This window comes from Amblyomma americanum, chromosome 8 (genome assembly GCF_052857255.1).
Source record: "Amblyomma americanum isolate KBUSLIRL-KWMA chromosome 8, ASM5285725v1, whole genome shotgun sequence".
Classification (NCBI taxonomy): Eukaryota; Metazoa; Arthropoda; class Arachnida; order Ixodida; family Ixodidae; genus Amblyomma; species Amblyomma americanum.
In genome coordinates this window covers 65,409,932-65,552,507 of record NC_135504.1, presented here as the reverse complement: position 1 = coordinate 65,552,507, position 142,576 = coordinate 65,409,932, and the positions used below count along the sequence as shown (strand labels likewise).

Below are 142,576 nucleotides of genomic sequence, written 5' to 3'. Positions count from 1 at the left end.
GAGTGCAGTGGGGTCGTGCGGAGACCCAGGGGCGTGCCCCGACTTCCTCTCCAACAATAATGTTTTTCTCTCTCTCTCTCTATCGCGTAATAAATAGATCGTATCGTGGAAAAAACTGATTCTAGAAAGTTCCGTGCTTTCGCATTCCTCCATGTAAACAGACTTAAATGCCCTGGTAATTCTTTAATGAAGATCTGCTGATGCCATGTGAGAGCTCCCCACCGTTACCGACGACCGTGATGTGTCCAACAGCCAGCTGGCTGCCCTAACCTGCAGACTAGACCGTGCAAAACAGAGCAGCCGTCGCTGTGCCCCGGGTTAGCTTGCAACTGAAAATAATAGCGCGAAAAGGGTATGCGACCTAAATTTACATCATTTACATACAGAAGTAAAAGCACATGTGTTCTTTGCATTACTGCGGACGCGTGCAAAACGCTCGCGCTTCGTTATGCTTTCGCCTCACGCCATAAATGCATACATGTGCAGTTCGAATAGTTCCATCCACCTGATTACCCCTTCTAAATTTCTACCTTCACAGATCTGGCCTGGCGGTTTCCCCACTGTGCCCTTTTTGTGCCGAACCTGAGACAAGAGACCACTTCCTGCAGTTCTGCCGCCGCTTCTCTCATTTGAGAAAGCGTCTTTTGCAAATTCCATTTCATCAGTTGGCCAGGTTGGCCTGTGTCCTCTGCGGTTCTTTCCATTGGCGCTCCTATGTGCGCTCTGCTTTGCAAAATTTCCTTCAAGAAACGAAGCGACTCCCATTCTAATTTCTTTTTCTCGCTTTCAATCAGTACGACATTAAAACATTACAAGCGTTGCATACTACTATCCCAGCAAACAACGTACCTCCCCAAGAGCGCCCAGAAAGGATGGAATGTCCCTGTCCCAGCACAACATTTATCGAACAGTTCCAGGCCGTAGAGGCAGGACATAGAAACACAAGCAAAAGGGAGTGCGCCCACTAATGTCCTAGAAATGTTTTTTCGAAGATGTTAAGCAGAAACAAAAACAAATCATAGCATCTTGGTCCCAGAAAGGTAACTGGGAGAACGTTTTTGGTAGCAATGCTTTTCAACAAAAGTACAAATTGATTCCTCGTTCCCTTTTCTCTCTCCCTCGCGCCAAAAGCTACGGGGAGAGAAGGTTTTGCGCTTGCACTCGCCGTTTTGAGAGATCAGACAGTTTTGTTCGAACAGCCGAAGGAAGCGCATTTCACCCCGCATCTCTCTCGTGGGCCGTCGGCTCCATGCTGCAGGCAGGCAGGCGACGGCGGTCTGCCTTTTCATCGCATCACCGGGAGCGGCGGTCACCAACGTGCCCGTCTTCTATAGTGTTTCCAACTTCAGCACGGTGCGGCGGTCCCTGCAGGCATCTCCGACTACCAGCTGTCCTGGTTGCGCCGCTGTCTAGCAGAGGCCCAGTAATGGGCCTCCCGTCGCTCGCCCGGCTTCCTCGCTGGACGGAAGCCATCTTGCCCACACGTATTCGCGCAGCCCCTAGCCGCTCGCGCGCAAGCCCCAGCGCGCAGCAGCTCTTCCTCCCATCACTGGGCTGTCGTGAACTTCGTAGCTGCGGATTCATGGCAGCTTTCCCGCGCACCTCGGCGTGCCCACATAATTCCTCTTGGAACTGGTGCAGCGGCTCGCGGCGCATCGCAAGTCTTCTGCACAGCTTCACGGCCCCACACCATAATGGCGGTCTTACAGGCGTCGTTCGCGGCAGCGGATTTCAGGGCAATGGGCGACTCCTAGCGCGCACTCTGCATCCCTCAGCGCCTCCGACGACTGTGGCGTGTTGTTGGTGGCAGCGTGGCCGTCCACTGCGGTCATAGGCGGGAGAGATCTCCGGAAGCCCACCAGACTCTTGCTGCGAGTGCCCATGGATTAACCTGCTCTACCTACATTGCCGTCCTGTCGCAGCGGTATAGTTTGTGTTGTGTTCGCGTCGCTGACTCCCAACCCACCACCACCGGATTACTTGTGCCTTGATCACCTTGATCTCGCCTCCCACGCCGTATATTGTGCCGCACGCATGGTCTGCTGTACCATGGGTGCGGCGAGCCAGGGCTCCTACCTCAAGACCCTTTCCATCCGGCTCCAAGCAGTGTTATCTCCACACTTACTCACAAGAAAATAAAGCGGGGGTGTAACGAGGATGTAACGCGTATGTTTGAGCGTTCGCTGTGCCGTGAGAAGGCGCAGGACAGAAGGCTGCGTTGAACTCATATATATAATTGCAGCATTTTGTTTCATCCCCAGGTTTCTGTTGGCAACGACGTCAAGGTATGTGGTTTATGCTCGTTTTTATTTTCGCCTCGTTGAATTATTTTTTTTCCTGTTTTGATAACACGCCCAAGATTACTCTCAGGCTCGTGCGAGAGGCAAAGCGAGAGGGATGTTTCACCCTGCAGAATATCCGTAACCTGAAACCGTGTGTCTGTATCGTACGCCCATATCGTCTTTTCTTTTCGCACAAAGGTTGCTCTTTACATGCGTTTGCTTTTGCGTGTGCATATATGCTTTTGCACCCTCTAGAATGTTTGCTTTAGGTGCATGAAATTTCAGACTGTATTATGTTTTTATTGCTCCATTTTTTTCGCATTTCTCCGAGCTAGAGAAAATTTTGGCCATCATTATTTGCTGGTGTCGTAGTGCTCCGTACATTGTGTGTTAAATGGTGCATACATATGCCTCTCCTCTTTGTATTCATTTAAATGCAAAGAGCACATCTAATAAACTGAAATTACATCTGTATTGCGCTGCTATTTCCTGTTATATGGGCGGGATCGGGCGACCCTTTGAATTCATATTTCATTTGTGTGTAAAATTCTAGCACATTTCATGTTCTTGTGGCGGGAGCAGTGCAGCACGAAACAAAGAAGAGAGAGGCGGGAATCGACGCCGACTAACAACCAGATTGTTATTGCACGTTCGTCGAATATATACATCTCGCTCGTGCAATAAGGAAAGGACAGAAGCATGACAAACGCATAAGGTGTACACATGGTAAAAGATTAGGACCACGCACGCAGATAATCAATTTCGCTGTCACGAAACGCTATCGAAAGTATGCTGACGCATATACGTCGCTCTTTTGCCCGATGTTGAAGGCTTCTTCAATCTCCCTGGTCCGTTGATTAAAATACGACGGGATGACCATTGTGTTGATAAGTTGCGGAGCGCATTCATGCTCTCTGCAATGTTATTCTAATTCACTGCTCATGATGCCCTTTAGGGATATTTTGTGCTCTCGAAGCCATTCATTCAAACAGTGCCCTGTTTGACTAATGTAGTTGCGTCCGCATGACAGAGGTATTACCTAAACCCCGCTTTTCACACATTTCACGTTTTTTTTCGCTGATTTTTCTTGCATTGATTTTTCTTTGCTCCCTGTTGACTTTGGCGCACAGGTGTGATGACCCCCATAGTGCGCAGGTCTACACGGGACGGAGAGGCAAAGAGACACCGTATGGCTCAGTTTAAACAAACAGGTATATTCAATAATTACACATGATTAAGATTAAACATCAGAGGCTGGGGCTTCCGAGCTTACGTGCCGACGACTTCATGGGGGCGATGGAGTGGCTCCGGAGTTGGGCTCGAGCGGTTGCTGGCAGAAGCTGCACGCCGTCGGGCTTCGGCGCTGAAGGCCCTCTTGGCGAACGATGTCGTCCTGAGCGTTCCCTCTTCCGTACTGCTTCTCAATTTTTATATCCTCTTCTCCACACCCCCTAGGGTGAGGACGCCCACGCCGGAGGGGAAGGAGGGGGGGCTAGGGCTTTCACTTGGGCGCACAAACATACCACCGCACTTATTGTCTCGCTCCCCTCACGTGTTGAGTCCGAGGGAAAGAATGTTGTCTTCGAGGTAGCGCATAGCGTCGGCTGTGGTAAGGCGCGCTCTGGCCCGCTGACAGTTCCCTTGTCCTGGAATGTGCCCGGGAGGGCCGCCCCCTGAAACCGCCACGCCAATTGGGGAGGATAAAGCCTGTTTCCCCGCGGCGGCGGCGGCGGGTCCGGTTGGGTCCGGTTGGGCTTAAGCCCCTTCGTTCTGGTTGTCACTCTCAACGAGCATGGCTGGGTAATTGATGATGCCTGTCATCTGGGTCTCCGTCTACGCCGCGCCGTCGAACGTGGAACCTCGTAGCACACACAAGGAATGTACCTCGTAGCACACACAAGGAATGTACCTCGTAGCACACACAAGGAATGTGCCTCGTAGCACACACAAGGAATGTACCTCGTAGCACACAAGGAATGTCACACTCGCTCACCCTCCAGAAGAATGTTCTCCGAACATTTGAGTCCCTGCAGCTCCCCTTGTCTTTCTGAATCGCCTCGCACAGTGCGTCCGACAAAACACTTTTCGCTGCACTCAACACCACTGCACAGCACCATATGCCTCCGCTGTCATAACTGGCGTCTCCAGGGGCAGCACTGATCTTCTTTTACAGATAAACATGAAACTCAGCACCCAAGCCTCTCCTTTCTAGTCCAAACTGGACGAAATAAATTTACCACAGTTACAAAGGAGCTCCCACTTCTAGCACGATCACGGCACAGACAAAAATATAGATAACGAAAGGAAGTAGGGCAGGTTCTGCATGCGCTCCGCATGCTCTCCTGTGAAGGTGTTACTTAATGACAGAAAGGTTTAACTACCAACTCCGATAACTTAACACATACGCATATAGCAATGTTATGAGCTGCGGCATTACACAATTCTGACCAGTTCACAACTCCGCTCTGTTTACACCATTAGTCCGACTTAGCTTTCCGATTTCGCAGCGGATATCGGCCTTCATGAGTCATACTAAGTAAGTCTGTGACCCTTTGTCTGCTTTGGGACTCGCGAGGGCTCGTGGCAGGAGCCTCTCCTGGCGTTATCTGCGCGGCAACCTCGCGCGCTTCTTCTTCTAGCAATGCATGAAGTAAATCCGGTGGCATTCCGGCCGTCACCTCTGGCGCCTGCCGAACAAATGCAGGAGAGGGCGTTTCTTGCGAACTATCTGCGCGCTCCGCTTCACTTCTGTCCCCATCAAAATCCGCGCTTTCCCTTTCCTCATTTCGTGAATACTGAACCGGTGCCGACTTGAGGCGATTTGTGTGTATCCTTATCAAGCGCCGGTTCACGTCTCGGACTCTGAAGTTTACCGGAGAAAGCTTCTCGACAACCTCGCACGGTCCTCTCCACTTCGTCTGGAACTTACGAGCTAGCCCAATCTGCCTTTGGCAGTTTTCAATGTACACGCTGTCCCCCACATTAAACGGCGCGTCTCTAGCACTGCGATCGTGCACCTCCTTCCTGCGCTTCGCCGCTTTCTTTAAGGCCTCCTTTGCGATGTCCCTCGCCACTTGCAAGCGCGATTCTAGCTCAACCTTATAGTCGTCCAGTGAAGCGTATGGGACACGACGGGGGCCCTCTGGCACTTAACTAGGCTGGTCCGGGTCTCGGCCGTAGAGAAGAAAGAATGGCGATTCGCCCGTGCTCTCGTGTGCTGCGGAATTGTAGGCAAACATTGCATACGGGAGCCACAAGTCCCAGTCCCGCTGGTCGCGCGAAACAATATGCGACAGGAACCCGGCCACGGTTTGGTTCAGTCGCTCCACCGCGCCGTTGCAAGCCGGATGGTACGGTGTTGTCTGCTTCTTAGCGATCTTAAGCAGCTCGCAAACTCTCCTCATTAGCTGCGACACGAAGTTCGTTCCCCGATCTGTCAAGAGTTGCCTCGGGGGTCCATGTCGGAGCACGATCTGTTCGACAAATGCTCTTGCAACCGTGTCTGCCTTCTGATCTGGGAGTGCTACCGCTTCCGCGTATTTTGAAAGGTGGTCGACAAATACTAAAATGTACTTGTTTCCGGAAGTGGTCGTGGGCCATGGGCCCATTATGTCCATACCTGTCCGCTCGAAGGGAGCCGAAACCTCAGGGAACGGCTGAATTGGAGCTGGTCTTCGTCCCTTGGGTGTTTTTCTTTCGAGACAGGAATGACACTTCGCACAGTAGTCTCTAACATCCTGTCGCATGCCACTCCAAAAGTACAAACGCTCCACACGCCTGCGTGTCTTCGCTACGCCAAAATGACCGGCGCATGGCGCATCGTGAAACGCGCGAAGAACCCTTTCTGTCCACGACCGAGGTATGACGACTCTCTCCCAAGCGGTTTTCTCTGGTCTCCCTTTCCTGGTTGGCCTCGTGCGCCGACACAGGGTGCCGTCTTTGCCAATGAAATAACCTAGCTGTTCGGGGTGAGACGGTGCACCCTCTAAGCTTTCGATTATTCGCTTCAGGTCAGGATCTTTGCACTGCTCTGTGCGTAATTCGGCGGGGTCGACTACGGGGACAAACTCATCTATAGCTGCCACGGCAGCTGTGCGGCTGAGTGCATCAGCATTCAGATGTGTCTTTCCTGACTTGTGCTCAACTTCAAAGCAGTATTCCTGCAGGTGTAGATTCCATCTAGCGAGTCGCGAGCTAGGGTCCCTGACACTCATCACCCATTTCAGAGGATGGCAGTCTGTGACTAGCTTGAATTTGCGGCCGTAAAGGTAGCATCTGAAGTGGTTTACTGCCCAGACAACGGCGAGGCACTCCCTTTCCGTAGCTCCGTACTTTTGCTCTGTGGGGCTCAGCTGTCGGCTAGCAAAAGCAATGGGATGTTCTTTGCCCTCGATAACCTGAGATAGCACGGCACCAACTGCGAACTTTGACGCATCTGTGGCCATAACGAAGGGCAAATTAAAATCCGGGTGGCGCAACAGCGGTGCACTCATTAGCTTCCTTTTCAGGGCCCCAAAAGCATCCTCCGCGTTTTCGTCCCAGCGAAAGGCGACATTTTTGGCTGTTAAGGCGGTGAGCGGCTTAACGAGCTTGGCGAACTCCTCTATGTGCCTTCGGTAGTAACCGATCAGGCCGAGAAACTGCCGGACCTGGCGGACGCTAGTCGGGGATGGAAAATCCGAGACACACCTTAGTTTCTCAGGGTCCGGTCGCACGCCGTCAGCTGAAACAACGTGCCCGAGGTATTTCACCTCGTTTTTGAGGAATTGGCACTTAGAGGGCTTCAGCTTGAGACCCGCTGCTCTTAGTCGCACCAAAACCTGCTCAATATCGCGCAAATGGTTATCAAAACTGTCACTGTATATGATAATGTCATCCATATACACGAAGCACAGCCTCCCCAGAAGACCTGCCAGGATAACATCAGCGGTTCTCTGCCAGACAGCAGGGCTGTTGGCCAGACCCATCGGCATTCTTTTCCATTCATAGTGCCCTGAGGGCGTGTTGAATGCCGTTTTCTCGGCATCTGCCGGATCCATTGCTATCTGCCAGAATCCCGCCGCCATGTCCACTACCGTGAAGTACCTGGCAGAGCCCAGCTGAGAAAGCGTCTCCTGTATATTGGGGATGAGGTATGGATCGATGCGAGTTACGGCATTTAGTTTGCGGTAGTCCACTACCAATCGATACGAGCCATCTGGCTTTTCCACCAATAGTGCTGGTGCTCCCCAGGGTGACTTTGAGTGTTCGACAATGCCGCGATCAATCAGGTCCTGCACCTGCCGCTCCATCTCCTCACGTTGGGAGTAAGGAATCCTGTACGCACGCTGGTAAACGGGCGATGAAGTGCCGGTTTCTATCCTGTGCTTTATAACGCCACAGCAGCCCAAATCCAGGTTGGACGCGGCGAATACCTCCGAGTAGTCGTTCAGCAAACCAGCCAGAGCCTCCCTCTCCCTGGATTTTACGTGAGAAAGATCGAACGACACCTTTGGAGCAGCCGAAGGACTAGCATGCTCTACAGTTGCGAGTACCGTATCGGTGGGCTCACGTTGCTCTAGCGCAGAGGTGAAGAAAGCCAATGTTTTGTTCTTGGGAAGGCTCAGTGGCTGCTGGCTACAGTTAACCACCCGTAGGGGCACTCTGTGGGCGTCATTAACTGTCACGAGGCACGCGGCTGCCTTCAGGCCATTGCTGAGAGAGTCGACCGGCTCAAGCACTCCCACGGCGCCGCTCTCTACATCAGAAGGCACAAACGCGTACAAAATGTGCTCCGACCAAGGAAGGACGACCGCCTCCACGACCAGCCGGACGGCAACCCGCGAATATACCTTCTCCAATGATCCCACTGTTTGACGGGTGTCAATATCGGTAATGCGAATCTCAGCCCCTCTCCTGTTCAAAAACGGAACTTTTGAGCCGCCCGCATTAACCTCTTCCTCAGAGAATGAGACTACTACCTTCCCTTTTCTAAAAAAATCCTGCCCTAATATACCTGACACTCCGTTTGGCAGAGACACCGTGTCCGGGCATACGTAGCAGGGGTGCTCCAATGCAATTCCGCCGAGAGAGAAGTGTTACCGGTAGAGTCCACTTATGCCAAGAGGATCCCCCGTTATGCCTACAAATTTGGTTGCCATACCACCAGACGCTTCCAACACCTCGCGGTCCCCCTTCCTTCGAAGCGTGTTAAAACTGCTCTCCTTAATCAATGTCACCTTTGACCCCGTATCTATCAACAATTCCATACAACAACCATTTAACTTGCAACGCACAACAGGGCATGCCTCGTCGGCCACACAAACTACCACCACCTCATCATCTACTGCTCCCTCCCCACGCTCCTCAGGCTGGGGAGGACTAACTAGTTTTTTGTCTCGGTATCTGGAGCCCCGCTGTAGGCTTGCTTAGGGCGTGTCTCGCCTGCTTCTCTTTGTGGCTCCCCACGGCGCACGTTTTGGCAGAACCTGGCGATGTGCCCGCGACCCTGGCAAGCGAAGCGTATACGATTTCTTCAAGATCTCGCATACCGCGCCTGTAGCTTTGTGGCGGTCTCCGGTTTCCAGCGAATGGGCGCTGTTGAGCGCGCGCTTCAACCTGGCATTCTACCTGCTGAGATAGCAGCTGTTCTAAGCGATCTAACCGCTCTGTCAAGAGAGCAACCTCAGGGTTGAGCACCGCTCTCTCTATGACGCGTACTCTCGCTGCGGCTGTCGTTAACGCCTCATTTTGTTCCTCATCCAATGCGGCCTCCACGGCTTGGTCGAAATTGCTCGGCTTGCGCGAGAGCACGAACCGGCGCACGGGGTCTTGCAGACCAGCCACGAACAAAGCGGTCATTTCCTCTTTAAGTAGATCCTCCGCGTATTTCTTCCTTAGCTGGTCTCCTTCCTCCTCCCTGCTTAACGTATCGCGCGCTAAGCGCTGAAGCCGCGACGCAAACGTTCGCACGTCCGCCCCTACCATCTGTCCGGCGTCACGGAACCTCTGTACTCGCACGTGACGTGGTTCAGTGTCAAAATGCTCAAACGCGAGCTTCTTAAATTCCGCAAATGATTTTGTGGATTTTACTTTTTCGTCTCGCCATGCAAAATCATGAGCAGCTCCTGCCATCTTACACCTCGCCATTCCCAGCATTTGAGCATCGGACCATCCCCCCATTTTCCCAATCTCTTCTAGCATGGAAAAGAAATCGCAGATTGGAGCCCCTGTCTTATCTCCCGTAAACGTCGGAATGACGCTTCCTAATGCCAGCATGCTTGCTCCGAGCGACGGCTGTGGAGTGGGAGCTCCCTCAGATAAAGACATTTTTTTTTCAAGCCCTCCGGTGCCTCAAGCCTCTCAAATGGGGGTAAAAGTCCCACAATCAGTCCCGTGATTCGCTTTTGATTACAATTTTGAAGTCATGAATGTCGCAGCATTCAGAGGACATTTGCTTTTGAGACCCCACTTCTGACACCAGTGTGATGACCCCCATAATGCGCAGGTCCACACGGGACGGAGAGGCAAAGAGACACCGTATGGCTCAGTTTAAACAAACAGGTATATTCAATAATTACACATGATTAAGATTAAACATCAGAGGCTGGGGCGTCCGAGCTTACGTGCCGACGACTTCATGGGGGCGATGGAGTGGCTCCGGAGTTGGGCTCGAGCGGTTGCTGGCAGAAGCTGCACGCCGTCGGGCTTCGGCGCTGAAGGCCCTCTTGGCGAACGATGTCGTCCTGAGCGTTCCCTCTTCCGTACTGCTTCTCGATTTTTATATCCTCTTCTCCACACCCCCTAGGGTGAGGACGCCCACGCCGGAGGGGAAGGAGGGGGGCTAGGGCTTTCACTTGGGCGCACAAACATACCACCGCACTTATTGTCTCGCTCCCCTCACGTGTTGAGTCCGAGGGAAAGAATGTTGTCTTCGAGGTAGCGCATAGCGTCGGCTGTGGTAAGGCGCGCTCTGGCCCGCTGACAGTTCCCTTGTCCTGGAATGTGCCCGGGAGGGCCGCCCCCTGAAACCGCCACGCCAATTGGGGAGGATAAAGCCTGTTTCCCCGCGGCGGCGGCGGCGGGTCCGGTTGGGTCCGGTTGGGCTTAAGCCCCTTCGTTCTGGTTGTCACTCTCAACGAGCATGGCTGGGTAATTGATGATGCCTGTCATCTGGGTCTCCGTCTACGCCGCGCCGTCGAACGTGGAACCTCGTAGCACACACAAGGAATGTACCTCGTAGCACACACAAGGAATGTACCTCGTAGCACACACAAGGAATGTGCCTCGTAGCACACACAAGGAATGTACCTCGTAGCACACAAGGAATGTCACACAGGCTTCTTAATTTGTTGGGTGCTGATAAGAGCACTTATACACCAGCTCTTGCGACTACCTTTTTGAGACTGTGGGAAATGCCTTCAATGTAAGGAATGACCGCGTACGGCTTCCTTTCTTCTTATGTGGTTGTGACATATTTTCTGCCTTTAAGTGTTTTCGGCGTCCCTTCTGCGACACTGGATAGCAGTCTCGTCGGGTAAACTGCATTCAGCCGACTGTTCTAGGCGTCAAAACTTCCTCGAACTTCATGATGACACGATCTCGCCAATGCGGCTCTCATTGCTACTTTTGCTAAGGACTAGAAGGGCTAGAAGAACTAGGACTAGAAATAACAAGTGAACTAGAAATAACAAGTGAAAGCAGTTTACCCGACGAGACTGCTATCCAGTGCTGCAGAAGGGACGCTGCAAGCACTTAAAGGCAGAAAATATGTCACAACCACATCAGAAGAAAGGAAGCCGTACGCGGTCATTCCTTACATTAATGGCATTTCCCACAGTCTCAAAAAGGTAGGCGCAAGAGCTGGTGTAAAAGTGCTCTTACCAGCACCCAACAAATTAAGAAGCCTGTGCGCCAAAGTCAACAGAGAGCAAAGAAAAAAATCAGTGCAAGAAAAAACACCTGAAAAAAACATGTGAAATGTGTGAAAAGCGGGGTTTTGGAAATACCTCTGTCATGCGGACGCACCTACATTGGTCAAACAAGCCGCTGTTTGAATAAAAGGCTTCGAGAGCACTAAAGATCCCTAAAGGGCGCCATCAGCAGTGAATTAGCAAAACATTGCAGAGAGCATGAATGCGCTCCGCAGCTTATCAACACAATGGTCGTCCCGTCGTATTTTGATCAACGGACCAGGGAGGTTGAAGAAGCCTGCAACATCCGACCAAAGAGCGACATATGCGTCTGCATACCTTCAATAGCGCTTCGTGACAGAGAAATTGATTATCTGCGTGCGTTGTCTTAATATTTCACCACGTGTACATCCTATGCGTTTTTCATGCTTATTTTTTTTCATCTTATACGATCGAAATGTATATATTCGGCGAGCGTGCATTAAAAATATGGTTGTTATTCGGCGTCGTGCCTCGCCTCTCTCTTTGTCTCGTGCTGCGCTGCTCCCGTCACAAGATAATACACCAACCAGCCCAAATTTTCACTTTGTTAAAGCACATCTCATGCAAACAGGTAAGTCTGAATGGCCTAGCCAGCAAGCATTCACGCGAGTTGACAGATGTATTACACCACCTGTAACGTAAGCATATGCCTGAAATTTGGCACGTATGTGCACTTAGATGCCTTAAGTCTGCATGAAAAAGAAGAAATATTTGGACAGGGCTAGTTGTGGGGAGGTTTTTTGGACGTCTTCGGTAACGATAAGAACCTCCTGGAGACATTCCAAATGTCCTGATGGGATATTTCTGGGAGATTTTGAGGAGGTTTTGTGTTTGTTGGGATGCACATTAAGTCATTGTCCCATCTTCGATCTCCAAGTTAACACGACCCCTGTCGATCCTTGCGTCTTCTAATCTATCAGCCTACATGCTATTACCACTCCTTTACACGTCAAAACTTACCTGCATCCAGCAATTAACCGCCTGTGTCTTGGCCCCCAATCCCCAACCCTTGAGCGATGGGAGACCTTGATATTCAGCCCCGCCCTACCGATTCAGCTCACACTGACGGACAGGGGCCTTCGGGAGCACACCACTACGGCACCTCTTTCTGCCTTTCTTCTTTTCCCCCTTCCTCGCTTCCCCGCCCTGCCGATTCAGCTCGCACTGACGGACAGGGGCCTTCGGGAGCACACCACTACAACACCTCTTTCTTCCTTTCTTCTTTTCCCCCTTCCTCGCTTCCCCGCCCTGCCGATTCAGCTCGCACTGACGGACAGGGGCCTTCGGGAGCACACCACTACAACACCTCTTTCTGCCTTTCTTCTTTTCCCCCTTCCTCGCTTCCCCGCCCTGCCGATTCAGCTCGCACTGACGGACAGGGGCCTTCGGGAGCACACCACTACGGCACCTCTTTCTGCCTTTCTTCTTTTCCCACTTCCTCGCTTCCCCGCCCTGCCGATTCAGCTCGCGCTGACGGACAGGGGCCTTCGGGAGCACACCACTACAACACCTCTTTCTGCCTTTCTTCTTTTCCCCCTTCCTCGCTTCCCCGCCCTGCCGATTCAGCTCGCACTGACGGACAGGGGCCTTCGGGAGCACACCACTACAACACCTCTTTCTGCCTTTCTTCTTTTCCCCCTTCCTCGCTTCCCCGCCCTGCCGATTCAGCTCGCACTGACGGACAGGGGCCTTCGGGAGCACACCACTACGGCACCTCTTTCTGCCTTTCTTCTTTTCCCACTTCCTCGCTTCCCCGCCCTGCCGATTCAGCTCGCGCTGACGGACAGGGGCCTTCGGGAGCACACCACTACAACACCTCTTTCTGCCTTTCTTCTTTTCCCCCTTCCTCGCTTCCCCGCCCTGCCGATTCAGCTCGCACTGACGGACAGGGGCCTTCGGGAGCACACCACTACAACACCTCTTTCTGCCTTTCTTCTTTTCCCCCTTCCTCGCTTCCCCGCCCTGCCGATTCAGCTCGCACTGACGGACAGGGGCCTTCGGGAGCACACCACTACAACACCTCTTTCTGCCTTTCTTCTTTTCCCCCTTCCTCGCTTCCCCGCCCTGCCGATTCAGCTCGCACTGACGGACAGGGGCCTTCGGGAGCACACCACTACAACACCTCTTTCTGCCTTTCTTCTTTTCCCCCTTCCTCGCTTCCCCGCCCTGCCGATTCAGCTCGCACTGACGGACAGGGGCCTTCGGGAGCACACCACTACAACACCTCTTTCTGCCTTTCTTCTTTTCCCCCTTCCTCGCTTCCCCGCCCTGCCGATACAGCTCGCACTGACGGACAGGGGCCTTCGGGAGCACACCACTACAACACCTCTTTCTGCCTTTCTTCTTTTCCCCCTTCCTCGCTTCCCCGCCCTGCCGACTCTGCTCGCGCTGACGGACAGGGGCCTTCGGGAGCACACCACTACGGCACCTCTTTCTGCCTTTCTTCTTTTCCCCCTTCCTCGCTTCCCCGCCCTGCCGATTCAGCTCGCGCTGACGGACAGGGGCCTTCGGGAGCACACCACTACGGCACCTCTTTCTGCCTTTCTTCTTTTCCCCCTTCCTCGCTTCCCCGCCCTGCCGATTCAGCTCGCGCTGACGGACAGGGGCCTTCGGGAGCACACCACTACGGCACCTCTTTCTGCCTTTCTTCTTTTCCCCCTTCCTCGCTTCCCCGCCCTGCCGATTCAGCTCGCGCTGACGGACAGGGGCCTTCGGGAGCACACCACTACGGCACCTCTTTCTGCCTTTCTTCTTTTCCCCCTTCCTCGCTTCCCCGCCCTGCCGATTCAGCTCGCGCTGACGGACAGGGGCCTTCGGGAGCACACCACTACGGCACCTCTTTCTGCCTTTCTTCTTTTCCCCCTTCCTCGCTTCCCCGCCCTGCCGATTCAGCTCGCGCTGACGGACAGGGGCCTTCGGGAGCACACCACTACGGCACCTCTTTGTGCCTTTCTTCTTTTCCCCCTTCCTCGCTTCCCCGCCCTGCCGATTCAGCTCGCGCTGACGGACAGGGGCCTTCGGGAGCACACCACTACGGCACCTCTTTCTGCCTTTCTTCTTTTCCCCCTTCCTCGCTTCCCCGCCCTGCCGATTCAGCTCGCGCTGACGGACAGGGGCCTTCGGGAGCACACCACTACGGCACCTCTTTCTGCCTTTCTTCTTTTCCCCCTTCCTCGCTTCCCCGCCCTGCCGATTCAGCTCGCACTGACGGACAGGGGCCTTCGGGAGCACACCACTACGGCACCTCTTTCAGTCTTTCTTCTTTTCCCCCTTCCTCGCTTCCCCGCCCTGCCGATTCAGCTCGCACTGACGGACAGGGGCCTTCGGGAGCACACCACTACGGCACCTCTTTCTGCCTTTCTTCTTTTCCCCCTTCCTCGCTTCCCCGCCCTGCCGATTCAGCTCGCGCTGACGGACAGGGGCCTTCGGGAGCACACCACTACGGCACCTCTTTCTGCCTTTCTTCTTTTCCCCCTTCCTCGCTTCCCCGCCCTGCCGATTCAGCTCGCGCTGACGGACAGGGGCCTTCGGGAGCACACCACTACGGCACCTCTTTCAGTCTTTCATCTTTTCCCCCTTCCTCGCTTCCCCGCCCTGCCGATTCAGCTCGCGCTGACGGACAGGCGCCTTCGGGAGCACACCACTACGGCACCTCTTTCTGCCTTTCTTCTTTTCCGCCTTCCTCGCTTCACCGCCCTGCCGATTCAGCTCGCGCTGACGGACAGGCGCCTTCGGGAGCACACCACTACGGCACCTCTTTCTGCCTTTCTTCTTTTCCCCCTTCCTCGCTTCCCCGCCCTGCAGATTCAGCTCGCGCTGACGGACAGGCGCCTTCGGGAGCACACCACTACGGCACCTCTTTCTGCCTTTCTTCTTTTCCGCCTTCCTCGCTTCCCCGCCCTGCCGATTCAGCTGGCGCTGACGGACAGGCGCCTTCGGGAGCACACCACTACGGCACCTCTTTCAGTCTTTCATCTTTTCCCCCTTCCTCGCTTCCCCGCCCTGCCGATTCAGCTCGCGCTGACGGACAGGGGCCTTCGGGAGCACACCACTACGGCACCTCTTTCTGCCTTTCTTCTTTTCCCCCTTCCTCGCTTCCCCGCCCTGCCGATTCAGCTCGCGCTGACGGACAGGCGCCTTCGGGAGCACACCACTACGGCACCTCTATCTTCCTTTCTTCTTTTCCCCCTTCCTCGCTTCCCCGCCCTGCCGATTCAGCTCGCGCTGACGGACAGGGGCCTTCGGGAGCACACCACTACGGCACCTCTTTCAGTCTTTCATCTTTTCCCCCTTCCTCGCTTCCCCGCCCTGCCGATTCAGCTCGCGCTGACGGACAGGGGCCTTCGGGAGCACACCACTACGGCACCTCTTTCTGCCTTTCTTCTTTTCCGCCTTCCTCGCTTCCCCGCCCTGCCGATTCAGCTCGCGCTGACGGACAGGCGCCTTCGGGAGCACACCACTACGGCACCTCTTTCAGTCTTTCATCTTTTCCCCCTTCCTCGCTTCCCCGCCCTGCCGATTCAGCTCGCGCTGACGGACAGGGGCCTTCGGGAGCACACCACTACGGCACCTCTTTCTGTCTTTCTTCTTTTCCCCCTTCCTCGCTTCCCCGCCCTGCCGATTCAGCTCGCGCTGACGGACAGGGGCCTTCGGGAGCACACCACAACGGCACCTCTTTCTGCCTTTCTTCTTTTCCCCCTTCCTCGCTTCCCCGCCCTGCCGATTCAGCTCGCGCTGACGGACAGGGGCCTTCGGGAGCACACCACTACGGCACCTCTTTCAGTCTTTCATCTTTTCCCCCTTCCTCGCTTCCCCGCCCTGCCGATTCAGCTCGCGCTGACGGACAGGGGCCTTCGGGAGCACACCACTACGGCACCTCTTTCAGTCTTTCATCTTTTTTCCCTTCCTCGCTTCCCCGCCCTGCCGATTCAGCTCGCGCTGACGGACAGGGGCCTTCGGGAGCACACCACTACGGCACCTCTTTCTGCCTTTCTTCTTTTCCCCCTTCCTCGCTTCACCGCCCTGCCGATTCAGCTCGCGCTGACGGACAGGCGCCTTCGGGAGCACACCACTACGGCACCTCTTTCTGCCTTTCTTCTTTTCCCCCTTCCTCGCTTCCCCGCCCTGCAGATTCAGCTCGCGCTGACGGACAGGCGCCTTCGGGAGCACACCACTACGGCACCTCTTTCTGCCTTTCTTCTTTTCCGCCTTTCTCGCTTCCCCGCCCTGCCGATTCAGCTCGCGCTGACGGACAGGCGCCTTCGGGAGCACACCACTACGGCACCTCTTTCAGTCTTTCATCTTTTCCCCCTTCCTCGCTTCCCCGCCCTGCCGATTCAGCTCGCGCTGACGGACAGGGGCCTTCGGGAGCACACCACTACGGCACCTCTTTCTGCCTTTCTTCTTTTCCCCCTTCCTCGCTTCCCCGCCCTGCCGATTCAGCTCGCGCTGACGGACAGGGGCCTTCGGGAGCACACCACTACGGCACCTCTTTCAGTCTTTCATCTTTTTTCCCTTCCTCGCTTCCCCGCCCTGCCGATTCAGCTCGCGCTGACGGACAGGGGCCTTCGGGAGCACACCACTACGGCACCTCTTTCTGCCTTTCTTCTTTTCCCCCTTCCTCGCTTCACCGCCCTGCCGATTCAGCTCGCGCTGACGGACAGGCGCCTTCGGGAGCACACCACTACGGAACCTCTTTCTGCCTTTCTTCTTTTCCCCCTTCCTCGCTTCCCCGCCCTGCAGATTCAGCTCGCGCTGACGGACAGGCGCCTTCGGGAGCACACCACTACGGCACCTCTTTCTGCCTTTCTTCTTTTCCGCCTTTCTCGCTTCCCCGCCCTGCCGATTCAGCTCGCGCTGACGGACAGGCGCCTTCGGGAGCACACCACTACGGCACCTCTTTCAGTCTTTCATCTTTTCCCCCTTCCTCGCTTCCCCGCCCTGCCGATTCAGCTCGCGCTGACGGACAGGGGCCTTCGGGAGCACACCACTACGGCACCTCTTTCTGCCTTTCTTCTTTTCCCCCTTCCTCGCTTCCCCGCCCTGCCGATTCAGCTCGCGCTGACGGACAGGCGCCTTCGGGAGCACACCACTACGGCACCTCTTTCAGTCTTTCATCTTTTCCCCCTTCCTCGCTTCCCCGCCCTGCCGATTCAGCTCGCGCTGACGGACAGGGGCCTTCGGGAGCACACCACTACGGCACCTCTTTCTGCCTTTCTTCTTTTCCCCCTTCCTCGCTTCCCCGCCCTGCCGATTCAGCTCGCGCTGACGGACAGGGGCCTTCGGGAGCACACCACTACGGCACCTCTTTCTGCCTTTCTTCTTTTCCCCCTTCCTCGCTTCCCCGCCCTGCCGATTCAGCTCGCGCTGACGGACAGGGGCCTTCGGGAGCACACCACTACGGCACCTCTTTCAGTCTTTCATCTTTTCCCCCTTCCTCGCTTCCCCGCCCTGCCGATTCAGCTCGCGCTGACGGACAGGGGCCTTCGGGAGCACACCACTACGGCACCTCTTTCTGCCTTTCTTCTTTTCCCCCTTCCTCGCTTCCCCGCCCTGCCGATTCAGCTCGCGCTGACGGACAGGGGCCTTCGGGAGCACACCACTACGGCACCTCTTTCAGTCTTTCATCTTTTCCCCCTTCCTCGCTTCCCCGCCCTGCCGATTCAGCTCGCGCTGACGGACAGGGGCCTTCGGGAGCACACCACTACGGCACCTCTTTCTGCCTTTCTTCTTTTCCCCCTTCCTCGCTTCCCCGCCCTGCCGATTCAGCTCGCGCTGACGGACGGGCGCCTTCGGGAGCACACCACTACGGCACCTCTTTCTGCCTTTCTTCTTTTCCGCCTTCCTCGCTTCCCCGCCCTGCCGATTCAGCTCGCGCTGACGGACAGGCGCCTTCGGGAGCACACCACTACGGCACCTCTTTCTGCCTTTCTTCTTTTCCGCCTTCCTCGCTTCCCCGCCCTGCCGATTCAGCTCGCGCTGACGGACAGGCGCCTTCGGGAGCACACCACTACGGCACCTCTTTCTGCCTTTCTTCTTTTCCGCCTTCCTCGCTTCCCCGCCCTGCCGATTCAGCTCGCGCTGACGGACAGGCGCCTTCGGGAGCACACCACTACGGCACCTCTTTCTGCCTTTCTTCTTTTCCGCCTTCCTCGCTTCCCCGCCCTGCCGATTCAGCTCGCGCTGACGGACAGGCGCCTTCGGGAGCACACCACTACGGCACCTCTTTCTGCCTTTCTTCTTTTCCGCCTTCCTCGCTTCCCCGCCCTGCCGATTCAGCTCGCGCTGACGGACAGGCGCCTTCGGGAGCACACCACTACGGCACCTCTTTCTGCCTTTCTTCTTTTCCCCCTTCCTCGCTTCCCCGCCCTGCCGATTCAGCTCGCGCTGACGGACAGGCGCCTTCGGGAGCACACCACTACGGCACCTCTTTCTGCCTTTCTTCTTTTCCGCCTTCCTCGCTTCCCCGCCCTGCCGATTCAGCTCGCGCTGACGGACAGGGGCCTTCGGGAGCACACCACTACGGCACCTCTTTCTGCCTTTCTTCTTTTCCCCCTTCCTCGCTTCCCCGCCCTGCCGATTCAGCTCGCGCTGACGGACAGGCGCCTTCGGGAGCACACCACTACGGCACCTCTTTCTGCCTTTCTTCTTTTCCGCCTTCCTCGCTTCCCCGCCCTGCCGATTCAGCTCGCGCTGACGGACAGGGGCCTTCGGGAGCACACCACTACGGCACCTCTTTCTGCCTTTCTTCTTTTCCCCCTTCCTCGCTTCCCCGCCCTGCCGATTCAGCTCGCGCTGACGGACAGGCGCCTTCGGGAGCACACCACTACGGCACCTCTTTCTGCCTTTCTTCTTTTCCCCCTTCCTCGCTTCCCCGCCCTGCCGATTCAGCTCGCGCTGACGGACAGGCGCCTTCGGGAGCACACCACTACGGCACCTCTTTCTGCCTTTCTTCTTTTCCCCCTTCCTCGCTTCCCCGCCCTGCCGATTCAGCTCGCGCTGACGGACAGGCGCCTTCGGGAGCACACCACTACGGCACCTCTTTCTGCCTTTCTTCTTTTCCGCCTTCCTCGCTTCCCCGCCCTGCCGATTCAGCTCGCGCTGACGGACAGGCGCCTTCGGGAGCACACCACTACGGCACCTCTTTCTGCCTTTCTTCTTTTCCGCCTTCCTCGCTTCCCCGCCCTGCCGATTCAGCTCGCGCTGACGGACAGGGGCCTTCGGGAGCACACCACTACGGCACCTCTTTCTGCCTTTCTTCTTTTCCGCCTTCCTCGCTTCCCCGCCCTGCCGATTCAGCTCGCGCTGACGGACAGGCGCCTTCGGGAGCACACCACTACGGCACCTCTTTCTGCCTTTCTTCTTTTCCGCCTTCCTCGCTTCCCCGCCCTGCCGATTCAGCTCGCGCTGACGGACAGGCGCCTTCGGGAGCACACCACTACGGCACCTCTTTCTGCCTTTCTTCTTTTCCGCCTTCCTCGCTTCCCCGCCCTGCCGATTCAGCTCGCGCTGACGGACAGGCGCCTTCGGGAGCACACCACTACGGCACCTCTTTCTGCCTTTCTTCTTTTCCCCCTTCCTCGCTTCCCCGGCCTGCCGATTCAGCTCGCGCTGACGGACAGGCGCCTTCGGGAGCACACCACTACGGCACCTCTTTCTGCCTTTCTTCTTTTCCCCCTTCCTCGCTTCCCCGCCCTGCCGATTCAGCTCGCGCTGACGGACAGGCGCCTTCGGGAGCACACCACTACGGCACCTCTTTCTGCCTTTCTTCTTTTCCCCCTTCCTCGCTTTCCCGCCCTGCCGATTCAGCTCGCGCTGACGGACAGGGGCCTTCGGGAGCACACCACTGCGGCACCTCTTTCTGCCTTTCTTCTTTTCCCCCTTCCTCGCTTCCCCGCCCTGCCGATTCAGCTCGCGCTGACGGACAGGGGCCTTCGGGAGCACACCAATACGGCACCTCTTTCTGCCTTTCTTCTTTTCCCCCTTCCTCGCTTTCCCGCCCTGCCGATTCAGCTCGCGCTGACGGACAGGGGCCTTCGGGAGCACACCACTGCGGCACCTCTTTCTGCCTTTCTTCTTTTCCCCCTTCCTCGCTTCCCCGCCCTGCCGATTCAGCTCGCGCTGACGGACAGGGGCCTTCGGGAGCACACCACTGCGGCACCTCTTTCTGCCTTTCTTCTTTTCCCCCTTCCTCGCTTCCCCGCCCTGCCGATTCAGCTCGCACTGACGGACAGGGGCCTTCGGGAGCACACCACTACGGCACCTCTTTCTGCCTTTCTTCTTTTCCCCCTTCCTCGCTTCCCCGCCCTACCGATTCAGCTCGCGCTGACGGACAGGGGCCTTCGGGAGCACACCAATACGGCACCTCTTTCTGCCTTTCTTCTTTTCCCCCTTCCTCGCTTTCCCGCCCTGCCGATTCAGCTCGCGCTGACGGGCAGTGGCCTTCGGGAGCACACCACTGCGGCACCTCTTTCTGCCTTTCTTCTTTTCCCCCTTCCTCGCTTCCCCGCCCTGCCGATTCAGCTCGCGCTGACGGACAGGGGCCTTCGGGAGCACACCACTGCGGCACCTCTTTCTGCCTTTCTTCTTTTCCCCCTTCCTCGCTTTCCCGCCCTGCCGATTCAGCTCGCGCTGACGGACAGGGGCCTTCGGGAGCACACCACTGCGGCACCTCTTTCTGCCTTTCTTCTTTTCCCCCTTCCTCGCTTTCCCGCCCTGCCGATTCAGCTCGCGCTGACGGACAGGGGCCTTCGGGAGCACACCACTGCGGCACCTCTTTCTGCCTTTCTTCTTTTCCCCCTTCCTCGCTTCCCCGCCCTGCCGATTCAGCTCGCGCTGACGGACAGGGGCCTTCGGGAGCACACCACTGCGGCACCTCTTTCTGCCTTTCTTCTTTTCCCCCTTCCTCGCTTTCCCGCCCTGCCGATTCAGCTCGCGCTGACGGACAGGGGCCTTCGGGAGCACACCACTGCGGCACCTCTTTCTGCCTTTCTTCTTTTCCCCCTTCCTCGCTTTCCCGCCCTGCCGATTCAGCTCGCGCTGACGGACAGGGGCCTTCGGGAGCACACCACTGCGGCACCTCTTTCTGCCTTTCTTCTTTTCCCCCTTCCTCGCTTTCCCGCCCTGCCGATTCAGCTCGCGCTGACGGACAGGGGCCTTCGGGAGCACACCACTACGGCACCTCTTTCTGCCTTTCTTCTTTTCCCCCTTCTTCGCTTCCCCGCCCTGCCGATTCAGCTCGCGCTGACGGACAGGGGCCTTCGGGAGCACACCACTACGGCACCTCTTTCTGCCTTTCTTCTTTTCCCCCTTCCTCGCTTCCCCGCCCTGCCGATTCAGCTCGCGCTGACGGACAGGGGCCTTCGGGAGCACACCAATACGGCACCTCTTTCTGCCTTTCTTCTTTTCCCCCTTCCTCGCTTCCCCGCCCTGCCGATTCAGCTCGCGCTGACGGACAGGGGCCTTCGGGAGCACACCACTGCGGCACCTCTTTCTGCCTTTCTTCTTTTCCCCCTTCCTCGCTTTCCCGCCCTGGCGATTCAGCTCGCGCTGACGGACAGGGGCCTTCGGGAGCACACCACTACGGCACCTCTTTCTGCCTTTCTTCTTTTCCCCCTTCCTCGCTTCCCCGCCCTGCCGATTCAGCTCGCGCTGACGGACAGGGGCCTTCGGGAGCACACCACTACGGCACCTCTTTCTGCCTTTCTTCTTTTCCCCCTTCCTCGCTTCCCCGCCCTGCCGATTCAGCTCGCGCTGAGGGACAGGGGCCTTCGGGAGCACACCACTACGGCACCTCTTTCTGCCTTTCTTCTTTTCCCCCTTCCTCGCTTCCCCGCCCTACCAATTCAGCTCGCACTGACGGACAGGGGCCTTCGGGAGCACACCACTACATCACCTCTTTCTGCCTTTCTTCTTTTCCCCCTTCTTCGCTTCCCCGCCCTACCGATTCAGCTCGCGCTGACGGACAGGGGCCTTCGGGAGCACACCACTACAGCACCTCTTTCTGCCTTTCTTCTTTTCCCCCTTCTTCGCTTCCCCGCCCTACCGATTCAGCTCGCGCTGACGGACAGGGGCCTTCGGGAGCACACCACTACGGCACCTCTTTCTGCCTTCCTTCTTTTCCCCCTTCTTCGCTTCCCCGCCCTACCAATTCAGCTCGCACTGACGGACAGGGGCCTTCGGGAGCACACCACTACAGCACCTCTTTCTGCCTTTCTTCTTTTCCCCCTTCTTCGCTTCCCCGCCCTACCAATTCAGCTCGCGCTGACGGACAGGGGCCTTCGGGAGCACACCACTACGGCACCTCTTTCTGCCTTTCTTCTTTTCCCCCTTCTTCGCTTCCCCGCCCTACCAATTCAGCTCGCACTGACGGACAGGGGCCTTCGGGAGCACACCACTACGGCACCTCTTTCTGCCTTTCTTCTTTTCCCCCTTCTTCGCTTCCCCGCCCTACCGATTCAGCTCGCGCTGACGGACAGGGGCCTTCGGGAGCACACCACTACGGCACCTCTTTCTGCCTTTCTTCTTTTCCCCCTTCCTCGCTTCCCCGCCCTGCCGATTCAGCTCGCGCTGACGGACAGGGGCCTTCGGGAGCACACCACTACAGCACCTCTTTCTGCCTTTCTTCTTTTCCCCCTTCTTCGCTTCCCCGCCCTACCTATTCAGCTCGCATTGACGGACAGGGGCCTTCTGGAGCACAACAATACGGCACCTCTTTCTGCCTTTCTTCTTATCCCCCTTCTTCGCTTCCCCGCCCTACCAATTCAGCTCGCACTGACGGACAGGGGCCTTCGGGAGCACACCACTACAGCACCTCTTTCTGCCTTTCTTCTTTTCCCCCTTCTTCGCTTCCCCGCCCTACCGATTCAGCTCGCGCTGACGGACAGGGGCCTTCGGGAGCACACCACTACGGCACCTCTTTCTGCCTTTCTTCTTTTCCCCCTTCCTCGCTTCCCCGCCCTACCGATTCAGCTCGCGCTGACGGACAGGGGCCTTCGGGAGCACACCACTACAGCACCTCTTTCTGCCTTTCTTCTTTTCCCCCTTCTTCGCTTCCCCGCCCTACCGATTCAGCTCGCGCTGACGGACAGGGGCCTTCGGGAGCACACCACTACGGCACCTCTTTCTGCCTTTCTTCTTTCCCCCCTTCTTCGCTTCCCCGCCCTACCTATTCAGCTCGCACTGACGGACAGGGGCCTTCGGGAGCACACCACTACAGCACCTCTTTCTGCCTTTCTTCTTTTCCCCCTTCTTCGCTTCCCCGCCCTACCTATTCAGCTCGCATTGACGGACAGGGGCCTTCTGGAGCACAACAATACGGCACCTCTTTCTGCCTTTCTTCTTTTCCCCCTTCTTCGCTTCCCCGCCCTACCAATTCAGCTCGCACTGACGGACAGGGGCCTTCGGGAGCACACCACTACAGCACCTCTTTCTGCCTTTCTTCTTTCCCCCTTCTTCGCTTCCCCGCCCTACCGATTCAGCTCGCGCTGACGGACAGGGGCCTTCGGGAGCACACCACTACGGCACCTCTTTCTGCCTTTCTTCTTTTCCCCCTTCTTCGCTTCCCCGCCCTACCAATTCAGCTCGCACTGACGGACAGGGGCCTTCGGGAGCACACCACTACGGCACCTCTTTCTGCCTTTCTTCTTTTCCCCCTTCTTCGCTTCCCCGCCCTACCAATTCAGCTCGCGCTGACGGACAGGGGCCTTCGGGAGCACACCACTACAGCACCTCTTTCTGCCTTTCTTCTTTTCCCCCTTCGCTTCCCCGCCCTACCGATTCAGCTCGCGCTGACGGACAGGGGCCTTCGGGAGCACACCACTACGGCACCTCTTTCTGCCTTTCTTCTTTTCCCCCTTCTTCGCTTCCCCGCTCTACCAATTCAGCTCGCACTGACGGACAGGGGCCTTCGGGAGCACACCACTACGGCACCTCTTTCTGCCTTTCTTCTTTTCCCCCTTCTTCGCTTCCCCGCCCTACCAATTCAGCTCGCACTGACGGACAGGGGCCTTCGGGAGCACACCACTACGGCACCTCTTTCTGCCTTTCTTCTTTTCCCCCTTCTTCGCTTCCCCGCCCTACCAATTCAGCTCGCACTGACGGACAGGGGCCTTCGGGAGCACACCACTACAGCACCTCTTTCTGCCTTTCTTCTTTTCCCCCTTCTTCGCTTCCCCGCCCTACCGATTCAGCTCGCGCTGACGGACAGGGGCCTTCGGGAGCACACCACTACGGCACCTCTTTCTGCCTTTCTTCTTTTCCCCCTTCTTCGCTTCCCCGCCCTACCAATTCAGCTCGCACTGACGGACAGGGGCCTTCGGGAGCACACCACTACGGCACCTCTTTCTGCCTTTCTTCTTTTCCCCCTTCTTCGCTTCCCCGCCCTACCAATTCAGCTCGCACTGACGGACAGGGGCCTTCGGGAGCACACCACTACGGCACCTCTTTCTGCCTTTCTTCTTTTCCCCCTTCCTCGCTTGCCCGCCCTACCGATTCAGCTCGCGCTGACGGACAAAGGCCTTCGGGAGCCCACCACTACGGCACCTCTTTCTGCCTTTCTTCTTTACCCCTTCCTCGCTTCCCCGTCCTCGGACAGGGGCCAGGAGCTTCTGGAAACATATGGGTCTGGTGCCTGTGCCTGCGTGCACCACCGATTTAAATCGGCCTTAATAAATGTTTACTCATCATCAGCAATTAACCGCTTGTGTCTACGTTACTCCACCGCAGCTGGTATGTGCCACCATTGTTCGTACCTGACACCGACGAACATTACTGTATACTCCCCACCGTAGATGGTTCGGCGCGTTTTTCATACTGCCTGAACCGAGGAGCGGATGTGGTGGCAGTATTCCCGATAAAATTCACAAAATTTTGAGCAACCCTTTGTCGCACAGCATTCTGGGGCGGTGTCATAGCATTTCTCTTTGCATGTAGCTTACATATTTTATTCAAGTTGAGGCAGGACAGGTGTTCGGACTAATATGGCATATCCACCTTCAATTCCATGCTGTCTTGGTTTGGACCGATGACACGTGCACCTGCAGTTACAGGTGTCCACCGAATGCACCTTCAGTTGCATGCTTTAAGGCGCGGTTGAGGTGTCCACCGATATGTCGACATCTTGGAGGTACTGCGTCCTTTCCTCAAAAGCACATGCTTTCGCTTTACTCCACGTAAGCAGACGTATAAGCATCCCTCCACGCAAGTAAAGCCAGCGGCTTGACACGTAAGCAGACGTAAGTTCCCTCAGTCAATTTTTTTCTCTCTCTTGCTCCGTGTCCAAGCTAGCCAAGCCAAGCCCTGCCTCAAGAAATTGAACATGGCCGCGAACATAGTGCAGTTGCAGTGTAGTGCAGTGTCGGTTAAATTTTTTTTTTATTGTGTGACTTCCAGATGCTTGATATCTTCCCATCTGCGCTGCTTGGCGCGTAATCCTTTCCCGCTACCAATGCACGAACGCGTTGTGAGCAAGCGCGTCGAGAACGGCGTGCCAAATGCCAGAAAAGGGACGGTCGTGTGCCGGCGCGTTGCAGCTGCTTTCTCTCGCGCTCTGTGGACGGCCCGCGGCTGTAAGCCGGCCTTCCTGTGGGACGTCAACGAACCGACAGACCGCGCCGTCGCCGACTGTCTGCGACTCTGCAGCACGACCGGAGACGTCAGGGCGCTGCGACTGGGACGCGACGTCCTGCTCTGCAACGTTCCCGAGACACTGCGGAGGCTGGGTGACGCACAGCTCAAGTTCGTCGACGTCTCGGCCAGGCTGCGTTCTCCTCGCGTCTTGGCGGCGACGCCGCCCGGGGTAGCCGACATGCTGTCGTTGTTGAAGCGACGGCTGGCCGAAGCTGCCTCATCGCCGGCGTTCCGCGACGCGGTGGCTCAGGGGTTAAGGCGCTCGGCTGCTGACCCGAATAACACGGGTTCGATCCCGGCCGCAACGGTCGAATTTTGATGGAGGCGAAATTCTAGAGGACCATGTGCTGTGCGATGTCAGTGCACGTTTAAGAACAACAGGTGGTCGAAATTTCCGGAGTCCTACACTACGGCGTCCCTCGTAGCCTGAGTCGTTTTGGGACGTTAAACCCCCATGAGTATCGGCAATGAAAAAAAGTTACGAAAGTTAAATGATGGAACTGTTAGATAAAGACGCAAAAAATAAAGTTGATGCTTAAAAGGTGGTTTGCCATGTTTGCGTTTTTGTGCTATAGGCTTGCTGAGAGAATGGGAATCATGTGATACAAGTGTTGACAGCAGCGACGGAGCTGCCGCTTGACTGTCAACATTTTTGCAGCACTTATGCATGGTTTTCACATGCAGCCTGCACCCGCACTTTTTGATTGCGCTTCATATCGAGTCTGCCATCTTGCAGTGTTCAGAAGCACAATGCCTCAACTGGACCGATGTTAGACCGCAATGAATGAATTTTATGACCCAGCAGAGAAGTGGTGCAGCTACCATGCTTTTAATTCTCTCGACGTAGCCACTGCAGGCTTTCCGCTGCACACCTACTACTGACAGTTTGAGTATGTAAGGTTCTGCAGATCTTTCCTTTTCAGTGCTATTTGTACGAGCTGTGCAAGGCAGGCTTGGGAGAATTAGTGATGGTTACTCAGGCTACTTCTGTCACAAGATGAATATTTCCTGTTTCTCGTGAAGGCTGCTACAAGGCAATTGTACTGTATCACATGTCAGCAGACACGTGAATTAAATAGACAAGCATGTGTACAAAACCGAAATAATCTTTACTGCTTCTCTAACATTGTCCCGTGGTTCAAAGACACAATATGAAAGGACCAACTCGTATCCGATACTATACAAATGACCAGTCTTGATAAAGCAGGTAAGGGACATAGCTTGAGCAAGTGATAAAGCTTGGAAAAGGAAGGCGAAAAATAAGCACTAGCAATGACAAAATAAGCAACCTGGTGATGACACTGCTGAGCAGTGCTTAAGGTACGACGCCACTTTGTGGGTTACAATTTTCAATAACAGATACAAACATTAAATTAGAGGCCTATCTTAAAAACTGTGCGATTTTATCCAGTGTGCTTAGACTTCAATGAAAGTTATGCCCTAGGGAAGTGGTGCAACTGCCATTCTTTTAATTTTGAGAAAATTAAAAAAAAACGAAAATAGATGGTAAGAAACGTAGTCTAAATTGAATAACGAATAATAATAATAATAATAATAATAATAATAATAATAATAATAATAATAATAATAATAATAATAATAATAATAATAATATTAATAATAATAATAATAATAATAATAATAATAATAATAATAATAATAATAATAATAATAATAATAATAATAATAATAATAATAATAATAATTTGTTTTTGAGGAAAGGAAATGGCGCAGTATCTGTCTCATATATCGTTGGACACTGGAACTGCTCCGTAAGGGAAGGGATAAAGGATGGACTGAAAGAAGAAAGGAAGGAAGAGGTACCGTAGTGGAGGGCTCCGGAATAATTTCGACCACCTGTGGATCTTTAACGTGCACTGACATCACACAGCACACGGGCGCCTTAGCGTTTTTCCTCCATAAAAACGAAAAAACATCCTGCAAAAAGCAGGCAACTTTTTTGAACTTGGTGGTGGTAGTGGTTTTATTAAAATAATATTAAAAAAGAAGGAAAAAGATTTTTGCTAGCCCCGGCATCTGCCATCGGTACTGAAGCACCTGAGCTGGGGCAGCGGAAATAAAGGATAGCAGGCAGAATGGAGAAATGAAATGAAAGAGGTGAGGGGACAGGAAGAGAGGATAGGGGGAGAAGTATTATGTACAAACTTTTTACACAAGAATAAATGTGTCCAGGTAGTGCCCGTGATTAGTTCATTTTAGAGGGATTGAATCACACACGCGCACAGCACTGTGTTGGAACTGGAGTGGGGCGTCCAGTTATTAATCGTTCAAGGTAGAACTCGCGGAGCGTTCGGTCACTGCGTGTAATTACCTGACGGAGAACAGACGGGACGTCAAGCCCGTCTGTTCCAGGAATGCACAGAGGCCCACCAAAGTTAGCTCACGAGTGCGCGCACTGCCCTTTTAGTTCTTTTTTCGCGAGATGCGTGAGGAGAGAAATTTTCTGCATCTTTGAAGGGACAATGTCTGTTGCCGTTCATTCACAAATAAATGGGGTGGCTGATCCAAATCGTGATATCCGCATACATAGCATGCTGGATTCCCTCGATTCGGCTCATCTCGCGGGCTAGTCCGATCATGGTTATATTGAAGAGGGCCGGTGAGGTTACGGATCCCTGCGGAGTGCCTTTGTTTGGCGTTTCAAAGACATCGCTCCGCAGGTCTTCCAGTCCCACTGTTGCCGTGCGGTTCGACAGGAATGCCCTCACGTAGTCGTGTACTCTTTTGCCGCAGTGGGTTGGCAGTGGTGTTAGCAACATTTTCCTAATGAGCTTGTAATATTCGCAGATGTCATTGTATACGTATGTGTTTAGCGTCCCCTCGTGTTCTGGGTTGTCGAGAGAGAGAGAGAGAGAAACTTTATTGTTGGAGAGGAAGTCGGGGCACGCCCCTGGGTCCCCGCACGACCCCACTGCACTCAAGTGTTTATGTCCCTAAGGTCCATAACACTGGCAGCCCGGCCGGTGGCGATTGTCTGCACGGCCGGGTCCTCCGAGCGCAGCAGGGTATCCCAGTCCTCCCAGGTATTGAGGTCCTCTAGGCCGCGCGGGGGAGGGTCCGCCGGGCAGAGGGAGAGGATGTGGAGGGAAGAGGCGAATGGTTCTGGGCGCAAGGTGCAGGCAGCAGTGGGGAAGGAGGGGTGATAGTGGGTTGACGAGCCTTTCTGCGCTCGTCCGGTAGTAGATATCTCGGGCGAGCGCATGAGCGGCTTCGTTTCCAGACACCGATTCGTGGCCTGGGGTCCATTTGATTGTGATCTTACGTGTGATCTCTCTTGATTCGAGGATTTTCTTCGCCTCGACAGAGACTCTTCCTTTCTCTAGGTTCCATATAGCCGTTTTGCTGTCACTAATTATTGTATTTGCCTTCGTGCCGACGCAGGCTAGTGCGATCGCCACATCCTCAGCGACGCCTGCATCTCTTGTCTTTACCGATGCAGTGATCAAGGGTGTGCCACTGCCGTTTACCACTGCCGCGACTGCAGGTCCTGACTTGCCAGTGGCTGCGTCTGTGTGTGCTACAGTGTTTGGCTCTAGTCCATTCATTTCTCTTTCGATGGTCTTCTTCTTCTTCTCCTTAGTAAGCATGGCACATACCCATGCAGGGGGATTGGTCAAGGTTCAGTGGATAATCCCAATGAGGTATTTGCGCGGGGAAAAGTAGGCGTGAGAAGACTAAATCAATATAAAAATTGAAACAGTCAAATGAATTAAAGAAATATGAATTGCTAGGAATGGAATCAAGCATTTTTGGACATGTGACAAAATTTTGTATACAGCTAACAAGGTAATCGATCAGTTGCACTTATGTAATCATGAAGGTAGCTGCAGACACTGCTTAATGGGAATACCTTTGAGCTCGCACCCAACGAAAGAGTAACTGGAAGAGACAGTGGGAGTCCTAACCTCGAAAGAGGGACCTCCAAATAATGTTTTCTCTTAACTGCGAACAGCCGGAATGAGAGGAGAAAATGATCTATTGTTTCAACTTGCCCACATGATACACAAAGGTTTGTCGCAGCGAACCCACATCTGCATAAGTACAAATTTAAGTGAGGGATTCTGCATCACAGAAGCCTCATTGACACCTCACAAAGCCTTGATTTACACCACCGGATATTCCATGGGAACTTTAAGTGGCTAAAATGCACTGTATTGAGCAATTGATCACTCAAGTTGGCTGAAATATGTTGGAAGCGCTGGAAACGTGAAGTTTCTAACAGAATGAGGTGAGGGACGGGATAGATTACAGGGGCGCTGAGAGCTGACCTTGCCAATTAATCAGCCACCTCACTAAAATAGACGCCCGAATGCCCAGGTACCCAGACAAAGCGGATTTCACGCACTGTGCGCGGAACAAAAAACCTAAGCGAAGGATTCAAGATTTTCCCGAATTTTGGAGAGAGACTTGAACTGAAAGGCAGTCTGCAAGAATAAGAACCCGTGCTACATGCCTATGAAGTTTGAGAAGAGCCAAACCAATGGCCAGAAACTCTGCGAATAATATAGGAGTATAATCTGGGATACGAGCGGAATAGCTCCAAGCCAGATCCTGCGAATATATCTCAACCGCCGCCTTCTCACAGCTGCCGGAGACATCAGTGGAGATAACAGCATGAAGAGGAAAATTCTGCAGGTGTTCAGAAAGGAGACCATTTAGGATATTTGCGGGCATATGTTCCGCATGGGATGGGAAAAAATGGTCATAACAGAAGACGGGGTCAGCCTGCGTATATATCTGCAACTTGTTGCAAGGAGATCAGATTAACCTTAAGCGCGGCTAACAGATTCTGCGTGAACCTAACTTGCGGAAGCTGATAGCGTGGCCAATGATTAGTGAAAACAGGTGTGGTTGGGATAGAAAAATGGGACTACGAGCGCCGAGGGCCGTGTCAAAGGACCTTGGGTAAGTACGCACTGGTAGAAGTTGGAAGCGAGAAAAGAGATTGGGGATACGGGCTTCCAGATAAAGGACAGCGTTTGAAGCTCATTTTGGGAGCCCGATGCATAGCTGTAGGGCACGCCTTTCCATTAAAGCTAATGGCTGCAGCTTGTAGTTTGCGCTACCAGAGAACAAGACGCAACCAAATTCCAGAATCGGTCTCATATAAGCCTTATAGAGCAACAGTAACGTGTCACGACGCATGCCAAGCTTCTAATTGCCAACTCGTGTCAACCGGCCCAGAGCACGTTCCCCTTTAATAACATTATTCTTAATATGGTGCCGCCAGTCCGAGCTTTGATCATAAGTAACACCTAGGTATTTAATTGACTCCACCTGCCAAATTGGAATGGAGCGGTATATACTAGCGAGATGTACAAAGGAGTGTCCGGCGGAAATACCAGCACACCACATTTGCTGGCATTAAGTGATAAATTAATTTGGTTCAACCAGACTTCAATAGCATTCAGGCATGCCTGCAAACGCTCATACAGTGCATGAATATCCTTTGCTGATGCGAAAAAAAGCTATATCATCTGCGTATACAAAAACTGCAATGTTTGGATGAATGGGTATGTCCCGAACCAATATGTTGAAAAGCAGTGGAGACAAAACAGATCCTTGCGGCACACCTCTTGATTGAACACAGGTATTAGAACAGAAAGATCCGTCTGTACAGAAGAAAAATCTATCTTTTAAAATTTCACAAATCCAAGCATAGATGTAGTGCGGTTGATGTAGTTGAGCAAGATTGTTAATTAGGACCGTGTGTTCAACGCTGTCATAGGCTTTAGCAACATCAAGTGTCACCAAGGCCGCAACTTCTCTCTTGCGCATTGAGAGTCGCATTCGGCTCTCGAGATCCACATGCGCGGACCATATGGAACAACCGCGACGAAAGCCAATCTGTGCGGGGCTGAGGCCGTTAACGTGATGAACATGCTCTGTGAGGCGACTACATATGTACTACTCTTTCTATTAGCTTTACTAAATTTGTGGTTAAAGCAATCGGCCTAACATTGTCTAAATGAAATCCATTCTCTGCATTTTTCATAAGTAAAATTATTTTCGCAATTTTCCAACTGTAAGGAATCCAAGAGTTTTCCAAAAACGCATTTACAATACCCAGAAGGTGAGTTGGAAAGTCTTGCGCTAAAATCTTTAACATGCCCACAGTAACCCCATCAGATCCCTGGGCAGCAGACTGCATCGAGGAAACAATTGGGAGGACTTCCGACACGTCCACCTCGGGACAGTCCGAGCTGGGGGTGAGAGTGTGCAAATGTTCCGTTTTCTGCACTTGGAAACGTAAAGCCAGCCCCTGAGCGATACGTTCAAGGTGTTGCTTAGCTTCCTGCGGAGATAATACCATTGACTTTATGCGGTTGGAGGCCGGAGATTTGTTATTATGCGCCATGAATCTATATAGAGCCTTATTATTCTGAGGTTAAGAGAGATATGTGTTTAAATTTTGATTATAATCCTCTTTTGCTTTTTTAACAATTCTTTTGAAAGAAGCAGAGTAGAACTTATAATTTATCCAATTAGCTGGGCTCTGATTATTGGAAAGGCTTTTCAATGCTACTTTTCTAAGGCTATAAGCTTTCTCACACTCCTCCGTCCACCTAGGAGACGGCTGTCTGGCAGGGGCAGCAGCGCACACAGAGAATACAGAGCTCTCAGCAGCATCTTGCAGAAAGGAAAATTGCCAGCTGAGCTCTTTCTGCTCGACCTTGAGCTAACTATGGAGGGAAGTGAGGCAGATATCAATTTTTTATACGCAATGTGATTTACAAATTTCATGGTTGCACATCCATTTCTGATAGGAGAGGACATAATAGTAAAGGTTATTGGAAAGTGGTCACTAGATGTATCTGAGTCTACTGTTGACCATGCAGATACTCCAACCCCACGAGATGCTAATGTTAAATCTATAACTGAACGAGAAACTCCACGCATAAAGGTTACTGCTCCGGAATTGCAGCAGCGCACTGCATTCATAGACATACATGACCAGAGAAGCTGGCCGCAAGAGTCAGAGCGACTACCCCAGACACTGTGGTGCGAATTAAAAATCCCCTGCGATGACTGTGTTGTTTGCTTCGCTCAGTAAGGTATCCAAACAGTCTGTCCTGTGGACACCTACAGGAAAGTAGACGTTAGCAACAGTTACTGTGGCGCACTGTGGAAGGGAGATTTCAACCGCCAACAACTCAGAGTCAGGGAGCATAACTTTCTGCAAGATTGATGCCCGGTGACATATTTTTGTAGAGGTCATAGTTATTAACCCACCACCCCTGTCATTAATGCGCGGTCTACCCTGAAAACACGGAATTTTTTTCATTGAAAATGATTTAAGTGGAGAGAGCCACGTTTCTTGCAAAATCACAATATCTGGATTATGTTTATGAAGAAGTATTTCAAGATCCGTGAGAGAAGAAGTACGGAACGACAATTCCATTGCAGGATTTTTAGACCCGCCATGATTATTGACTGATGAAAGAGGCAGCAACAGCCTCCTTCAGCACATCAGTCTGGGGGATTAGTTTGGGGGGTCCCTTCTTTGCTTTGATTTGCGGAACAGCTGACTTCGAGGGTGAGGAAGAAGCTCGACGCTTTTGGGAAGGACAGAGCATTTCAACATCCATGTTACAGATATCTACGTGAGAGACATTGCCAGGATTGCTGTTGGCAAGCGGGACTTGGGACGCGTCAGGAGGCGACATGGAGTCACTCTTACTGGCAGCACAATTTAGGAGCGATGCAGGCGTCGCCGCCGAAACAGATGATTGAGAAGGCAGAGACAGGCCTGGAACAAGTTGAGATAAAGCCTCGGTGAAGTTGCACGTTGTACAACACGTTGTACATGTTGTACATTCGCTCGACCACCACAGAAAGAGCCTGTTCTACTGAGGACACTATCGAAGTAGTCAAACTTGATTCTATATCTGCAACAGAGCTTCGCGCATGGCTGATATATGTATTATTCTTCCGACCCAGAATTGCATTCGCATCTGCTCTCGAGCATCGCTTCACTTGAATTATATATATCTAACAGGCTTTGTTCGCCAGCTCGCTTCGAGCTGTGGGCATCATCAGCTGAGTGGTTACACTTGCAGAGGCAACACTGGGGCTGATCAGAGGAGCAGCTGTCATCTGAATGCCCTTCTCCACAAACACGGCAGCGGGTCGCCGATTTACACGCTTTACCACTGTGGCCGAACCGCCAGCAGTTGGTGCATTGAAGTGGACGGGGTTGCAGAGGATCCACATGATACACTATTGGCCAGACCTTGAGCTCAAAAGGACAGGAGGAGACAGCAAAAGTAGTTATAACTGATTCTGTCGCTACACGCACACCATTTAGTAGACAGAAAGAACCCTCACACCTGCATCCTGAAACTCCTCCAGTATTTCCTGTGGGGAAGATGCTGGGTCCACTCCACGAAGAATACCTTTAGAGCATGCGAGCTGTTCAGGGATGAATGCTTTCACCGCTAATGACTGAACAATTTTGCACTGAAGCAGGTCTGTGACGCAAGCAATGTCAGAGGACTTGAAAACAATGCCTCTACGGCCGAACGGTCGCACCTCAGAGGTCTGGAGGTGGTGGGTAGTGAGAGACCTTAGCTCCTTCTGAAGAACCTTAGAGGTTTTCATCTTGATCATTCCTTCACCGATCGGTACGAGCGCCACAGGGATGACGTCAATTCCATTTTTCCTAAAGGTACAGCGGCAAGCTTTGGGTGGGCAGGCTGGCAAACCAGGCTGCCGACCCTCCACCCGGGGACGTCAGCGACATACCAGAGCCAAATGCGCCCTCAAGTGCACATTAACCGCGCCTACAGACTTAACCTTAGACCTGGCCAAATCCCCCACGCAGAACGGCCTCACCAGAGATGAGCACGCAGACACCACCAGGAAACCACAGGCACCACAGGAAACAGCCGTTCAGAACCGTCCAGGGTCTGTTGCAGGACCACCTAAGGTCCTTTCCCTCTCATGTTCTTATTGCTACTGATGCCTCGCAGGATCGCGAGAAGGCAGGTGTGGGAATTTTTTCGCCTTCACTGGATTGGTCTTTTTCTCTCCGTCTTCCTGACTTCACTCCCATTTTTCTGGCTGAATTATTAGCAGTAATCTTAGCCTTACGAAAATTAGAAACTACCGTTTCCCAGGTTGTGGTTATCACAGACTCTCTGTCCATTTGCTCTTCCTTATCCTCACCCACTGAGTCTCGGGCATTACGCCTCTTTTAGTTCCTGATTCCGCTCCATCTAAATTCGGTAAGGTTGCTCTGGGTACCAGGTCACATGGGTTTTCACTTAAATGAGGTTGCAGATTCCTTAGCTAGAGCCTCTCTCTGCGGCCCAATTGTTGCTGTCCTACCAACGTGTGCATATACAGCAGCGGTGAGGTTTCGCAGCTACACAATATTTCAGGAATTTGCTGCCTCGACTCTTACATCTCCCGAATATCAGCATCTTCTGCATCCTTGGAGTAGCAAAGACTGGCGCTCACGCAGACTAGAGGTCTCTTTCACGCGCTTGCGTTGCCGGGTTCCACTTCTAAATTTCTACCTTCACAGATCTGGCCTGGCGGCTTCCCCACTGTGCCCTTTTTGTGCCGAACCTGAGACAATAGATCATTTCCCGCTGTTCTGCCGCCGCTTCTCTCATTTGAGGAAGCGCCTTTCGCAAATTCCATTTCATCAACGGGGCTTGCCTGTGTCTTCCGCCGTTGTTCTTTCCATTGGCGCTTCTTTGCTTGGACGAAGCGACAGGAGTGTGCGCTCTGCTGTGCAAAATTTTCTTCAAGAAACGCAGCGCCTCCCATTCTAATTTCTTCTTCCCGCTCTCAGTCAGTACGACATTGGAACATTACAGGCATTGTGTACTATTATGCACATTAAGCCATTGTCCCGTCTTCGATCTCCAAGTTAACAGGACCCCTGTCCTTCCGTCTTCCAATCTATCAGGCTACATCCTATTACCACTCCTTTAATAATTAATAATTGGTTTTTGGGGAAAGGAAATGGCGCAGTATCTGTCTCATATATCGTTGGACACCTGAACCGCGCCGTAAGGGAAGGGATAAGGGAGGGAGTGAAAGAGGAAAGGAAGAAGGAGGTGCCGTAGTGGAGGGCTCCGGAATAATTTCGACCACCTGGGGATCTTTAACGTGCGCTGACATTGCACAGCACACAGGCGCCTTGGCGTTTTTCCTCCATAAAAACGCAGCCGCCGCGGTCGGGTTCGAACCCGGGAACTCCGGATCAGTAGTCGAGCGCCCTAACCACTGGGCCACCGCGGCCACTCCTTTTCCCGTCAAAACTTTCCTGTATCCAGCAATTAACCGCCTGTGTCTTGGCCACTCCCCCGTAGTGGGTATGTGCCAGCAACGTCTGAGGCCTTCCTTCCTTCATATTTCTTGGCATGGGTGCGATGCGCAAGTTGGCTCTGCAACCTTGGCTTAGGCTGGTTTTGGGATTTGGCCCTCTGTCATGCTTGAGCTCGACCAATTCTAGGATTTGTCGCCTTGTTTAGGACTGGCTGAGTCTTTCTACTTGTGCGACTCGCGTGGCTTCCGCCACTTCCTCCCACGTGTTGTTTACTCCCATTCCCATTAATCTGGCTGTAGATGTACTCTTGGGGAGGCTGATCGCGCTTTTTACGCTTTTTCTTATTACGGTATCGGTTTGTTCTCTTTCTCTTGCTGTTAAGTTCAGGTAGGGTGTTGCATATATAGCAAACTCTGCTGATTATGTATGCCTGTACTAGCCTTAGTAAGCTCTTTGCGTCCCCTGTTTTTGAGGGACACTCATTCTAGAAAATTCCGTGCTTTCGCATTCCTCCATGTAAACAGACTTAAGTGCCCCGGTAATTCTTTGATGAAGATCTGCTCATGCCGTGTGAGAGCCCCCCACCGCTACCGACGACCGGTATGTGTCCAACAACCAGCTGGCTGTCCTAACCTGCAGACTAGACCGGGCAAAACAGAGCAGCCGTCGCCGCGCCGCGGGTTACCTTGCATCTGAAAATAAAACGCGAAAAGGATATGCGACCTAAATTTACATCATTTACATACAGAAGTAAAAGCACATGTGTTCTTTGCATTACTGCGGACGCGTGCAAAACGCTCGCGCTTCGTTATGCTTTCGCCTCACGCCATAAATGCATACATGTGCAGTTCGAATAGTTCCATCCACCTGATTACCCCTTCTAACTTTCTACCTTCACAGATCTGGCCTGGCGGTTTCCCCACTGCGCCCTTTTTGTGCCGAACCTGAGACAATAGACCACTTCCTGCAGTTCTGCCGCTGCTTCTCTCATTTGAGGAAACGTCTTTTGCAAATTCCATTTCATCAACTGGGTTTGCCTGTGTCCTCTGCGGTTGTTCTTTCCATTGGCGCTTCGTTGCTTGGACGAAAATTAAGCGACAGGAGTGTGCGCTCTGCTTTGCAAAATTTTCTTCAAGAATCGCAGCGACTCCCATTCTAATTTCTTTTTCCCGCTCTCAATCAGTACGACATTAAAACATTACAGGCGTTGTATACTACTATGCACATTAAGCCATTGTCCCGTCTTCGATCTAACAGGATCGACCCCTGTCGATCCTTGCGCCTGCCCATTATCAGCCTACATGCTATTACCACTCCATTTCCCGTCAAAACTTTCCTGTATCCAGCAATTAACCGCCTGTGACTTGGCTCCCAATCCCCTACCCCCCTTGAGCGATGGGAGACCTTGTTGTCCAGCCCCGCCCAACCTATTCAGCTCGCACTGACGGACAGGGGCTGCAGGAGCTGCTGGAAACATATGGGTCTCGTAACTAGAGAACCACCCCGTCTGGTGCGTGCGTGCACCACCGATTTATTTCGGCATTAATAAATGTTGTTTCATATTAAGCAATTAACCGCCTGTGTCTTGCCCACTCCCGCGCAGTGGGTATGTGCCGGCATTGTTTGAGACCTACCGACGTATGTCAACCTACTGAATACTCCCTTCCGTAGCTTGTTCGGCGTGTGTTTCATAAGGCCTGAACCGAGGAGCGTATGTGGTGGCAATATTCCCGATAAAATTCACAAATTTTTGAGCAACCGTTCGTCGCACAGCATTCTGGGTGGTGTCATAGCATTTCTCTTTGCATATAGCTTACATATTTTAGTCAAGTTGAGGTAGGACAGGGGTTCGGACTAATATAGCGTATCCACCTTCAATTCCATGCTGTCTGAGACTTGCGATTGGGGTTTGGACCGATGACACGTGCACCTGCAGTTGGAGGTGTCCACCGAATGCACCTTCAGTTGCATGATTTAAGGCGCTGTTGAGGTGTCCACCGATATGTCGAGATCTTGGAGTTACTGCGTCCTTTCCTCAAAAGCACATGCTTTCGCTTTACTCCACGTAAGCAGACGTATAAGCATCCCTCCACGCAAGTAAAGCCAGCGGCTTGACACGTAAGCAGACGTAAGTTCCCTCAGTCAATTTTTTTCTCTCTCTTGCTCCGTGTCCAAGCTAGCCAAGCCAAGGCCTGCCTCAAGAAATTGAACATGGCCGCGCACATAGTGCAGTGTCGGTAAAAAATTTCTTTTTTAATTGTGTGACTTCCAGATGCTTGATATCTTCCCATCTGCGCTGCTTGGCGCGTAATCCTTTCCCGCTGCCAATGCACGAACGCGTCGTGAGCAAGCGCGTCGAGAACGGCGTGCCAAATGCCAGAAAAGGGACGGTCGTGTGCCGGCGCGTTGCAGCTGCTTTCTCTCGCGCTCTGTGGACGGCCCGCGGCTGTAAGCCGGCCTTCCTGTGGGACGTCAACGAACCGACAGACCGCGCCGTCGCCGACTGTCTGCGACTCTGCAGCACGACCGGAGACGTCAGGGCGCTGCGACTGGGACGCGACGTTCTGCTCTGCAACGTTCCCGAGACACTGCGCAGGCTGGGTGACGCACAGCTCAAGTTCGTCGACGTCTCGGCCAGGCTGCGTTCTCCTCGCGTCTTGGCAATGCCGCCGTCCGGGGTAGCCGACATGCTGTCGTTGTTGAAGCGACGGCTGGCCGAAGCTGCCTCACCGCCGGCGTTCCGCGACGCGGCGTTCGCGGACGTCGTTCCCGCTGACGGAGATTGGAACTTGTGCACGGCGTTCGGCGTCCTCCTGGGCTACCCGGTTGTGTACTGGTTCGACGGCGGCCCCGACGCCGCCAACTGCTTGGCCATGGAGGAGCTGAACGTCGTGAGGGTGCGCGGCGCGGGGCGGACACCCACGGAGTGGGACGACGTCTACTCTTTCAGCTTTCCGCTCACCCTCGGCGTCGAGCTCAAGCCGCACGTGGACTCCTGGTGGGAGCAGCTCAGGGCCCGGGGTTTCGAACTGACGCGGGTGGACGAAGTGAAGTGCTATCCCGTTGTGGCGCTGTGACAGCGTTTTCGACCAATGGGAAAAGAAAGAACAAGCGCTGGAGGTGCGCAGTGCACAGCTGTTTTGTGGGACCTGTTTTTTTCTCGACTTTTTCTAGGTGCGTTCCTGATGGTTGTAAACCTTTCAAAGTTTTCTGCTAACATTTGTGTTTACTTGGACAGATCACTGCTATGGGGGGTCGGGAATGGGGCCAACTGGCCTGTAAATCACAAGCGAGCTCAGGAGATTATGCACAACAAAGCTGCACAGCTTCCATAACACTTGCGCAGAACATGCAGTTGACATTCTGTGGAGCAAAGAATGTGACATTTCTGTTGGCAGTGCAGTCATGTGCACCTTTCGCCGAGCAGGAGCCCTCTGATCTCAGTTTCTATACGCTGAAGTTGAAGCTTGTGAGTTCTTCATAAGTGTGTGAGTGTCTACAGAACTTAGAATGTGAAAGAGCTAGAACCGTTAAGGGACCAATTGTCATAAGAATATGTTATTGGGACTGTGTACAGAGAGAGCACTTATTTCGAAGTGTGAAGTGAGGGCAGACATGATTTTTCACTTTTGAGTGCTGATGAAAGAGATGCTAGGAGCAGATTTTGTTGGCACAGTCCTCCTCACTTATGCTGAAGGCAGTGTGATGCAAGATGCCTTCATAGGAGAGAGGCTCCCTATATTTGCCAGGATGAAAAACCAGTGTTTTCTGAGAGCTTGATATGGAATTTAAGCAGATTTGAAATGGTAGTAGTAACTGCAGCTGTGTGCACTGACTGATGCAATTAATCTGTGGCCAAGGATAATAGGTACCGGCGCACAAAGGGATGATGGGAGAAATGACAGCCATTAGTTTTGGAAGGACTGCAGAGCTTTAGGTGGGGAAGCATTATATGTATTGAGAGAGCTGCTCACCGTTATTTATGACCATTTCCTGTGTTTGCTGCTAGTGCTGTATGAAGCACCAGCCTGTCAATTCATGTGCAGTTATTAATGACAGTACGAGGCAAACGACTTTAATGTTGCAAGTTAACAGGGCCTGCATACGCATAGGCATTCAAAAAGAGGGCTCTTCTTGAAGAGCTCGACTGTTCACTGCTGTATACCAGAGGACCAATTGGATCCTAAATGGGTAATGGATCCGTTTAGAATTTGGCCCCTGGATAGCATTACAAATCAGCCATGTCTTTTAAGAATATGCATTGTGTATGCATGGTCGCGTTGCAAGGATGCCGGCTTCACTCACTCTTGCCTCATGTCTTTGTTTTGTTTCCTTTTTTTTTGTCGTCCTAGTTGCCCTTCGCTCTGTTTTCTCTAACTGTTATGCCGTACCTAGGGGCTGGACTTTTCACTTTGAACTCCCCAAAAAAATGTTAAAAGTAAGCGAAATTCACTGTTAAAAATTTGGTTTTAACCAAGAAATGTATTTTTAGCTTGCAAGGCATAGCTAGCTGTCTTCTGAATGCGAGTTACACTCAATTAAAATTGAAAACTGACTAAGCAGGAAATCGAGGGGCTTGATGCAACGGTGGTATTATAGGATAACCAGTGCAGTTGTGCGATTTGAGATTTCGCTTCGCTAGCTTACATGCCTCAGCATACCGTGAAGCATAATCTCCTCGCTGTCTTCTAGCTAAGCATTGTTTCTTCTCTATCATCAGCTGCTGGGGCAGTTAGCTGGTTAATTAGGTTACATATGCATGTAGGGCATTGACACGAAACCGCAAATGGGCGTATGTTTTGGCTACCATGACGATTGAGTGGCAGTCCCATCGCTGCCATCAACACGCAGACCACGCGATGCCCCGCCCGCATGCCCAACGAAGCTTGACAAGGCAGCAATAACATGTCTGCTTAATTCTTGGTAAACTTCCACTTTCGTTTATGTCTGCCGGCTATCACATTTATCTTGAGGTACCCTTTTAATGAGCGTAGAAATTTTTTCTACAAGCACTGCTCCAAGTTCCACCATTTTCACGTTAATTACTGGTAAATAAATTGTTCAAGATGATAAAAATAGCGAGATGGACTATAAATGACTTTTTGACCGCACATAATTGGCGTATTAAGTCACTGAAAAAGGTCAGTATTTCATTCGTCGAATATAATATTAGCTGGAAAAAGAAAACTTCGTCCTGAAATAAAAAAGGAATAAGTCCTCCGAATTTTCAGAAAATAAAAAATAAAAACTGTCGCATTGAATACTGAACGACTAACCGCATAAACGAAACAGGGAAAAAAAAATCTTGCAAACCTGGACAAGCATTTTTTGCAGCACTTCATTCCGACAGCTTAATTTTGAGCTTAGATATCGGGCAACGCAAACTGTGTACTGACAGGAAAATTACAAATGACAGCGAAAACTAGAAAACGAAAAGTCCAACCCCTAATCATACCCGTGTTATTTGGGCTGTGTAATTGCTATATGTGGCCACTGTTAGCCAGATTCAGTGTGAGTTAAGGCTGTCCATGAAGAAAGGGTATTATTCGCAGTTGTGCAGGTTGTGGTAGCCATGTATGACAAGTGAACTGTCGTGCCATGCTGCTATGCACAACCGCAATTGATGATAGCCATGATTGCTTTAACCATAGTTCAGGCTTCCTGTGTAGCAAGAGTATTACACTGCCATTGTTGTTCACTTTTCATGTTGGGACATTATATGAATGTGCACAGCACATGCACTGTGCGCAGCACAGGCTGAAAATGTCATTTCCTATTCTGAAAAAGAAAACCTGCGGTGAATTTACATGTTGCACAAATGATTTCCATTGCGGTCCATTTTGAACATGTGAAGTCAAAAAATCCCTTCTTTACTTTCTTCCCCATGATATATTTTGGCATTTCTGAGATATAATACGTGTGGTTTCTTGATTTCTTAATGCTCTTTTCTACATTGTGCTTGTTGTTTGTGCAAGGAGCAACTGCTAATTCTGATTGTGCAGTTTGCTTTCAATCACTGCCTTAGTTCTATAATAGCATGAAACCTGGCTCCACAGTGTCGAGGTGCAGAGGTCGCATCAATGTTTCGCATATCTTGTCATGGCAAGAAAAAAAAAACGTGAACTGGGAACATGTGGACTCATTACGTTTCCAGCTGCGAATCTTGTGAGGCACTGGCAAAGAAAAAATGTTTTATTGCCAAAGCCATTTACAGAAATGAGGACCATTCCAGACGTCACATTACAGTCGCATTCCACTTTCCATTATCTTAATGCCACTGCTCTTGGGAGACTAATCGTCTTTGCTGATGCCCTTGAAACAATGGGGAAAATCGGAGACAGGTCATGCTAATGTCTGAAATTGGCTGCGACGCTTTGGCAGTTTCGTCATATTGCTTCCTCTTGAATGAGACTGGCTGCAATTAATTCTGATTATGCAATGGCAGTTTGCTGGGCAAATGTTGCTGTCGTTTGATTTTCCTTATAATTTCGTTATCACTCTAACGTGGCTGAGTATGGAACAACCTGCTTGTATGACGAAAGGCTGAAAAGACAATAAATGTTGGTAATGAAATGACAGTTACAGTAATTGCTCCTTTAATTGATTAAAAAAAAAACATGACAGTGCTACCTGCAAAAGTAATGATCACTGGCATTCTAAAGAGACTAGAAATTATAGTTTATCACATGAAAGCATAAACGCTGACTCAGTAGACACAAGCACTCTACAGGTTTTCGAGATAAGTAGTTGCGTTGATGCATGGGAAGAATTACCCAGGACACCAGCATCGCTTGCTCATCCACCGCTAAACAGGACTCGAAACTTTGACAAAAACGTGCACAGTAAATGTCTTACAAAGCTAAGCTGAAGGACTGCCAGCAACATGGAAGCAGAAAAGGTTCACCATATTTTCGGTCTAAAGTCGCATCACAATGTTCGAGAAGACTTTAGCCCTTACTCTGCACTAGCTGCTCTTTGCCCGGAAATGTATCGCTCGCAGACATTAATCTCAAGCTTTGGTCCCAGCAGCGAAAGCAAACTTTTTACAGCTTCTAAGCCAGCGCACTAACTACGTCTCTTCTGTCCGCATAGGTATCCAGTTCCACTAGCAAAAGCATCTGCATGCATTGTTTATACTGGAACATCATGCTCTGTTCTGGCGTTTGCTTTTCAGAAATACACTGGTAAGCATGTTGACTGCTTTGAGAGTGACTGAAAAGCGACGCCACTTTTGCACAGTGCTACTCAGTTGTGTCTACAGTTGTCTATAGACTACACATGTTTAAAACTTCAAGAATGGTCCGTTAGCGCCAGCCATGTCAGGCCCTTCCCCCTTCCCTTGTAGCTTTGTCAAGACTGAGATGTTTGGCATACTAAAAAAGCCATGGAAGAAATAACACTTTTACTAGGAAGATCATACAGCCACTTGAGGTTCAAAGACAGATTCTATGCTTCGGGACAAACAGGTTTTTGACCATGTCAGTAATGAAGTTCTCAATAGGCTGTATCTCCCAAAATGTGCCACACTGATTACTGCCACAATTTTAAAGATTGCAGCGCGATCTGTTGTCAACAAAACAAACGGTTCCTTGATGTTGGTGCTAGTCGACCATGTTTTTTCTTTTTTGCTGATGCTAAATTTTGCACACCAATTAGATCCCAAATATTGCCTGGATGGGGTGGTCAGGTTTTGAAGTGGAGGCTAGCAACTGGTATAACCGAAAAAAAATTGTGTAGCATGGCGCATTTGAAAAAGAGTTGGCTAGTTCTTGTTTGCAAAACGGAATTGCATCCGGTTTCTTGTGCCATGCAAGTCTGGATGCTTTACGCTATTTTCTTAGCACAGCTTGGAAATTGAAATGCAGGACCATCCTTGAAATGTACACAGTGGCCTACAGCTAGCAATGACTTCTAAGCAAAGATGCTAAAATATTTCGGCAGGCATGAAACAGAATGCATTACATGTCACACACCGACAACCTTGGAACAAGGATGGGGGGGAAAAAAAATTGATGCATGAAAACGTGACACAGTTCAAGAAAGGCACTTACTTTTTTTTTTTTTTGCAAACACTCAAAACAGCATGCAATGCTTGCAGGATACTGAAAACCAGCAAGGCTCAGTAATGAGATCACATGTGCGCAACTGATTTTCCACTGCGACGAAAGTGAGAGCACGCCAACACACGCAGTTTGTTAAAAAAGGCCGCAGATGAAAAAAACTGTTCTCGCTGAAGGATTTCAGTGCATTTGTAAAAAAAAAGCATTTGCGACAAAAATATGAGCGAGTAGAATGAGGTTGCTCTTTTTGGTGACTAGCTAAACTGGGTGTTAAAACATGAAAAGTTGAAGAAATTACTGACAGTGTAAGTGCATAGCAGTTGCGATGTGAGAGTACGATGGCTTTGCACGTTTTCCATATACTGGCTGACGCCACCAGCAACTGTATTCCGCAGCTTTCTTAAATACACCATAGTTGCTCTATGCCCTTTTATGTGAGGTCCACCAGAAACATATTTGTTGCACTACACAAGAATTCACTGCAATGCAGCAAATATCTTGTTCGCAGAATTAGTGTGAGGTTTAGCATTCCAGACTGTAGTGCAGTTACAGGTAGTTCACAAAATTGCAGATGCAGTCTTGAGACAGATTCCCCTTGCACAAATTCGTGATCTTTTGAAAAGCTGTACTGAAACTGAAATACAACTGCAAAACTAGACTTTTCGGGTAGCTGCCAAAATTGCAGCACTGATCTAATGGTTAACTTTTAAGTGTCACAGCATGTGCACATAAGCACAAGTAATCACATGCTCGAACTAGTTCACTACCGTCATTGGAAAATAAACATTTGTGAGGGTGGCAAGCCTAATGGCTATGTCCACGGTTGTAAGTAGCATGCGTGCATTTCACATAATGTATCCAAGTCAAAAGTTGCAACATGGAAAGTAATTTGAATCAGAGCACTGCAAGGGCTTGCTACTTGAGGAATCACCTTAACAGGACCCGCTGCCCTGCTTTTTTAAAAGCTTATAGGGGCTCTGAAAGGGGCTTCGAATAAAGTTGCGATATGCCTACGATGTTAAAGGATGGCGCTCCACAAATATCCTCCAGCAAGAATTTTTTTAATGCGTTTTATGGAAGCTGAGTTATCTGTAGTCAAAATTTGAATTTACGCGTCATCGCGCCTTTCTCTCTCCTCTCGTCACTTTTTGCACGCTGAAATGGCGCTCCTGTGCCAGCCCCACCCACTCGGCATCTCCGCTGAAATGTCGGCGCACGCAGGAAGAGAAGGAGAGGGGGTGGAGCTTCCGGCCGTGGCCATGAGAGGTGCATGACGTCAGAAGGAGACGTCACAACAGACCAATGAAAGCCCTTCACTGCTGACGTAACGAGCGCGGATTTCGGGTGAACGCTCGGCACCGCAGGTCGCCGCGAGGCACGGAAGCACGAATTTTTAAAAATATGCTGTAAATGAACGGTTCGCTTTTGAAGTACTGTACGCAGCATGAACACTCGGTGGCCTGTACTCTACATAATGCAAGGCTATTATAAGCAAACTCAAACATCCTTTTCAGGGTCCCTTTAAGCCAGATCTGGTTCAGCTGATCCACAGAACTGGGTAAGGTGATGACAGGTGGCTAGTCTGGCATGTATGCGCTAGCTTACATTGCCTTGGCAACCAGATGTTGAATAGAGCACAGTACAACACCTGATCGGCCATAAAAGTCTGCCCACCCAAGGAAGACGGGAGCACACGGCTGCATGACAAGTCATCACAAGTGTTTTGACGACTACATGCGAGGCATTATCTGCATGACTGAGACATCATCTGGACTGAACCATGTAGAGCAGATGAGCCTCCGTGAAAGGCTGCACATGTATGACATCATGATAGAAGCATCAACGGTCTGTCATTGCACTCTTCTACCTGTGGACGCATACCATGTTTTGAAAACTGCATGACAGTCATAGGCAGCTCTTTTTGAACACAACGCTCCCATGTCGCGAGAGATCGTTCCAGCCCAAAGAAGCATGGGGTCCAGTTTCAGTACAAGAAGGAGCTTTGCTGGCAACCAACAGTACATCTTTAAAGGGATCGAATATAATTCAGGCCTGTGCATAGGATAAGCCAGGCCTAAGTTTCCGGGCAGGCCCAGGCCTATGCAGTGCTCTAATTTGAACATCATCGACACACAATATTTCTCAAGGCAATGAGTCGCTTAGCTTGAACACAAAACACTTTTCCTTGCATTGCTGGGCTGTTATATCAAGGTGCTCATGACGTCACAGTGTTGCTTTACAATGTTTCACGAAAAGCACAGGGGAAAACATGACAGCAGAAATCAACAATGCACACGCTGCCGCTCTGAGATGCTATGTACAAAATGAAACCACCAGTGCATTCTATGTACAAACAAAATGAGCAGCACGGCGGGAGATATGCCTGAGGTTTTGCATTGGGATCACAACCTATCGCATGCGAGCAGTAGATGCAAGTCAAAGACTTGACGCGAACGCGGTAGAGAACAGTGATCTTGACTTTATGCAACGTTGACCCCACTGACTTACAGCAGGAACTCGTCTCACACAAACTGGACTGGGGGGAGGGGGAAACAAAATCAGGCAGCCATATGTACACAAGTTGGCAAGCACTTCATTCATGTTAGTTGCAATATCTTAAACCGCAATGCCCTTGCCTACTTTTTGCTAGAATTCTTAGACAAAGCATAGAACTTCCAATGCATTGCCTTGAGCTGTTGTGGGCTTTCAGTGGGCAGTTGGTATGCTCACAGAACAGGCTTAGTGAAGGTGCTGGGACAAGAGAGGCATAGAGAGACCAGGCGTAATCTTAATTATGACAGCGGCATGTACCAGTTAATTTAGCAATATGAATACTTTGGGCTAGACTACAGACTAGGCTCCTGCCTTGAAACAATAGTGCTGACTAAAAAGTAGAGAAAAAAATTTAACGCATGCCTAACTTTCACTCTCATGGCATCACTATTCAATGCTCTTGCAGCAGGTTTGCGATTTGAGCAGGTATATATATATATAGTGATGCTTTATGAACAGATCCAAAATTATTTTGATGCCATGAAATAGCAAGGCAAAAAATTGGTGCTTCACCACAGGCGATGACGATGCATGACAAGCGGTAACTGCTGCACAAGATCAGTGTTACCTACAACCCAGATAAGGCATTCAGTATGCCTAGCTTGCATCTGCAATCTATCTTCTCAAAAATTTAAATTAGGAAGCTTACAGAAACATGCTGCAATCTCTCATTTCAGCAAAAGAAGTGATCAGGAACCTTCATCAATGGAATGTGCTTTCATCTACCCTTTGCCATGTCACAGCACAGAATCATATCACGGACATATTTAATATAACCATGCAGACCTGTTGGACAGCGACCAGTCCATCAATAATGCCCAAGTGATCCAATCACAGGTCCTTAGATTTTTTTCAATCGTAGAAACAATTAATGCACATTAAGCCACGGCAAAATGATGTCCAAGAGCTGCTGTGACGGTGAGACACACCTTAAAGCACACCAACAGAGGTCTCACTTTTTTGCAAAGGTGCCACTGTAATGACGAGCCCAAGCATTTGTCTTGGGACTCCCACAGCATTTTTCTCATCCTCAGATCTAGCTTACAGTGATGCACAACAGGCCTTTCCACTCAAGGCCTGTGTTGGCTCAGTACAGAATAGTTCCGTTCATGCAGTAAGCCGACTTTGGGAAAGCGCTTTGTGCCGGCGTTGTCGCTCCGTTGCCATTGGGCAGGTACCCCGGTGGTGAATTGTAGTTGGCTCCTGACAGGAGGCCGGCGAGGTGGACCACGGGGTTCAGGGTGCTGCTCGCACTGCCTCCGGAAACAGTGGGCAGGATTGGATTGGAACTCGGCTGTGGTTTTGGTTGGATGTTGTCCAGGACCAGTTCGAGTTCCTGGTAGTCGGAGAGCCTCTGCACCTCCTTGTCCTTGCGAAGGATGGTGTTGGGCAGCTTGCGAAGCTTGCGCACCTGTGCGTGGTGCAAAAAGCAGGTGTGGGTTTTGTGAAATGTTTGTTATGACAGCTAGTCCTAAAGCCCCTCGTTTAGTCTATTTCAAGCATCGAATATGTGTCTTTGCATTCCCCATAAAGAAGGCTGAAAAAATTGGGAGAGTAAATGATGGGATGTTGACAAGTATACTAAGCAATGAAACGATCAATTAAATGCTCCAACCTGGGTATGTCAACGCAATTTTGTTCTGATATTTTTAAATATCACTGAGCTGTAGGTAGCCTGCTTAGGAGTCATGCATTCCTGCCATTTTAAGACCTAAAACCGAAAAATTTATGAAGAAGTTTGAACAATACATGACTCCTCAAGTCTGATACTGAAATGTTGCTGTGCATGTAACGCAACTGTTGAGAAATGTACAACCTTTGAATTTGCATTTGGAAACGTGCTCGTTCGAGCCTGTGATGGTCAACCCAAATTTTCCTCAGAAACCAGGAGTCATTCACCATTGAGATCAGTCTATTTAGGCATTGGGATGTGCTTTGAGCAGACTTTTGCACAGGGGTGCAAACGGCACTGCTGTTTGCTGAGCAGTCAAGTAAGGATCTGAAATTCCAGTAAAAATAATGTGAACCACAACTTGATGTAAAGAAGGAAGTCAACATCTCAACTCTTTCAGCAGAGCATTTATGTTGCCCACAGCGGAGCAAACATACAAATAACAGCAAAAGTTTACTGGATGTGTGTGCTTGAAAACAAATTTATTGCAGCACTGCCTTGTCAACAATTCACCTGCTGCTGATACTAGTGGCTGAAGCGTGCACATCCCCTTATACTTGCAGGTGCTTCAGATGGTTGGCTTAAGTTGCGGCACTGATAGAAAAATTTTTAGAGTGAAAGCTAGCTGCTATATGAAGCCCTACCTGGTGGATTCTGTCGCACAGACTGTAAACGTGACTGCAGTTTGAAACAGTAGTTTGAAACAGCAGTTTGAACTGCTGCATAGTCTCTGTTGGCAACTGGTATACCAGTTGTCGCCTCAAAGCTTCCTACACCCGCGAAAGCCAATGGGCACTGACCCGTTTGAAGTCGGCGCCCAGTTCGTCGCAGCATGTCCGCAGGAGGTTGGCAAAGGTAAGCTCCGTCCTTGGCAGCTCCACTTCAATGAAGTCGGGGTCGTCGAGGTATGCAATCCTCACTTTGAGCACCAGGTCTGTCTCTTCTGGCAGCAAGAAAGCAAATCTCAACTCAGTGCTCACAGTATGGTACTCACTGTATTGTACCCTGCTGCTCTTATACAAGACGACTGATGTTTTAGGTGGTACATCATGCACTCAGTCCCGAGGGAGATATACTGGTGCTAATGACAGTGCATTATGCGTGGACAGAAAAGTGATAAAACAGTAGCACTTAAGTTTTAGTACGCTCTACACAGCTCTCATTCTCACTGCAGGTTTTTTAGCAGCATTCAATTTGTAGCTAGTTGGCCCAAGTTTAAAGGTGGTTATTTCATAGCGCAATACATGAGACACACATACACAAAAAAAAAAGGTAGACAGGACGAACGCGTGTCCCGTTTGCCTTCTTTTCAGCGCGTTAGCATTAGAATGCCCCTTTATCATGAAGAGTGTCCGGCGTTGTTGTTGTTGGCGTGTGAAGCTTCGGTTGGTTGGAGGCAGGAGGTAGAGGGGAGGAACAGAGGGTGGGAGGCGACGAGTGGCAAGAAGGACACCACAGTTGCCAATCAAAGTTGAGCGGTGGGAGAGTGGAGCGGGGCATGATGTGTCACACGGCGATTGATGGACTGGATCGGGCCACCTGCTCACACAGTCAGAACGCCTCAGCGGCAGTGGCTGCTGTGTCTGGGGACGCGAACACTAATATGCAAATGCATACTCTGCCACATCAATTGTACTAAGCATCTGTGTACCTTTTTTGTCCCATGTGTCGTGCTATGACGTAATCCACCTTTATTGCAGGTTTTAAATGAATTCACCCCCACAGCACATCATAAGGACACATGGGGATCATTAGCCCCATTCTAAGCATTTTTTTGACGCAGCTTCCATGTGCACCGCAGAAATCAATTACCACTGTCACTACTTCCTTTGAGTGACATCCCCATAGGAATTCGTGTGGTTTCCCATAGGTTCCCGGTGGAGCAGCAATTATTTTCCATTTCTTTTGTTCTGACATGTGCTTTTGGTTTAGCCAACCTGAGAAAAAGCTACCTCAGCTTGTGTAAAAAATAACGCCATTTTTATAGATGCACATACTAGGAATACTCAGAAATGCCCAAAGGCCCGAATGTTCGCAGTTAACTGCAAAGAACTTTTATCTCCAGAAGCCAGAGGGGAAGGATTCAATACTGTGACCTGTTTAAGCCTGTTTAGAGAGTACAACAGCTGTATCTTACCGGTAACCACCTACAGGGCAGAAACGTGGAGGCTAACGAAAAGGGTTCAGCTTAAGTTAAGGACAGCGCAGCGAGACATGGAAAGAAAAATGATAGGTGTAGCGTTAAGAGACCGGAAGCGGGCAGAGTTGGTGAGAGAACCCACGAAACACATAGCTTCTATAAAACGTTTTCAAACAACTCCAAACATCTAGCAACGTCTCGGCAATGGAGGTCTATCCACAAACATTTTAAAAACATAATGACAAAAGTGGTTTATTCACAAACATTTTAAAAACTTCTCTAAATATACGTTTTCCACGCAACGTTTAAAAAATTTCTCTGACGAGAAGTTTACTCGGGAACGTTTTGGTGAGGTCTTTTAACAGCAATTTGTTCCGAACGTATATTTTGCATGTCCATGTACTTGACACAAACTTCGATAGATGTGAACTAATGCCGCAGTGAACCTAAGTCCAATCATATGAGTTTTTATGCATCTTTTATTTCGGTGATTAGTAACGACTGAGCTAGTCATGTACATGACTCAGCGCCAATTAACATAGGATAATTGTGCACGGCCGTTAGGAATATGCCCACGCAACGAACGTTGCAAATAGCATCCTTCTTTGAAGTCAATATACAATAAAAGTAATAACAGCAATATAGAGTGCGCGTCGGACGTACTGTATGTGGTAGAGCGCGAGACAATAGGGAGTTTTAGCGTAGCCGGTTAGCTGTACGGCAAGTATGGTAACGTGTTGCTGTTGCTACTGTTGCCAGGCTTGCCAAGCCACATTTGTCGTACGGTAGCAATTGCCGTAGCTACTGTGCTTACCGTACGGCAGAGCTAAAGCTCTCTAATTTCTACGACTATGCTGGTTTCAAGCTCCACGCACACCGCTGGTAGGAACTGCATGATGAACTGATGAAACTATGGTAGAGACTCATGAAGCGGGTTTTCTTGCTTCATTTGCATGTGTATTTATGCTGCAAAGGGCAGCTGTCTGCCGTTTGCAGTTCGAGCTATACTGCACATATCTGAGCAAACAAAATCTGCAGCTCTAAAATAAGGCCGCCACCGTCTGAAGGACGTTGAAATAACGAGCATTAGCTTTATTAGCCGTGCATAAAACGGAAGTCTTTCCGCATCCAGCAGGGCCAGTGAAGAAAACCCTGAGTGGTTTGAAAAAGTAAACCACTTTTCCACCTAGCGGAGCGATCAATGCCTAGCGCCATCTATCAGAGAAATTATGATGCACGTCTACTCGTTGTCGAGTTGCGCCCTCTCAGGATACATCCCAAATAAAATCTGTTTCGTTTGGGTGGTCAAGGTGGACCTAGAATTCGGCTTGCGGTGCGATATAGTAACCTTCAATTAGTAATTGCATGTATACAATGTTTACCTATTACTTAATTGTGGTTTTATTTCTATACCACAACCTGTAGGGCTTTATTTGCCTACCAAATTCGGTACACAACTGTCCCCAGATGGGTGCCCCTTGTTGTTGGAGTATATATATTAGCGGAACAATTGTATGCATTGTAGACAGACAAGTCTTAATGCGAGATGTGCTGTTTTCTAGTTGCTGCCACAGATGCCGCTGTAATCTCAGAGCGGTAGGAGACCCCACGAAATCTCAAAACGTGTTGAGCAGTTGCCGCCACAGATGGCGCTGTGATCTCAGGGTGGTAGCAGACCCCACGAAATGTCCAAACGTGATGAGTAAAAGTACAGTCCACTATATTAAGAGCTAGCGCTTTTAAAATGGCATGATGACTAAACCTAATGAATTCCCACTGATTGATTTTAGAGCGCTCTAAATATATAGCGTACTGATCTTGAGTCTATAGGCTTCATATTAGCAGCCATTTCCGAAAAGTAAAAAGGTCTAAATCTGTTCTTAATGAGTTCTTATGACGAAGTTTTCTAGATCTTGTTTGGCGGAGCTTTAGCAGGCATATAACACCTCTTTTTGCCTGATTGTTTACAGAACATCTGAAAATATATCTCTTCTAGACATTACCGCATATTTTTGTAGACGTTTGTTACACATTGCACAGCCCTTCTTGTATTTCGTGGGAAAAGCGCGGGTTAATGACATCCTAGTCAAAATCAAGAGGAAGAAATGGGCTTGGGCAGGGCGTGTGGTGTGAAGGCAAGATAACCGCTGGTCCTTGAGGGTAACGGAGTGGATTGCAAGAGAAGGCAAGCGTAGCAGGGGGCGACAGAAGGTTAGGTGGGCGGATGAGATTAAGAAGTTTGCAGGCATAGGGTGGGTGCAGCTGGCAAAGGAGAGGGTTAATTGGAGAGACATGGAAGAGGCCTTTGCCCTGCAGTGGGTGTAGTCAGGCTGATGATGATGAGGATAACCCTGAATTATCTCCAATATTCTACTTCTTGCTAGTTTAGTACCTTACATCAAGAGCGAACAATTACTGTAATTTTCAGACCATACTGTGCACCTGGTCTATATTCTGAAAATTCAATTTTGGCTAAAAAAAGGTTATTAAATTGTCTGCACCTGGTACACAGCCTGACAGGCGCCTAGTTATCATCTAGACATATGCCTAGTCATTGCATAGACAGGTGTCTGGGTGGTGATGGCACAGGGCAGTGGATGTATTCTTTAGGAGGCATCATAACTGTGTATCTATTGCACTGACTTCACAATTTTCTGTTTGTGGGACAAAACACTTACCAACACAAAGTGTAACATTCAAAATAAGGCTACTGCATCATCCACATCTGCAGATAGTCTGCATGGTATAAAATTCTAACAATTAGAAATATATAGTATATGCAAATTGCATTTTGAAAAATATGATACTCTGCTGCAGGCTACAGCATTCAGAAATTGATGATGATGATGATGAAAATGATCATGATCATCATCATTTAGAGGAGAGGTTAACACCTGCACTTTAATCCAGAGTTCCTGACAGCATATTTCACACTTTCCCAGTTATGATGCCATACCCTGGTGGCCGCTGGAGTAGTCCGACTGTCCGTTGTCGTGAGGCAAGCCATGCTTTCCCGGAAGGTCGGCATCAACGTTTCTCGTACTTCTGGACAATTCTGATAGGTCCACCTTGTAGTCCATCGTGGGGTGGCTCAGAAAGTGAGGTGTGATTGGCAGAGATGGCGTGGAGGTCGGTGCATCACCCTGTCCAGCTTCTGCACAGCAAAAGAATTAAATTCACTATGAAGCTTGTGCTCACTACAACTATAACTGATTGAATAACTGTAACTGATGAAATATGCTCACTCCATAAGTTGTGCTGGCTTAATTATAATTGAAATCACTGAAACAATAACTGAAAAACATGCTTACCGTGAAGGTTGTGCTGGCTATAACAAGTTTTCTGGTATAGTACTAATAAAAAAATAATGATAAATAGTAGGTGCAGCTTGACAGTGCTATTTCTACAATGAAAAAGTGATTAAACATCACAGAGCCAACTGGCACCAACTGCGCTGATCCATTCGTGTTCTCATTGCCACCATGACTGTCGTTCCCATTGTGAAAACAAGACGTGAAATCAAAGCATTGTGAAAACAAGGCTCTACCCTTTGGTGGACACCACATGCTCTATCAGCAACTTGAGCTTGCCAACATGAATTTTAGTGCGGATGGGCTCACGATGTAAGCCAATATCAAAGGGTGACAGTTCAGTTGATGGGCTCACAATGTAAGCCAATCTCAAAGGGTGGCAGTTCAATTGATGAGCTCACGATGTAAGCCAGTCTATCTCAAACGATGACAGTTCAATTACCAGTTAGACCAGTAAAGCAACTGTTTACTTGCCCAGCTACCCGATACTGCCTTCGCCTTATTTGCTTCACAACCTGATGACTAGAAATAAAGCTTCAGGTAAGAGTTTCACTCCTAAAATTTAGTTCACTCTGCTGAAAAAATTTCATGCTTGAAATTATCTTAAATACTCTGTGAAGTGGCCAAAACGTGAAGAGGGCAAAGTGAAGAACAATAGTTCTCTGTTGATATGAGAAGCAGAGCTCACTTCTGTGCCTCTTTGTTTCGAGGAAAACATTCTTGGCATCCAGTATATACTTATATATCTATGCGAGGCTTACCCCCAAGCAGAGCTTTGATGTCTTCATTGTCTGTGAGTGCTGCAGGTGTTTCACCCTTGAAGGTCGTTATATTGGGGTCGGCACCCTGACTGAGCAGGTACCGCACGATGGCAATGTGGCCCCTTTTACATGCCCAGTGCAGTGGTGTCCTGCAAAGAATGCACAAAACGAGGGATGCTGAAATTCTTTCTTGCTGGTGGCAGCCTGTAGTCTTCAGTAGTATGTCGGCCCGTGAAATGGCTGACACACTTGGAAAGCAGTTCTTAATGCATGAATGCATTTACTGTCTACATTCATAGACCTACCATCTGTCATGTTCGCAGTTTTCTGTCCAAGCATAAAAATTTTCTAGTCCCATCTAGAAGGGCACAGATTAAGGGGAAGAGAAAGAAGAAATAGCAGACTAAAAAGAATAAGTTAGTCTTGACAAATTATACAGGCTTCTATAGGAGTGCCCATTCTAGTACACATATACGTTGTTATTAATGCAAGAACCATCTAGATTTGTAGAGGTTATGACAAAAGGAAATGTGTGGTAGTGTTTGGGCACTCTGGCCCAGTTGCACTTAGCACAGTGAAAAGAGGCTATAGGAACACAGAAAAGCGGAGAAAAGGCATGGTAATTAAGGCACGGTAACAGTTACGTGAAGACCTCAGCATCGCCTTGTTCAGATACGCTTAGTGCCAGAAGAAGGAGGAGGTTATGAGCAGAGGACAGGTGCACACATTCCTAAGTCAGCCACAACAGTGCACACAAAATCGACTGAAAACTCTTCCTAAGTTTAACCAAATACATTATGCAACCCTTTAATGCAACCTATAGGAGGCATGAGAAAGTGTGCGGAAACTCACGGCCTTTAAACAATCCCAAATATGGTGCAATAAAGAGTGACGGAAAGGGAGAAACAATGAGCTTGAGCCCTGTTGGATGGATTGAAGGTTGTCTATAGTCAGATACAACTCAAGAACAAAGTGGCTTTTCCCTGTCAAGGGACCCCCTTCCAGCCAATGACATTGGCCGATTCACATGAACCTGTTAGCATGACAATGCAGGAAGGGGATTATCCCCTTTCATATACCACTCCCTGGATTGTCACGCTAGCAGGGTCATGAGAATCGGCCAATGTCATTGGCTGGAAGGGGGTCCCTTGACGGGGAAAAGCCGCTTCATTCTTGAGTTGTATCTAAGTATAGAACCAAGAGGTCAATCGAAAGATGGTCAAAAAGAAGGAGATTAAAATTACCAAATTAGCACAGTAGTACTTCAAGCGTACTGTAGGTGCTTCACAGGTCAGAGGCCAGTTCTGCAGGCACTTTTTCTTTTTGCCTCCTCCTTCCCTCCTCACAATGGACGGCTAAGTTGTCCGTTCAAAGCGAGACAATCATTAAGCCATTTCCTTCCCTATCTATTACATTCCGTTCCAGTTTTCTTTTTTTTTTTTTCCCGCATTGCCAAAGGAGTTAGGAGGCAGTGCTGTTTTAAAATGGTGTTACCACTTCTGATGTGCACGAAGTTTTGAAATATGGGGCTACCACAAGTCTGGTGTAATGCACACAGAGGGGGCCACATTTTTTTTCATTGCTTAGTTGGTACTGCATACAAGTCGGTTAGTCATGATAACATCCCAAGTATAGTTAAGCTCCATTGCATGAGTGAATATGGAACACAGCTATTTGTACTCAGAGTGTCAAAGGACAGGGTTACAGGGTTGGTGGAGATTTTTGACTAAGTACGATGAACCGCAATGATGTGGTTTTCAAGAGTGGATTATTGGAATTGTTGGTGCAACATAATTAAGCTTCTGTCTGTGCTCCGTGTGTTGTCCTCTTACACTGTGCCTGAACTGAATTCCAATGAACATAGGAGAACAAAATTGCATGAGGCTATCACACTTGTTCCCCTGTGTAGACAGAGCATGTACTTAACATATGCACACATACTGAAAGGCATGCATATGAAATCAATACGCATCTAGTGTATGCAGATATCTGCAGTGTAGAGAAAAAAAAATGCAAATTCTTCCTTTCCTTGCCCATTACGTTGCTTATTCTCTGCATAAAAATTTTAAGCAAACGATGATATGCAGGCTCTGTGGATAAAGCAGTTACCTAAAGAATACATATTTGGCATCAAGTTCTTGACCTGATGGGATCAAATTATGATTGTTTCTGCATGCTTACGAGACTCAACTATGAACTCGCTTCCAAGTTAGGCAATGTACGTAAAGCATGAATTATACACCTCTGCAATGTTGCGCTGAACAAATACATTGGATTATTTTGAAAAAAAAAATCTGAAATAACGATGATAATAAACTATGCAATCTGCACATGATATGCTGCTTATGAAGCACATGTCTCTGCGAGATTTATTTTATAGCGACCAGAATATACGTACTGAAATTTGAAAAAAATAGAAACTACAAAGCTATTGATGTATTTTACAAAAAGCAGCTGATCACAAGCGTCACAGAGATCCAAAAATGATCACGAGGTGGAACTGAGAGTCGATCGACTTTGATTATTGACTTGAAAAAGTTTTCGAAACTCACATTATTTGCACAAGTATTATAACTCCTGTACACCAGCTACATTTATAAATGTGTGCGCTAGTTGCCTTTTATTTTTTCATTCTCAAAACATGCGAAAGTATTATTTCCTTGCGTCTTATTCCTTCTCTCACATTTGCGCTTTCTAACCAAACACGTAAGCAACGTGGCATAGACACGCTTTCATACGATTGCGCAAAAAAAAAAATCAAGCACAATCCAGTATTATTCAGCAATTTAAGAAAATATAGACACCACAAGTTCCACAAAAAGAACAGCAATAAGCTCTTCAAAACGAGTAAAATGCTCGGGATGCGAAGCTATTTCGACTTTCGCATGTTTGGTTGACGCCCCTGCAAAGCATGCGGTCGGCTTCATGGCATAGCATAAAACCAGTGCGCTCGAAACGCACCTCCAGGAGACCAATGCGGCGGCCACATGTGGCAGGAGCACTTCGGCGACGATCAGATTCCGACCGCACAGATAAAGATCGGACTACTCTGATGAAATCTCAGTGCTGTGCATTCGAAGACACTCACCATCCGTTTATGTCATGCTGAGAGTTGACGCGTACATTGCGTTCGACGAGCGTGATCACAGCCTCCTCGTCGCCGTAGCACGCAGCTTCTCGAAGCTTCTCTTCGAGAATCTTTGCTTTGTTTATCTCCATGCGTTGGATGCAGGCCGTCAAGGAATCCGTCGCGGCGGTCAGATTAGCGAAACGCCAGCCAGAAAGTATCACCGCCGCCCGAGATTGATGGCTCACTGCGATACGAGCGAATTCATGTTTTCGTCTCTCCTACAGGCATCTGGCATCCGCGTGCAATAAGTAGTTCTACACTCTTTGCACATTCAACAAGAAATTTTAGTTACAATGTTTATAATTTCATGCGTAACCACAAATAAATCGTAAATTCGCGCTTTCGCATGACTGAAATCTTCTGATTGAGAACACGCCGAACGCGCTGAACGTCAACAAACATTGTGTTCATACCCCGCTGTCACGTGGAACTACTTTTGTAAACTGTGGCGTCGGTTTCGGTGCTTTGAGCCAGTTTTGAAAGAAACTTTAAAAGCAATGATGTTACGAGTTTCGCGAAGCGTCACGAACTGACGATGGATGAGGCCAGTCCACTGGGTGTTTATTTGGTGAAGTCGGGCAGTAAAGGCGATCGCCTCCTATTCCGCTATCCGTACGCGGTCGACGCCGAAAGTGACTCCCATGCCAACAGTGAGTTAAATGACCTTAATGCCGGCGGCAGCTGATTTTGCTGAGTTGGTTGGACATGCACCTGAGTCTGCCCTCGTGGGCTGAGGATGCATTCGTGTTTGTACACTTTCAGGAAAACGGGCCAATCCGTACGCAACGATTGTACACGAGGACACGCTGAATACAACCAGGTAACGAACACGAGAGCAAACTAGACAATACTGCGCACTGGGCTGTCTGATTGCCTACTATTCCTGAAATTTTGTATTCAAAACTTCGAATTTCAGAGCCAGAACCTGTTCAGAGGTTTCTGACAAAAACTTAGTGCTGTAAGTAGGACGCTTTCCTGTCAATTGCTTTACGAGCACTCCAATTTGGTAATCGAAGTTGCATGCTCTCGAAATGAATGCCGTGGGCACAGAACAGATGTACAGAAGATAACATCAGTAAACTGAGCATCAATAAATGTTATCGCATGCACGTGTTTGTCACCCGCAACTGTATCTAATTTAGATTATCGGAGTATGGTCTGATTGATCGATGCTGTGCGGATCCGGTGCGGCACGGTGACAGTTGTGATGTATTGCATGTGTTCTTTGATGAGATTGATACGACCAACTTAATGGTGTGAAGCGTTTTCTTTTTGCGGACTGATTTGCATTAATGATTCATCTTTTGGCAGAATATCGGACAAGGCCCTGTCAAATCTCTTCGCCACCAAGAGTGAACTCTGCAACAGAAAGTTCGAACTCAAGGTGAACGATGTTCGATTCGTGGGACACCCCGTCCAGTTGTGCTCGAAGCGAGAAACTTCCACGTTTCTCATGTTCAACGTCGTCTTTGCCCTCAAGGTAGCTACCATACCTGGATGACCTTTGTACTTGATTTATTGCTCATGACAGAGATGAGCTCTGCTTGGTTAATTTGTGTGCTGTGGGCCTTGCCTTAGTGGCACTATGCCAAAGGCGTGGTGTGTCATTGTTTTGAAAACTGGATATCGTGCACACAAAGCCACATTGTGCAGATTGTCTGCTGAGCTGTATATTGCTGCAGTATTGTTTCTCTGAAACTCTGCTGGCTTTTGGGTTTGATTCTAGGCCATATTTGGTTCTAGGTCTTGTGTTTAATTTCTGAACCCTTAGAGCTTAACAAATGCCAGGCGAGTCATAATAAGAACCCGACTTCATGGCCCACTTGGTGACTTGTCAACTTTAGGATGACTTTTTTTGGACCCCGTACAATTACAGTTGAGCTCACTTATAACAAACCTGATTGTGCAAACAATTACAGTTGAGCTCACTTATAACAAACCTGATTGTGCAAACACAGATTGTATTCATTGTATCCTATGTTCATACTAAGGAAAACTGACAAAATATGTATACTTTGTCAGTAATTCAAATAGCCGAACTCTTTTAAAGGAAAACTGCTTCATACACATCTATTTCTTAAAAGCAGAACCTACCGCGGCACTTTCCAGGATCTCCAGGGTGGTCATGTACTCATTGCCAAGACCCTTGCTGCAGAAATCTGCTTTAGGGACTGGATATAATTTATTGTGGTTCAAGCGTCCACGAAAGCTGGGGGCAGGTTGGCCACATTAATCACATTTCTAACTGTTGGAGAGTGCTCTCACTTTGCTCAGCGGCTCTGCCAGAGCATAGCTCTGCGATATCGTCTCCGCAGGAACATAGTCATCCGAGTCCACGTCTGGCCAGCTATGCATCAACAATGCACTGCAGCAAATCTACATGTGCCTGATAACGTCCCTTTTCGACAGCGTCATCTGTCTTTCCTTAGCACATACAGTGATGAAAGTAGCGCAGCGCACGTGCGCTCAGAGTGTATCAGCTGCACTGTCTGATGTCTTGCACTGTGCATGGTAGCAGCACCAAGGTGGAGCCTCCACTAATTTTTTTTTTTACATGGTTTGTGGACCTGTTAGTTCCATCTGACCCTAAGGCATGAGTGAAGAATTTTTTATTAGATTTGGCACTGAACTGCATACATCTTCTTTTCCTCTCTTTTCGCGTCCACGAAGGCCAACGCTAGCCACGACATTGTCAACTTCTACCACGACTTCACACACAAGATTGCGATAGCCCTGTCCTCGGAAGAGATGCGTTGCAGCTACCTGAGCGTCGAGCTAAAAGGCATGCTGCGAGCTCACGACGACACTGTGGCCATGCCTGAAGGTGAGCACTAGCTGTGCTTGCCTGTTATGCATCATGTTTACGAACCGGTATCTGCTGGTTTTATTTGCAACGTTAAAAGCCCTGTTTGCTCATGTTGCCCTCTGTTTTGTATTCAGATCCCAAGACGTGTGCTTAGTTGGTTTTTTGAGCCCCCCCTCTTTTTTTGTACAAAACCCTTCTGTGTCATCAGAGCTGCTTTTCATAACTTTCAAAGAGTAAAATTATGCAGTGAGCATTCCACATCAGCACCAACACAAAATAAATATTTTTTGAAGTGTGTTGTGTGTTAGTATAAATGGCTTGCTTGAACGCACTTCGAACTGTTAGATGCTGAAGCACCAACTCTTAGCAGATTTGCAGTAAGGAGGGTTAGATTCAGTGAAACCTGTGGATAGATCATTTAGATTCATTTCCAAGGCATGCACATGATGCAGTACTGAAGAGAATAAGCTATGTGTAGTTGCGTACCTGAAAATACGTCTTGCGATCGCATGTCAACATCCTCTTTGTGTTCCCCCAGACTGTGGAGAGTCACCGTATTACCTGATCCTAACGCGCAGTCAACTGGCCCGGGACTTGCAGCGGGCATATAACGAGTAAGTCTACTTACTTAGCCTTGCTTTTTCTATTTTAAGTTGCATAATGGCACGGAAAGAGAGCATGTCAATTAAGTATTGCCTTTTGATACAAAGGTGGTCATTTTGGCAACATAATCAAGACGGAAGCTTTCACATTAGTTGCGTGCCAATTGTGCCCAGTTATGCCCAGGACGATCCTCTTACGTCATCTAATGCTCTGTATTGATTAGAGGAGGGACGAAGGGGCCAGCTGCACCTTGAGCATCGCAAGTGCCTTGTATTTTTTATTTATGAAGCTCTGTTGCCTGCGGTACATCTGCGACTCATTATTTCATCTTATTTCGTGCTTGCTTTGGGCATCAACCGGTAATATCTCCAGAGACAGTTCCTGTTGTAAGAGGCATGCCTTGTGCCTCCACCACATCCCTGTGCTTTGTAACACTTACACAGGAGTGTGCTTGCGTTTCCTTCCCCACAGAAGTTGATTGCAGGCTATGGCCTTTTCTTCTTGCCTTGCACTGCTATACCTTATCTCAAAACCTCTCACATTTGAGTGGAATCTACGGGCATGGGGCAATAGCTTGCATTGCTGCGCTGTTTTCGTGCCCTCAGAAGCCAAGCCCACAGGTCTGGAAGCTTTGCCTTGCACTTTGACTTGTACTTGTAGAATTGCAGAACATGCACTTTTCTTAACCGTTGTGGTAACTATGCCTTCCTTGCAGGCTGCACAGCAGTGGTTCCGTGCAGCTGCACATCAACCGTTGGATTAACGTCTCTTTCTGCCTCCCGCATAAGGTGCATCGGCTATCTCTGGCACGCAACTGCGTCAAGGTGAGATGCCTCGTTGGGGGGACACAGAGGAAAGCAGAAAGAAAATTGGCATGCCCACTTGCGCCAAATTATGCCTAGGACAAGTGTTCATGATGTCTTGTGCAGAAATGGTGTTTGGGCGAGAAATCGAGCCTAACCTGTGCCTAATGAAGGGCGAGAAAAAAAAAGCCTTGCAATGTTATTGCTGTCTTGCATACTCCAAAATGTAGTTTCCTTCTGGCGTGCAAATCAGGAAGCGGAGTTCCCACAGCAATTGAGCTCTAAATGAACAAGCATACTACGTCTCCACACAATGTGTATGCACAACCATGAGCCATTAGCAGAAATGGCTGTATGTAAAAGGCAGTGCATGCTATGGAGTGTAGCAGCTGAAGCAGCTGCATGTGAAAAACGGTGTGGGCGCATTAATGTCAGTGTGCTGCGTGGACAGATGTGTGTAGCTTGTAAATATTGCACACCTGCAAGGGCACAAAAGATTAGTGGTCAGGCTGTCACAGAAGTCGTAAACAGACTATCCAGCAGACAAGGGAATGGAAAGAAGTGCTCGTTATGACATAAGTGACGGAAGCCAACAGTCACTGTAAACAAGGAGCATAGGGGAAGAAAAAACAACCACATGCCGCCGGTGGGGTCTGAACCTACGACCTTCGTCAATTGCATGCTGATCAGCATACTTATCAGGATGATCAGTTGCATTCTTCAAGTATCAGATGAGTGTGCCATCAAAGGGACAGAATACGCACTAATGATTATTTTTCATGTTTTGCTATATGCTCAGTATTGACCTCCTTATTTATTTATTTATTTATGACATACTGCAGGCCATGGGGCCCAAGCAGGAGTGGATTACAGAAACAGATAACAAACTGAGCAATAATACCAAAACTTATGTCTTGCATGTTACTGCTTGTGCGTATTGTGGTTTAGTATTCAAATATTGAACGCTGTTAGCATGCATATTTATGAGTGCATTATTCTATATTGAGTCTTCCAACTTTACGACATGTCTCTAAGAGAAAAGGAAGCAGCCTAATTTATCGAAAATTTTTCCATACATTGCAAAACTGTGGGAGGCCTGCTGTGAAGGGAAATGAGTGATACTGTTTGAAGGTTCTGTGCAGATTGAGTTTTTCTTATCTCGAGAGTTTTGTATTGTTATTCATGCTTAAAAATTGTGAGCCATTTTTTTTTGCATTTGAAAGACCGGTATGGCACTGATGTCCAGTATAACCTCGACCCTTGATAGAATGCAATGCTGTCCAGGAAGGCCTAGAAAAAAAGAGTCATGAAGAGAACCTTGATACGATACATGGGCTTCTGTCGAAGCTCCTATTATAATGCGTGTCGTATATGCTCTTAAGCATTCATGCTCAGCAAGTTTTTTTTTTCTTTTTCTATTTGAACAGGCTGAAGCCATTCAGAAGTGCTTGACACAACTCAGGTAAAGTTCTTGTGCTTTTCAGGTTTTTTTTAGGTTATGGCTGTTTGAAATTCCTCTGTCCCCCTCTTCTGTAGGAGTTTCCTATTGCATTGATTACTAAGTGACGGAATATCACAAGCTTTTTCTGTCAAGTTCTTTGCTTAGCAGTTATCGTACTTACCGGAATTTTTTCCAGACGTGCAGCTGAGGAATTGACTGAGTAGCCTTCGAAATGGAGTTGATAATGTTGAAAAATAGTGAAAAATTAGCATTTGGGAAAAATTGGAGAGATCCATTTAGCTCTGCCATAAGGGTATGACTCGATAGAGTAGTGGGTTACGCTTTCCATTCTAGGCAGTTTGACACCTTTGAATGCATTTTTTTTTTCAATTGCTTCAATTAATTGCTTGATCATTTACACACTCTGAACTTTTCTAATTAACATCATCAAGCATTTGCTTTTTATTCTGAGCATTTTGACACCTTTGCACTCCCTTTTTTCAATTTTTAATCTTTTTAATTAATCAACTAATTATAATGACCTAATTAACTCATCATTGCCAATCGCATACCAATCAATCCTCAGTCACTAGAACCACGAATTATCATCATACGATTTTTTTTACGCAGCCCCCAATTATTTCCGGCATGTGGTGCCGACTACGACTGCGCCTATGGCTTTTCGACTGAACGAGCTGCATATGCTATCGCGTAATAGCAGGAATGGTTGAAAAATAGCACCGAATGAGCTGTATATGCTGTCGCGTAAAATAGCATTTGCTGTTCGATGTTTGTTTGCACCAGGCCGTACCATGCGTTGCTTCTTCTGGTGGATCCAAGGGAACTGGTCGAGTCACTGCCCAATGATGCGTCATCTGCACTTGTTCGGCTCATCCACACAGCTAGCCCAATGCGCAGCCTGGTACAGCTGGCAGCGGATACGGATCTTGCTCTGAGACAGGCATGTGATTTTTCTAATGCTATCACTCCAGATGCTAACGGAGCTATTTTTGCTGTTTTCATTACTGTGTTCCTTGGATTGTCTTGGCACAGTTTTGTATTTTGCAGTCATCATCTATCACTGTCAGCCTTATCTGGTTTAACGTAGTTGCTGGACCGGGCTACCAAGCTGTTGACCGAACCCTGGCTTTCTGGTGGTCCGAAGCGTAGACGCTTGCTCTGCTCTCGTTAGAAGCTCATAATATGCGGACTATTTTTGGGACAGTTTATTTTTATTTCAGGGCTTGAGGTAGAAGCATGGACGACTTGTGCCATCCTATGAGTAATTTATTTTTGCAATTAGCCATATACATAACCCGCTGATACAAAAGATGTTGGTGCCTGTCTTGGCATTGCCAGGTGACGTTGTCATCACTGGCACCCCTGCTATGTATGGTCTGTGCAAGTCTTTAGTAGGATGTGGCCACTTTTGTGCAAACACAAGCATTGATTGAGGAGAAAAAGTCTTATGTCTTAGAGTTAACTCACATGACAGAATAGGCTGGAGAGTGTCTTTGAGCAGTGGGTTGCAGTGCATGGGCCATATTTGTGCTTTGAAAGTACAGAGATTTATATCATTGAATCACTCAGCCAGTTGATTGACTGGCGGCTCAATTGTGGCAGGTGTTCCAACTGTCGGCCCACCTGGTCTACTGGGCCAAGGCCACCATCATCTACCCTCTGTGCGAGAGCAACTGCTACGTGCTTGCTCCCAATGCACCAACCAGTGTGTGAGTGTGCTTCGTGGAACTCGCATGGGCCGAGACTGCAGCAACAAAGTCTTCACTTGCGCTTTTTTTTTTTGCTTCGTACAGTGCACCAGATGTCATGGAAGGTAGTTAAAAAGGGGTTTAAATGAACGGACAAGAAATAGGAGGAAAATTGAAACAGAAAGACGGGTTAGAAGTAGGCTTATAACCCAGTTGTGTGTATATAAGCACACAACATTCACATAAATCGTTTTGGTTGGGGTGTTGCTTCAGACGTTTTGCATGCGTTCTGAGAGCTTTTGCTCGGTTGAAAAAAGACGGGCATGTTCCTCCGCCTTGTAAAAGCCCTCAAGCTTTTAATTTTTTCAGTGCGCTAGCACTTACAGCGGCCGTTGTGAATTTGTCCGTCTGAAGCCTGTTTGTCTGGAGCCTGTTTTGTGGCAGGTGAGCAGCCTGGCCCCCATGTCAGGTGGCAGCGCGTTTAATCGTAAGAGGCTGGTTGGAAAGTGCAACCTGGGTTGCACTCTAAACCAAGCAACCCATGTCCCACCGGTGGCGGCACCTGCCGCAGAAGTGCAGTGGCGCATCTTAACTTGACTGCTGCACCACTGCGCCAGGCGTGGTAGGAAGACTCCCAGTGATCTATGGATGTAGAGAATTACCAGTTCCTCATATAATGGACATTAGCCCCTTATCGCTATCCGAACAACTGCCATCCGTGAACACTGAATCTGAACACTGGAACTGAAGGGAAAATCGAACTGGTAGCGCACGTAATTTGCATTTGACGTAACTCAGCACATCGACCATCATTTCTTTTTTTAAGAACCAGACTGGATCTGGCTTGGGTAATAAGTAACATGCTTTTTTTTTTATGCATATTGTAATCTTGAGAAATTGTGCCTGCTTCGGAGGTGCGCTAATTGTGGCTCCTTTTTTTATCAGCGAAGTTTTTTTTTTTTTTTTCAATCTGCGCACATAGAGACCCTTAATTTTTCCCCCATATACTTGATGGAAGTTTCCCTAGGTGTGAGACAGGTGAAGCAAAACTGCGTGTTTTATAATGTGTGAATAAAAAAACAAACTCCGCATGAGATGTATTGATTACCCATAAATTACGCAGAGTACTTAGACCTGATTGAAATGCTCGGAAGTACCCCCGCACTAATTTAATGCATTTGAATGTGCCATTCACAATTCCCTCAATTCCCATATATATGTTTAGCATATTTAGCTGAGTTATGGCACTCAGTGCACCTTGTATTTCACTGCCCAGCTCAGAAAATGGCGTGGCCAGTGAATGTGCTGTTGGCTTGACATAGTTCCTGATTGTCCATCTGTTTATTTGTTCATTGTTCATTGTCCTTTGGGATAATTTATTTGTTTATCTGACGGTGCTTTAAATCGCTGTGGCCTAAGCAGAAGTGTTCATATTAGATATAAATACAAGCAAAATATTTGTAGAGCTAAGCTTACAGGCTTGGGGCATTAATCAGCAAAAGCCGTTATAGTTTTTTAGCCCTGCATTCTGCCGTGGAATCTACATCATCAGCTGTAAGAGAAAACCTAGTTGTGCTAAGGTGAGTCATCAAAATCTGATCTGGCCACCCATCGCCTACTACCCTGCCTCTCTTCTCTAGCACTTTCCCTTTCTCCACTTTACCACCTGCCACGGTTGGCAGGTGGTGATCTGAATTAAGTCTCTTTGAATTGAATTGAATAATCTGCTCATCCGCTCGAACATTGAGTGAACATCTGTTCAAAAACTTCATTGATAACGCTTAGCACGTCATTTCTGTACTCAAGATTCGTATAACTGTTTTTTCGGTCACTTGAGACTATTGCCTCATTGCTTCTCTTAATGTGCGGTTGTCCTCACGTGTGCCTGAAATTTCTTTTTTTTTTTGCATTTGTATGATACTTGGCGCATTTCCCCTGTTTTGTTCCATGGCGCATAGTTGTCGTCTTGTACTTCATGTCACTTCTTGTGAATTGCGATATTTAGAATCTGACCTAACCGGTTTTTGGTCAATTTTGCTGTACTTACTGTTATGCTCTCGATTTCTAACCTACTTTACACAAACTTCTGTATTTGACCCCTTACACAGTACTCCTCTTGAGGCCTGTAAGATGTGTGTAAATGAATAAATTAACATAAATTCAAATTATTTACTGAGTAATTAACATTGTATGAATGATGCTGTAGGTTCTGCGGTAGAACGCAAGGCTCTATGGCTGAACCAAAGCTGTAACAGCTTTCACTGTAAAAGCTAGAATTGCAAGTCATGAGAGGGAACAGCAAATCAGTAAAAGTGATTGCAAGTCACAGCTTGCTGCTTATGTGTTTGCAAGCCCAATGGATGTGGCAAACCTCATGAACCTGGGCTTGTTTATTCACCTACTCTTACGCATAGCGCTTGGCTCTTGCAACTCCTGGGAGTGATTCGGTTGTGACGAAGGTTTTAACTCGTTGCAGGAAATCCCCTGTGCACGAGAGGTTTGCCGAGATGTTCCCTGGTGTCTCCCTGCCAGCCATCATGTCCAAATTTTCTATGCCCACTTCACTTTCCCAACTGAATGACCCCATGGACCTCAAGAATGAGCGAGTAAGGATTTGTGTGTGCACCATTTGTTGTGCCACCTGTGTGGTACCTGGTTTAATGTCCTAATAGGGTAGGGGGGCATGCAATAGGGCATTTGTCGCCATGCTGAAACTGCCCGTCTGTGCTTTGATTCGAGTCTTGGAGTTTAGCTTTGCAGTTGAGGTTGACGTAACAGATGGGAATAATCTGCTCTCAAGATTCAAAATTTCATATAGCATTGGTCAAAAGGCAAGGCTCATCTAGGGTGTGCTGTTTGACATACTGCTAGCACTGGTAGGCCACTGAAGACAGTAATGAAGTGGCCATTGCTGCATTTCTTGTGCTGACATTACTTGGGGTACTAGTTGTCATTCATCTTTTGCAGCAGTCTTCTGGCCTGCTCATGAGTTCCAATAGAACTGCGGTTGTGCTCACGGGTGCAGTATTTGGGCACTTAAACTGGCTCTGATGTTGGCCAAACAGAAACTAAAGTCTTTTCCTGCACAGTAATAATATTTATTTTTCCTCTGGCCTTACAATATGTCTATGTTTTTGACTTAAAAAAGTAACTATGTCGACATTACGGTAAGGAAATGAAGATAAAAACCTTTAATGTGCGGAAGAGTTGAGAGGTCTTCTGGAGCGGGATCGCTTTGCTCTGCTACTCCACACTAGAGGAAAGGTAAAATACAGAATCAGGGAGAAATTGAAGACGAAAGCTGATGATGGCAGCATACAGTGGGATGTATGTGTGATGCTGAAGGCCAGCTATGCACAGGCTTCACAGACGGACTCGGTTTCAGAGATGGTTTGGGCCTTTGTTACCTCCCAAAAATTCTAAGGACGATTACGATTCTCCCTAGTGCGAAATTTGGGTGCAGCTCTGTTGGTGTTTTTGCTCTGGTAGTCTCATTTGTTTTGCTTTGCTGGGTCGTCGGCACATCTGGCGATGATATTAGTTTGATAGTAGTAGTATTAGTTGATGAAGACAACGATGTGCAATGGACAGTGCACGAGAATGTTTATATTAGTCCGATAGCAGTATTAGTTGAAGAAGACAACCATGTACAATGCGCAGCATGACCATGTGTTCCAGTATAACACGAGGCATGATCGGTTTTGGCGATGGCCTAGTGCTCTCGTGTAGTAGCCAGTGAAGCTGATCTGTTCGCAGTGCCGTAGGTTCAAATCCCAGTTGCAGCAATGTTTATTTTTATTTATTTATTTATGGTTTGGCTCAGTTACAGCGATAGCGGCGATGCGGCTCAACCCACGAACAGGTGCTTAAGAGCTGTGCTCTAAAACTTCAGCGCCGCTCTTGCTATGCGCTGATTCGCATTGCAAGGTTATGTTTTAACTTAGCTGCATTTCTTCTGCCTCCTGTGCTGTTTGCAGAAGCAGCTGCTGCAGATATTGGTGTGGATGCTCCAGGAGAAGATCCTGATGCAGCTCCACACGTACGTCTACCTCGTGCCGACCGAGCAGCCAAACAATGGCTACCTCGGGTCACGACCCTACCTCTCGGAGCCTCACCTGGGCCATCGGCCAGCTACCAGCCAGTCAGACTTCAGTGGCTCAGGTCAGGCCGTGCTGTCTGGGCTGTCTTGCTAGGAGAGGAGCTGACACCCTCTTTTTTACAGTGCAAGCGTTAAAGGGCCTCAGAAAGGGGCTCTGAATGAAGTTGAAGTCTATCTGGAATCTTAAAGGATGCCGCATCACAAATATCCTCCAGCAAGAATTTTTTAAATGCGTCTTGTGCAAGCTGAGTTACATGCAGTCAAAATTGGAACTTCAGCATCTTGCGCCTTTTCCTCTCTCGTCAATTTTCACACACCAAAATGTCGGCGCTCCTCCGCCGGCCCCACCAACTTGGTCCATCCTCTACCTCTGCCGGCTGCCGGCGCGCGCGGAGTGACCGCGGCCATGGTAGCTGCATGACACTTGAAAGATGTCACTTGCACAACATGACATTGTATGCCAGGTTTCGTGCGAAAGCCCAGCAGCGCGCGTCGCTACGAGGTGTGAAAGCGGGAATTTTTAAAAATGTATTGTAAATCTCCTGCTTGCTTTCGAGGTCTCGTACGCGGCATGAACGCTCAGTGGCCTGTACTCTGCATAATGCAAGCATTTTAAGGCCAAGCTCGAGCACCCTTTTCAGTGTTCCTTTAAGCGTCACTTCCTGGTTTGAGCGGCATCCTTCAATGGTGATGCAACCATAAGAGTACGAGCAAGAAAGCGGAGGACGAGGGCAAGCTAGTGAGGGGAGAGAGTGCTCTGATTGGTGGGAGAGGAGTGGTGTAAGAGGTAGCGGCTCTGATTGCATATCAGAATGATTGGGCATATATGGCAATGATGAAGTGACCACCCTGTGTATGCAGCACATGACTCGTGCAACCCTCTTTGTTAATGGAATAGATGGGATCCGGACTGGACGCTTACCGCAGCTTACTGCGATAGTATTTACACGCCGTTCCATTTCTATGCACCTATGGCCTGACTGCGCCAATGAGAGACAAAGTGTGACAACCAGTGTTGATTATGCCCTTTGGTATACAGCAGTCAATGCTCATTGGTGACAGGTCTTGCAATCTTTAAAACAATCAATGCTTGAAGAAAATGGTCAACACTGTAAAAGTGTGTTGACAAGAATATGAAGAGGCCCAGCCGTGTGTACTGCACAAAGAGCCGGACCCTGCCGAGGTTTCTTGATGATAATAGCCTCCACTACCTTCTATAGTATATGGACAGCTCATCGTATGCCACAGGTTAAAGATATCAGAGCTGAAATCAAGAAGAGGAAATGGACACTCGAGCTAGGCATGTGATACTGCTAATATATCGCTCTTTCATGCTTGGCCCCAATAAAATATTATTGTGCATTGTGTTTGATTTATTAGAACTTGGAATTGTCAGCAGTGCAACTTAATGTGATCCAAGGCAAAATGTGACTTGCTTTAAGGGTATCAGGCAAAGTAGTATTTTCAAATTATTTGTGAGTAATGCACTTCTTTCCCAATACAATAAAACTGCATGAATTGTGACCTCAGAAGACTGGAAAAAAAATCCAAATTATCTGAAAGTTGAATAATCGAATGGCTACAAAAAATTTTTCAGAAAACTATTTTGCAGTGCAGCAAATTTAATTGATGAAAAATAGGCTGTGATCTTCTGCCTTTGAATGAAAACTGCGTGATTTATGATTTAACAATTCCATGTGCTGTATGTACAGCATGTAAATCAAAGCAAAACTGTTCCAGATTAGTAGGGCCTTCTGCTGTCTCCTTCACAGGTGTGATGTCGCAAATTTGGATATTCCTCATAAGCAGCGGTGTCCATGTAAGGAGGCCTCACCGCACAATGAGAAACTCGGGATGAGTGTGTATTTTCGGCTCACAGGACCGCGCGGGTGGAAGCGAGGGGGCACACATTTGCACGGGAACAGTGAGTTGCTTTCTAAAAAGAAAAAGAACCAGTGATGCTCCGACTAAAGTCTTAACGGCGCACAGCTGTCTTGGCTTGTTAATCTGTGTCCGATAGCTTCTATCGCTGCAGACCGGTTGCAAAGTTAGAAAATTAAACGTGCAGTACCTCCAATTGCTTGGAGTTCTGTTTGTTTGAAGTGCCAATCGCACCCACACACGACCCTCCTTCGGACCAGGTCCAAATTAACCTGTTGAAGAGGCTCAATTTTCAGCTCCCGCAGTACCACAAACCCGATGTATCCTTCCTCGGCCTCTCGCTTGTATGCTGGGGGTGTTGGAGCAAGTCAAAGTTTTAATTAAGCGAGTCAAGTGAAACTGTGTTACGAATGAGGCAGTTTTGAAATGCATTTAAAATATATCCAGCCAACCAAAATTTCGAAATTAGTTTTAATCAACCAAAAGCGCAAATTATCTAAGTTTCAATTGTTGCGAGTCTACTGTACATGTTTCAGCCCAGTCCACATGTTTGTGAGTGCTTTGAAAATAAGCCTGTTTAGCTGTTCCGCACTTTTTTATACCGAAGTCTAAGCTTCCTGTTACTCGGGTGCATCTTTGATCTCTACTGAGGTGACAGTTTCATCAATAAAAGCCCAACGTGCAGGTATTTGTGGGGTTATCATAACAATGACCCCACAACATTAACATTGACGGTTTAATTTTTTTATCCTTTGAGGCTAGATGTTATGTCAACTGACCTTCAAGAGCAATAATTAATTACACGCAGAAATTAGCGCTTCCCATTAGGTTTGTTTATGGGCGGAAGGGGACAATGATTGATCCCTCAGGGTAATGGAGTGAATTCCGACAGAAGGTGAACGTGGCAGTGAGCGACAGGTCGTTGGGTGGTGAGATGCAATTTGGGAAATTCGTTGGAATGAAGCGACCATAGGTGGCACAAAACAGAGCTAATATGAGATGAGTAGACGTAGTTTGGGCTGACGGTGTCCATCTGCATTTTCACTGTTCTCTTCACGTGTGCAGTGCCCAGTGAGGACTCCATGATAGGTAGCCCAAGTCAGTCCAGCCAGTCGTCAAAGTGCGGCTCGGAAGAAGACCTGTCTCCGGCGGAATCGGACGGACGGTTTGCGCTCTCGTGGGATGAGAAGGAGGCTGTCGCAAGAGTGCCTGCCTACAGAAACCTCGAGGACCGCAAGCTCTTTCTCAGGTAGCTCCAAGTGTTTCCCGCTTATCTTGTTATGGTAGAGTGCATCTTGAAACCGTGCAAAAAAAAAACAAGGGATGAGGAAGAAACCAACAGGACAGAGTGCGGAACTTCAACTGGTTTATTACAACAATGTGTCACATTTATACAATCATCGTAATCACATTGTAACATGACAAATGATCATCACGTAACACTTGTGCGCAGGCGTGTACGAGACATCATGCAATCTAGATACGAATGCTCTTTATCGGACAGGTTAACTGAGGTTTTGCTGACACACGAGCCGGATTCCTTCTTGATACAGTAGGCCTCGTACACTTCTCTGCTCAGTTTAGACCTGAACTTGTTGAGGATAGTGGTATCGCGGAACCGAGGCGTGCAACCACGGCAGTGGCGACAATGGTCGGCCACATGCCCTCCCCCCGCCAATGCGCCTATTCTTGCGTGGTGCTCCTGAAGTCTGATGTTTATACAACATATAAATGTGACGCACTGTTGTAATAAACCAGTTGAAGTTCCGCGCTCCGTCCTGTTGGTTTCTTCCTCGTCCCTTGTATTTTTTTGCGCAGTTTCAAGATGCACTCAACTATTAGTCACCAACTAGTCCGTCTCTCCCTATTGTGCTTGTTATGGCCACAGTAATGCCGTTGAGCAATATGGCATTGTAAAAGTGCTCTGAGCTGCTGTTGTTGGTTGCTTTGCATATTTCTTTGTATCCCTTACCTTTGTTGTTGGCTCCTGTTTTGTGAGGATGAGTTTAGTTGCTGCAATGCAAAACCAGCCTCCGGGGACCATGTCATTTGCACACGAGTTAGACTGCACTTGCTTTGTGCAGGTCTCTCCAATATAAAGGGAACATATTTTGAGCATGCAATTAATGATTACTTCATAAATATGTGTGAAAAGCACAGCTTCTTCTATTTTATAACTAGTTTTCTTTTTTTCAAGAGATGACAAAAAAAAAATGCTCAGCTTGAGACAGCTTGGTCAAGTACTGGTGGTCCAGAAAAGGTGTGGTGTCACTTTTTGCAGTTGTGGAAACCAGGAAAGCTGGCGCAATGTCCCTGGTTGGACAGATGTATACGCTGCCTGCAAGTTCACTCTTGGGAACTTGGTAAACAGGAAATTAATGAGCTGGGCAACAAGAGTGCTCCATTTTGTAGTGATGATGTTAAAGCATGACACATTGGGCACTGCTGCCATGACTCCTTTTTTCCAACTGTCAGTGTAGAGTTGCACTGTTACGGACTCTCATCATCTTTTTTTCTTTTTCTCATTTCTTCAGTAATAGTGTGTAACTGTATGCTTGATTTTTTTGTGGTTAAGGTTTCTTGTTGGAATTTTCTGCAGCACTTGAAGGCCAGTAGTACTGCTGTTTCAATGACACATTTCTTTGAAGTAAACATGCTTATACACTCGATAATTTCTACTTGTTTGCAAGGTTTCTGTGCCTTTAATCACTTTTGTATTATTTTTTTGTCTCAAGTTATTCTGAGAGCTGTCATTGAGCAAGTGCTGCATTGTATATTCAACAAAGGTTTCACTGTAAGTGCTTCAAAGCAGTACTCTTTATTTATGCTGCATGATAACTACTAGCATGGTGGCAGTATCTGCTGCACAGTATAGCAGCAGCTCCCCATTCTTGCCAGTGGTGCAGTGAACAGTGCACTGATGAATAAGTGTGAGTTTGTCTTGTTCCAGGTTATGTCCGCACTTCAAGGGCAAGGACCACCTCGAGGAGATCATGTACTACGAAAACGTCCGTCGTTCCCACCTCCTTGCTCTGTTGGACAAGTTCCGTGAGGTGCTCTTCACTGTGCAGCACGAAGACCCCATGGTTGCTGTCTTCTACAGCTGACAGCAAAGGAGCTAGGCTCTCTACTGGAATTGCTCGACCACATGCTGCCTCGGGGCATCACAGCCGACGTGCTTGCTAGTCTGATTTAAGCACTGCAGTCTGCCATGCATAACAGGAATGGAAGTGGCTGGTACCCCTGTTACACTGGCAGCTTTAACTACTGTTCAGGTCAGCGGCAGTTCTGCTTTGCGACTGCCATTAAATTGACAGGCAGTTTGTAACTGAAGAGCTGGAATGTTGAACCGTTCTTACATGGCACTGTTCGTGGAACTTGGTTCAACCTTTCGATAACGTGGTGACGTGTAATGCCCTTCATGAATAAGTAAGACGATACTTTTATCTGGTCATTTTGATTTTAAGCGCTCACCTCATTTAACTTTACTTGATTATCCTACTTGCAGTTTCGGTGCAAGCTTTTTATTTTGCCTATTCTGTAACTGAGCATTGTACAAACGTAAGGCAACCGTGCTGAGATACTGTTGGCTTTAGCGCTCTGTTGTGGCTTTTTCTGGTAATGTTTTGTGTTTTTCTTGCTTATTTGCGTCTTTTATTGTGAAGGTTATGGATTTCTATCTGTATCGACCAGGACGCACTCTTGCGTGCAATTAGAAATGGATGGCAGCTAGAATTAAAACTGTGTTGCCTGGTACGGAAGACTGCCAACTTCCGTTTCGTCAGTTGACCCATTCAGCTAAGGCTGAGATCGCGATTGGACTCAACTGCCAGTGCTTTCTCGGCAGCTGTTGATGCTGCCATAAGATGTCATCCAAATGTGGTTTCCATGAACTCTGGTCTGAATGGGAGTTGAAACCACCCATGTAACAGGGGCATGATAGCTTTAAATAGGCTCTCTACACATTCCATGTCCTTCTTATTTGAAATAGTTCCAAATATTTCCTACCAGCATTGGCCATATTGAGGACTCGAGAGCAAAACCAAGTTGCAACAAAGGAGGCAAAGAAACAGGGGGCAGCGGAATGCTGTAACTATAGTTGCAGCAGAAAGAACCAGTTGTGGTAGAGTCCTTTCTGACAAATGAAAACATGTGCATTACAGTCACCCGAGTGACTTCGCCTGGCGCATATGTTTGATTGGATAGGGAAATTCGGCCAGAGTGCAGTTTCCTGAATGCCGTCATACTTTGGCGCAGGTTCTAGGGACACATTGTGTGCAATGTGTTCAGCGCTGTTGCAGCAAAGCTGAAGTTGTTGCTGATGGTGCATTGTAAGAAGCAACTGCTGCGGTGCATTTGTGTTGTCATTTTCTTGGGTTACTGTTGCTTGCTAAATGTAGAAGTTTAGTGCAAGCTTGGGCTTCTTTGTATTTGCAGCTCGGGATGGCTGCATGTATGATATGTGTGAGTGACACAATGAATTGGTGTTGACGGATGCTGCATATGAAGTGCTTGTCTAATTTCTTTCCCTTTTCTCAGCCTGATATTCCTTCACAAGCACACACTAGATGGTTCATAGGCAGGCTAGTACAAGCTTTGTTTTGTGCCTGCGAAGGCATGCCTGTACAAATATTTTCAGGCGGTGAAAGTTGTGCGTTTAGTTCAGTGTTTTTTTCTGTGAAGTTGTGCTTCGTTTTCTCATTGTTGGACATTTAGCACCGCGAGCATTCAACATTATTGTCTAGGGCTATACATTTAAAAGCTCTGTGTGAATCTGATGGTTGTAATGCAGGTTTCAGAGTATATAGAGTTTTGACTGTTTATGATGTTATCTTTAAAATCTGATTGCAAGTACTAATCAGTGAACCATTACAGCTTTGATGAAGCAAAAGAAGACAATGAATCTTAGTTGTTACTTATTGCAGCAAACTTCCTTGAGAACAAACTCTGTTAAGCTAAGTTTTCTGTTAAGCTGAACAGTTCTGACATCGTTTTCTAGCACAAAGAAACCATGTACATACTATCAGCAGCAAAAGTTTAAAGGGGCTGTGAAAGGGGCTCTAATAATGTTGTGGCATGAATGGGATATTGAAGCACGCCGCTTCACGAATAGTGTCCAGCAAGAATTTTTTAAATGCGCATTGTAGAAGCTGAGTTATCTGTGGTTAAAATTTGAATTTCAGCGTCTTCGCGCCTTTTCCTCTCCTTTCGTCACTTTTTGCACGCTGGAAGGTAGGCGCTTCGTCGCCGACCCCCCCCTCCGGGAGCGGAGCTTCCCGACCCACCGGAGATAAGCGGCTTATTGGCCGCGGCCATGGTAGCTGCCTGACGTCTGAAAGAATCTAACCAATGGCCACCTCTCACCTTGTCTACGCAGATGCGGGGGACGGAGGAGGGTGCGAGCGTGAAAAAGTCGCCGGGAAGGGCTCGCCAACTTTGACGCGTGATTGTGGGTCGTCTGCTGCGTGTAGAAGTGTATTATTTGGCTCTGGTGTTCATGGCAACACAGTGCAGTGATTACCGTATTTACACGATTGTAAGTAGACCCTTTTTTGAAATTTAAAATTCCAAAGTGGGGGAGTCGACTTACAATCGAAATGAAACCTTGAACTGCCAATAAAAGCAAGAAAAACAATCTGTCAGGGACGCTACTGCGATGTTAGAAGTTTTTGTTTGCTCTACGGCTCTAAGCGTAGCATTCAGGTATTCCGCGGGCTTTTTGGCCAGGATTTTTCATTTTTTATTTTTACTGCGCACACCGTTACCCACCGCGATGGTTCAGTGCTACTGAACAGGATACCCGGGTTAGAACCCGACCGCGGCGGCAGCGTTTCGATGGAAGCGAAACGCAAAGGCGTCCGTGTGCTGTGCGATGTCAGTACAGCAGGTTAAAGATCCCCAGGTGGTCGAAATTATTCGGGAGCCCTTCACTACGGCACCTCGTCCTTCCTTTCTTCTTTCACTCCCTCCTTTATCTCTTCCCTTACAACAGGGTTTCCCCCGATATTTGAGACAAATACTGCGCCACTTCCTTTCCCCCAAAACCAATTTCATTTCGTTTCACTCGCGGGAAGGGCCGCTGTCCCGCTGTTCCAATCGCGGAGTCTGCGCCAGCGCCCGGGAGTGTCGCTAGCTGATGGAAGAGCCGCTATTTCAGTTGGTTGCGCAATACGTAAGAGCAGCGCTTTTGGGGAATGCCGATGTTTGCTGGAAGAGCCGACGCCTCGACACCGATCACTCTTTGTTTGGTGGTGCTTGGAGTTGGTGCTTTTGACTCGACTGCCGGCTGCGTGCTTCGCCATGAGCTCTCCAGGTTTGAAAAGCATTCAGCGCTCATTCACTGCAGCGTTCAAGAGGGAGGCCATCATTTACGCCGAAGAAACCAACAACTGCGCGGCGGGCCGCAAGTTTGACGTTTCTGAACGGTTGGTGCAGGAGTGGTGGATGCAGCGAGACAAAATTTTCTATTGCGACTCCAAACGAAGAGGTTTCCGCGGGCCGAAATCGGGATGCTTTCTGGAGCTGGAGGTCAAGCTTGCAGCGTATGTCACCGAAATACGGGATCGGTCTCTTCCTAGTGAGATGCGAAATGATCACGCAACAAGCCCGGGTCTTTGCTGCGGAAGCTGGAATACTCCGAACAGACTTCAAAGCAAGCAGGGCTTGGGCTTCAAAATTTATGAAGAGGGCTGGTTTCTCTCTTCGTCGGCGTATTAGTGTATGCCAGAAGCTGCCTGCTGCTTACGAGGAGAAAGTTCTCGCCTTCCATAGGCACTACCTCAAGCTCCGCGACTCACGGTGATACCTGCTCGGCCAAATCGGCAATGCGGACCAGACTCCCGTCTACTTTGACATGACGAGCAACACAACAGTGAGCGTGAGGGGAGCTCGCGAGGTTAAGCTTCCACGACAGGAAACGAGAAACTTCGGTTCACTGTTATGCTATCATGCTTGGCAGATGGCACAAAGCTCCGATCGTACATCGTCTTCAAAAGAAAAACTATGCCAAAGGAAATGTCCCCGAAAGGTGTGATTGTGCGAGTGAACGAAAAAGGCTTTATGACGGACGACTTAGTTATTGATTGGTACCGTCGGGTGTGGCTTTTGAGGCCAGGGGCATCCCTCAAAAATCGCAATCCGAACCTCCTCGTGCTGGACTCATTTCGCGGCCACCTTACTGCGAAAGTGAAGGCAGAGCTCCGAAAAGAAGATACAGATATGCTGGTGATTCCCGGCGGTCTGACGGGGCAGCTGCAGCCACTAGACGTTGGCATTAACAAGCCATTCAAGGACTTGCTCCGGCGTGAGTACGAGTGGCTGGCAGCAGAAGGGCAGGAACTTACGCTAACGAGGCGCGTGAAGAGAGCCTCCCTGGTGAAGAGAGCCTCCCTGGGTGGGTGATTTCCGCTTGGGTGGCCGTTCCACGCGATGTCGTGGTGCGGTCATTTAGGAAGTGCGGGCTTTCCATGGAGGACGATGTGCTGTGGGATCGCAGCGGCGACGACGACGACGACAGCAGTACCACTGAAGATGACTGAAGTGAGGATGAATAGCCCATCTATGCAATAAATTTTCGTTCTTGAAGCGCTCCACCGGTGTTTTTTGTTCGGACATGCAATTGGGGGTGTCGACTTACATTCGCGTCAACATTATTTTTTTTTGCGGACATGCGATTTGGGGGGGTCGACTTATATTCGAGTTGACTTACAATCGTGTAAATACGGTGAGTTAATGTGCTCTCCTCGGAAGGCGTTTCAGAGCCCCTTTAAGGGATGTGAGTGCACAGAAAAATATTTTTTTCGGTGCATTTGTGCAGTCCAGTCGTCTGAAAGGGGCCAAGGTACGAGGGTACGTGCATGCTCTGTCCTCTGGTATTGATAACAAGTGACTGGGTCACGAGGCAGAGCTACAATAAATTTTTTGTGAGAACACTCGTCCCGTAAACTTTTGCTGCTTCCAAGGGAACAGATGTGCTCGTGACAAAAGAGCAGATTTTTGCAGAAGTAGTAAAAATCTGAGCAGTTGACTGCAGATGCTGTGTGTGATTTCTGTCAGACATGTAAAATAACATTTGTTGTGAGGTCGGTCAAACATACGGCTACTGAGCCAGAGTAGAATAGCCACCTTTCGCTGCCGTGGTTCGATGGAGTCGAAATGCAAAGGAGCCCGTGTGCTGTGGGATATCAGTGCACATTAAAGATTCACAGATGGTCGAAATGGTTTGCTGCACCTCTCTCTTCCTTTCTTCTTTCACTCCCTCCTTTATCCCTTCACTTATGGTGGGTAGTGAGTGGGTGGTGTGGTGGGGTTCGGTTCTGGTATCTGCTGAGATTGAGATGCTGAGACATTTACTGCACCATTTTCTTTCCTCAAAAACCAATTTAGTATAAAACACAATTACCCGCCGCGGTGGCTCAGTGGTTAGGGCGCTCGACTACTGATCCGGGTTCGAACCGGACCCCAGCGGCTTCGGGTGCCTGTCAGTGCAGGTTAAAGATCCCCAGGTGGTCGAAATTATTCCGGAACCCTCCACTACGGCTCCTCCTCCTTCCTTTCTTCTTTCACTCCCTCCCTTATATACCTTCCCTAAGGACTAAGTTTTGATGCCTATCACACCAGTGTTCAGATCTAGCTCATTTTGGTTCAGGTGTCCAATGATATATGAGACAGATACTGCACCATTTCCTTTCCTCAAAAACCAATTTATTATTAAACACAAAAGGCACTGATGTGCCATGCAATGTAGTTAAGAACCCCATGCCTTCAAAATTATTCTGTAGCCCTCCACTAACCCACTGGCACTTTGCTTCTTCAGATAAAATATTCAAATATTCGTACAAATAAAGTTATTACCAGCACCAGCCTCCTCTACAACACCTCTTTCTCCTTCTTTCATTTCCTCCTCCAACCCTTCCCTCACAGCAGGGTTGAGGGGTCCATAGTGAGACAGTTACTGCACGCTTTCCTTTCTTCAAAACCAATTTTCATGCAACTATGGTGTCATGAGCCCATAGTTGCCCCACTAATTCTCTGCAACTTCGGACGGTGCAACACAGCTGATTGTCCTAAGAGGAAGGCAGGCACAGAACACATTATGTACTCATGTAACACTTTCATTACCTCTCCTTGTTTGCTCTTTTTCGCTGGGCCTTAGTGCTGGCCTTGAATAGTTTTAATGCGAAAGCCTTACTAGTCCCATTACGAGAATAGCTGGCAGCATGTTAGTGTGTGTACTCACAGGTGGTACGGAAAGTACGAGCGATGGCCAGAAAAATAGAGTGACATCATCAAGCAGCTGTATGATGCACAGAGCAAGCCGAGCACCACCACTCAGACAATCATATAAATGTTGTTCATCTAATATACTCCCCACTGGCCTACCTCAACATTGTTGCCAGTGTTCCCAGCAACAATCGTACCAAAATTGCGATGCAGCCATTTGTCGCACAGTGTTCTGGTTGGTGTCATACAATTTCTTATTGCATATAGCTTACATTTGAAAGTCAAGTTGGAGGCTAGCTTGTGAGAGGGATTCGAATGGACGACACATGCACCTTCAGTTGCTGCCTGTCAGTATCAAAATTTCGATGCAGCCGGTTCGTTGTACAGTGTTTCGGATGGTGTCATAATTGCGTGTACGTTGTGTGGGTGGGTGTCAGTGCACCCAGGTACAGTAATGCTTTCACATTCCCACACGTAAAGTCTTAAGTGTCTGCCGAATTTTTCCCTCCTCCTTCTGGCTGATAGAAGCAAACATTCACAGTTTGTCCATATAACTTTTCATGACACTGGACGCACTTGGCTTTTGGACAATAGAGAGAACTTGCCCAAGTTTGTGGCTAAACCCTTTTTTGTTCTATACGAGCAGCTGTGCCTCGCTGTCCAGTGTCAGATATGGCGGCGCCCTTCGACCTTTTTGTGAAAATGACCCTAGGCGGCCGGTCGAGCGTGCGGCCTTCAAGTGTTTGAGCAACGCTTTGGTGGCTTTCTGTGTCGATGTAAGCTGAGGCCACGGTCGAGAATCTTGAATTCTCCGCTAAGGGACGCACGAGTCCAATGGGCACAGCTTTGCCTCGAGTGGTGTAATGCAGGGTGTTTCACCCAATGCTTTCCACAATTTTTAAAACTAGGCTTTTTGAGTTGGAGGAGCGCTCTTTTCAGCACACCATTTTCAGCAGTGTAGTACATCAGAATACAGCTAAGATGTGTTTACTAGCAGGATGTTAACTAATATTGAATAAACTTTTTAACTGTTACTTTTAGGCTCCTTAATTATTTTGAGAAGCGTGTAGCCTACTGTAAGTAATATCCATACCAGTATTTAGAATTGGAAAACGCGGTTACCCTCGGCGTTTTGGCCTAACAAATTTTGGCTACATCGCGGCAAAATGCATGCGCTCTCGAGAAGCTTGCAGGCAAAGCAACCTCTCCAGTGCACGTAACTTGTCGGAATAGCCAGAATTTGTTGGGCCACATCACCGAGGGTAACTGCATTTTCAAAATTAGAAAAACTGGCATGGATATCACTTACGCTGAGCTACACGCCTCTCGGTAATTAAGAAGCCTAACAGTAATAGTTAAAAAAGTTAACTATACAATATTAGTTAACTATCCTGCTAGTTACCACGCCTTAGCTGTATTCTGATGTACTACACTGCTGACAATGCTATGCCGAAAAAAGCGTTCCAACTCAAAAAGCCTATTTTAAAAATTATGGAAAGTCTTGGGTGAGACACCCTGTATAAGAAAGTGCCGCACAGGGCAGTGTGTCATAAGACGTATATGTAATATATGTACAGCATCGCAATTTATTTAGGCCTTGCCCTTGGCCGGCTGCAGGACGGCGATAGGCACCACGCGTTCCTTGAGTGCCGCCGGCTCTGGCGACTTCTTGGCAGCACGTATGACGAGCACGCCTTCTTCGTCCGCCATGAACTCGGAGGTGACCTGCTCCGGGTCGGCATCCGGAGGCAGCATGTAGCGGCGTGTGAACTCCCGTGACACGAAGCCGTGCTCGTCCTGCCGCTCCTCGTGCTTCCCATGCACCAGTACGCAGTCCGTGCCAACAACCTGCGCCAGGCAATGGGAACAGATACGTTTACAAGTGCCATCGCATATGAGATATAACGGGCGGGCCACGTGCATGTTCTTTCAGAGCTTATTTCAAAAGCACAGTCTCAAATGAGCTCCCATGAACTTCAGTAGCGGTTCAACATAAACGAACATTCACTAAACAAAGACAAAAAATTGTTGACGTTTCGTGGCCCGTACGACTCCCTAGTTCACAATGACGAAAATGTCAGCTTTATTCTGTTTTTTTTTTAAATTGGCGATTGTTCATTTATTTCTTATTTTGATTCCCCTTCATCAGGCGAGATTCCGTCTTAAAACTCAACTAGTTAGCAGCGGTACTGGGCATGCTTTCGTCGTACCAGTTCCACGGCTGCGTTTGTAAATCCTGTAATTTCTTATGCCGGGTTTTCCGGAGTTAGCACATGCATGTGTCTCGTAGGAGAGAGAACTTTTATTAACACCTGATGCCCGGCATTACGAGAAATAAACTACTCTCTACTCAGCAGGTCACGGAAACACAAACGCAAAGAGCAGCTGGAGTACTTTTTTTGTATTCGTTCAGGAAACAAGCGGTTTGTCCGTATCGGGCTCGGAGTAGCCTGACGTTGGGCTTAAATTGTGAAAAAGGTAAGACGATCACATAACCGTCTTGTTACAAATGGTAGAATGGGTGTCCTACTACCGCCGTCATCACAAGAGCCTGTAGGCAGATTGTTGTGTTCGTGATGGTTCAAGGTGTCTGTAAGTGGGGCGATGTAGGGCCTCGTGACATATGCACAGTCTGCTCGTCAGCTCGTCTGTGCATATGTAGACGGTGATCCCGCCAAAAATGGAGCTTCGAGTCATAAGGGTAATTCCCCTCAGTGCCCATCTAAGTGGGAATTTGCAGCCCGGAAGGATAAAGTGCAAGTCATCTGAGACCAGGTTCTAGGAATGGAGCAGGCTGTGTTCTCGCTTTTGCTTTACTGCGAAACGTGGCTTATGCCTATAGTGCCGAGCGTGGCGTCGCGGTGGATGTGACTGACATTGGAGATTTAGCATAGCGCGGTCCGTGCGCCGCCAGTGTGCACGCACTGATTGGTCTCGACTCGACAAACCAGCACCTGGCGCCATCTGGCGCCTTCGGGATGATCTGCGCATGAGCAGTGGCTCCCTGCACAAGCGGATCACGATAGTGTATTGGGGATCGCGCTGTGCTCGGATGCTGTGCACGATACGGAAAATGCTACCAAAGGGAGGAGGGGGAGAGGTTCTGGTAGTCTCTTGGAGGAGACTACACACAGATTTTGGGAGCCTGCAGTTTCTCCCTATTCTGGGTTTCTTGAGTTGGGCGCTTTGCGATTATGCTAGCTTCAAGCAAAGGTGAGCAATTTATCTGAAAGATATCCTGGAATAGCATACGCAAAATTCCCATTGAACACTGTGTAATCTTTCAGACTACTATCGAACTAATCTGGACAAGATGTCCAACCCATCTTGAAGACGTCCTAAGTAAATCATCATTTCGTTAATGTTTGAAAACCATCTCGGGAAGACATCTAATAAATGGCTTGCAAGAAATTTCCAGATATCTTTCTGGCGTTCTGTAAATGTCCTCTAGATCAGCTAAACTTCCACCTATTTAGGCTAGAAGATATTTTTCGAGGACGTTTCTTAGCTGACTAAAAGATAACTTCTAGACACCCACGAAAGTTTGTCTGACTTTTTGTAATCGTAAAGATAAACCGTCTTGTAGACGTGTCAACTGGCCTCTGATATGGTTACTGAACGGTTATAAATGTCTTGATACAATAATTGTCGGCTGCTTGCAAGAAATTTTTAGACTTCTTTATACATCTTGTAGCTACCTCCTAGCTCAGCTAGTGCTCCCACAAGATGCGTCGTCTTAATTGACCAAGATTTCTTAGGTACTGATAATGAAGGCCTCCACAGTCATCCATGCAAGCACACGAAACGTCAAAAGATTACAAACCCTGCACTCACCTTATACTACCAGGAAACCTTCGCTCATCCTTAATACTGCACTCCAGTACCCTCTGCAATGTCCACGGGTAGAACTACCATTCTATAAAGTTACTGAAGGTATTTTCGTGTTAATTTATTATTGGTTTATTAGAGTTCGCCTGATTTAAATGCAACGTTTTGTTAGTTGAAAGTCTTGATACATACCAAAGAAGAAAAACTCAGAAATAGCTATTTTATGGGCACGCACATGCATTCTACATAAAAAATGTCAAGTAGAAACGTCTTGTAGGTGTCTGTAAAGGTTGTCTCAATTTTTACTAAAAATCACTTGGATTTTAGCATCTTTTAGACGTACTGTGCTCAGTGAGCAGCCAGGCAGTATACTTATGGGGACAGCTCAAAATGAGTTGTTGAGATTTCCGATTGTCACATATTTTCTGTAGACTGTCATTCAAACCCGTGTAGACCTCTAGAATTTTTTGAGATATCTACAAGAAGTCTTGCAAAAATCTTGTAGCTCAAAAAAGTGGGAGCATTAGTTGAGCTAGAAGGTCTCTACAAAGTGTTTCAAGACTCTTAGAAGTGCCTTGTAATCATCTGCAAGATGTCTTGCACATCTTGTCAAGACGTCTTATAAACATTCAATAAGTCGCAGAGGTCAGTTGAGACGCCTTAAGACGGCTTGTTCATCTTGGCAAGACTCGTTATATCTGTCTAGTAGATGGATAGTGGCCAGGGAATTTGTTGTCACGCATGTGGCACAGGAATCTGAGTAGCATGTCCGGGGCAATAAAATATTCCTGCCGTAGGCAGTTATGCAAGCGTGTACGTGTTGGTAACTTGTGAACTTTCTTTTGTTATGTCTCTGATGGCCACGCTTCTCTTTAGGTGTTTTCTTTTTAAATGTAAATATTGCATTGCAGTTGCATATAGCTCAAGCCATAAAACGTCTCCTGAGGAAGCCCTCCAGGCTTCTGAAGCAGAATGTCTTGAAGACAACTTGCTTAAGCGGATTGGTAAACATCTTGCATAGCTGCTGAAGGCATAGAAACCCTTCCTAAGACAGCTTCCGGTCATCTTGGTTAGATGTTTTCTAGACAAGCATAAAACAGCATCTTGCAGATATCTTTTGTAGCCCAAGATGTCTATGGCCATTACAGATGTTCCAAGACATCTATAAGATATTCTGTGCTCAGTGGGATTCCTTGAATGCCTTCCCAGTTCTTGAAGCTAGCTAGTGGTTAGAGGTAGTGGGCCAGTTCTTAATACCTATGTCAGAATCGTGTTATATGCAGCTGCTTTGATCCGTATCAAAGTCTGCGTGTAAAAGGTCTTCACATATTCTTGCTTGGTGGTGGCCGAAGCGCGGAGTGGAGTGAGGGTTAACGAATACAAGGTACGTTTGATAAGGGTTTGGTCTTGGATGTGTGGTCGGCTCTATGAGGACCTTAACGATGTACGGGTTCAAGGTAAAACCTAAACTTAATGTACGTGTTGTACAGCCAGTATGACTGCTCCTGTTCGTGAGCCTGTTTAGCAGGAGACCTGTTTTGGCAGTTGGTGCCCGCCAAGTACTATATCTGTTGCAGGTAAAGGGGCAAATTGTAAAGCTTAGATTTCAGATAGCTTTGCTTGCCATATTTTAAACATGGCTCTCATGATGTGTACGTGACTCTCCTTAAGTGTTAGTGCTTTGAAATAGCTGTTGTGTCAATCTTGCAATTTCTATACCTTGGCTGCTATACTGGCGAATCTTGTTAAGGCAAATATTGCGTGTAAAACTAGCTGTGCCAAAGCGAATTATTAATGCTTGCATCTTAAGCCTTACTCTCAGGTTCCGTAATCTCCATACTACAAACACGTACGCCTTAAACTGCCACGCAGCGAATGGGACAGTGGAGTCCAGAAATATCGCAAAGTGCAGTCTGTGACTGATATTACAAATCTGGAATTGTATGTGGTTGATGCGGAGAGCGCATCTTGTGAAGCTCGCTGAGGCCATGTGACTATACAGGCCGTCATGGAGAGGAATGCATGCTGGTACAGAACATCAGGTGAAGTGTGTGGTTCCGCTAGATACTAGCAACAGAAATTGTAACTATCACAATTATAAAAATTGGCTGAGGTTCAACCCGGCTGAACCTAGTAGACAAGCGAAAGCAAAGCCAACAGTATTTATAGCAAAGAATGGTGTGACGTCATTGCTACGTCATCGCAAGATGTCACATGAGGCGATGGGAATCTCAGCTCTAAAGGTCAAGATCAAAGGTAAAGCGACCACGTCATTGGTCACGTGGTATGGCTTCAAAGTCAAACGCGCAAAGTCAGGCAAAACTGAATTGTACCTCAAGTAGTAGAGCTTTCGCTCTAAAAAAAAAAGGTGTAGTGTGGTTCCGGTTTCGAACTCAGAAAGAAAGCTTGCAGCGCCGCCTAGCGGCAGCTTGTCCTGCTTGCATCACCCAAAAAATTAACGTCGTTGTTCCCCGTCCGTGTCCGTGTAAACACACATACGTCATACGGAAAGTTTTCATCAGCGCGGAGCATGCGGAATTTTCATAACCAAAATTATCCGCTCCGATGCTTCATTTCTGTGACGTACTTGGAAGGTGCCAGACGTCGTTGGCGTTCGTGCGCTTGCTCACCTTGACGGTGATGTCGCTGGGATTGAAGAAGCTCACGTCGAGGCGCACTTCGAACTTGGATTCGTCGTTGACCACCTCCGAGACGCCCGTGGAGCGAGGCGCAACCTCGCACATGCCGCCGGCAACCTGCGTGAGCGGTGACGACGCGAATGTCGCGTTAATCGACCTGTACTTGGTCGGACCGCCACACGCAACCAGGGGCACGACAGAAACGTACACAGTGAATGACCACGCTAAATAAAAAACGGCTATGCGCGAATACGCGTTGGGGGAACTGGTCTCGCACCTAGCTTGACACTTTCCGACTTTTCTTTCTTTAGTTCACGTGACATGCTTTGTGTCGCGGTAAGCTCATCGTCCAGATTCGTCCTTCTAACGAGAATATTCTGAACCGGAGTTCCTGGGTTCGAACACGACCGCGGCGGCTGCGTTTTTATGGAGGCAAAACGCTAAGGCGCCCGTGGTGTGCTGTGCGATGTCAGTGCACGTTAAAGATCCCCAGGTGGTCGAATTTATTCCGGAGCCCCACTACGGCACCTCTGTCTTCCTTTCTTCTTTCGCTCCCTCCTTTATCCCTTCCGTTACGGCGCGGTTCAGGTGTCCAACGATATATGAGACAGATACTGCGCCATTTCCTTTCCCCAAAAACCAATAATTATTATTATTACGAGAACGTTAAATATATAGCTGGATAATTGGTTTGGGGGAAAGGAAATGGCGCAGTATCTGTCTCATATATCGTTGGACACCTGAACCGCGCCGTAAGGGAAGGGATAAAGGAGGGAGTGAAAGAAGAAAGGAAGACAGGTGCCGTAGTGGGGCTCCGGAATAATTTCGACCACCTGGGGATCTTTAACGTGCACTGACATAGCACAGCACACCACGGGCGCCTTAGCGTTTTGCCTCTATAGAAACGCAGCCGCCGCAGATAAAACTTAAAAAAAAACAGCAGTTGCTAACCCTGGGTCACGGTCGTGCATTACTCCGCTAGCCAATAACAACAGTAAAAAAAAGTGTTTTTTAATGTCTGACTTCATTAAATGAGCCAGGCATAAAAAATTCTAAACCATATGTTTTTCTTGTGATTAGTTTCTTGTTTAGATAACAAGAAAGGTTTGAACTACGCACTACTTTTCCGTCGTGGAAGCATTCTGTGCGGCAGTCCTGAATGTGGGCGGAACTTCACTGCAGGCTTAAGTTGTATCCAACTACATAGACACATACAGTCGACACTGGGTAATTGAAATTTTAACGATACCTTTTTTTGTTGCCATTATGCGGATCGAGTTCAGAGATTAAAGTGGTTCAATATTTAATGCACTTGACGTTGACAGGACCAAAAATTATTAGTTCGAATAAACCGGAAGTTCGAATTAAGCGAGAACAAATTGCCGAGGTTCTAGTGGTCAGACTTCGGAGTCAGCGGACTGGGCACCCTTGAGCTTTGACGGAGGCCGGGCTGAGCAGCCCCGACTTTCAGCATAGTGACCACTTTTGCCTGCATAGATGAGCCCACCTTGCTGATACGTTGTGGATACCTAAGTTAGTGCACTTTAGTCACACTAAGTAACAAACGGAGCTGTAATTAAGAGCAGTGACCCCAGCCGCGGCTCACCTGTCCTCTGCGCGGCGATGAGATCGAGAGCGTCGAGAAGGGTCTCCTGGCGAAGGGTTCGCGGTCGAAGAGGTCCTCGTCCCTGAGCGCCACGCCGAACTTCTGGTCGAAGATGCGCGACGGGTAGTCCCACGCGTCCCACCAGTCCTTGTCCCGATGACGGCCGAACAGGCTCCGGTGGAAAGGCATGGCGGCTGGGAACCTGCAAGGCATATTTTGACGCGCGAAAAACCGTTAACCTTTACGCCTATACGGATCGTGGCATCTTAGGCTAAAGTGCACCGGTCGAGCTTCAGTATCAAGAGTTCCTGTTTAGTTGTCTTTAGTGGGCAAAAACAGACAAGAGATTAGGGCCTCCCAGCCGAAAAAAACCCCGACAAAATCAGGTACAAAATACGACAAAATGTTTTTTTATGACAGATTTTCCTGTTGCACTTTAGATTATTTCGTCGCTCGGTCGCTACGACAAAGGGCAGCGCAAAGCTATAGAAAATTTTGTTGTGACAACTAAATTTTTTGTTGTTACTAGTTTCATGGCCATGGGAATACACAAAAATCTGTTCTGATAGAAAGTTTTTGTTGTGTTTTTAGATAGCGGCGTGCGCAAGCTGAAGTCGCTAGAACTGCATCTGAAGCTCTTTGGCGAACCATTACGTGGTTGTCTTTCCCGCAGTTTTAATGCAAAATCATTATATGGCTCATCGGCAGCGAAAACCAGCGTTGTTGTCGAGTCACAATTACGTCGCAATGTCTCGCTGACGTCATCAATAGACAGTAAGATAGTAATGGGCATTATGGGCAATGAAGCAAATAAATTAAACGAGACATCAGTAGTTAGTAATAGTGATAACGATAGTTTTGGAATGACAAAGGACGCTACAAAATAATGAGGGTCATCAGAGACGATGACATTGATAAAGGCCTTAAGGTTGAGACCTGTATGGTAAATGCCTTTGTGGTGAAAATCTTTATGATACAGGCACTTAGGTAAATGTCTTTATGATAAAGAGGTCAAAATATCTTTATGGTAAATGTCGTTAGAGTAAGGCCTTTATGTCGCAGGATCCTGTCACATTCACAGTTTGTAAAGGATCTTAAGTGCCCACCGTAAATTTTTTTACATTCGCCTGTTGTCTTCTTACACTGTCTTTTCGCTTTGAACATGAACCATGTTGCTGCGCTAAGAGTCATTCGGGTAGGTTAAAGGTAAATGTAATATGTAAGCCTTTAAATAAGCAGGGGCGTCAAAGTCACTGCACGCTGGAGTATTGGTGCTCATAGTGAAATCTGAGAAGAAAGTTATTGAGCTTGCAGCCCTTCTCATGTGCACACCCAACGCCATACGCGTTTCCCCTGGCGTCAAAATCGAGGCTGCGGCCTTGATTTGACAACTCCGAACGACATGTGCATGAAGGTCGACGTCTCGGAGAGATGCTGCTGTTCCTTAACACGAAGAAATACTCTGCGATGCGAAGAAAAAAAAATCGAAGAACCTCTCATGAGAGAGAAAGTAATTTAATGAAAGGAAAGGTGGAGAGGAACCTCTCATGAATTACCCTATGTTAGCAGCGGCTACAGTATACGAACGTAATAATAATAATTGGTTTTTGGGGAAAGGAAATGGCGCAGTATCTGTCTCATATATCGTTGGACACCTGAACCGCGCCGTAAGGGCAGGGATAAAGGAGGGAGTGAAAGAAGAAAGGAAGAAAGAGGCGTCGTAGTGGAGGGCTCGGGAATAATTTCGACCACCTGGGGATCTTTAACGTGCGCTGACATCGCACAGCACACGGGCGCCTTGGCGTTTCGCCTCCATCGAAACGCGGCCGCCGCGGTCGGGTTAGAACCCGGTAACTCCGGATCAGTAGCCGAGCGCCCTAACCACTGAGCCACCGCGCGTTCCTCTATTTTTTCCTCATGTAGGCCGCATGGTCGTCTTGGTGAATTACCAATGTGGCTTCTGCTGCGATTTCAGGCCTCTCTCATAACGCTACAAGAAATACCGAAATATACCTCGCGTTGCTTCACCGCAGCTTGGAGTGCTGCCGAAAGTCAGCGGCAGACGGGCGTCGGAGCGGCAAAAGAACAAAGCACGAGGTGAAAGTGATCGCTTCGCTAGCCAAGTTGCTGCCTGGCCGACCATGCCACGATGGCGACACTGGTGCCGCGCCTTCTCGGGAGCGTGCCAAGGCCGTCACTCCTATAGTCTCGGCGCATGTTGAGTGTAGTGCAGACAGCTCGCATGAAAAAGACTCAGCACAAGAAGACCGAGGCATGCAAAACAGGCTAGCACGTGCAGTTAAATGAGTAGACACGAAAAGTTGTTTGAATACTTTCTTTTTTGTAATTGAGTTATAGCATAGTGCGGTACGCGATCCGCTATATCATAGTTCGATCCGCTACCGCGAACTTTATCCCGGAGGAGCCAGCTACAGTCTAAACAGAAAAGAGTAAAAAGTGAGTAAGCTGTCCTGTAGCGCATAGCTCACTTCCTTTTTACTCCCATACAGGCGTATTCGTGTTTAGAGTGTATCCACATGTGCACACGGCCCTCAGGGTCGCACACTAGCCACTGCTCAGGCGCAGATGGGTTCCCATGGAATCGGATCACGGTAGCGGATGGCGCTATGATATAACACTTTAACGATGTGTGAGATCTAAGTATACACGGATTATCATATTGTGTTCCTTTAGGACAGCTGAATAATTTATAATCGAATTTGTTCTTGCATGATATTTCGGCTTCAATAGTAGAACAGTGCTCGTGACGTCAGAGTTCAATGTAGGCCATTTGAGGCTTGAAAAAACTGAAACAATCGCTTCTTCATTCGCTTCACTTTGGTTATTGTGGCAGGCTGGCTTAAGCGTTGTAGTGATGAAACGGTTGATCATAGTCCACTTCACGTTGTCACTTTCTTATAGCGACTACGTGAAGTGGACTATGGACAACCGTTTCATCACTACAACGCTTAAGCTACACTACAACGTTTCATCACTACAACGCTTAACCGTTTCATCAGCAACCTCTGCGACTACCTCAGCACAACGGGTCTTCACTCCTTCTTTTAACTTTCAATCTCGTGTATTCCTTCCCCCCTTTCCTTTTTCAACTTATGCCTCTTGGCACACTTCTGGAATAAAATAAAAAAGCGCTGTAGTAAATTAAAACGATGAAGGAGTTCCCGGGTTCGAACCTGACCGCGGCGGCTGCGTTTTTATAGAGGCGAAACGCTAAGGCGCCCGTGTGCTGTGCGATGTCAGTGCACGTTAAAGATCCCCGGATGGTCGAAATTATTCCGGAGCCCTCCACTACGGCAACTCTTTGTTCCTTTCTTCTTTCATTCCTTCGTTTATTCCTTCCCTTACGGCGCGGTTCAGGTGTCCAACGAGATATGAGGCAGATACTGCGCTATTTCCTTTCCCCAAAAACCAAAAGCCAATTACTATTAATAATTGTGTAGCTTTTTTTTCATGCATGAAGTGACCTACACTGAACATCACGGCCACCGTTTGGCTGTTACGCAATGCAGCACGATATAATAAATTCAGTAATGAATTATTTGCCATCCGTAGGCCAATGCCACGTCGTCAGCCATGTACACGAAAGTTTTAAGCATCGATTTCAAAGAAGAAAGCATGCTACTAATATTACGGACGGCACTGAAGACTACTTGCGTGCTTTGAATGCGAAAGCATTGTTTTTATTTTATTTTTAGTTTAAAATTTTTATATCCTGATACCTTCGGTGGAGGAACGAGCTCCTATTTACGTTGCGCTGGGTCATTTAATGAGTAATCCAACTCATTTTTTTCTCAAAAACTGCATCGTTTCATTCTGGATTTTACCCTTCCCTTACGGCGCGGTTCAGGTGTCCAACGATATATGAGACAGATACTGCGCCATTTCCTTTCCCTCCAAAACCAATTATTATTATTTCATTCTGGATTTAAATACATCATATCCTTCCCTGTATACGCAATGCCTTATGACCTCGACGGTACCAGAAGCTTGGAAGAATGCAAACATTATCTTAATTCATAAGAAGGGAGACGCCAAGAACTTGAAAAATTACCGGCCGATCAGCTTACTATCCGTTGCCTACAAAGTATTTACTAAGGTAATCGCTAACAGAGTGAGGGCAACGTTAGACTTTAATCAACCAAATGATCAGGCAGGCTTTCGTAAAGGATATTCCACAATAGATCATATTCACACTATCAATCAGGTGATAGAGAAATGCGCAGAATATAATCAACCTCTATATATAGCTTTCATTGATTTCGAGAAAGCATTCGACTCAGTGGAAACCTCAGCAGTCATACAGGCATTGCGTAATCAGGGGGTAGAAGAGCCTTATGTCAAAATACTGGAAGATATATATATATAGCAACTGCACAGCTACTATAGTCCTCCATAAAGTCAGCAATAAAATTCCAATAAGGAAGGGCGTCCGGCAAGGAGACACGATCTCGCCAATGCTGTTCACCGCATGTCTACAGGAGGTATTTCGAGGCCTGAATTGGGAACAGTTGGGAATAAGAATAAATGGAGAATACCTAAATAATCTGAGATTTGCTGATGACATTGCCTTGCTGAGTCACTCAGGAGGTGAACTGCAAATCATGATCAACGAGTTAGGCAGAGCAGATCGATGGGTCTAAAAATTAACATGCAGAAAACCAAGGTAATGTTCAACAGCCTAGCAAGGGAACACCAGTTCACAATTGGCAGCGAGAGCCTAGAAATTGTGCCGGAATACGTCTACTTAGGGCAGGTAGTGACAGCTGATCCGGATCATGAGAGGGAGATAACTAGAAGGATAAGAATGGGGTGGAGCGCATATGGCAAATTCTCGCAGATCATGAGTGGCAGTTTACCAATTTCCCTCAAGAGGAAAGTGTACAACAGCATAATCTTACCGGTACTCACCTACGGGAGGAAAAACGCTAAGGCGCCCGTGTGCTGTGCGATGTCAGTGCACGTTAAAGATCCCCAGGTGGTCGAAATTATTCCGGAGCCCTCCACTACGGCACCTATTCTTCCTTTCTTCTTTCACTCCCTCCCTTATCCCTTCCCTTACGGCACGGTTCAGGTGTCCAAAGATATATGAGACAGATACTGCGCCATTTCCTTTCCCCAAAAACCAATTATTATTAATATTACTCACCTACGGGGCAGAAACGTGGAGGCTAACGAAAAGAGTTCAGCTTAAGTTAAGGACAACGCAGCGAGCCATGGAAAGAAAAATGATAGGTGTAACGTTAAGAGATCGGAAGCGGGCAGAGTGGGTGAGGGAACAAACACGGGTTAATGACATCCTAGTCGAAATCAAGAGAAAGAAATGGGCTTGGGCAGGGCATGTAATGCGAAGGCAAGATAACCGCTGGTCCTTAAGGGTAACGGAGTGGATTCCAAGAGAAAGTAAGCGGAGCAGGGGGCGGCAGAAGGTTAGGTGGGCGGATGAGATTAAGAAGTTTGCAGGCAAAGGGTGGATGCAGCTGGCAAAGGATAGGGTTAATTGGAGAGACATGAAAGAGGCCTTTGCCCTGCAGTGGGTGTAGTAGGGCTGATGATGATGATGATCCTTCCCCAATTCCTTGGCTAAAAAACCCCAATTTTTAAAACAATCTCCGTTAAAATCTATGACCTTTCGCCACCGAACTGGGAGATCTGTGTGCATTCATGGTACCACTCTACTAGCCTGCGTCTCAGCCAACGTCTTACTTCATCAGTAGCAATTCCTCGTCAATGCTGTAGTGCTTCCCGCGGAGTCCATCCTTCAGAAGTCACCATGTATGCACTTATTCAGTCACAGTAGAACATAGGCCATTGTAGTGGACTGTGATGCGGACTGTGTGGATTGATTGTGTGCATAGATGGTGACTACGGGAGAGAATCTGTGCTATTATAAGAGACTGCGCATAGCGGTGTAGATGCGAGAGGCTTCAGGACATTGTTAATATAGAAGGGACGCTACGGTGGAGAAATTGCCGGTAGAATAAGCTAGGCTAACCCCACCTGTAGCATTCAACACCTCACCTCAACTCCATCCTTCAGAGGGTCAAAGGCATATCAGCTAGAAGGTACAATCAAGTCTGCAGGGTAGATGAGGATGAAGTGTCCGCTGAGCTGTTATCTCCTCCAGTGTGCGCAGACTTGTGTGTGGCCTTGTGCCTTGTTATGGAGAAAGAAAAGTTAGCTCACATTTTGTGGCAGCGAACACGCACGAACCATTTCTTCAATTTCTGATGAGTCTTAGAGCAAGCTTTGGGGCCGATCGTTTGACCATGATAAGGAATAGTTTGTTCACTTATTTGTGGCAACAAACAGGCCTGAATCGGTTCTTCAGTTTCTGAAGAGTCTTTCAGCAGGCTTCGGTGTTGGTAGCTTCAGCATGAGGGAGTACGTCGATGAGAATAACTCCTTCTGAGTACCGGAAGACTGCAGATATGACTTCGCCAGCTGAGGGTGCTGTTGTGAACTTCTTCCCGACGATACACTGTGTGGTTGCACTGCATGTATTGCTGCTTTGTTTCGAGCACGAAGTGATGAACCCATCACTGGTGACGATTTTTGAAAATAGATTCTTATCATCCTCATGACCAACAAAAAATTCGGCACAGATATACCTTCTTTGTTTTTTTGTGTGATCACCTTTTAGGCTTCGAGGAACCCGGGGCAGAAACTTTTGAATACCATAACTTTTGGACAGCTATGGCGGCGTTACCAACAGAGACGTCAAGTTGTCCAGCGAGTGGCTTGATTGCGATTCTTCGGTCACTTAGAATATGATTGTCCGCACGTTGAAAATTTGCAGGCGTAGCTGGTGTGTGCGGCTGGACGGCGCGTGGGAGATCAGACGGATTTCATTGTCCTTGTTATGATGAGGGCAGAGTCTTCGCCCAACGACTCATTGTGCTTTTTTCACTTCCAGGTTTTCGTAGACATTCTGTTAGCGCCTGTGAATATATGTGCCGAAAGTTTCTGCTGAAAGAAATTCAGTCACAGAGCCCTCTGTTTGGATCGCACCTCATTTAACGACGCCATTTTGAAAGCTGTGGACAGCGCTGCCATATATCAGAAATGAATGAAAATTTCTGAGATGACACTGAAAGATACAGAGATATTTATCTCAAAATTTTTAAAGTTTCGAGCAAAAATTGACTGAGAAACAAAACGTGTTACAGTAGTTATAGAATCCCCTGGTATCTTTGTGAAGGTGGGCGCTTCAGGATGAAGCCAAAATTGGTCCAAAATGGTTCCCTCCCTCAGTTAGTCTGGAACTACTCGTATGTTATCGTGTGTACAATACATCTTGGGTCCAACCTACCAAAGCTACACATAGGCTGTGAGGGACGCTGTAGTGGATGGCTGCGGATTGATTTAGACCACATGGATCTCTTTCACTGCGCGCATCCTGAGCTTCGTCTCCATGAAAACGCGGCCGCCGCGGGAACTACAGAAGAATTTAGATTGTAAAGCGGAAAGCGGAAGACTGCAAAGACTGCAAAGTAGAAAATTCTCCACTCAACTCCCGTATCCTGTTAGCCGTATCGTCGTTAGAACAACAGTCATCCACTCTGATGTGTTTGTTGTGTGCCCGCACGGCCCCACTGCGCCCAGTCTAGAGATATGTCAGACGCGTCACTTCCTTTCCTTAAAAATCAGTTTTCATTTCATTTTCCTTTCCTTACGGTGCGGTTCGAGTGCGCACAGAGGTATCCGTCTCGATTGGAACGGCAGATTACCACTCCATGTTGTATGACCGGATTTCATCTCTTTCGGTCTTAATATTGGTTTTTTGGGAAAGGAAATGGCTCAGTATCTGTCTCATATATCGTTGGACACCTGAACCGCACCGTAAGGGAAGGGATAAAGGAGGGAGTGAAAGAAGAAAGGAAGAGAGAGGTGCCGTAGTGGAGGGCTCCGGAATAATTTCGACCACCTGGGGATATTTAACGTGCACTGACATCGCACAGCACACGGGCGCCTTAGCGTTTTTCCTCCATAAAAACGCAGCCGCCGCGGTGGGGTTCGAACCCGGGAACTCCGGATCAGTAGTCGAGCGCCCTAACCACTGAGCCACCGCGGCGGGTACTCTTTCGGTCTTACCGGATCCGGACCGAAGGCTCCTGAATGCGCATTAAGCCTGATTCACATGCAAGCGAAAACGCTAGCTATTCCTGCCGCCGCGGCGCAAACACCTGCTTCGAGTCGTAGCGGCGGCTGGAGCGGCCAGATCGACGAAGTTCAAACAAGTCGGATATTTTTCGCCGCGAAGCGCCGCTCAGTCGCTTGCATGTGAACCAGCCTTTAGCGACTCGATGTTGTCCCGTAAGGTCTGTCGAATCAGGTGCATGCAATCAGATGTTTCATCTAATCGCAGCCGACTCCATTTCGAACGGTACAGTCTCGTGCTTCTGATTCCATTCCTTCCGTTCGGCTCTTATGCACACTATACCTCTGTACTATCCAGTATACTGTCCAAACGCATCAGGGTCCCTCCTTTACATAGGCCCATCCTACCCGAACTGGTCTAGCGCCATCCTGAGGGAGCCTTTATTTCACGCGGTTCCAGAGTTACTTAATGCGCGATTTTGTCCGCTCATATCTTATTCCGTCCTGCCGGATACGATTCCATTTTAGTCGTCTCAGTCGACTGGATTTCATTTACTTCCATTAACTAATTTCATCTCATTTGATATGATGCGCCCATATCAGGTCCCATGGCGTTTCTGATAGGATTAGATCGCGTGGCATTGCATCTTATATATTCGATCCGATCTTATGCCTTCCACTTCTGTACATGCAGAGATTACGACGGCTGTTCTAAGCACGCGTCAAGACCGCTCTCCTGCCCCTTGAGAACTGCACTTGCGTCGTCTTGTGCGAAATTGAAAGTTGGGCGATCTTTTAGAAGCGGTCTATAGATAGATATTTCTCCATAGATATTTCTTTTTGTCTATGAATAGTGTATAGACTGTCTTTAGAGAAAAGTCTACTAAAACTGCATGGCCATATATCTATAGATTATAGACTGTCTATAGGATTTGTGTTGCCTATAAACTGTTCTCTAAGGTTCGCCAATAGAGAGTCTGCAGACTACAGACAGGAGTCTATAGACAGTCTACAGACTGTCTAAAGAAATTTTTTAAGGGTGGGTCGGTGCATGGTAATTTTCGAACTGCCCATGGGATAGCGTCGTTACGGAAGGATTTTTTTTATATAGATGACGACATTCGGTATTTGGAAACGTTTAAAGGGGATTAACTGCTTCACTTGCTAGCAGGAAACAGCAGAAACCTGAGCCGGCATTAACGACACGTCGCGTATGGAGGCGAGTGCCTCTCTGTCATCTGTCACCGTTCGCTGGCCCTGAAATATCTCTCGCGACGGTACCGGGCATCCCGAGGTCAACAACCTCGCGCGGAAGGTGTCGCGAGACAACGCGATGCCAACAGGCTTAAGTAAAAACAAGAAAAAAGTTAATAACAATGGTTTATGGTCCGCGGCGTCTTGAGTTTCTTAGACAAATCATCACAGTAAACGAAATGAGCTTTTTATCCTTTGACTGTGTTAAACAAGCCAGAGGTATCAACATTTTAGAGCTTTTGATTTTGTCTGATGGAATTGCCTTCGTGTTTAGGTAACATGACACGTCTTAACAGCAGACTATTTTTTTTGTCATGGAGGAATTCTGTGCAGCTGTCCTGAATGTGGGCGGAGCTTCTCTGTAGACTGAAGTTTTATCCAACTGTAAATTTTGCATAGAGTTGAAACGTGTCGCAGTACACTTTTGCTGAAAGCTGCCAACTGTCAACACGACACCGTTAGTCTTGCCTGTTCGTGTGCAAAGCTAACGCCGTACTGACAGTCTTCAGGGGAATGGTCTATATATATATATATATATATATATATATATATATATATATATATATAGTACCATTCGGCTCGCTAGTGAGACAACGCAGAAATATTTGTTTTTCCCGCGAATTCGAATCCAGCAAACTTTTGTCCATCACTGTACTATGAATCAATGAATCAGTCGGTGACATAGTCATTCATGAAATGCGATCTGGTTAACCACTACCGATTTCTTCTCAGATCAAGTTCTGCATTGTTTTCAGATGACATCGGCAGTAAACTTAATTTACTGCTAGCTATTTATCTAAGAGTGGCCTGCACCCCAACAGCCTATAGACTGCCTGTTAACCATCTCAATATCTTTGTTGCTCGGGATCGCTAGCAACGACGCGTTGCCAAAATAAAATGGCCACTTCAGGAAAGGGACGCTGCTGTCTGGGCGTCAGTTACCGGCCAAAATAATGTGTGACAGGCTGTGAGAGACGCTCTACAAATAAAGCTTCGAGACAACATAGACGATTGCTAAATATTACCAATACCAGAGTAAAGATGACGCAAATATGATATAATTCATCTTATATAGGATACAGCCCTCAATGCGCTTGCTTTGACAGAATGGCTCATTGTTGGTAGGTGCGTCTACCATCGAGGCGAACGTTTTCAAGCAAAAAAATAAGGAGCCTGTTTCTTTTTTTCAACGGACCACTCGATAAAAAGGACCTCTCTTTTAGACCTGCAATACGATACGGCGAAGAAAACGCATTGAATCTGACAGGCAGGATCCGGACGCGGCGCTCTGTTCCGTTCTCAGCCAACCAGCGATCGGGTACATCTACGAGTGGAACTCTACACCGTGAGCCAGTCCAGTTACGTCCAAAATCGGCGAGGACAGCAAACGAGACTGCGATCATCTCAGCTGTCCCTGGCAGCTTACCTTGTTACTCTACGTCAGGTGGCGTTCGCACGTACTACGTCCGTCGTCTGTCAACGGAGCTCGATCGTGAAGCTCCGCTAAGCCTACTCGATGCACCGCAGCTCCGCCGATGAAGGCTTTCGACTTCGCGTCGTCGTTCGAACGTTCTCACCGAGAGGGAAACACAAAAAAGTAAGCGATTCTTGCGTTTTGAGCAAGTGGCGAGAAGCTCTGGAAGGCGAGCCTCGCGGTGGGCTGGTTCGGTTCGAAGACACCGCCGGCTTCTTTCGCGTCGGGGGCGAGGGTGCCTGTGGCGCCAAAAATAGTCAGCGCCGCGCGCGCAGCGCTTCGGCTCTTGTGCGCTTGGTGAAGTTGTGTGCAGTGCTGGATAAGCCTGTTGGGTCTTGGAAGCGAGTTCGCTTGACACAACCGAAAATAGCTCCGACGCTTCGCATTTTGTAGCTGACAGAAGTGCGCGAACGTCAATGAACGTGCAACGCAGCAGTGCTTCTGTGCTATCCGAATTGTGGCAACTTACTGGCTGCCAGATCTAAGTAAAGGCGGTTTATAGAACCTTGCGTAGTTTTAGAGTGGAAAGCTGACTCTTCGCTCATGTACGAAGAGAAACTCCCGCTTGCTGACTCACGCGGTATGCGATGCGTTGAAGTTTCCATGTTTAATCTGCCCAGGGGCGGATGCGTTCACACCACTGGTCGCCGCGGTCGCATGGCGTCACAAATACAAACTGGCGACTAACGACGGAATAGTTGCGACTTCTGTTTTGGCGAGCAGTACATGAAGCTATCCCCTACAATGCTCACGAGCTACGCGGCTTGGAATATTCTCGAAGACCTTGGTCGGCTCCAACTCAGCTTATCTGATTCAACAGCAAGGGGACAACTGGCAGCACATTTTACGCCGCCCCTATAAGACGCGATTTGGTGAAAGGCTAGGAAGTTCCACTGCCATATAACCCCTTAGAAGCATGCGAGAAGGAAACTCTATCGCTGGTTTTGTGGCTTTGTGGCTTTTTTTTTTCAAGAGTGACATCTAGACATCTCACTGGGTGACGCGGATATCGCGCCTGCAGCATTGAATAGCCCTCGGAAAAACCGGCGCAATTAAGCCTTGTCCCTTGGAAGACAAAGACGTAGTGTCCGGCGAAACGACACAGAAGTTCACTCTTCCTCTTGCTTGACACACATTGACCAAGTTGGTTGGTCATCGAACACTCGGCGCAGGAACACAAAGGGCAAGACATTGTACAACCGCTTGTGTTCCTGAACTGGATGTTCTGTCGGCTCCTTGTCTTCTTCCTTTTTTCTTTTCCGTTCTTTCTTCTTTCCCGATGGCTCTGTACGAGGGCCTGTCCAGGTAACGAGGCTCCCCGGTGCTGCACAAAATCTTGAGTCTCTAGCTACGGGAGAAGGAGGTTCTTTTTGGGAGCTCCCCAAATTCCACCGCCGCGCTGCCTCGCGACGGTTCCAGCGGGACAACACTCTCGCCTGGCGGCGGCGGCTGGGCGATGCGTGACTCAGCCGGTGGTGCGAACGGGCTTTGACTCATTGCCGAAACGCGTGGCCGCTCTTGTTGTCTTGGGCCACCGCCCGCGGCCACCAGAGGGACTCCTGTGCCGACGACTGCGTTCTCGTGGCTGCCACTAAAAGGCACTGTGCCAAAAGAAAAACGAATGGGAAAAAATAATCCCATAGTGTTTGTTCTCTGCCGAGGTGATAAAGTGATTGCTATAGGTTTATTGCATTCTATCGTGAGCCCACCCTGGTCGCATGACCGCAGATGGTACAGCCTTAAAACGAACCCGACAGTAGCGCGGGTTTTGTTCATTGTATCCGAAGTTCGAAGTAAGTGGACTTCCCATATTGCAGAATAATTTGTCTGACGGAAGTGCCATTTACAAACATTTGGTACATATTATCGCGTCTCTTTCAGTAAAGCAGACTTTATGAGGCGTTTCCCATGCTCTCCAACACGGTTACATGCTTCTTGCCTGGACATTTCCTACCAACAAGTTTCTTTAAGAACGGAATATAATGGCAGCTAGTGGTACGTCGGCTTTCCCGTCTTCGTCTCAACAAATCCCTGGAAGTCGGGGAGTGGTAGTGCTTGGCACACAGTTGTTTCGTGAGGGCATGGCTCTTCTGTGTGAATGTTATCCGCTCAATGAAGTGACTCTAGTCGACATCTGGCCCGCACCGCTGGGCAACGACGACACGTTGCCACAAATCCACACCAGTGACGTCATCGTCATCAGCAGAAAAGCTGGGCATGAAATATAGCTTCTATTGACTTACATTTTTTTCTGCTGATTGCTGGTTTGCATCCATCTTAAACAGACATTAATATCAGACATTTCATTTCTATGGCGAAAGCTTGGCTTTGGATACATATTGGCACAAATGGGCTGCAGAATCAAGAGGCTAGGCACAGGCCGCAAGAAATCAAGCAGTGTCCAGCTGCAAAGAGCACGCGCGACACACTTCTTTGTCCTCAAGGCGCCGCCCGGGTACACCTGGAGGCATTATTCCCCCTCCACATCCAAAAAAAGGAAACAAATACGCGGGCGCACTTGAAGCGAACGAGGTGCCCGTTACTGCGTAAAGTACGGCTTCATACGCAGTACGTGCACGGCCTCAGGCTGCGGTCGACGGCGCGAACTGGGCAGAGTGCCATCGGAGAGGACTTGATACGTCACATCCGTGATGCGGCGCAGCACTGTGTAGGGTCCAAAGTAGCGGCTCAGGAGCTTCTCCGACAGGCCGGGGCGACGTACTGGGGTCCATACCCACACTTTGTCGTCGGGGTGGTACTCGACGTGGCGATGTCGTTGGTTGTAGCGTTCTGCATCCGTTGCCTGCTGCCGGCGGATGTGCATACGGGCCAGTTGGCGGGCTTCCTCTGCGTGCCGGGTAAATTCCTCGGCGTCTGGCGTGAGTGCCTGGTCGTCAGGGGGCATGGAAGCATGGCGTCGAGCATCGAGTGGACATCACGACCGTAGACGAGGCGAAACGGCGTAAATCGAGTCGTTTCCTGAATCGCCGTGATGTAGGCAAACGTCACATATGGGAGGATCTCGTCGCAAGTCTTGTGCTGTACGTCGACGTACATTGCGAGCATGTCTGCTAAGGTTTTGTTGAGGCGCTCCGTGAGCCCGTTTGACTGCGGGTGGTTTGCAGCAGTCTTGCGGTGGTTCGTATGACTCAGCTGGAACACCTCGTGCATGAGCTGTGCTGTAAACGCGGTGCCCCTATCGGTGATGACGGAGGATGGGGCGCCATGTCGTAAAACAATGTGGTGTATGAAGAAGCGCGCGATTGCAGAGGATGTACTGCGCGGCACCGCCTGGGTTTCCGCATAGCGCGTCAAATAATCAGTCGCAACTATAATACACTTATTGCCAGAAGACGACACAGGGAATGGGCCCACAAGATGAATGCCGACTTCGTCAAAAGGTGTGCGAGGTGGCGCAATTGGTTGGAGCAAACCTGCGGGCTTGAGTGGTGGTGACTTACGACGCTGGCACTCACGGCAACCTCTGACGTAGCGGTGGATGGCCTTTGCAAGTTTAGGCCAATAATAGCCCTGACGCACTCGAGCGAGCGTGCGTGCAAATCCCAAGAGGCCAGAGGTGGGCTCATCATGACACGCCGAAAGGATGTCGTCGCGGAGGTCTGATGGCACGACTGGGAGGCAGGGCCGGTCACCGTTGCTGGAGTTTTTCTTGAACAGTACGCCATTGCGAATGCAAAAAAGAGGACAAGTGGCGGGAAAAGTGTCGAGGTACGTTGGAAGCATGGCCCTCCAGGTGATCCATGACAGACCGCAGGTCAGCGTCAGCACGCTGCTTTGCCGCTAAGTCCGAACTGCTGATCACACCTAGGAAACGACTGTCATCCTCTGCGCTGTCGTCAGCTTGCTCGACAGGTGCGCGTGAGTGCGTGTCGGCGTCTTCGTGTTTACGTCCGGACTTATAGGCAATTGTGTAATAAAATTCTTGAAGGCGAAGGCTCCAGCGTGCTAGGCGGCCTGATGTGTCCCGGAGATTGGTAAGCCAGCACAAGGAATGGTGGTCGGTGACCTCTTTAAAATGTCGGCCATAGATATAAGGCCGAAATTTCATCGTGGCCCAGACGACAGCGAGGCACTCCTTTTCCGAGGTGAAGTAGTTGATTTCGTTGCGCGAGAGTGTGCGACTCGCATACGCGATCACACGTTCCACGCCTTCTTGGTGTTGAACGAGGACGGCACCAAGCCCGATGTTGCTAGCGTCGGTGTGCATCTCGGTAGCAGCCTCCTCATCGAAGTGAGCCAGCACAGGGGTAGTGTGCAGCCGTTGGCGCAGCTCTGTGAAAGCAGCCTGTTGCTCGGCAGTCCAGACGAACGGTGTATCGTCACGTGTTAAACGGGTGAGGGGTTCAGCGATCTTGGAGAAGTCGGCGATAAAACGGCGGTAGTAGGCGCAAAAACCCAAGAAGCGCTTGAGCGTTTTCTTTGTAGTAGGACGGAGAAACTTGGCTACGGCGGCAGTTTTCTCGGGATCGGGTCGTATGCCATCGGTGCTCACAACATGGCCGAGATACTTGAGCTCTTTGTAGCCAGAGTGGCATTTCTCGTGTTTAAGTGTCACGTCGGCCAACCGCAGGGCATCCAACACGGTCCGCAGGCGTTCAAGGTGTTGGTCGAAGGTTTCTGAAAACACCACCACGTCATCTAGGTAAACTAAACAGGTTTGCCATTTGAGGCCAGCCAGAACAGTATCCACCATGCGATGAAACGTCGCTGGCGCAGAGCAAAGGCCGAAGGGCAACACCTTAAATTCATATAGGCCATCGGGTGTGATGAAGGCCGTTTTTTCGCGGTCACGTTCATCAACCTCAATCTGCCAATATCCGGTATTTAGGTCGATTGACGAAAAATACTTGGTGCGGCGAAGTCTGTCGAGCGAGTCGTCGATGCGAGGCAGCGGGTAGACGTCCTCTTTCGTTATGGCGTTCAGCTTGCGGTAATCCACGCAAAAGCGCAGTGTCCCATCCCACTTCTTAACAAGCACGACGGGCGACGGCCACGGGCTCTTAGAGGGCTGAATAATGCTGTCTGTAAGCATCTCCTTCACCTGCGTTTGGATAGCGTCGCGTTCCTTCGGGGAAATGCGGTACGGCTGCTGTCGCATGGGGCGAACGTCATGGGAAGTGATGATCCGATGCTTCGTGATCGTCGTTTGCCGCACTTTCGAGGAGGATGCGAAGCAGGTTTTGTACTGGAGCAGTAGGGTGCGGAGGTCACGCAGTTGAGTCGCAGAGAGTCCGGAGCTAATATCGATGTGATCCAGGGACGTGTCCGGACGGTCCATGGCCTCGGACGCAAAGCACTCAGTAACATCGGCCAATTGGTCGGCCCACGCGATGGCAGTATAGCTCGGAAAAGGTGACGAGGCTCGCTCGTAAAATTAGTAATCAGGAGTTCCGACCGACCGTCACGGAGGTGGACGACACTTCGGGCCGCGCAAATGCCATGTGTCAGCAGCAAGGAAAGGTTGCCCTCGGCGACTGCAGGTCCATCACGTAGCCCATCATCGCATTCGACGCTTGCAAAAACACTGGAGCACGGCGGGATCAAGACACTTTCAGTGGAAATACGAAGGGCGGAGCTGCGTTGTCGAACGTCGGAGGTGTCGTCGGCTTCCGCTGTCGAAAACGTAACGGTCCTGTGCCTCAGGTCAATAACAGCACCATTCTCACAGAGAAAATCTACGCCCAAAATCAGGTCACGAGAACAGTCGCGGAGCACCAGGCAGCTAACTACGAACGTCGAGCCGCTGATCTGGACCCTAGCCGTGCACTGTCCAAGCGGAGTAATGATATGGCCCCCCGCTGTCCGGATCTGCACGCCAGAGCAAGGGGTTGTAACTTTCTTTAGAAGCGCTGCCAATTTGCCACTGATAATTGAAAACTCCGCTCCTGTGTCCACCAACGCGCTAATGCTGTGACCATCGAGAAGCACGGGTATGTCGAGGGAGAAGCGGTCCTTTAGTTCAGCTGCTGTCGTCGACGTCGTCAAAGCTCTATCATCGGATATCTGCGTCGTCTGCATCGTCAGGGGGTCTTTACAGCGTCGATATCCAGCGACCACGCCCCCGGAGGTCGCTGTCCTCAGTTTTCCCGGCGAGGGCTGGGCGAGCGGTCCGCCGTCGCTCGCGAGGAGTTCTGCACATTCGGTGAAAACGATGGGTGGCGAGGTGACGGTGATCGGGACGGACGGCGCGCCATGGACCACTGAGGTTGATGGGCCAGGTACTCTTCAATCTCACGGGGCCGTTGGCCAAGCCGGGGCATTGGGGCATCCGAGGGAAAACCCTGCAGGCCAAGCTCTCGATATGGGCACCGGCGGAACAGGTGACCGGGCTCCCCACAGTGGAAGCACAAACGCCGGCGGTCAGGGCCACGCCAGACGTCCGCTCTGCGCAGGGATTCTCGATCACTCGGGATGCGCTGCTGCCCTGGCTGCACGGAGTGTAGCAGGACGTCGTGATGGTTGGGAAAAACTGCTGCTGGATTCGGGGCAGGGCGTCGCAGCGCGTCAGCGTGGGTCGGGCGGCAGTAGTCTGTCTGGTTGGGCGGTGGAAATGCCGGTGGATTTGGGGTGGGGCGTCGCAGAGCTTCAGCATATGTCGGGCTGCAGTAGTCTGTCTGGGTAGGCTGTGGTTCGGCGTGTAGTAACGGAGGCCTGATAGCTTGCTGCACCTCTTCGCGGATAACGCTCATAAGGCAGCTGGCCGCTGGCTGCGACGTACCACAAATCTTCTCTAGCTCCTCACGGACAACAGCGCGGATCATGTCGCGGAGACAGTCGGTATTGCTGTTGAAAACCGGGACGGACTCTGTAACAGAAGCAGCAAGGACTGGCCGGTCGTACGCGGTGGAACGCTGCCGGAGGACCTGCTCCATCATGACTGCCTCCGCTAGAAATTCGGCAACAGTGCTGGGGGGGGGGGGGGGGACTGCGCACGAGGCCGGCGAAAAGCTGTTCTTTAACACCACGCATTAGGTGGCGCAGCTTTTTGGCTTCTGACATAGCTGGGTCAGCCCGTCGGAAGAGCCGCGTCATGTCATCGACGTACATGGTAACAGTTTCGTTGGGCATTTGCATACGGGACTGCAAGGCTCGTTCAGCTCGCTCCCGACGATCAGAGCTGACATACGCGGCGAGCAGTTGACGCCGGAACTCAGGCCATGATGAAAGAGTGTCCTCACGGTTTTCGTACCACGTACGAGCACCGTCCTCCAGGCTGAAGAAAACTTTCCTCAGCTTGGCGGCGTCATCCCATTGGTTAAACGCGGCGACACGTTCAAACTAGAGGAGCCAATCTTCCACGTCCTCCATTTGAGTCCCGTGAAAGGACTTTGGCAGCCGTGGGTTCTGGAGGGTGTAGTACGCGGTGCCTTGTATGACTGGTTGAGGAGTAGGCGCCGAGGGAGAGTCGAATGGCCTGAGCACAGGAGGCAGTCGGGCAGGCGGCGAGGTTGTCTCCAATAGCCCATGCTCAGGGGGCAGTCCAAGATTTCTGCTGCTGACCCGGTGCACTGGCGTGTCAACAGGGAGAGGTCTGGGGTCCTCGGTGTTCGGAGCGGTGTGCGACATATTCCAGAGCGATTTACCCAGCACTTCCGCCACAAAATGTCACAAATGGGCTGCAGAATCAAGAGGCTCGGCACAGGCCGCAAGAAATCAAGCAGTGTCCAGCTGTTGTTGTTAACCTATCCAAAATGGCACAACCGCAAAGAGCACGCGCGACTCACTTCTTCTTTGTCCTCAAGGCGCCGCCCTGGGACACCTGGCGGCAATATAAACATCAGTGGATGAACCGGCTGCACGTGGCTATATGCGTGATCGGTCTAGTCATGAAGAAGAAGAAGCCATTGGGAGCAGTCTGCGTGCATATACTGGACGACATCTTATTGAAGCTCTTCTGGATTCAGAGAAGTGACCTCGAGCTTCCTGAATCCTCAACGATGAATGACGGCTCTGCGTCTGCGCTGGCACCTGTCATCGGCTCCCCTGCCACTCGGACACCTGCGCCCGCGTTGCAGCACGAACCGCCACCAGTGCCGGCACCGCGGCCACCATCCAAATCGCCAGCGCTGTCTTCGTACAAACCTTCACTGCAGTCGCCACCCAAATCACCTCCCGTGATTTCGCCCAAATCGCTTTCACCGTCTTGGCAATCGCCCCCGACACCGAAGAGATCCGAACAGATTTCAAAGCCTTCGGCAAAGCCGCCTCCGCAGTCTTCGCCCCGGTCACCACCACTCTCCGCCCCCAAACCTCCACCACAACCCGCTTCCAAATCGACGCCAAAGTCTTCGTCCAAATCACCTCCACTGCCGCCATCCAACTCGCCACCTGGGGCGTCACCCAAGCCGCGGTCTAGGAGCACTAAGCCTTCACGCTCTGGTGGCGATGGCAACGGAGCGGGGGGTGGCGCACCCGCCTCACCCTCGCCGTCGGTGGTGCGCATGCTCGACTGGCTCGAGGAGCACCGGATCTTCATGTGCCGCTTCAGCCTCTCCAGCTTCCTCGCCATGGTGGCCGTGGCCGTGCTGATCTTCGTCCACGTCCGCAATGACGTCATCTACCCGAGTGAGCTGAGTGAGCCGCCGTTTCTCTGCTCACAGGCCGCGGAGGATGTACGGGCGGCCCTCAACTTCTCCGTGGATCCTTGCGATGACTTCTACTCGTTCGTCTGCGGCGGCGTCCGCCCAGGCGGCGACGAAAGGCGAGAACACAATAACTTGTTTCTGGCCGAGTTGGCAGTTTCTTTTGAAAGCACCGAACATATTTTTATTATTTCCTCATATGTAGCGCAGAAGGACGCGTACGTATTCGGAACCGTATTGAGGGTGCTATATTCGGATACAACTCAAGAATGAAGCGGGTTTTCCCCGTCAAAGAACCGCCTTCCAGCCAATAGCGTCGGCCGATTATCATGACCCTGCTATCGTGACAATTCAGGGAGTGGTAGATGAAAGGCGATAGTCACCTGGATCCCTCAGTGGTCGGGAGTAGTCTCCTCCCTGCTTTGTCACTCTAGCAGGTTCGTGAGAATCGGCCGACGCCATTGGATGGAAGGGAGTCTTTTGACGGGGAAAAGTCGCTTCGATCTTGAGTTGTGTCCGGCTGTAGGCCGGATCACACACGTCCGCACACCACACACACACACACCACAATAGCATTGACGCACTCTCTCTTGGTTGTGCCCATTGTTGCTGTACAACTTTATAGCGGCAGCTTTTTTCAACCAGCCGCTGCCTCCAACTGCACGGATGCAACGACGTCAGCACATAGCAAGGTCTCGTGATCTATTATCACCTATCAGACTTTGGCTCATGCGACCGGACCCTTGAACACATTGTCTTGTTACTTTGTTCCCTTATCCCTTATACATGAACCTGACGAAACCGTACGACGTTAAGAACGCCTTTTTTACAGCGAAGATGAACCATAATAAGGAACAACAAAGCTGAGGAAACATACCACCTCAAGTGATCGGATCGTTCCTTTGTGCGCTTTCACCTTTGCAGGGGAAGTATTTTCATCCCCGAGTGGGCACTTGCTTTATTTCGGCTTACAGCAATAGCAGTTAGCCGACCTTTCGCCATGCAGACAGACCTGCACTAGAAGGGCGTTTTGTCGCATTCAGCTATGGCACATTGCTGCGTATCATTCTAACATATCAATATGATGTGAAACATACGCCATCGAGTAATCGCGCAGTACGAAGAAAGCAGATTCGCCAATAATTGAGTATATTACGTTTGCAAACAGAACCGTTACTGCCGGCCGCTACGATAATATTTCGTGATGTTTGTTGTTTAGAAAGTGCGTCAAAAGGTTGGCGAGGTTAACGGATGTGGTTACTATTAACGAAAATATTATACACCTCCGGCATGATACTCATTCGGCGGCCGTCGCCATGGCCCAGTGGTTATGATACTCGGCTGCTGACCCGAAAGACGCGGGCTCGATTCCGGCAGCGGCGGTCGAATTTCAATGGAGGCGAAATTCTAGAGGCCAGTGTACTCTGCGATGCTAGTGCACGTTAAAGAACCCCAGGTGGTCAAAATTTCCGGAGTCCTCTACTACGGTGTCCCTCATAGCCTGAGTCGCTTTGCGACGTTAAACCCCAATAAACCCAAAACCATGATACTCATTCGCCGTGTTGCTCATAACATTCAAACGGTCAGAGTTGCGTCACGACCCCTAAGTGAGAACTGTGTTTGTTCACGGTTTTTTGAATAAGAAGGAGTGAAAAAGCAGCATTGCTATCTATAAATGCAGTGAAATACAGACATGACCCAGTAAGAAGTTCCCGAACAGTGTAGGACCGCTTGATGCGTCTATGTCGTCCGTATATTCGTAATAAGCTGTATGGACGCTTGGCCTTGCAGGAGCCGACAAGAGGGAGCGCATGGCAATGGAACGGCAACCGTCTGGGCAAAGATTGAGCGGGTGCTCATGAACATACCCTGGGAAGCTGACAGACAGGGCCCAGAGAACAAGGCCGCGCGGTTCTTCAGGTCTTGCCGACGTCTGGTCGCCGCGCCCACGCTCTACGTCAAAGATCACGCAGACGTACTTTTCCAGCTGGTCCCTGAGGTGTCCGTGAGTGTGCTGCTAAATCTGAACACTGCTCCCAGGATTCTGGATCTCATGTCGACCATTTCCCTGAAGTACGGCATCTCAGCGCTACTATTCTTCACTGCAGGACTAAACCATACGTTCACGTTGACATCCGTTCGCCGTCCCCTGTCGAGACACCTTGACGAAATTGATATCCGCCTAGTGTTAGCCAACGTTGCAGAGCTACTCCAGCTTGAATACGACGACGCCAAGCGAGCCATAGAAAGACTTCTGCTCAAAGACTGTGACCTGTGGAGGGCTTCGACCGCTGCAGGTCGACGGCCAAGGAAAGGCCTGCAAGATTCTCCTTTTTGCAGTACCGTTTGCACTAGCACTGATTTAACTGAAGCAGGAAATCAAACAGAGCATTCAGAGAATGGCGATTACGTCGTCGAACCTGCAGTCAGGGCTCAAAAACACAGCGGCAGCCAGAGTACCAAGTGGACATCTCTTCTCAGTGAAGACAAGCAGAAAAGATCTCCTTCTGCCATCGACAGCGACGTCATCAACACATTCCTTCCTCCTCCGAAGTACGTAATACACGTGAGCGATTTAGGAACCGTCCGAAGAACCGTGCGCGCCTTTTTCTTGGAGCTGAGCTCAACAGAGGCCGCCATATATCTTCTTGCCTACATGCTTCTGCCAGAGGACTTACTTCTCGCGTTTGCCAACAGAAAAGACCATACCGTGTGCTACAGACTTCTTCGTTCCGTGTTTAGCGACTTCTGGGGAGGTTTAGCTACACGCCTGTCCCTGGCAGTAAGACACACCGGAGACGCCCTGTTCATCACTGAAGTAATCCTGGAGACGCTGAATTACTCGCTCTCGCGTCTGGACGCTGACCACCGTCCGTCAGTTTCTGCGAACACGGTAGCGAAGGTCATGAAGACATTGACGGAGAATCCGGATGTGTATGGCGTAGCTGAGTTGGATGCCCTGGACAGCATGAATGTCCGAAGCCTGTACAGGAACCTCATCGAGATGGGCACATTTCGAAGCGGCTATGAGATAAACACTAAAAACTCTGACAAAGGAAGTGGTGGACGTTCAACAAACTTGCGTATTCCAAGGGATGGCCTCGTACCGCCTTCGTACTGTCAGGGGACCTACAAGTTTCTTAATTACGCCACGTTTGGCGTGTCTGTCGCCCGCGAGGTGCTAAGAATGTTGGGAGACCCGTTCACAGACGCCATGGGGCAAAGTGGTGGTCCTCGAGGGAACCTCACCTCGTTCAGGTCCTGCGTCGCCGGAATCGTCGCGACTCTGAGCTCTCAGGCGCAGCGTGTTGAGTCAGATCAAAGCGACGTGCTCCTGGACGAAGTGGTCTCTTGGGCGAAAGGCGTCCAGGTCGCGTTTGCTGCTAGCGCAACCGAGAGAGCCCGAGAGCCGAAGGAAGTGGTGGAGCCGGCCATGCTGCAGACACTGTTTGCACGTTACTGCTACCACTTGTGTGCGCAGGCCGACGATCCGTTCTCTGCGGAAGACGAAACAAGATGGCCAGATATTAAATGCAACGCTGCTGTTATGAATGTGCCGTCGTTCGCGGCGCTGTTTAACTGCCGGCAAGGCCAGCTTCTATACACGTCTGAGCATTGTTCTGTGCTATGAACGTCTGCACTGCTGCAAATTTGGATTACGTGTTATTGTTCGTAGCTTTTATGCTAGAGAGTATTCCCGCGATGCTACCATTGTAGTTTTGTCGGACTGCCGACGCCATTTTGGTGGAACAATCGGTTAATTTTTGTGTATTCGGTAATCAGCTAGTTTTTGGAACGCCAGCCGGTATTCATATACTGGAATTTTAAAATGCGTTGGGTCTAATAGCAGCAAGCGCTAAATTAGGTTGCTGTGGTTTTATAGAGTATTAAGTTATTGTGCCACACATTCAGTTCTCGAACTTGTGAAAGTTCACTTTATTATATGAAGGAATACACAGGAAGCGGATACATTGCTGTTCTTGTGTGTGCTTTGAATTGAGCGGGCGACGCCTTTTCAAACGACAACTTTGGTTTTACAGACACATGTGAAAAAAAAAGCTGTAGCGGGAGGCTACCAGCAATCGCTACATGACGAAACGTGTAACGCCAACAAGGAAAATAGTATGCAGTTGTTTCTTCTTTCTGCGTCTCTCGTTGTGTCATAGTCTGTCAGTGTCTATAATCGAGAGTCCTGTTGCTACGTGCCATATACATAATTAGTACATAATGTCATTTATAGCTTTAAATAGGGCTATTCTGACCTGAGACGAAGTGAACCGGTACTTTTGACGAGTACTGCTCATTCGTTGCACAACATTACCGAAAAAAAGATTACACTGTCGTCGCTATAGAATGATATGCATTCACAGATCAATATTTAAATGTCAGCACAGTGAAGGAATTGACGGCAGAATGCTTGCAAGGGCAACCACATCAGCAGCTAACAACTCGGCTCAGGCACACGCGACTGAATTTGAGTATGAAATTAGGCGAAGGTTGTTGGTTGGCTGGTGAGTGGTGCTATACTGAAGGGTGTAGGTGAAGGGCGAGGTGGCTGTTGCTTTTGAAGGACAGCTGGCTCCTAGAGTGTATTTGAAGTTGATTTCGCCTTCGCTTTTTGGGTTCGCTGCTGCGTGGGCTTCCATTGGGTGTAGGCCTTGTGGAGGGAGGCGCCAGATTAATCGGCGATGGATGCCGCTTTTGGAGGGCAAAGCTGGGTGATTCGTCGCTGAGTAGCGCTGCTGGAGAATGAAGTTGGGCTTTGGTCGGGTGGGGATCTGGACCGAGGATTGCAGAGGATGGGTGGGCGGCTCCCTAGCTAGAGGAGGTCGGTGGGGAGGTGTCTCGTGGGCGGGGCTGCCGCAGCTGTGGGTTCGGCCACCCAGTCCGGCGTTGTCGCAGAGTGACAGTAGGACGGCTTCAGCAGTGAAATAAGATGAAATAAGACTCAGCCACCTAATGTGGCTGTAAGTGCAAGATCTTTGAAAACAGCTTTGCGCAAAAGGCTCTTCCCGTTCATGCTGGAACTGTGCTCTCGGGTGAAAAATAGCTCATGGCACTGAACATTAACAAATGTAAAATAACGCGTGTCTCTCGACAAGGTGAATGTACCTCAGTGTCCACACTTAACAACACTCCACTTGAGTCCGTGTCTTCATAAACTGGAAAGCTCACACTGACCACATTACTAGTAACGCCAATCGCACCTTAGGATACTTAAGACGTAATTTAAGTAAAGCCCCTACTTCATTAAATCATCCTTGTAAAACCCTTATCCGACCCAAACTTGAATAAGTTTGGTTTATGGGGGTTTAACGTCCCAGAGCGGCTTGGTTTTATGGTTTATGGGGGTTTAAACGTCCCAAAGTGACTCAGGCTATGAGAGACGCCATAGTGAAGGGCTCCGGAAATTTAGACCACCTGGGGTTCTTTAACGTGCACTGACATCGCGCAGTACACGGGCCTCTAGAATTTCGCCTCCATCGAAATTCGACCGCCGCGGCCGGGATTGAACCCGCGTCTTTCAGGCCAGCAGCCGAGCGCCGTAACCACTCAGCCACCGCGGCGGCCAAACTTGAATATGCTGCCTCCATCTTGAATTCGAATCAAAACACTTTATGTCATTCTGTTGAAATGGTGCAAAATAATGCTATTCGATTTGTACTTTGAAATTATAACCGAACAGCCAGCATAACGTTAATGAGGACTAGCGTCAGTTTGCGTGTCTGTCTTTGCGCCGTAAAATTTTTCGCATTTGCTTGTTTCATAAAATTTACTACCATGAGTCTCCACATAGCGAATTCATCATGTCGCCTAGCCACCACTCCTCATGTGTCGGCCATCGTCACAAGGTTGCTCTTCCTAATTGCCGCACTAACACCTTTTATTATTCATTCTTGGCAAACACATCTAGAGACTGGAACCACCTTCCCGCAGAGATCGCATCCATATCAGATTACGCTCTTTTCAGGCAAGCATTGTTCAATTATTTTTGTGATGAAACCTAAGTGTTTATTAATGCCCCTTTTCGTTTCGCTTTTCGGTCTACTTTTCTAGTGCAAGTGTATCCCTTTTCTCGCTGGGTGTAATAGGCTGCAGCAAGCACTAAGTTGCGTTGCTGTACTTTTATAGGATATTAAGTTATTCTGCCACTCATTGAGTTCTCGAACCTGCGAAAGCTCACTTTATTCTGTGGAGTAATGCTGCGGCGCTGTACTTGTGTGTGTTTTGTATTGAGCAAGCGACGCCTGTTCAGTCGACAGTTTTGGTTTTAGAGACACGCGTGAAAAATGCCGTCGCGGTAGGCTACCAGCAGTCACTACATGAAGCAGCATTTTCTTGTTATTGTTACATTCATTTTCTCGCTTTTTAAGGCGAAAGCCTTTAATGGCTCATACTCGCGGTGTCCGGCCGTCCGTCCGTGACACTCTTCAACTCGATAAGAAAAAAATCTTTGTGCATGATGGGGTTCGAACCACCACCCTTCCGTTCCGCAGCTGAGCGTGCTAGCGACTACGCTACTTCGTGCCAACGCATATGTAGTTCTCCTTGTCTATTGGACGCTGGAGAGTGTTTGCAGAAAGGCGTCGAATCAGATGGATGCCTCCGAAATGCATTCCAGTGTCTCCAGCATTTAAGGTTCACAAGCAATTGCGTACTTAATTAACATCTTAACCACACATCAGTGACACAAGCAGCGACACCGCGCTAAAGGCTTTCGCCTCACCGCACTTTAAGTCAACAAAGTTCCCCCCTGAATTTTTACCTTTCACGCTATCTCATTTATTTTGTATTTTGTACAATTACCTGGCAGTTTTATGTTCTATTTTTGCTTTTGTAACCCACTCCGCTCTACTATGCTTCGGCGATTGAGGGTATGCGAAATAAATAAATAAATAAATAAACAATGCAAGCGATGGTGCTTATTAGTTACATCATAAACACCTTAAACAACAGACGACATCTTATACACCGTCATAGCGTGTCATGCGAATGCAGCTCGAAGTGCTTTATATCGCGATGTAAAAAGCGGAGCTTCAACCTTCCTGATTTCTTCGGGCGCGGAAGTCGACCGACTGCATGCGACAGCTACGGGCACCTTGAATTTTAATAACGAAAGAAGAACCGGAAGCTTATATTTACGCTTAAGGAATTTTGAGGAATATTTTTAGTGGGACTCGCTTTCGCACGTCGGAGTTGGTGTAGCTGGGTTGAAGAAATTGGAAGCGGATTTCATGCTATATATTGGGGCGCCTTATGCTCTCGCGCAGTGGCCAGCTAAGCTGATCACTTCGCGCCGCCCCTGGTTCGAATCTCGGTTGCGGCAACATTTATTTGATGTACCAAAATCTTCCTCGAGGTTTACCCATCGCTGTAGTGTTTTTGCCCTAATAGAATTGTCTATAACTGTACATATACAGGGCGTCCCAGATAACTCTAGCCAGAGTTTAAAAATACGCTGAGGCACTCTAAGACGACGCGACCAATTGCATGCTGCTGGCTATTGCATGGGGCAACTCACACCATTTTTATATTGTGCTTAATTGCATAATTAGTCCAAATTAATGAAGAAACTTCGCAAGCAACGAAGATAGGCAAAAAAGGCCAATAATAAAGCTGTAGAATGGTCCACGGGACTTCCGACTGAACAGTTTTTGACTTTCCATCTATTGCGTATCAGCTTTTTTTCGCTCACTGCAGACGCCCGCGAAATACACAAAAAAATACCACGTGGCATACACGCTTGCGCGCCGAGATCAGATGTCCACCTGTTTTAAAGGGGGCGATCAAGACACCATCATCATCATTAATCCGCCCGTTATAAAGGGATACGCCCCAAATCCAATCCAATCGTCACCTATCACGACCCTATTTCATCTCATCTTGCCCTTTCCCAGTGCAGAGTAGCAGAGCAGATATTCATCTTTGAGGTCGACCTTTTTGCGCTTCGATCATGAAACTTATCTCTCTCTCAGTCCTCTTCGTCTGCCACGCGGCGGTAAAACAACTTTTGCTACCTTGCTAATGATCAGCATCATTTTTGCAGTCACGTTCTCACGAGCCGGCGGCCTCTGGAACACAGAAGAAGCATTCCCGGCGCGTGCAGGCTTTAACGTTGCCGCCTCACGGACTACAAGGCCTCTTCTTCCAGGACCAAGGCATACCCGACCGCACAACCAAGCAGGGACTCGTGAGCTTCCGGTTGAGCCGTTCTGTCTCCTGGAGAAGCTCCTTCAAAAGGCAAGACCACCAGAGCAAACAATCAGGAGGCTCCGGTAAGCCTCGTTTTCCTTCTTTGCATCTTGAATCTTCATCGAGGTATCCGCGCAAAAGCGGTCCCAGCCTCAGGGTCACCGCATGCTTAGCAAGGTGCCTAATTGTGGTATTCCTGGCTAGAAGAAGGATTTTGCTTCACTTAGCAGAAGAGTCTACACGATGCGTGGGCGAGCGAATGACGGAGGCCGACAGCACCCACCTGGTAAACCCGGCAGTCGACCTCAAGTCTCGACTCCTGACGAGGCTGGCCAGTCTCTGGACGGAAACCTCCCTGCACCATGCTCGAGGGCGCAAGACGCCGTGGTGAGCACCACGGACCTGCCGTCAGTCATCAGGCAGCCTCCGGTTGGGAAGAGGGCGTCCCAAACTAGCCTTCTCCAGGGGAAAGGAATACTCAAGTCCAGCACCAGCTTTCCGACAAAGGAAGAAGCTTGGCAGAGACCAGATTCCGTTCCTGCAGCGGAGCGACGCCCCTCGCAGAGCGCGCCCCCTACGCCGATTGCAGATGTCAAACCGGCCATAAGCGGTATGTAAGGGGACATCTTTACGCGTGCGGCAGAGATTCTGTGTTGAAGGAGGTTGCGTTATGGCCCGGGTGGTGTTCGCAGACACTTGAGGCATAGAGCGGAAAGCTCTAGATTACGTTCCTTGAGACTAACGCAGCTATAATGTGTGACTAACTGTGCAGTGCTAAGCGCCTTCTGGTACCCTCATCTCTCTCGAGTGCCTCAGTGACCAAGGCGTTGTCGATTCCGGTTTAGGCCTACTTTAATGGGAGTTAGTAGTCTCCTGGTTAGTCCTCACAGCCAGCCCACTAGGCCTAAACTGTCCTCGACATGGTGCCGTAGAGCCGAGGTTGGTAGTCCTTTAGTGATGGTGATTATGGATTTTTATGGCGTAAGGGCATCTACGGCGAAAGAGCGCCATGACACAATTAAGGTATTTTTCATTTCTCAAGGTGGCGTCAAATACCCATTTCTCAAGCATTTCACCCTAAAGAAGCCATGCACCAGACGAGGGGAAAGCTCGTATCCATTGTACCACTGGTGGGTACCCGGCGGCAGTGGGGATCGAACCCCGCACCACCCGCATGCGAGGCCGATGCTCAACCACTTGGCCACCGCTGCGGTCTTTTAGAGAGACCTCTACAGGCGCATTTGAAAGCAAACGGGCTTAATGCTGCCGTGTGCCTTGGATCAGGATTGAGGAAAGCGGTAGCCTATTGCGTGCGTTTCCAGTGACGGGCGATCATTTATTTTAAATTGGCCGTCTTATGCATGGGGAATAATGACGCTGGCTGGAACCGCTTTGAAGGCCAGCATCGAATGGCGAAGGCGCAGCCGACATTCAAGGTGAGGGCGTTCAGAGCGCGCTTATAAGACAGTGAGAAATGATTGTTTATCCAGATGTCATGCAAGGGTTCACGTTGATTAGAAAGTAACTGGTGTGCTCTTCCGTAAGAGTGAGCAAATGATGCAAGGTGGTGCCCAAAGAAGAGGTCGCACGGCCCGGACGAGTTGTCGACGCCTCTCTCTCAGGCGTATTGCGGACAAGTGAGGTGTTGTTTTGTGCTGGCCATAGGGCACTTTCAGTGTGTTTGTAAAAGTTTGGGTATGTAGAACACCAAAACTTGGAGACGTGGTCAATTAGGGTCCTACAGAGTTTTCTGCACCATGAGTTCGCTGGGTACCAAGTATGCTTGTTTGTGAAGATCTGAGAATCGCTTTGATGAGGTCACCTGAATTTCGAGCAAAGCTGCGTGGGACAGGTACCTTCGCATGAGCATATTTGTAAGTTTTCCTACTGCCTTCTGCATGAGCGTGGTCTTAGCTTTAGCTCGACTTCCTGCGGCCGCACATCTTATCTCTTGCGTTCAGATACCGTGGACGTTTTGACAGACTAGGCGTGACACGTAATGCGGAAAACGAATAGCCAGCGGCCTTGGGGTAGCATAATGAATATCGCGAGTAGACAAGCGTAAATGAAGACGTCAGAGTAAGGTGAGAAGATGTATATGAATTTGACTTGATAAGGTGACCGCGAAGATGTGTCACAAGGGGGGGGGGGGGCTAATGTTTTCCTTCAGCAGATTTGAGCTTACTGATAAAAGTGAGACTTTCACTATATGACACCGTGCGCAGCTAACGGCGCCATCGAAGGTTCTGCCGACGTTACGCTCCACGTACATCGGACTCTTGTTGCTGCCTTTCAGAGCCCGCAAGGAAGACCTCCCTGCCGTCTTGCCTGCCGGCGGAACCAGCGAGGCGTCTCTCCTTCGCAGACGAGATCTCCGATCAGCGGCCCAACCGGGGGAAGCTCGAGACCGTCCAGCTGTACTCCGTCCATGCGGCCCCGGCTACCCCCACGGGAAGCAAAGAGAAGGTGACTGAGACCCGTTTTCAGCACTTGCAGTTCTCGGGTTTGAACCCCACCGCGGAGGCCGCGCTTCGATCGAGGCGAAACGCTAAGGCGCGCGTGTGCTGTGCGATGTCAGTGCACGTTAAAGATCCACAGGTGGTCGAAATTATTCCGACGCCCTACACTACGGCACCTTTTTCTTCATTTCTTCTCTTAGTCCCTCCTTCATCGATTCCCTTATGGCATGGTTCAGGTGTCCGCCGATATGTGAGACAGATACTGCGCCATTTCCTTTCCCCCAATCCAATTTTCATTTATCTCCAGAGCGCTTGCCGTAAGGGGTCACAAAGACCGGCTGTCTGCGCACTCCAGGAACTTCCAGGCAGTGAAGTGTTGAAAACGGCAATTCTCTTATTCCTTACGGGATTCCGGGCTCTGGCGATGCTGAGCATGCCTCTTTGCATTGTCATGCAGGAAGTCAGTGGCCTGTATCTGTTTAATAGAGGTTGTACACTTCTTTGAGCATGCGATGATGTTCCTCAAATAACAATGATCATCGTTACACTTGAAGGATGGGGTGCTCGCTTTCAATACCTGCACTGCGGAAAATCATTGCTATAGGATGCCGTTTTTGAGGGGAATAACTGGAGTTTTTGCCAATTTAATGGCGGAAAAAGTAGCGCCAATGACTGTGTCGTACCTCCGCCCTTTCCCTCTCCGGCAAATACGCCAATTTTATGCATAAGGTGGGTTCACTGTAAATAGCTGGAAGGAGAGGAACCAAGTGTAGGCGAACACCATTGCCACTGACGGGACTGTCCGGTGACACGTCGTTCCTCTGCTGTCCCAACAGTCACGCTGAAGCCAACTATAGATTTAACACCAGCTAGCTGATCCTTAACGCCCGTTCTTAGTTGGCTCAGCTGCCTCTCGTGAGGCGATAATAACATTTCGGAAGCCCCCGTTTCCCCGCCATCCTCGACCTAAGAGTGACAATGCGTCATGCTGTATGAGTACGTTCCGGCTTGCATGCTACAACTAGGTTTGGTTTGGTTTATCGGATTTAACGTCCCAAAGCGACTGAGGCTATGAGGGAAGCCGTAGTGGAAGGTTCTTGTCAATTTCGACCATCTGGGGTTCTTTAAAGTGCACTGACATCTCACAGTACACGGGCCTCTAGAATTTCGCCTCCATCGCCCCAATTATGAGTTGCGTTGATATGGCGGAAGACTCATGCGCTCCTAACTTAAGTTCTAGGTGCACAAGGGTGCACAAGTGATGTAATTCGGGCGAAAATGCTGGCATGCAGAATAGTGAGAAGTTACTGTCAAAGTGCGACTTCGATCCCTGAAACAGATATCTATCCTATTTGGATTCTTCTAGTGTTGCCCCAAATGGGGACCCCTAGATTGGCAGGCACTAAGCCAGTCTAGTCTGAGAAGTTTACAATCGATTAAATTGAAAGTGCGTCACCTAGTGTGACATCAGGGTCAACGTCAGGTTTTAAAAAGTCATGTCGCGGTAGGAGTTCATAGGTCTCTGAATGTCTAAGGTGGTTATGGTGTTACGTAAGAATAGCTTACGTTGACAGTTAACAATTATGTGCTCATGCTACTAATTTGTCAGACGGCGTTTTAGGAGAACGCATAAATAGGTGATGTGACCGATTTACATGTTTGACCTAATCATCAGTGACGTTCACGTGAGGTTGATATAATTTCGTGCGAGCAGAGCGTTCCGCGCACAACGAGCCTTTGACAGCTGACACGGTAAAAGAGAAAGGCTGAATCATACTTCTGTTGCTGTCTGTATTTCGCGCAAGCAGCGGAATGAACGGGAATCTCCGACCGAATCGACCGCCGCGCCACCAGCAACAATTTCCGCACCGGTGGAGCCAGTCGGTCGAGGGAAGCGGGTGTCCATCGATCCCGTCCACACCGTCAACCTCCTCACCCCGGAGTTCACCTCATCTCTTACGTCCGAGTCTCCCGAGACACTGAGGACCCTGCCGCTGACGCGCCCTTCGTCCGACAGGGGCGCTCCTGCCGCGACTCCGAGACGTACGTGTGAGGAGACAAGCTCGGGTCCTTATGAATCCGAACAGTTTATTTTTGTATTTTCGAGATTTAAGAGACTTCAGCGAACGAACAGCTTATGACGGAGAGGAGATAACGCGTAGTTCTTTGGGCAGGGAGTGTATTCTAAGAAAAGAAGCCTTGCCGGAAATGGCAGAGGTGAGACTGGGAGATGAGACTACGAATTCGCTCGAAAATGGGACTCTACGCTAGCGCCGGCTAAAATCAATTGGAAATTAACGGGTAGGGGTTTTTGTGCTTTTAGCTGGCTGATGGAAATGATGAATCTCTCAGCCTTTTGTAACTGGAATCGTCCATTCTCTCGTGTACCGTGTATTTCCGCACCCTTTGCCGATTCCGTAGAAATTCTCGCAAATACGAGGCAGGACGACTCGGGCGCGGCAAAGGACACCGTAATACATCAATTTTCTGATTTTCTTGCACGAGCCGGCAGCAGCAGCAGGAAGATGAGATGAGCGTATATTCCAGAAAGATATCCTCCAAGGCTTCCTTGTCTGTAGGAAATATGCGCACTGCTGCCTATACAGCACCACCCCACCCCAATTCTCGGCTTGGAGGGCGCTTTCTGCCAGGTCGACCTACACCGTATGACTAACTTCGGCGGATACCGAGAGCGCCTTCACTACAGTCCACACGTAAATTGCCCCACGTCCTGGACAAACTGGAGAGCATTGTCCTCCTAGTGCAGGGTATGACCGTATCGAGAAAGACAAAGGGCCTACTCTGCTAAGAGCGCGTGACTAGCGCTTCGTCGTTTGGAGCTGCGTAGCGGACCCGGTTGATGGTGCAGTGGTGTACACTCAAAGTTGGGCTAACGCACACACAACGGACACACACACACACACACACACACACACACACACACACACACACACACACACACACACACACACACACACACACACACACACACACACACACACACACACACACACACACACACACACACACACACACACACACACACACACACATGCACACGCACGCGCACGCGCACGCACACACACACACACACACACACGCACGCACGCACGCACACACACACACACACACAAACACACACACGCACGCACGCACGCACGCGCACACGCATGCACGCACGCACACGCACACACGCACGCACACGCACACGCACACGCATTTCGAGATGCTGAGTCCTGCAGTTACTTACCAGCGCCGCTACTGTTACACCGTAAGCTTTCTGCAAGCTTGGCTCAAGTTCCATGGTACGCCTCCCCCGAAGGTCTCTCACCTTTTAAAGACGTACCTTATCATTGTGCACATTGCGCATGTGCAGATGTACCAGCGGCTACAGGCCACCAGGAGAAGTCGCCCTCCTCGTCCTCCAAACGCTCTGACCAGGAGCCGCTGGCGAACGAGTTGCGAGCCGCCGTTCGTAGTTCACGCAACTGGAGCGGCAGAAGGTGGCCGCTGACTGGCGGCAGCGCCTCGGCTGAGGGACTCTCGGGGACCAGCTCTGCGGAATACTACAACGAGCGACCGGCGCCGCGTGAGCAGAAAGCCATGCTGGACGACACCAACTCATCCGTTGGCGGGCGTGGCCTACCAGGCTTTCGGCACAGCGTGAGTAGTTCCCCCGCAAATAACCGAGTCGTGCGGGTTATACTGTACAACTAAAGCATAGCAAAGCATGTATGTTTGAGGACATGTGCGGACTGCATATGCGTTCAGAAATGCAGGAGTCACTGTGGTCTGTTTTCGAAGTCTCCGCCCTGTTTGGTTATTGCTGACTTGAATTAAACACGAATGGTCCGACCTTTACACGTTCCTACTACTTATCGGCGTCATATAGTTTCGGTTGTTCTGGTCATCCTCACAGTCATTGCAATCTAATCCCCATTATCATCAGTTGAACTAAGTCCTTAGTGATTTAAGTGCCTCTCCCACTGATCTCATATCTCCAGGTGGCTTTCTGCTGCTGCTGGCTACGTTTTTCTTAACTTGGATTACCCTTAAAGACCGCCGATGGCACTATTCAACCCGGCCTAAGCTTTAACCACGGAAATCAGCATTTTGCAAAACGGCGTCTGGTACGAAACGGCTGATGGTCTATACGGTCCTTCTTATTCGACTAGGAGCCGATCGAGCTCGGACTACTCAGCGACCGCCAACCGCTGCTGTCGACTACGCTGGTGGCCGTGCAAAAGCCCCGCCACCCGCGGCTGATGGCGGTGGGTGTGCTGGCTGTCGTCGCCGCCCTGGCCGTGGCGATTGTGTCGCTGCTCATAAGAAACCGCGCTGTGGTGCCGGTGCTCACCAAGACCGCCGTGTGCGCCACCGACGACTGCATTGAGCACGCGCGCCATCTCATCGCCACGCTGAACACCGCGATGAATCCTTGCCACGGTGTGTCTGGACATTGAACGTGTTCTCGAACGTATGCTGCGTCGGCCACCGCATGAATTCGGCCTCACGATGCAGCGTGCATTTAGAGAACTGTGGAAACCTCGTGACTAATACACTTGGATGCTGTCGGAAGTAACTGAATCTGAAATCACTGCAAGACACTATTGGTCTGCAAAAGGCTCGTAAAAACGTGCAAGGGACTAATAGGCGCTGTGTAGATGGTAGGGTAGCGATAGAACAGGATACTGGCAAGCTCTGTCAAGTGCCGGAAGGCCTGATTAAGAAAGTTCAAGGCATGCAGCCTTTAACCCTACAGGTGCGATTGAACTGATGGTGGATGAGATTACGAATTAAAGGGAGTTAGCTATTGGCAAAAGTCAGATTTACGCCCTAAGAGACAAGGATTATGATATCATCATCAATATGAAGAAGACAGTTAAAATAGCCGTGAAATCCTACACAGATCTCTACCGTAGCCGAAATAACCATCAGGCTAATGAAGAAGCCAGGGATGTGGACAAATTGCGCATCCTGTCTCGAAAGAAAGAGAAAGTAAAGAAATCCTTATAGGCGGTGCAAAGATGGAAAACGCTGTTGTGGGTCAGCTAGTAGCAGTTATATATATAGGACGTTGGGGACATAGTGCTAATACAACTTGCCACGTTTTATGCGCTGTGTCTTATCGAGTTTGATAAATACCGGAATCTTGGAAGAAAGCTAACACCATTATAATTCATAAGACTGGGGTAGTCAAGGGCTTGATAAATTGCAGATCGATCAGTTTACTGTTTTTGTTAGGAGGTAATCGCTAATCGAATTATACCAAGCTTAGATTTTAGCCAACCAATAATCCAGACTGGCTCACGGAAAGGCTATGCATATTCACACCATCAGTGAGGTGATATAGAAATCTGGAGAATACAACCAACCTTTCTACGATTTAGCGTTCATAGACTACGAGAAAGCACTTGACTGTTAAGACCTGCAGCAGCCATGCAGGCATTGAATAACCAGTGTGAAGGAAATGCCGATGTAAATGTACTGGATAATATCTATGACTGCTCCAAAGTGACCGCAGTCGTTCACAAGGTATAAACGGTGGCAGCCAAGGAGACATGATTTCTCCTGAACTGTTCACCGCGTGTTTCCAGGAGATATCGAAAGATTTGTATTGGGAAAAGCAGGGGATGAAAGGTACCGGGGAGTACGTTATCAATCTCCGATGTGCTTTTGATATTCACATGCTATGTAACCCAGAGGTGGAATTTCAAAGCTTGATCGAGGATCTAGACTTGCGGATCGGAGCGGTGGGTCTAAAAATAAATATTAATAAATCTAAATTAACGTTCAAATGTCTCGGAAGGGTGCACAACTTTACAACAGCCAGCGAAGCATTGAAAGTGGCAAGTAAATAAGTGGAAAGTGCATCGATTTGGATTATGTACTGACCTCATATCCTGAACACGCTATTGTAATAACACGAATGGGACGAAGTGGATTTGGCGGGCACTGTCAAGTGTGCCTCAAGATGAAAGTGAAAACAGATGAAAGTGAAAACAGCTGTATCTTACCGCACTAATGAGAAAGGTGGAGGCTGAAGATAAGGATTAAACTTATATTGAGGAAGTCGCAGGAAGCTAAGGAAAGGAAAATGTTAGGTGTAACGTTAAGAGGAGGAGGAGGAGGAGGAGGAAAATATCTTTTCAGAGCATAAAAACTGGGTGGGTTCAGTACGAGAACCCATTGGTCGCCATCATAATCCGGCCCCTCTCAACCAGCGATTTCTGGTCGAGGAGACTGTGGCTATGAAGGGTTGCCTCCCAGCGCTCATAAGTCGGATCGGGATTGCTGTCCAAGTCTGGGTTTTCTTGACATTCCCAAACCGCGTGAAAGAGTGTGCCAACTGCTCCACAGAAGGGGCAGGACGAATGGTAGGTGTCTGGGTATCGTTTACTCATTAGGTAAGGATTGGGCAGAGTATTAGTTTGTAGTCGCCTGATTGTGTGCTCTTCATATTTACTTAGGGTTTTGTGAGGAAGAGGATATTTTCTTCTTGTGATCTTATAGTACTCCGTAATTTCTGCGTAGCTTAGTAAGGGTGAGGGGTTGTCAACTGTGTCAGAGAGAGGCTACGTGTCAGATTCTCGGAGGAGGAGAGCTCGAGCAGCTGTGTTGGCCGCCTCATTGCCCGTCGTTGAGAGGTGCCCTGGCGTCCAGAAGATCTGGATGTTGGAATGATTAGACCTTTCCAAAATTTCCCAACACGGAGCGCCAACGCGGCCTCTGGGGTAATTGCGTACCGCTGCTTGTGAGTCGGACATAACCTTTGCCTCGCTGTTCTTTGATATCGCTAGTGCGATAGCTGCTTCTTCAGCCGATGTGGTATCCACCGCTTGGATAAGGCTGCTTACAATGATATCCCCCCGGGGTGAAACTGCAGCAATTGCCGCGACTCCGTTAACGGGTCAAGCCGCATCGACGTAGATCGTGTCCTTGTTTTCATCCCAGCGCTTAGAGAGGTGTCCAGCTCTGGCTAGTCTCCGTCCTCTGTTGTATTCCTCATCCATGCGTTTTCGTATGGAGTCAGTCGTGATGTGTGATCTCATCTGCATGGGCATGTCGATCTTGTCAGCGACTTCCCGGGGTGGACTGATTCTCAGCTTCTGTAATATTTTCCTGCCAGGCTTAGATGTTGAGAGCCTGACAATTTGATTTACACGCTGGGCCTCTATTAGTTCGTCGATGGTGTTATGGATCCCCAGCTGTAATAAGCGCTTAGTGGATGTGCATAAAGGGAGTCCCAGCGCCGTCTTAACTGCCTTTCGAATAATACCATCTAGTTGTTCTTTCTCCTTTTTGCTAAGCCGTAAGTACGGGGTGGCGTATGTTAGTTTAGAGAGAATGAAAGCCTGAACTAATCTTAGGGCCTCCTTCTTTCTTAGCCCACTTCTTTTCTTGATTACCCGGCGTAGCATTCTAGACTTGTTCGCAATAGGCTTGGAGCTGTATGATTGTAGTGGTGTTAGGGTTGCCGCTGGGTGTGATGGCTCCCAGGATCTTGATCTCTTTCTTGATCGGAATGCTCATACCCTGGACCGTAATGGCGACAGAGGGAGTGGACGGCAAAAGCCCCGTATTTGGCCTCTTGCCACGGTCGATCAGGAGTAACTCTGATTTCTCGGGAAAGCACGTTAACCCATGCCTCGCCGCATGCTGGCACACGACATTCGCTGCTTCCTGAAGCCGGTCTTGAATTTTCCTTTCATTACCGCTGCAACACCAGATCGTAATGTCGTCGGCGTATATAGCGTGCTCGATGCCTTGGATGCGGTCTAGCTTCTCTGGTAGCCCACGCATGGCCAGGTTGAAGAGAAGCGGAGACAAGACCGCTCCCTGCGGAGTGCCCTTGGAACCTAGATTGAACGGAGAAGAGGTCCGATCACCAATACTTATTGACGCTTTTCTATTGGAGAGAAAGTTCCTCACGTAATTATATGTGCGGTCACCACAGTTGATGCTGTTAAGCTCATCCAGTATTCACTGGTGGTTGACATTGTCAAATGCCCCTTTTAAATCGAGCGCAAGGATGGCCTTGACCTGACATCTACCGGGGTTGTCCAGAATATCCTCTCTGATACGGAGGAGAATATCCTGTGTAGACAGCTTTTCTCTAAACCCGTACAGCGTGTCAGGGAGGATATCAGTCTTCCTCAGGAGTCGCTTCAGTCGGGCGTTCACGACCCTCTCGAACAGTTTACCCAGACACGACGTCAGGGAGATCGGTCGTAAATGATCAATATCGTATGGCTTATTGGGCTTGGGAATAAATCGCTCTAAACCCAATTTCCAAGAGTCGGGGATCTGGCCCTTGTTCCAGCACTGCGTGTTGAAGTATATCACTAATTTTCTTAAGGAGATGTCATCATATTAAAGAGCATCTTGGTGTTTATTTGGTTCGGTCCAGGAGCGGTGTTCTTACGCATGACGTCAAGCTCCGCCCTCAGTTCCTCAACCGTTACGTCTTGGTCCATCTCTTCATTGCGTGCACCGGTGCACGCAGGGAGAGGGTACGAGGATCCCAGATCGAGGAATTTCCGTGCAAGTTCTGCAATGAGGGCTTCGTTGTCCCCTTTATAGCTGTGCAAGGCGTTACAGAGCGTGTCTGTTTGCTCTTTCCGGTTTGAGTTCGGCTCGATAAGGGATCTGAGGAGTCCCCATGCTTTAGCCGTGCCCATTCTACCGTTAAGCTCCTCACACAGCTTGAGCCAGTTTTGGTTAGCAAGGTTATGTGCGTAGTCATCCGCTTCTTTGGTGAGTTCTGCACTCTTGGTCTTCAGCTTGCGATTTAACTTTTGCCTTTTCCACCTCCTTGTCAGAGATCTCCTGGCTTCCCACAGATGTAACAGGTGCGGGTCAACTGCCGGAGTTTCCTCTCTGGTGTTCGCTGTCGTAGAGTGCCTGGCGATGGTTTTCATCTGCAGTGCTGTCCATGCCTCAATATCTGTGATATCTTCTTCCGGGAGACGTGCGATTTCCTCTCTCCACTTGTCCCAGTTCACAATCTTAGCTTTGCCAAATGGTTTCCGACATTTAACTCCCTGAACAGTGCAGGAGACGATGAAGTGAACACTGCCCAGGGACTCGCCAGTGTTAGACCGCGTGGCCTGCAGGCAGTTTTTCACAAGCGTGAGATCTGGACAGGTGTTTCTGCTGACGCTATTACCCGCTCTGGTGGGTTGCAGGGGATTCGTTAAGATTGTGAGCCCTTCTCTGTTAGCGATCTCAAGGATCCTCCTACCTTTCGGGCTGTTAAAGTGATATCCCCATGCTTGATGGGGCGCATTGAAATCACCGGTTATGACGAGGGGGTCCTTACCTGCCCTCTTGATAAAATTATTAAATAGCGTGGCTATCTGACATGAGTCCCTGGGGCGACTGTACACGTTCAGTATGTGCAAACTGCGTTTTCCCCTGTGTTTGGGAAGAATTTCAATGTAAGCATGTTCGATATTTTTGGCTACTGGTTCTTGCAGCGTTGCGGTAAACTCCTTGTGAACAAGTATTCCTAGGCTATGCTCGTCTTGGAAAGTTTTGTACCCCTTCATGCTGATGACCCTATTTGCTTTTTTGAAGTACTATTGCAGCAGGTGGCATCTCCGACGTGAAAAATTGAAAAATGAAAAATTGAAGGCTTGCTTTTTTCTTTTTAAATCCCGACAATTCTATTGCCAAATTATTGTTTCCTGTCCCCTATGTTTCATGGTCCTTATTCGTCCTCTTCTGGAAAGGGGTGCCTGTCGGCATATTTTGATTTCCTATTTCGAAGTTGCACTCGTTGAGTTTAGATTTGAATTCATCTCGGACTGTGGCAATGGCGGAGTTTATGTATTTCCTAGTGTTGGCGGACACGTTTGCGAGCTCGTTTTTGACTATCTGAATAACTTGTAGGAACTTTTTATCCTGCTCCTCTCTGTCAGCCCTCAGCTCTGCAATGACGCGCTCATAAACTGACTGTGAGTTTAGCCGGGCTTCGGGTGTTTTGTCGGGAGTTTTTTGTGGCTGCAGCCTGACCAATTTAAGTTCAGCTCGCAATGCCCCGTTCTGTTTTTTTTAGCTGAATAATTTCTGCTTTCAGGTTGTTAAACTCCATAGATATCGCGTTTCCGGGGAGGGCTGGAGGCAACCCAGCATAGCCCATCTTTACGATGCGTCTCGAGTCTTCTTGCTTCTCAGAAGACGGTCCGCGTTCTCAGGTGCGTGGCGTCTCCTGTGCCGGTGGATCCGCCTTAGGTGCAAAAGAGACCGACCTGGTGGTCCCCTGCTCTTTATTATGTCTTGACTCTTCCGTTCCGGATCGGCCTGACGAGTTGCGGCGTTGACTAGACTTAGATGTTGACCTGGACCTGGACATAGAATTGGAGGCCGCTCACCTGGATTCCTTCTTCTCGAACTGCTCTTTTCGGCTGGTGCTTACAGCTGCCGCGTAGCTCTTGCTGGTGCCACTGGTTGTCGGTTTCTCTTTCTGATCACCAAAATGTTGATGTTTCCCAGGCTTATTGATGGGATCCAGAAACTTTGCTTTGCATTCCCTTGAGTAGGTGTGGTGATTCCCCTGGCATGCCGCACAAGTTGGGGTGCAATCGTGAGCTTCCCCGGGATTCAGCTTGCCGCAGAGACAGCGCTGGACTGCAGGACATAGAAGAAGAAGAAGAAGAAGAAGAGACAAACAGGACGCTGAACTTAAAAATGTACTTACAACGCGTGTCAACGTGTGCCAGTCTTTGATGATACTGAATGTTCAGAATGTTTTTTTTTCATGGTGTCCAGACCATCACAAAACGTTGCTCAGGCATTCCATATGTTCTGAAAATCTAGCGGATGCATCAGAAAACCATCTTTAGTTTTACCTGCAAGAGAAAGGGGAAAGGTTCATGCTTCGCAAAGGGTATCATGTTAGGCTGGATCAACGCGTGCGTTTTAGCGACTTTATATTTTGTTCTTTTAATGAGCGATTCCATTTGTGACTATGCACATGTGCGATGGCTTACTTGCGTACATCAAATAAAGCCCAGTTGTAAGCTCAGCGCAGTGTTTTTCTCTATGTTGTTATATGCCATGGTGTCCAGCGCTGTTGAAAAATGGTCGTTACGGATTGCCTAGGCCAGGGAAAAGGAAAAACGCTTTGTTTCAGAAACTGCTTGGTTCCTGGATCAGGTTTGACTGCGGTTGAGTTGCAGCTAGCGTCTTTAAGACCTAGTTTAGTCATCGGCTAGGTCACTGAACGTATACCGTGGATGTAAGATGGGGAAAGGGTTCCTAAGGAACCCTTAACATTGGCCCGCGTCTACTGAATATACTATGACTCAAGTAAGAGCCTTCTGCGCGGGAGCGGCTCGGTTTCCTACCCAATGGAATCCTCTAAATCAATTTTGTGGCCAGACGCCTCGCTGTGTTCCGCCACCGCTCTTCGATCCCGGTTCACTTGTTTGACATCTGCTTTGTGCTGTTTAATTCTTCCGGCGAAGTTCTTGGTTTCGCCAATGTACGAGGCCGAGCACTTAGTCCCTGAGGATCTTGCGTACCACGCCTTGAGCCTTTTCTTTCGGGTGACGGTCTTTTGGGCGGGAAAAGGAGGCGTACGACGGTGGAAGTTTGTTTTTGTGCCGTTTCTACCCCTTCCTTTCTCAGAATATGATGTAAGCTTTCACTGACCCCTTTTACATATCTGAATGCAAACGCGTTTTCGTCGGTGGAAGAGTGGAATCCACGACCTACGCTCAGTGAACCGGCGAATGACTAAACGAGGGCTTAAAAAGGCAAGCTGCAATTCGCCCGCAGTCACACCTAACGAAGGAAGCAAGTAGGCTCAGAAACGCTGCATTTTGTTTTTTCCTCCATTTCTTTTGGTTGGCGTTCTTTCTAACTTAAATTTTTTTTTCTGTACCGGACAGACCGCTGTAGAGTGTTTTCCTTTGAGTCATCCTAGTCGAGATTAAAATGAATGCGCATCGGTAAGCAATATGTATAATGCGAAGGCAACGTAACCGTTGACCTCTCAAGGTAAATGAGTCAATTAAGAGACGCCAAGTGTAACATAGGGCATCAAGAGTGCCAGGGGGGCTGGTACGGTTCGGAAGTTTGCGGGGAAAAGGTGGCCGCAGCTGGCACAAGGTAGGATTAGTTGTAGACCAATGAGAGAGAGAGAGAAGCTCTGTAACTGCAAAACAGAATTCAGCCGATGTTTAAATTCGCTGACTTGCTACTCTACGTGGGGAAGTGATTCGGGAAGAGATGGATGGATTGAGAGAGGTGTGGAAAAGGGGATGACAATGCTCACTGCATAGATAAAGCACAGTGAGAGTATGCCACTTAAGTAATCAAATAAAGAGTTCATAGCACGTCTCTGCTGCCTATGGCAGACTAAGGGTCCTAATACACAGTCGAGTGTTAGCGATCCTTGAGTGAGTGATTCCATAAGATGTTCATAACGTGCACGTACCTCAGCATACGTTGGTAATTCTTTCAAAATCTGCTCCACTGAATCTACTAAGCCGCAGTTGTAGCAACACGGACTGTTCGCCTGACTTAAACGTAAATGTAAGGGGTTTGCAAATGCAGTGTAATGTAAGCTATAGGACTTCGTCCTTCAGTGGGCATTGTTAGTCTGGTGATGACGATGACTAAGAACGGCTTGTTAATGTACGGCCATGCTTGAAATATCGAAAAGGATGGGACAATGTAGATAGAGGTCAGCGCTATCAACAGCACTTTATTTAGGCAAACACAAAGCTAAAGCCTTGGAACCGCATGAAAACAAGGAAACAGACATATGCGGAGTGCACAAGGAGGCATCAGACAAAACATGTATGGCCGAATTAGAAGCGTGCAACACGATTTGTCTCCTAAAATTATGACCCCATCCAAAGCTCTTCTGACTTGAGAATAAACGTGAGATCTGAGATAATCTGTTCTTGGTGCAACGCACTTACGGAACCATATAACCTTGATCCTACCTAAAGGTCTGCCCTAGCTGATCATTCTTGAAAGGTGTGCAAATGCAACTGTTAAATCAGTAGTGAATTCCAGCATTCTTTTTTACAAAAAAAAATGGCCATGATTGAAACAAAATTGTCGGATGAGATAGTGCCTGCATTGCCAGCATGTTTTGACGGGGCTTTAGGAAAGTGCTTCTTTAAGGGTTCTAAATATGTCGGCTGAATCTACATATTTAAATAAATGTAGCGCTTATATCAACATTTTTTGTGAATATGTTGCTTCGATTGTTTTTTCAGTATCCGGTTTGAATGTGTTTTCAATACTGTACTTTTTTTAATTTTCACTTACAGCGTTGCGTTTCATGTTGCTATGTACTATTTGTATTACATTTCTGTTCCCCACCTACAATAATGCTCATCTTGATGTAATGGGGAAGGACAAGCGAGACGATACACACACACAAGCGCTACCGTCTCTCTTGTCCTTGTCGTTGTTTGCGCTATAAACCCCTCTACATCAAGATGAGCTACCAACTCGTCCACAAGGAAGTTTTAATGAAATGCTGCCCTCTTAAAAGGCGCCGTAGTTACCACAGTAAACAAAAATAAATAAATAAATATAAAAGAAAACTCACTACGTCCGCGGCGGCCATGTTGCGATGGAAGGCGCCCGTGCGCAGTGCAGAATCAGTGCACGTCATGCATAGCCAGTGCACAGAGTATGTGTTGATTTGGTACTTAAAGCCCGCAATCTGGTACTTAAACCACCAGGCTGGGACACGTTTCTACCTACGTTCCCAGCCTGCTTCCCAGCCTGGTGACTTAAGATTTTGTAGTTGCATATCTCTCACCTCCCAGCAGCCGGGCTGGGCACGTGGCTTTCACTCGGAAACCGAACGCGATATGCCATAGTGGCCATTAGGTGTCCACAAAGGGCTGCATCTACTCCGCGGAAGGTTGCGGCGCAACCTTGCATTAGTCAAGGGCTCGTCTTGGCTGGGGTGCAGACTTCCACGCTTACGTGTGTGGCAAGGGACCGGCTGTGGGCGCGGACGTTCTGTCGGCGATCCGGACAGCGCGCCAGCAGGGCCGGGAGTTGGTACTGGCTCTGAGCCACGCCCGCTTCTCGCTTTTCGCGAAGCACCGGTCTACGGCCGCCTTCAACGCACTGAAGACGCTGGACGCGTGCACGGGCAGGGACGTCGACCAGTCGCCCGAGCAACTGGCGGCCTTCATGAGGGACCGGGGACTGCGCTGGCCCGAAGCCCCCGACATCGCGGCAAAAGTACGCCTGCCCCACTCTTCTCAATCCTCATGTTTTTTTTTATGGGCGCGGTAACGTCACACCTCAAGACACGAGTGTCCTGGAATCCCTATATTCGACGAAACGTAGCACTGATTAATGCTTGTTGGGCTAGCTGGTTAAACATGACTTCAGTGGCAGCGCAGGTACAAAGAAGGGACGGGTATAGGACACTGCGGGATACGTACAGCGCTCTTAACTTTTGTGTCATATCCCGTCCATTCTTTCTACCCGCTATGCCACTGAAGTAACACTGTCTTTGCAGAAAGCATACACTGCGATCAACCTTTGCAGTAAGGAGTAATTAATCACTAGCGTCTGTACAAGCGTAGCCATACGGCTACAAAACTACGGAGCAGGACGAATTTTTCATCAACTGTACCAAGTTTCTGAGGTTGCATAGCTTTCTTATGCAGCCGTATGGTTGCTCCTGGCTAGGTGCCGATAAGTAATTGCTCATTATTAGAAATATACCCCACCCAGGGGGATTACCCTAAACATTTCCCCATAATAATTTTTATTTGTATATCTTTATGAGCCACGTGTAAACTCGAAACTCAGTACGATCTATGCTGTAGCACAGGCGCTGGCAGAAATACACAAAGGAGGCTCCTTCCTCAAACACAGTTTACGCGGTGTCTAATGAATGTTGGTAGGCAAGGCATGGGCGTGGCTGTTAGGGATCATTGTAGGGGAAAAACCCAACAGCGGCAAGACATAGACAAGACAAGTGTTGTCTAGCTCCTGCCACTGTTGCGCTGTTGCACTGCAATGAATGCATACCAACTCGCCCAAATTTTAGCTTTGTTGTTTCTGATCTATGGTGTTGTTTCTCGCTGGCACTCAAAATGTATAGATTCCTGCCACGGCCGCCGTGATTGAACATATATCCAAACAACGTTATTTGCTGGCTGATATCCACATCTGTACTTATTTTGTTGCTCCTAAGAGGCGTGCTATCTCCTGCCTCCTCAGGAGCGCGCTTAGAACTCTCGTAAGAGAAAGGCATGTTATACGAGTATTTGTTAAAATAACATTTAAATACAGACAGCGCAGTCGTCAATTATTTTCATTCTCCAATGCTTTGGGTGGCACGGAAGGTTCATGTACTTTGCGTATAGGAAAACTGACTTCAAAATAGCCTGCGTACTGAGACTCCTCTGCCGGTAAAAGGACGCCGAATGGTCGAAATTATTTTGGACTCCTACACAACAGCGTCGTTGATAGTTGGCAACATTGCATGTTTTCCTGGCGTATAAAACAAATTTTCTTGACCTTTACCCATGCGGCAAATGCTAACTTCACTGACTGCTGGAGTGGTGCTAAGCGCTGATGCCAGTTGAAGTAATATTTACTCTGGGTAAAGGTGATCGTCACGCATAGCATCCTTCTGGGATCCGTTTACTTCTCCTACAGATAGTAAATTCGTACAATCTCCAACACCTGCGCCGCGCCTGTCCCCGTCAGGTTCGGCTGGCGCAGGTGATAGACACCCTGTTCGACCTGGCCGTCAACTGGCGACTGGCGTTGTGGTTCGACGTGCGTGTCTCGTACCTCGGCGCGGACGGGAGGCTGGTGATGACCCTGGACGAGGCTGGGCCAGTGCCCCTCTACCGCATGGAGCAGCTGTCCGACCTGGGCGAAGGCAGTTACGGCAAGCTTGTTCGCGCAGTCGCCGCCTTGCTCACAAAAGGTCCGGTTGGCTGTCAGATTTTTTGATCAGCCAAGTTGATTATTAGTGCAGCATATCAGTTTCGCATGTTCAATTTCTCCAGCGGCCGCTATCCTGATGTCCGTTTCCACGTGTCCGCACACTTGCACGCATCAGTCCTCCCATCTATGCGTGGACGGACTTGGCTAAGAGTAAAGCGTATCCCTTTAAAACAATCGTACTCGCATCTTTTTTTTTTTTTGGCGTAAAGGGTCGCTCACTAGGAAAGGGAACACGGGAGCTGCCGATAGCCGGCGAGAATGAGCGGCACCAGGCACAGGCGTGGAAGAAGCCGATGGTGCGCATTGCGCATGCGCCTCTTCCACCCACTCTCCCAGGCTCTCACCAGCGGTCGCTTTAGGCGAAGACCGGCAACCGCTCTGCCGCGTTCGTTTTCCTAACGGGCGACCCGGTGCATTACATAAATGGCCGCGCAGGCGGGAGGCTGGGTTACGGATGTTGCCCAAGTGGCGCTGGGTAGGAGTATTTTAAAACGAAGTAGTAGAAGAAGGGCCTAGATAGAATACGTGGACTTCCAAAGGTGCATATCCCTCGTTGATCGTTACAAGTATTCGGGAGTTATAATTACACCTCATTTAGGGTGGAATGAACACAGAGTACATACAAAAAAAGGCAATGCGCACGCTTGGGTTTCTACCCAGAACAATTGGAGGGTGCACGAAAGAAACCAAACTCTTTGCATACAAAAGTTATGTCCGGCCCATGGTTACTAGAATACGCGGGTCCTGTATGGGACCCACACACCCTAACAAATATAGCTAAGGTAGAACAAGATGCAAAGAAAATATGTTAGATTCATTCACAATGCTTACAGCAGGCACCCATCCCCTTCAGCCCTCCGACAAAGCTCTCGATCGCCTGGAACCCCTAGAACCCAGGCGCTCTCAGGAAGGGCTAAGGTTATTCTATCAGCTCTTCCACAATGATCTAGGAGTAAATAAAGACATCAAACATGTGAAAGCACAATCGACAAGGTCACACCATAGCAACAAAAATAAGAGAAGTCTCGAGCAACACAACTTCTTTCCAAAAATCATTCTTTGCTCGTACTTGGAACGCACTTGGAACGCACTACCCTCTGACGCCATATAAAGCACTCCTGTCCAAGGCCTCGCACTGAGGACAGCAGTACTTGATAAATAAATAATAAATACTAATAATCTGTAGGAATGCCTGCCCCTGTGTAGCTACACAGGCTTAAACCAATCAAAAGCAGTGAATGGGATGAAAGAAAAGGAAACCAATAATGTGTTTTGAAGTGGAATGCCAACTAGGAAAAAAAACGTGGTAAATGTGGAGCGTAATTACAATGCGAGCGTCGAGAGACGCGCACATGTTGGCTGATGCCAAAAATGAAACCCAGGCGGCGGGTGCCATGCGAACGAGAAAGAAAGAAAAATGACGGATGATTTGGCGTGGTTAGACCAAACTGTAGCCAATAGCCTACTGTAGCTTACTGTATCATACCATACCATACCATACCACAGTATATTGTCACGTGGTAGTGACTGCAATCCGGAGAGCAGAAAGATGGCGAAAAATGGCGTCTGAACAAAACTCTCTATTTGGGCTGACTTGCGCCCACAATGAACAGAATCACTCAGCGACGGCGTAGGAACAAGCGTGCTCGGCGGCCGTCGAACGCAATGTCCGCCGCCCTCGGCCGTGCTCAATTTTAAGCTGATAGTGAACTTTCTAGGTAAAGCGTGCAAAGTTATTAGAACATTCTAGAACAACGTAGAATCAGCGCTGCTTGGACGTCGAGATAAATCTGGTCGCGTCTTGCACACACAAAGTGATAAAACGGCGTGGCGGCAGCTTTGACGAATGAACAAACACTACAAAGATTCGTGGCAATATATCTATCATACCATGCCATGCATGGCCACTATCCCACACCATACCATGGAATACCATTTTCTGGCACGCAGGCAAAGCACAGCTTCGAGACGGCGCCATCAGCGAGCTCCGCTCAGACGAGTCGGCCATCAGGAACGTCGTTCTGTCCACCGACGACCCAGACGAGCACGACGATTGGCTGGCCACTCACGACCCTGACCTTGAGTGGAACGTGTCCGCCGACGAGTGGACGGCCCTGGTCAGCAAGTACCTCGCCGCTAGTGGCTTTTCGGCCGCCCCGAACGTCGGGATCCTCGTGGTACAGCGGCAGAGGCTGAAGGCGCTGGCCGTCGCCCTGAACCGCGTGCCGCCCGACAGGCTGCTGCGGGTGGTGGGCTGGACGCTCGCCTACGCCTACGCCTGGATCGTCGACCCGGCCCTGGACACGTTCGAAGAGTGGGGCGCCGCGTCGAGCTCCGAAGACTTCACGTCGCACGCGCTGTGCTTCCTGGCCGTGCACGAGTCCCACGGCATCGCTATGGTTCGTGACTGGAGCTGGCTTATTGAAACGACTTTCATGGGAGCTAGTTAATGACTGTTGGCTGTGGGCGTTGTACCGCACCCAGAAATTCTGGACAAAAGCACTTTTGAGCGGAAAACCGTTTATGAACGCAATTTTTTTCATATAATGAACGATTTCACTATAACAACCAATATATGCACAGCTCACCCGACGGCAGTCTTGATTTTTTTTTTGCTATCGTCAAAAGCGTTCCCCATTGGTTTTCTATGGCAGTCTTAACTGTTCGATACGGGCGATGGAAATACTTCAGAAGAAATATTTTGCTATATATAAGAAGAATGGACCATTATGTTAAATATTACCTTAAATGTATCTTACAATTTCCCAATTTTCAAAATTTTTGTCTAAGAACTGCTGGGCTTGACCGTGTGCGACAATATATGCAATCGCCCGCAGTCAATGAGCAAGTGATCCTAATGGACCATAATCCCATGCATGTGGGACAGAAGTACGGCTCGTTGACGAAAGTTTTAGTGAAGCATGGTTACAGCTTTATCCAAGAAATCCAAAATACCGTGGCGCCATTTAGTGACAAGCTAAAAGCACTTCATAGGCAATTCGAAGGGAGCGTTGTGATTCATCGAAGGTCGCTCTTTAGGCAGCGTAAACTAAAATAGAACGCGAAGAACACTCCTTAATGCAAAATGCATCGTGAAATTAAAGGGAAATGGTAGAGGTTTTAGAATTCCTCGTAAGCTCGAGGGTACAATGTATGAAAGCTGCAGGTGAAGCATGCCAAGTTTGCAAGCGTGCCAAGCTGCGGCGGAGAAGAGGCTTCCCCGCAGCACACACGGGCGGGCAGCCCGATGGTGACGTCATCAACAGGGGTGGTACATTTTCAACGCAGAAACATTTTCTCGATGAAGGAAGCCAACGCCAACGATGGCGAGCGCCGCGAAGCGTTCTATGGAGGCGTCAGAAATGCACGCCAAGATGTGGGCGAAGGCAACGAAACTCTGAAACGTCGCAAACAATGACGTCATCGTCTAGCTTGTCCGCACACCTTCGATGGCTTTACAAGAAACCTGAAATTTGTCTCGACTTGGATCGGCGATTGCGTCGCCACTTTAAACACTAGCGCAAAACAACCTTGTGTGCTTCACCTCCAAACTTCATACATCCCAATTCTTGTCACTCATCAAACTCAGAACTAGCCCTTAACAACAAACCAATTTTTCACGTGAGAGGATTAATCGATAATGACGTTTTACAGCAAGATGGTGCGTCAGTTTGTTGTGTGCAATTTAAAAGCATAAATCTTCTTTTCTTCGTAATTTCAGTGCTTATTTCTTTGAGTATGAGGCAAGATCTTAGTTCCACCCCAACATTTGTCAGTCCGATTAAGATTACACCAAAGCTTCACCTGAATGCTTCGTGTGTCGCTCTTATCTGTAGAGCCTCGAATTTTGAATCTACTGGTTTGCCTCGGGTCTTGCAGTCAAGGGCACACTGCCGCTATCCATGCCGTAGATTTGCAAAGGTCGTGCCGAACAAGGTGCAGTGATTTACCGCTGTCAGGCTGCTGACAGGAAGCTGCTTGTTTCCCGACATAACTGACACCCCTCTGCACCTGTAGTTCGGACGCGTCATCACACACGGCTCGCTGAAGGGATACGTGTGCTGACTGAAAACTGCATTTGTGCAGGCCGCTCCCGTGTTCCTGGAAACCTTCCGCGCTGACGAACGGGGTAGAGTGGTGGCCGTGCTCAACCGGACGGCCGAGGCATTGATGAACCTTCTGCGTGGTTCCACTGTCATCGCGACGGAAACCAAGAAAGACGCGATGCTCAAGATTGCCGTGCATCTGTACAGGAGTTTCTGGCCGCCGGAGCCATTCGTACAGTTAGAGGTTAGAGGCGTACATTGTTGCTTGATGTCTCAGGATGCCGGTCACTGAACCGCAAAGTTAACTCTGGGGCGGCTTGAACTATTGGTGTTCAACGGGAACAGCGACTGTTGAGAACAGGGGACCTACATTGCAGTTGTGGCCTTCTTTTTCACACGGAACACTAGGATTTATCCGCTGGTGAAAATGGGATAAGTTAGTGGCACACATTAAATCGCGATGGGGACCAATTAAATGGCCTCTATGTTGTGAGTGCGGAACTAGCCCATTCCACCGTGGAAGTGGTCCCTTGTCCTAACCGGACCAACAAGTTCTGCAAGGAAATAACGAATTCATTTCTGATCGAAGTGTCTTAACAATGGGGTTGATCAATGACTCTGAAAATTGCTGTAACGTTTCCAATCGGAGACCGCGACTTGGACGAAGTCTGTGCGAAAGTAGCGCCAGACTTGATGAGTCCACAGTTGTGACCGGCGACTGAGTTTCGCTTAACTTTTCGCAGGTGCTCGATCTGCTGTACAGTGCGTTCCCGAGTGACACCCGCTCGTTCTTTGGCGCGTGGCTGGAGTCACGCAAGGCCCTCCGGTCTTCTACTGGAAACCTTTACTATGGGAGCCTCTTGCTGGCCAAGTATGTGGCTCCAGAACATTAGCACGCTAATATGTGCGCTCAGCGGAGCGTGCTGGCTGTGCACAGGGCGTGGGGACTTCAGCAACTGCTGCTACGCTGCACTCGTGACGCTTCCGCTTTTGCACTTCCGCGGTTGCTCCGAGATCGTGTTCCTGGGCACATGTTCGCGAGTTCAATCGTTGCTATGGCGACAGCATTTAAATGGAAGCAAAATGAACATACTTCGGTAGAACTAAGTTTCTTGTGAACATTCACAAGTCTATCACCACATATGCAACGGCCAGGGGCCATCCAATCATAAATCCCAAGAAAGAGCACATAGGGCTGGCTGTGCTAGGAATACTTCAATTATCAGCCATCAGCTACAGCTCGTACTCTCGAAGGTGTCAATGCAGGTGGTGGAAAATTTGCAAGCTTTTTATCTTTGAGTTTCACATCTAGGCAGAGATGACGATGACAGTGATGAGCATTGATAGGCTATTCACAGTACACACGATTTGAAGGCATTATCTCGCTGTGCATGCGCGTCATTTAAAATGAGTCTTCAGTCGTAAAAACCAGCGCATCCGCTCCGACGTTCCAGATACCGGTGGCGTTCGGCGCGGGTCATCTACCTGTACGCGCTGAACCTGGTGCTCTTGGGGCTGGCCACAGTGTTCCCGCCCTCGTACCTGAGCCGAGGGTCGCACGTGATGACGTACGCGGGCCTGGGCTTCCAGCTGGCGCGGCAGCTCGCACGCGCCGTCGACGAGCGGGGACGGAGCCGAGACCACGCCGGCCGCCCCCTCATCTGGCGCACCAAGATTGGCACCACCGTGCGTATACCAGAGAGCTCTGTGAGCAAGCCAGCTTAGAAACGCCTGATGTATCGATGCGCGGCACTGTGAATGGTTCGGAACTGCGGCTAGATGACTGTCACGCCACTTAGCAGCATTCAGATGAACTGCTAAGCCTTCTCCACAGTGTTCATTTGGTCATCGTTATGAATGCTTCGCACCTACCGCATCAGGCCTCCACTCTCGGACACCGTCTACCAATAGCAATTAATCGACTGACGTGTACAGTCATGAAAAAAAAACGTTTGCTGGATGCGCATTCGTAAATAGAAAAAAAAATTATTTCTTTGTCACCTCGCCAGCCAGTCAGATGTCATTAGTCTAGTATATGAAAAATGCATGTCTCCGCAAATCTACGCATTTCGGTTACATGCTGTGCCTGACCGCACCGTAATAAATCTTTTTTTCCAAGTCTGCACACCGTAAACTTTTCTCCATGATTGCAAAAAGGTGTGGCTTGGAATCCTCGGCGGAAAGTGTTTATATAGCAGGTAACGCCGCTTGCCACAGGGCCAAGGGGAGCACAACACGAGTGCTGGGCACCAGTTGTCTTTTCCTTTTGCAAACCGCAGTCGGTGCGAGGTAAGGAGAACGAAAATAAGTACAAAAAGAGAATACACATAAGCGCAGAACGCAATCAAGAATACGTGTATCTATTGTTGGTTGGCCTTAGTTAAAGGTCAGGGCCCTTGTTATCCCTTCCATTTTTCATGTTACTAGCGCTGTAAGCTACTTGAAAGACTAGTTCCAGGTGACGCCTTTTTGAAAAAATGGCTGGGGCTCAACGTGGCTTGAACCTAGTTATACGATCGGACGCTCTGTTAAGCATGGTATCCGCTGTCTCGAGTAAAATGTCAAGGTCAAGGGTAAAGGTGAAAGATAAAGGGCAGGTACTCAATAGTTATAGTAATATGATCACGTGGTCATACAAGCATAGCTTGGGCCATTCCACCACGCAGTTAAGATTGGTTCGACCTTGTGAGGCATTGAAGGTCAGCGCCCACTCTCTCAAATCAGATGTCAAATTCAAGGGTCAATTGAATTCAGGTACCCAATGGTCATAGTCATAGGATCACGTGGTCATACTACCATAGCTTGGGTCATATCACCACGCAGTTAAGTTCTGTTTGGCCTATTGAGGCATTGACCCAAGCAGCGCAGGTCATCGGCCCAATATTGCAACAGGATGGTCCCATGCTGGTCCTTTGTAGGGCCCGGCTTTGCCAATACAGTACCGATGTTAGCCCAATTACTTGTGCTGCTTGGGGAAGGTCATTGTCTATGTAGTGCCGACTGTATCAAATCAAATGTCAAGGCCATCGGTCAAGGTCAGGTACCCAGTGGTCTATAGTCATATGATCACGTGGTTTTATTACCATAGCTTGGGCCGTACCATCACGCAGTTAATTTCGGTTTGACCTTGTGGGGCATTGAACGTCGTTGACTCATCCACCTTGAAATGGGAAGTGGTGCCCCGAGGTGCACAGCTCTCGCTCTAAAGAAAATAAAAAAATTGGCATGCTTTCTGCGCCACCTTGCGTCACGTGACTTTGTAATCGGAACGTGCCCGCGCCTTACTACTGCAGAGTCGGGAGTGCCGGGTGTCCAAGGCGAACGCTTCGGCCGAGCAGCGATTCTTGACAGACCTTTTTGCCCTGGACCTGTCCCTGGTGGCCATGAACACCGCAGCGGCCATTGACGCGTCGCCGCTGCAGCTGAAGTCTCTGGAAGGGCTGAGTGTCACGCAGACCTTCTATGTGAGCTACTGCAGCCACTTCTGCGAAGAGCAGCCGCTCAGCCAGGCACGCGCAATGTGCAACCTGGCGGCCAACGCCTCGGCCTTCGCCCAGGCATTTTCCTGTCGTGTGAGCGGTGTGACTACCCACAAGTGCCTGTTTTTCTGAGCCTAAGGACTTGCAGCATAGGGGCTCAGCATGCGACGTCGACCCTGTCGCATTAGTGAAGACAAGCGTTGTTCTTTGCGAAACTTTCGATTTAGCTTTAGCAGCGCCGATTGCGAGGGGAGAGACTTGTGATCTGTGTTAGATTATTGTTCACTGCGACGCCTGACACCATGCTTGTGCGCGGGCAATGGCTGTGCTTCACGTTTTTGCGCTGGTGTTTTTCAGAACTCATGTTCATTATGAAGGGACATTAATACTTGGTCATCTTTGTGAGGAATGTTTTTGTTGCTTTGAGCCTTATTTGCCGATTTCTTAAACATTTTTTTTTCTGTCGAGATTTGTTTACTCGAGATAACTTAACAGCTCAATGATGTGGTTGGGACATCTTCTGCAATCCATTAATCTTGTCAAAAGTAAAATTGTCTAGATGCAGCGCTCCAGATTTTGGCTG

At 48.9% G+C, this 142,576-nt stretch overlaps 5 protein-coding genes across 6 annotated transcripts; 3 read left to right on the top strand and 2 right to left on the bottom strand.

The window, feature by feature from the left end:
* The first annotated feature begins 38,372 nt into the window (after nucleotides 1-38,372).
* LOC144101808 (UPF0739 protein C1orf74 homolog) lies at nucleotides 38,373-42,724 on the top strand. The gene has a single exon (XM_077635024.1). It carries the CDS (start codon nucleotides 38,474-38,476, stop codon nucleotides 39,221-39,223), a length of 750 nt encoding a protein of 249 aa, XP_077491150.1. The 5' UTR covers nucleotides 38,373-38,473; the 3' UTR covers nucleotides 39,224-42,724.
* Nucleotides 42,286-58,001, bottom strand: LOC144101807 (ankyrin repeat domain-containing protein 40-like). Its single transcript, XM_077635023.1, has 5 exons — nucleotides 57,732-58,001; nucleotides 54,644-54,792; nucleotides 53,528-53,725; nucleotides 49,232-49,374; nucleotides 42,286-48,170 (listed from the first exon to the last, which is right to left on the bottom strand). Exons 1-5 carry the CDS (start codon nucleotides 57,860-57,862, stop codon nucleotides 47,847-47,849), a joined length of 945 nt encoding a protein of 314 aa, XP_077491149.1. The 5' UTR covers nucleotides 57,863-58,001; the 3' UTR covers nucleotides 42,286-47,846.
* A 188-nt stretch (nucleotides 58,002-58,189) lies between these two features.
* Nprl3 (GATOR complex protein Nprl3) lies at nucleotides 58,190-79,329 on the top strand. Of its 2 annotated transcripts, XM_077635021.1 has the most exons (14): nucleotides 58,190-58,423; nucleotides 58,536-58,593; nucleotides 58,690-58,731; nucleotides 59,085-59,253; nucleotides 60,444-60,597; nucleotides 61,118-61,193; nucleotides 61,898-62,006; nucleotides 63,413-63,447; nucleotides 64,231-64,387; nucleotides 65,050-65,156; nucleotides 67,612-67,741; nucleotides 69,113-69,296; nucleotides 72,181-72,364; nucleotides 74,066-76,302. In XM_077635021.1, exons 1-14 carry the CDS (start codon nucleotides 58,309-58,311, stop codon nucleotides 74,220-74,222), a joined length of 1,677 nt encoding a protein of 558 aa, XP_077491147.1. In that variant the 5' UTR covers nucleotides 58,190-58,308; the 3' UTR covers nucleotides 74,223-76,302. The 2 variants fall into 2 exon arrangements, with proteins under 2 accessions (XP_077491147.1, XP_077491148.1); XM_077635022.1 differs by lacking the exon at nucleotides 58,690-58,731 and having other exon boundaries at nucleotides 74,066-79,329.
* A 2,571-nt stretch (nucleotides 79,330-81,900) lies between these two features.
* LOC144101810 (alpha-crystallin B chain-like) lies at nucleotides 81,901-99,348 on the bottom strand. The gene is made up of 4 exons (XM_077635025.1): nucleotides 99,209-99,348; nucleotides 88,411-88,612; nucleotides 86,796-86,921; nucleotides 81,901-82,185 (listed from the first exon to the last, which is right to left on the bottom strand). The coding sequence occupies exons 2-4, from the start codon at nucleotides 88,597-88,599 to the stop codon at nucleotides 81,928-81,930; spliced, it is 573 nt and encodes a 190-aa protein (XP_077491151.1). The 5' UTR covers nucleotides 88,600-88,612; nucleotides 99,209-99,348; the 3' UTR covers nucleotides 81,901-81,927.
* Nucleotides 99,349-118,944: 19,596 nt separating this feature from the next.
* LOC144102455 (uncharacterized) lies at nucleotides 118,945-142,125 on the top strand. The gene is made up of 11 exons (XM_077635722.1): nucleotides 118,945-118,971; nucleotides 120,320-120,554; nucleotides 121,888-122,174; nucleotides 122,687-122,957; nucleotides 132,460-132,737; nucleotides 134,223-134,448; nucleotides 136,419-136,867; nucleotides 138,555-138,746; nucleotides 139,258-139,385; nucleotides 139,969-140,200; nucleotides 141,808-142,125. The coding sequence occupies exons 1-11, from the start codon at nucleotides 118,945-118,947 to the stop codon at nucleotides 142,123-142,125; spliced, it is 2,643 nt and encodes an 880-aa protein (XP_077491848.1).
* The last annotated feature ends 451 nt before the right edge of the window (nucleotides 142,126-142,576 follow it).

Excerpts from the sequence above, each read along its gene's own strand:
- LOC144101808 (XM_077635024.1), top strand. The coding sequence starts at position 38,474 with ATGCACGAACGCGTCGTGAGCAAGCGCGTCGAGAACGGCGTGCCAAAT.
- LOC144101807 (XM_077635023.1), bottom strand. The coding sequence starts at position 57,862 with ATGGAGATAAACAAAGCAAAGATTCTCGAAGAGAAGCTTCGAGAAGCT. Across the intron at positions 54,793-57,731 it reads CAGCATGACATAAACGGATG|GACACCACTGCACTGGGCAT; the intron begins GTGAGTGTCTTC and ends CATTCTTTGCAG. Across the intron at positions 49,375-53,527 it reads CTACTCCAGCGGCCACCAGG|AAGAGACAGACCTGGTGCTC; the intron begins GTATGGCATCAT and ends TCTTGCTGCCAG.
- Nprl3 (XM_077635021.1), top strand. The coding sequence starts at position 58,309 with ATGGATGAGGCCAGTCCACTGGGTGTTTATTTGGTGAAGTCGGGCAGT. Across the intron at positions 61,194-61,897 it reads TTGCAGCGGGCATATAACGA|GCTGCACAGCAGTGGTTCCG; the intron begins GTAAGTCTACTT and ends CCTTCCTTGCAG. Across the intron at positions 67,742-69,112 it reads TGGACCTCAAGAATGAGCGA|AAGCAGCTGCTGCAGATATT; the intron begins GTAAGGATTTGT and ends TGCTGTTTGCAG.
- LOC144101810 (XM_077635025.1), bottom strand. The coding sequence starts at position 88,599 with ATGCCTTTCCACCGGAGCCTGTTCGGCCGTCATCGGGACAAGGACTGG. Across the intron at positions 86,922-88,410 it reads CATCGCCGCGCAGAGGACAG|GTTGCCGGCGGCATGTGCGA; the intron begins GTGAGCCGCGGC and ends CCGCTCACGCAG. Across the intron at positions 82,186-86,795 it reads CCAGCGACATCACCGTCAAG|GTTGTTGGCACGGACTGCGT; the intron begins GTGAGCAAGCGC and ends TGCCTGGCGCAG.
- LOC144102455 (XM_077635722.1), top strand. The coding sequence starts at position 118,945 with ATGCCTCTTTGCATTGTCATGCAGGAA. Across the intron at positions 122,175-122,686 it reads TACCAGGCTTTCGGCACAGC|GAGCCGATCGAGCTCGGACT; the intron begins GTGAGTAGTTCC and ends TTATTCGACTAG. Across the intron at positions 132,738-134,222 it reads CCCCCGACATCGCGGCAAAA|GTTCGGCTGGCGCAGGTGAT; the intron begins GTACGCCTGCCC and ends TGTCCCCGTCAG.